The sequence below is a fragment of the Rhinolophus hipposideros genome (genome assembly GCF_964194185.1).
Source record: "Rhinolophus hipposideros genome assembly, chromosome: 26".
NCBI classification, from domain to species: Eukaryota; Metazoa; Chordata; class Mammalia; order Chiroptera; family Rhinolophidae; genus Rhinolophus; species Rhinolophus hipposideros.
In genome coordinates this window covers 1,211,600-1,314,549 of record NC_138072.1, presented here as the reverse complement: position 1 = coordinate 1,314,549, position 102,950 = coordinate 1,211,600, and the positions used below count along the sequence as shown (strand labels likewise).

The following is a 102,950-nucleotide window of genomic DNA, read 5'->3' as shown; positions in this document are numbered from 1 at the left end:
AATGGGCAGAGGAGTCTCACCACCTACAGAAGGAAATGCTATCCCTGTCATCTGCATCCTCTCCTGCCACCCTCCTCCCATCGGGCTCTGGTGGCCCTGGGCCCGGGAACTGCTGCTCTAGCTCATCTCAGCGCCCTCCTGGGACCCTCATCGGCCAGTGTCATCCCCTGGAATGCCTCTCCCATGTACGCCTCCCTTGGGATGTAACTGCCCCTCCTGAGGCCACGAGGACTCTGTTCCTAGCGTGTCCCAGTGTGACTGCATGTTGGCCCCTAAACATGCTGCACACGCATCTGTGCCCCTGCCTGAACCATGAGCCCTAGACCTGCCACAAGGGGATGGTGCCAGCCACGCACAGGAGCTGACCGTTAATGCACCCACCTCCGACCACATTGCCGAGCAGGCCAGTCACTCATTCCTGGTGACAGTGGGGTGGGCTCTGGCGGGCACATGCCATGGAACATGAGCTCCAAAGCAGCATTCGGGGTGGGGGGCTGTTGGATCTCAATGGCATCACTCAGAATCCCTGCTGCACCCCACCTTCTGGGAAAAGGGCGGAGCTTCCCTCATCCCCCATGTCCTTCCGACTCCGCCCATGAAGCCTGTCCTGACCCTCCCTCCTCTAAGCTCCTGACACCTCACTGAGGACGAGCGGCCTGGAGCTAAGTTGGGCTCCATCTTGTCATCTGTACTGAGGCTCGGCCGTGCTTGGCTGGGTCGGTGGGTTTTGCTGGATGGAGGAACATGGGGAGGAGCTGGGATTTGAAGCGCTGGCTCTGCTTCTTTCATCTGGACCATCTCACCACACCCTTTCCCCAGATTCAAACACTCCCACGAGGCTCCATGAAGACCTGCTTGGGTCAGAAAAGCCTATCTTTGGGTTCAGACACTGAGCCAGCATCTCGGGAGCGAGCAACCACTGGGAGCTCTGACGGCCAACTCCCAATCAGGAGGCAGGTCCCCAAGGGCGGGCTCCTCACCCACCCGACCCATGGTTGCACCCAGAGAGCAGAACCTCTCCTTCCTGGAAAACAGGTGGAGGGGCACAGGCTGACACCCCACCCCCGTTTTGAGCCCCTCATGCAGGGTCTGTCTCCTCATCTGTAAAACCAGACAAAAGGGCAGCCGACAGCATGGGAACAGCCAAGGGGTGGAGAGAACTGAGGACCGCTCCCACCGGCTCCCTTTGCACCCTGATATCAGGCTGCTCCCACGGGGAGGCAGGGTGGGTCTCCTGGGCCCGAGGACTTTCCCTCCAGCACCCGCTACGAAGCCCCCGTGCCCTGTCCCTGCCCTTCCGCTGGGTTCAGCCCGGAATCCTAGGCCACCATCTCCACCACACCCTCGGCCCCTCCTCCAGCACCTTCCTGCCCACCCATCGCCCGGGCCCCGGTGGCAGGAAGGGAGGTGCTGGGCACCGTCCCTTTAGAGCTGCCACCTGCGCCCAGGGCCAGGTCATCTGTGCGCACACCTCCGCCCTGACATGCCCCCCACGGAGCCCTGGAGCCCCAGCGCGGGGACGGAGCTCTGGGACTACTCGGGGTCGGGCGCCCTGGAGGAGGAGCTGGAGCTGTGCGCGTCCTGGGAGCTGCCCTACGCCCGCGCCTTCGTCCCCGCGCTCTACCTGGCGGCCTTCGCCCTGGGCCTGCTGGGCAACTGCCTGGTGCTGCGGCTGCTGGCCGGGCGGCGCGGCCCGCGGCGGCTGGCGGACACCTTCGTGCGGCACCTGGCGGCCGCCGACCTGGGCCTGGTGCTCACGCTGCCGCTGTGGGCCGCGGCCGCGGCGCGGGACGGCCGCTGGCCCTTCGGCCCCGAGCTCTGCAAGCTGAGCGGCTTCGCGCTGGCCGCCTCGCGCTGCGCGGGCGCGCTGCTGCTGGCCGGCCTGGCCGCCGACCGCTACCTGGCCGTGGCCCGGCCGCTCCTCGCGCGCCCGCTGCGCTCCCCGCAGTGCGCGCGCGCCCTGTGCTGGGGCGCCTGGGCCACGGCGCTGCTGGCCGGCCTGGCCGCCCTGGCCTCGCGCGACTTGCAGCCGCGGCCCGGGGCCCCGGGCAGCCAGTGCGGGGAGCGGCCCTCCGACGCCCTCCAGGTCCTCGGGCTGCTGCTGCTGCTGCTCACCTGCGCGCTGCCCCTGGGCGCCACCCTCTTCTGCTACTGCCGCCTGGCGCGTCGCCTGCGCCGGGGCCGGGGCCGCGTCCCCAGGACCCCGCTGCGCATCATCTGCGCCGTGGAGGGCGCCTTCGTGGGCTCCTGGCTGCCCTTCGGCGCCCTGCGCGCCGTCCTGCACCTGGCGCGCCTCGGGGCGCTGCCGCTGCCCTGCGTCCTGCTGCAGGCGCTGCGCTGGGGCCTCACGCTCGCCACCTGCCTGGCCTTCGGCCACAGCTGCGCCAACCCGCTCATCTACCTGCTGCTGGACCGCTCGTTCCGCGCCCGGGCCTGGCGCCTGGCGCACGGGCTCCGTTCGGTGTCCTCGCGCTCCGGGGACCCCAGCGCCGACGGCCGGGGCCCGGCCGAAAACGGGGGGTGAGCGAGCACGGCGAGCCCGGCCCGCACCGGCCTGTAGCGGCGGGGCTCGCCGGCGGCGCAGGGAAACCGCTGCGTCCTTATTCGCCCCTCTGCGGGCGGCCCCGCCTCGGACCCAGGGCCTCCTTCGCTGACTGTCCCAGCGCTTCCTGAAGGCCCCCCGCCAGGCTGCTGGGACCAGCCGGTCCCTCAGCCCACTGGGCCGCTGGGCTGACTCGCTCCAGACCAGTGAGAGTCCTGCGAGACCCGCGGAGGCAGCTGGTACGGCCCCAGGCTCACCAGGGTCGGGGCAGGGGAGTGGGTTCCTTCTGGGCCGCATCCGGAGCAGCACCGGCCAGAATATCAAACCCCAAAGCAACACGTCTCCAGCTGCGGTTTCTTTGGTCTCTACAATAACCATCATCTCCTGAGAAATAACTTCTCCGAGTCAGACCCTCGGGCCCTTTCCTGCTCCAAAAATTTCTCTAGACTCTGGGAATGGAGAGCCCCTTTCACACTGTCGTCTCTGTGGCTGTGTTTGCTGCGTCATCGTCGCCACCAGTTCACACTTTCATTTGCAAACTTCACCGAAGCCCTGCTGCACACTGCCCCGTTTATTCACCCCACAATTTCCCAGAAGTGCAGCTCTAATTTGGGGTCTTCTCCCCCCTCCCCGTGGACTCACATCAAGTTGTCCTGGCCCTTCCCTTGGATGGAGGGTCCTGAACTCGCTCAGCAGGCGTTCAGCTTCTCCGACGCTCAGCCAGGCAGCAGGCGCTTCTGTGTGAGTTCACCTTTCTCAATAAACACTTGCTAGCCCCAGCTGGACGAGGCGTCTTTCTTTACTTGCGCAGTGGGACTGAAATGAGTGTCAGGAGGTGGCTGAATGTGGGGTCAGACGGAACTCAACGCAGTAACTGAGGTTGACCTCAGGAGGGTCAGGATTCAGTGTGAGGTCGCGCGGTGAGGGTTAGCTGTGCCCCAATGAGCGCGGTAACCCCATAGGACGGCGGCAAACCGGGTATTCTAATGATTTTAAAGGACATTTCACATTTTGAGGGTTACGCAGAGGGGGGAAAAGAGGTAAGGGCATCTGCCGGCCAGGTGTCTCTTGAAAGAGGAAATGTGTCGTGATTTTCATACATGCTTTGGGCCTGTGTTCCTGCCCTTTGTGAGACCATCCGTACAAGTGCTTGGGATTATCCATTTTCTAACTCTGTGACTTACCCTTGAGGGTTCTGGAGGGTTTGGAATTCAGTGTTTCTGCCTGTAGAAAAACAACATAAATGGAGCCAGTTTAACATGGAGCAGGGCTGCCATCCCAAAGGAACGGCCTTGCTCATCTTAATCCTCAAACCTTTGGGATGTTAAAACGGCAGAATAACCTCTGGGCTGGACCTGAAGCAACACTGTGTCCCGAAGAACTGTTTGCAAGCGTAACAGGAGAGCAGATGTCACGACTGCAGGACTGAAAATTGAAAGCAAAGTTTAGAATCAGCAAACCTGTCCGCACCAATAGAAATGCCTTCCTTCTGTGGATGTCATTGTCCCCCTTCCCCTTCTCAGAAGTCCCCTGCCTTTGTCTCCTAATTGAAATGCTGTTTAGGCTTCTGCCTTCCCAAACGAATATTCTTTTTGTTTGTTTGTTTTTCAAATGAACCTTCTTGCTCCTCACTTGGCTTTCTATTCTTAGGTTAACAGGACTTTTGATTTAGGAGGATTTGGCCCAAAGGAACGTTGGCTGGTGTGGGAAAGGAACTCAGTAATTGTCCGTGAGAACCACCTCTCATCCAGACCGCATGGGCCAGTCCTGAAGGTGCCGGCCCTCCCGGGGCCCACTCAGCTCTGTGCCCGCTGGCTGGATCCGAAGCCCAGCGTTCTCCCTCGGGCCCCGTCACCCCATCTCACACCACGGCATTTCTCTTCAGCATTTGGGGCTGTGCTTGGACTTCACACCCACCTTGACTCCACCTGTTAGCTGCCCCTGGGAGGTCAGCCTGTCACCGAGCACAGCTGTACACACCCCTCCCACTCACCCCGAGAGGCAGCCTGCAGCCTGTGGGGTCACCGGTGCCAGCAGACAGACTCCAGACACTGTCATGTCTGAGAGCTCAGACCCGTGGGGCTCTCCTGTCCTCAGCACTGCCCTCTGAGGCAGGACACGGTTCCATTTCATACGCTGAGACATCAGCTTCCAGAGCAGGCCCTTCGCTGGGCTTTCCTGACGCGTCCCCACCTCTCCTGTGGCCAAGCACCTTCTCCCCAGTACTGACCATGTTAGCTCCCTGAAGACACACAGGAAGAAGGCTTTCCTGCCTCCCCCCTCCCCCCAGCAGTTTCTGAAACTCAGCATTTCTCTCCCTTCACTTGGGTAGGGCACTGAATTAGTCTCCCTTATTCTCAGACAAGAAGGAAAGAGGACAAACGAACCCCCATTTCTCACTGGGGGAGACGAGGCTCCAAATTGCGAGGAGCTGGCTGAGGGAGCACACCCACATTCGTGGCTGGCCGGTGTGTGACGTCAATCGATAGCTGGGGCTTCGAGAACAGTTGGACATTCAGGCCTTTCCCTTCCCTGTCCTTTAAAGATTCTGTTACTCAGTACATTGTAGGGAGGGCTGCTGTGCCAGTGTTAAGATGTTGCTTAAAAAGAGATTGGAAACTGCTGGCGATAAGTTTAAAAAGGTAACAAAATTGCTATTAAACACCCACACACTTCACATCGGGAGGATATAAAATAACAGCTTTGGTTTTGTGGAAGCAGAACATGACTGGCCACAAAGCCGTTTGATAGAAAGTATCTTTTGCTCCTTTCCTGTCTCCAGCACAGTCAGTCTCTCCTCTCTGTCTCTGCCCCTAACGGATCCCTCCCATTACTGCCTTATGGAGCGTCTGCCTCCCAGCAGACACCGCGCTCCCTAAGGCAAGGGACCTCGTTTCCTTCCAGCTGCGTCCCCCGTGCCTGGAACAGACACCTGGTGACCGGGGTGGCCATCAGCACCATGTCATCATGTGAAATAATATGATGTCATGTGACAAGGAAAGGAAGGATATTACATTTTATGCAGGTTTTATAAAAGGGCACACAAGACAGCCGGCTAGAGGAAATAAGATCAGTGTCGACAGGGACTGTGTTAGATAGATCTAAGGGGATGATAGATCCTTTTCCTCACCTCCATTTCTCTATTCTCGAAATGTTCTATCAGCTTTTCGTGTGTTTGTTTGTTTTCCAGGGCAGTTAACAAAGAGCTGCGAAACTGCTGAAGCCTGGAGCCAGACTCAGGCCGGGCCTGCTGCCTGTCCCAGGGCTTCGGGAAGAGCCTCCCACAGCCCCCCTTTCTTCATGAAGGATGGAGATGCTGGCTGCCTCATGGATCAAAGGAATCATGTTCCCGAAAGCACCCTCAGGGACCCAGCCAGGAGCCACCCTCAGGATGGTCCCAGCCCAGGCCCGCTGCCCCTCCCGCTTTGTCACCAGAGCCGAGGAGACTACAGGGTTCTGGTTTTCTAAAAGGTCAGCACCTGGGCACAGGCTGGGCACAGGGGCTGTGTATTTCTGAGTTGGTTCTTGTGACTAATTCTGGGCTTCCTTCTCACCTCCCTCGACCCCGTCCGTGGTCTTTTCCCAGGGCACAGTGTGAGAACCAGGGTTCAGGGTGATGAGTGATCTGGGGAGTTCAGAAGAGTGGCAGGGCTGGTGCAGATACACTTGGTGATATGACTCAGTGCCCCATGTCCCTCTGGGGTGAAAGCGGGGTCTCTGGACACTGTTGAGGACGTCTCCTTTGTTAGAGAACCTCATGTCTGAACCCCTCCCCGCCTTGGCTTGGGGGCCTGCAGGAAGCTCCCTACCACCTGGCACCCCCATTGAGCCCCCCCCCCCCCCCGCCTCAGAATGGGGCACATGATGGAAAGACCCACAGCAGGAGACGTGGGAATGCCCGGTGAGTGAGAGGAAAGAGGAAGCAAAGATGTGAAATCACCAGGCCTCTTCATTGCCATCGAAACCAGAAAGTATTTATTGAGCGTGTAATTACATCTTCATGAAAGTTGGCACCGCGTGAGTCACATAAATACACATCACAGAATGTCAGAGCTGGAAGCCACTTTGTCCACTCCGAGAAGGAGGACACTGGGGACCAGCGGTGGGACATGATCTACTTAAGGTCCTAATAGCAGCACAGCGCACATTTTAAAAAGCACATATGTGACATGGTTCTATCCCTTCTCATGACCCCGTGTGGAGCAGGCACTGATGGCTTCCTTTACTAATGATGACACACGGTCAGAAGCCAAGTGGCTTGGTCAAAGTTACAGAGGAGCAAACAGTGCCATCAAAGCTGTACCTCTCCCTCCTGCCTTCCCTGTCGCTGCCCCCTCCCCGTGTGACACCGGAGACGCTGTCTCCATTCTGAACCCAGCTCACCCACCCCATCCCGACACCCTGACCCAAGTTCTCTCTTTCAAAATTTCACAGTTTCTCCTCTGATAATTAAAGTAACACTGGTTCTTTGTTGTTGCTTTTTTATGTGGAAAGTAAAGGAAAATATAAAGGGAAATAGGAAAATCACCCATTATCCCATCATGTAGAGATATCTCAGAGTATTTTTTCTGTGTGTATAATTTAATACACGTGTGTACATCCTTTTCCAGCTAAATTAGCGTCAGTGAATACGAGACCAAGGACTGAGCCTATTGTGTTTCCAGTGGTGGCCCACAGCTGGCATTCAGGAATTCTGTGTTGGCTGTGTATTATATACTTTCTTTCACAGCCTTTCTTCACTTCGCAATGTGCCTTATTTTCCCATGTCATTGGAGATTATACAAAATGTGTTTTTAAGGTTACATTATATTATATGAACTGTCGCCTCATTTGTTTAAGCAAGCCCCTAACTGTTTTTTTTTTTTAATTTTTCACTTTTATAAACAATTCTGTAATAATGACCCTTGTACAACAATCTCTATCCATTTCTTCAGGACAGCTGCCTAGAAGCAAAGTTATTCAAAGATTGCAAACAAGACTTTGGTACATTGTGCCAAATTGTTGAAAAATGTACGTTCTCTCCAGCGGTGTAGGAGAGAACCCATCCACCTCCACATTTAACAAACACCAACAGGCATTATTATTCCAAAAAATGTATTTGTCAACTTGGTGTCTGCCCAAGTTTAAAAGAATACAATAGTCCCATCAGATACAGATACAGATGTATCTCCTCCATTGATTCTGTTTCTCTGGATAGCCCGGATTAATACAATTAGGGTCCCCCTCACTACGGAAGTGTTTGGGCATCAGACTAAGGGGCGATGAGGGTCTTCCCAGGAGTGCTGAGGTCAGGGGTCAGGACTGGAAGAACCGGTGCTGAAACCCACCAGCCCCAGGTTGCCCAGGCAGTCTGAGTTGGGAAGTGAAGCCAGGGCTGGGCTTTGGTGGGCTGCAAGGCCCCAGTGCAGCTGAGACAACGGCTGCCAGTGTCTGGGTGGAGCTGTGGTTTGCCCCCGGAGACATGTTAGACGGCTGATTAATCTCACTCAGCCAGCTCTGAAAATGACTATCTTCATGAGGTACCTGCTCCCCATCTCCCTCTAATGCAATGTGTCTGTGCCCCAAGCAGCCTCGGGCTGTCCCCAGGCTGGAACCTGTGCACACACCGTCACAACATGCTGTGGGTCACAAGTGTGCAGAATTCTGTCCATCTCTTTTCACCAAGCCTTGTTTTGTATATAACCTAGTGCCCCAAATCTTCCCAGGTCTCATCTGCTAAAATTACTGTTACCATACAGAGACACTGTAATATTCATAGTAAAATAACCTAAGACCTTCCTCCCGAACTGCAGTACTTTTCATTTCTGCATTTCTGCCCTTGCCTGCCGTGCTCACAATGTACATGGCTGGAATCATGACATCGTCTGCTTTTCTGTCTTTTCTTTTTCAGAACGTATTATAAGCATTTTCCACGCTGCTGTCTAGATTTCGTAATGGTCCCTTTGAAGTCTTCCCTCTGTGGATAAGCCATAACGCACCTGCTCCTCTGTGATGGGACGTTCGGTTGGCTCAGCAGCCTTCACATGGCTGATCCTGCGACAGGGAGCCTCTTTTCCGTCTGTCTCAGGACTAGTTTGGAATGTCTGGGCCAATGAAATCACCCATTTCCCAGCATCCAAGACAACAGTGAAGTATCTGGAGTTTCTTGACCAAACTGGACAAATAGAGCAGCTTCTCCCCTGATTTCAGCTCCGGGGGGCTCTGCTCATCATGAGCTCCCCAAACACTGCTGCCTTCCAGGCCCCACTCATGGCTCACCGCGGCCATTCCACGGAGCCCACTCCTCCCACAGCCCCCTCCCCGCCCAGCCCCAGGAGTGAGTGCATTTCTGAACAGATACATGGGAATTGACCTAAACTGACCAGTCTGGTTGGGTGGGGATGGGAGTGGATGGGAGCAGAGCACTGAGGAGGGGGTGTTAGGTCACACGTGGCTGGTTTGTAGACCGTTTCAATTAATTGAAAGAGCCTCTGACCTCAATTTAAACCATCTCCCTTCAAAGGCCCTCCTTTGCCTTCCTTTCTCATCACTGAGTATTCTAAGAGAAGGCAGAGGTGTTTCTAGTTACCGCATGCCAAGGCCCCAGGGCAGCTGGTCACAGGAGGCTGGCCCTTTACAGCTTCTTGCAGCGAAACCACGGGAAGTGAAACTTGGTCCCCCACACACAGTTTGAGACCAGCAAGATGTGATTGTCATGTAGACATGTTAGTATTTTTTTTTTCCCCTGAGAGTCGGGTGTGAAGAAGAAGAAACCCTTTTCCTTTTAAGATGAGGAATGGGGGAAAACATCTTCTTAAAAATCGTTGCCTCTGAAAGCACAGCAGTGCTGCAAAGCATTTTATCTGCGTGACGCCATCATCCTCATGGCAGCCGCTAGTGGAGCTGGCCATCCTCGTGGGACAGATGAAGAAACTGAGGCATCTGTCTGACTCCAAAATGCTTATTTTTCACGTTTCCCCCAGAGCACGTACCTGAGCCCCTCAGGACCACCTGCCAGGTAGTCAGCAAAAGGCCCCAGTGGGTCAGACGCCATTGCACAGGCACCTCCCACCCAGGCCTCTGACAAGTGCAATTGTTGTTCTAATGATCACCCAGCCCTGTCGGCAGCCACCAGCTGACCCCCGCCCAGACCCACACGCACCTGGGCCTCCTCTGCCAGCACCTGGCCTCCAGCCTTCCTGGGGTGCAGGGGCCTGAGGGCCAGGGGTCTGTGCCCAGGGGCCTGGGGAGTTCTACACACTCAACCCCACCAGCGGGCCCTGGGGTGAGGACCAGACTGACTCAGTGTCTTTACTCTGTGCCAGCTACTTCAAGTACGAAGGGGCTGTGTCCTGTGACTGGGGGGAGGGTGAGGGGGTGGAGCAGAGCTGCCCACGGTGCCCTGTCCGTCTGGAAGTTGGCCTCGGTCTTAATTGAAAACCCCACAAAATGCCTGCAGCCAGGGCCGGCCCAGTGGCTTAGGCGGTTAGAGCTCCATGCTCCTAATGCCAAAGGCTGCCAGTTCGATTCCCACATGGGCCAGTGGGCTCTCAACCACAAGGTTGCTGGTTCAATTTCTGGAGTCCCTTCTTCTCAACCACAAGGTTGCCGGTTCTACTCCCGCAAGGGATGGTGGGCTGTGCCCCCTGCAACTAGAAACGGCAACTGGACCTGGAGCTGAGCTGCGCCCTCCACAACTAAGACTGAAAGGACAACTTGACTTGGAAAAAAGTCCTGGAAGTACACAGTTCCCCAATAAAGTCCTGTTCCCCTTCCCCAATAAAATCTTTTTTAAAAAAACATGCCTGCAGCCCCTGCTGTGGTATTTAGCTTTTATCTTTGTATTATTTTTTGACACAATTCACAATCTTTTCTTAAAGTTCCAAATTCATTTTTGAGTGTCCAGAAACCAAGAAGGGAATGGCCAGAGAGACGGGGCGTGTGGGGGTGTGCTGGACACTGAGTGGCCCCGGGGGTGGAAGGTGGGCAGGGGGCTGGGCTTTGGAGCTAGGCCTGGCAAGGCGGAGTCCGGGCGACATCAGAGGCTGCAGGGCCTCCGCCAGCTGTCACTTCACCCTCAGGGGCTTCCTCCAGGGTGCACCGGGCGGGAGCCTGGCTCCAGACCCCAGGGCGGCTTCCCGGCCACTGCCGCCCCCTGGTGGTGGCGCCGGGGAGAGCAGCTCCAACCGGGGCTTGGCCCGCAGGGCGGAGGGGAGGAGGCCCAGCGGCCCGCGACCTCTGCGGGCGAAGCTCCGACCGGGTCCTGTGGGCCTGGAATCCTGTGGGAGCCCCGGCCACTAGGAGGGCCGGGCTGGAGAGGAGGGTGAAGTCAAAGGAGAAATGAAGGAGAAGAGCGAGAAGGCGGGCAGGGGGAGGGGCGGGACTGTCAACTGGACAGGACCTGGGGGCGTTTACAATCCAGCAGAGAACCACTGGCCAGGAGGATGCGGTGTGTTGCGGGAAGTGGGTTCCTTTCCCATTTCCTGCCTCTCGGGGTCCCAGCCCCAGAGCAGGGTCTGCCCAGCCTTCCGATCTGCTCTCCAGACTCAGGGTCCTGGCCCCAGTTTTTTGGGGGGTCTCTCCCCCCTGGCTTCCCCCTCTAAGGCAGTTGTACGCATTTGGCACAGCTACTCGGCTGCCTGGAGCCCCGCCTGTCCCAGTCGGGAGTGCTCTGACTGACGGAGGCCGAGGCTGCGGGCAGTGCCCTCCTGCACCGGCCCAGCTGCGAGCTGCAGGGTGGGGTTCGGCCAGGAAGCGGGCCTCCGCTCCGGCTCATTCTGGGGTGTGCAGAGCTTCTCGCCAAGGGCACCCACAGGGCAACCTCTGGGCCGTGAAGTAGCTTCTCGCTCTCCTCGTCCAGCCCACGGAGCCAGGGGAGGTCAGTGAGCGAGCCACGCCTGGGCCTCTGCTGGGTTCGTCAGTAGGAGCAGGACTGGGAGAGGGCCGGGGAGCCCCCACTGTGTGGGGGAGCAGGGGTGGGGACAGGCCGCTCCCAGCAGCTGGAGACCCGGCCCTGCCCCGTTCTCCTTACAGCAAGGCCCTTCCACCTCTGCCCGGGGAAACCCATCTGACGCTGGAGGACCCTGCGGCCTCAGCCAAAGTGGGAAGGAGAGAAGGCTGATGGGGCTTGGTAGCCTCTGCCAATCTGCACCTCCCTCCCCTGGTCTGTAATCCCAGGAGGGCCCTGGGGGCTGCCTTCCGCACCCCTGCTTCCCAAGCCCCACTGCAGTTCCAGTCTCCGAGCTCCGAGAGGCTGCCAGACATGGAGCACAGCTCAACCTGCAGCGGAAGGAAGGAGGACACGTTCCCCTTGACTTTCGATTTCACATAAAATAATCAGATGTGTGCAAACCAGATTCCACATAAAACGCTGGATTTCCACCTTTTATTTTAAAAATAGAAGCTTTTCTCTTGTGATGACATTAGCAGTGCCAGCTCCTCTTAGGACAGAGCCTGCCTTTTCGAATGTGCCACAATCCCCACGGGGCTGCCTCCTGCACCCCTTCCCCACCACACACACCACGGTGGCTCTGCCTGGCAGTGCAGCAAACCCAGTGGGGCCACGTTGGAATACAACGCTTGTACCTGACATGCTTCATTCCTTCCTTTCTCTCTGGCCCTGGAGGTATTTGATGTGTTTCATTCGTGGGGTTTCAGCTGCAGGACCAGAGAGGTCTACCCTGCAACGCCACACCAGTTACTTAGTGTGTGGCCTTACCCAATCATTCAGTTTCTCTGGGCCTCAGGTTCCTTACTGTAAATGAAGGTAATCGTAATGCTATTAAATAATAATTGCTGCAAACTCAGGTTTGCAAGATGCGCATATCACCTTCCTTCCTTGTTTCTTGAAACTCAGTTTGACTGTATCCTGGGCCTGCTGGGATGGCAAAACATTCCACTTCCTCATCAGAATCCTGAGGCCGAGGGGAGCCCACAAAGCAGCGTGAGGGCTGACACCCTCGTTGCTCCCCCGCCCCAGGGGCTCTTGTAGCTGCGACCCTGCTTCCGGGAACCTCTTGAGGCTGGAAACCTGGGGCCCAACTTCTCAGCTCCCTTCCTGTTGAGGTCATGCCCGGTCTCCTCGCTGCTCAGGGCACACGCTCCTCTCTTTCCTGGGCCTGGTCCATCTCACCTCTTTCTCCTGGCCCCCCAAAGCGACTCCCCCGCCCTTGCCCCTTAGAACCCTGGCATTGCCTCAGTGGGCTCAGGGCTGCGGCCTCCAGGAAGCTTGTGCTTCCCACCCAGAGAAAGGGTAGGGGTGAGTGGGAGGGGGGAAGGAATTCAAATCGGTGTCTCAGAGAATTATTCCATCACATGAGTAACAATGTGCTCACCTTCAAAAGCACTTTACCTTCTATTTACCCTTAAATGTCCTCCCCGACTCCCACCCCCCACACACACTTGGTCCTTTTCTCATTATACACACGCTTTCCGGGTGATCTCTCACAGTCCCCGAGCTATGCCAGCCAGACTGCTCACTCAACCTCACCATTAACGACCTACAATGAGCACATCATCAGCCAGACACCTGGGAATCCCCAGCTCCTCCGAGTCAATCAGTTGCAGGCTGAGGCCAGGTCTGCACCCTAAATAGCTCTTGACTCACCCCTCCCCTCCTTAGTGCTACCACATGAGTCAGGGCCCATCACCCCTGCCTGGTTGCCTTGTTTCTGCCCCTCCCCCAAAGCTCATACACCCATGTGACGTAGGAGTCTGCGCAGGGCGTCTCCTCCATCCAGTCTTCAGCAGCGTCGTGGCGAATTTTGTGTCAGCTCGGCTGAGTCCATGGTACCCAGACAGTTGGTCAAACATTCTTCTAGATGTTTCTGTGAAGGTCTATTTTAGATGACGTTAACATTTAAAGGAATGGCAGACTGAGTGAAGCAGGTTCCATCCCGTGATGGGGTGCGCCTCACCCAATCAACTGCCCTTGAAAGAGGCTGATCGACCTTCTCTGATGAAGAGGAGCTTCTGCAGGCTGAGTGCCTTTGGGCCCGACTGCAGCGCTCCCCTAGGTCCCCAGCTGGTCAGCCCTCCCTACAGGCTTTGGACTTGTCAGCTTTCTCAAATATACAGACGGTGCCCCCAAAATGCATACACATTTTAAGAAAGGAAAAAATTGTATTAAAATTGTGAAATTCCATATATACCGATAACAAAAGATAAATGCAAGTATACAGTTTTTGGCACCCTCAGTATATATTCTTTTTCTTTTTTCTGTTTCTTTGGAGAACCCTGAGTGATGCAACTATCTTCTCTTCAATTTCAGGATAAAAATCTTAAATCTTTAGCCAGCCCACATGGGTCGTCAGCCAGCTTAGCTCATTGTGCCTTCGTACAAATGAGAAAAAGCCACCACCTCTAGGCGGATTTAGCTCTGGCCCCGGTCCGGGCTTGGCATGTGGAGCATGTGTAAGCCTTTTCTCTTTGCACAGTACACAACCTGGACAACCACAGGGAGCCGTGCTTGCCCGCTAGCCTCGTTTCTCTTCCATCTTCCATTCCGTCCCCTCTTGCTTGTCCCACACCCGAGTGTCCCCACAGCTCCTAGAACCTACTGTGCCCCTTTGTCTTTCAGTTTTTGTGCATTCTGACACTGCTGCCTCACGTTCCTCAAACCTTCCAAATTACCCTGGCACTGCCTCCTGCGGCCAGTCTTGGCAGTCCTCTCTGTGCCGGGGCCTGGGCCTGACCTCACGGATACTAGTGCTGCTTGATCACTGTCTAGGTGTGTGGTGGTGGTGGTGGTGGCGGCGGTGGTGACGGTGATGGTGGCGGTGGTGGTGATGGTGGTGGTGATGGTGGTGATGGTGGTGATGGGGGTGATGGTGGCGGTGGTGGTGATGGCAGTGATGGTGGTGGTGGTGGCGGTGATGGTGGCGGTGATGGTGGTGATGGTGGTGATGGCAGTGATGGCGGCGGTGGTGATGGTGGTGATGGCGGTGATGGTGGTGATGGTGGTGATGGCGGTGATGGTGGTGATGGTGGCGGTGATGGTGGTGATGGCGGTGATGGTGGCAGTGGTGGTGATGGCGGTGATGGTGGTGATTGTGGCGGTGAAGGTGGCGGTGGTGGTGATGGTGGTGATGGCGGTGGTGGTGGCGGCGGTGACAGTGATGGTGGCGGTGGTGATGGCGGTGATGGTGGTGATGGCAGTGATGGTGGCGGCGGTGACAGTGGTGGTGACGGTGATGGTGGTGGTGATGGTGGCGGTGGTGGTGGTGACGGTGGTGATGGTGTCCTCCAGGGAAGGAACCTGCATTCCGACCCTCAGTTCTGGACACGCTGTTTTTTTGAGTGAATGAGAACAGGGACGTGAAGTGAATGAATGAATGAATGAATGAAGGGTGGAGCTCCTTGGCTTTTCCGGCCTGAGCTCGGCCAGCAGCGCCGCGAGGAGGAGGGCTGGGCTGGGGCCCAGGAGCGGAGGCAGTGCCGGCTCCCGGGGCGCACGAGAGCGGGCAGGGGCGCGGCGCCTCTCGCTCCGCTGGGTCTCGGGCACGGAGCTGCCCCGCCATACCGGCCGGAGCGCGCGGATGAAGGCGGCGCGCGAACGCAGAGGAGCCTCCTCCCGCCAGGGCCGCGGGAACCGGCCTCGCCGGGGGGGTCCCGCGCGCGGGCGCCCGAAATCGGGCGGAGGGGCAGGGCCTCGCCCCCGAAGCCGGTGCCCCCGCAGGCCTGCCACCCCCGATGGCGCCGTCCCGGCCCGCACGCGGCCCCGCCCGACTCCGGGGCGGGAATCCTGCAGCCCCGCGCGCGGCGTCCCCCCTCCTCCGCGCCTTGGTACGCCCCGGGGGACAGATGTCTTGGGATCTTTAACATTTGGGATGCTGCAATGCCGAAGTTAAATGGAATACCTCCGGGGAGGGCGGGCCGGGGGGAGGGACGGCGGCCTGGACACGCGGGTCCTGCGGCTGCGGGGTCGGACCCGGGCGCGCGGGCGCGGGCGCGCGGCGCCGCAGCTCCGAGGGACAGGTAAGAGGGAACCGGGGCCGCGGCCGGTGAGCGGGGGACCGGCCCCTGAACCCACGGCCCTCGGCCTTCGCGGAGGGGCCCCTACAGGGAATGGGGGAATTCGCCAGGGGGTGGGAATTCTGAGTTCCTACCCCGAACGCCTATTTCCACCGCCTCCACCTTTCTCCTCGGACCCTCCCCGTGCTGGGGACCCCCCCGCCGGCCAGGTTCCGGGAAGCCAGAAAGCAGCCAAACAAAAGGAGCAAAGTCCCGGCCGCCTGGCTGCGGAGGGCGCGGTGGGGGAGGGGAGAGGGTGGACCGCACAAAGGGGCTTTTAAGGAAAGCCAGAGGTCTGGTTTCAGGCCGCCTTCCGGGCCAGCTGGGGTTCCCCGTCCCCGCCACGCCATCGCCGCTCGCTGGAGGCGAACACCTCTCCCAGTGGGAAGGCAGGAGAGTGGAGGAAGAACGCGGTGGGAGAACCACCTCCCACCCCCTCGCCTGCAGGGTCCCCGGCCCGTTCCCCTCGAGCTTTCTGCACGGCTGGCCCGGCGCAGACCACTGATTGTTAATTCATTCGGTGGAATTCCAGGGCGCCCGAGACTGGACGTTGCTGGGTGCGGGTGGGGAAGTGGAGACGTAGGAGAGGCCCTGGCTTTAAAAGAACTTCCAATCACGGATCAGAAGGAACTTCTCACAATATTGGGGAGTGGAGGGCTTTTCTGATTCAGGACTTTTCCTTAGGAACTGACAACCCTAAAGAGATGGGGTTTTTCCCCGATCGCAGGTCAGATTCTAAGTCCTCTAATGTGAGGCGAGGGAAATCCACGTTCTCCCGAGCTGGCGGCGCGGTGTGGGGCAACCATCAGCCCCCTGACCTAGACTGGCTGGTAGTGGGGACACTGAACCCCAAGTTCCCCGGAGTGCCCATCTTCCCATGGTGTTTTGAGTTGAATGGCAGGGCACAGCCAGGTCCAGTGGGCCTGGGGTCTTGGACAGTGGGTTTGCCAGTCCCACTCCAAACCCCGGATTCTGCTGCACTGGGAAATACTGCCTGTGAATTAGAGGCAACAAGGGGGTCTTTGAGCGCAGATGGGGGGTCCCCGGAAGGCGGGGTTCTTAACTGGGTCCGGGGCCCCAAAGCATCTGGAGAGAACTCAGAGGGTTCATGAACTTCCTGGGAAAAACCCCACATCTTTCTTTTCTATCACCTTTAGCTTTGCCCGCGGTGACAGGGGAGAAGCTATGGCAGCACCTGTGACTTTGCGATTAATAGAATTCACAGTTTCCTGTCACATTGCAGTTGTAGCTGCCCTGAAATATTGTCCACTCATCACTTTGCAACGTTCCCCACTGATGGATCCTGGGGAATGTCGGTGAAGGTGCACATCCGTCACTCCGTATTTTCCTGGTTTGTTTCTAGAACTGTGTTTCAACGTAATTGGTTCTCAGTCATTTTCTTCATTTTATTTTATGTGTCAAAATCTACGCTGTGAGCTGATTCCAGAAATTCCCATCCTCCCCCACCTGGAGCTGGGGGATGGGCTAGGTAGAGGGAGGGTGTCAATTAGGTGCCTAGTCAGCTCCTCTGGTTGACGTTGGAAGAATGTGACAAACCTGTGGGGGGTGGGGGCGCCTGTTGTTTTTCCTAGGATGGGGGGAGGGGAGGGCTACAGGCTCTCGACCAAGAGCTGGCTCCTGTCCATCCGAGGGGCTGTCCCCTGGAGGGGCTGTCCCCTGGAGGGGCCCCTCAGCCTCAGCCTGGGGAGGGAAGGAGGTGGTCAGCCTGGAGGCCTCCATTGTTTGGAAAGAGGGTGTGTGCAGGAATGCGAAGGGGAGCTGGGTGTGTGTAGGGGGGTGCTGGGGAAGGGGAGGGAGCAAGGGGAGCTCGGTGGGTGACCCAGCTCTGCTCCACTGGGGGTCCTTAGTGGAGCTGACTTCTCCTTCATCCCGACTCTGGGGGTGGGGAAGGGAAGCAGTGCTGGCTTAGGCTGTGCTTGGATCCCAAGGAGGGGGGTTGTGGCAGGAAGAACAGAGAGTGGGGGAAAGGGAGGTGGTGGAGTGAAGTCTTGAGGGGGCAGTCCTTAATCCGCAGCATTTCTGTTTTCCAGCTTGCTGGGGACAGGCAACAGGTGGCCTTAGCCCTTTGCTTCCCCAGTAAAACAGGCTGAATTCCAACAGTGTTTGCTTGAGGGGCAATGAGGGGGTGGAGCTGGAAGCTTATTTTTTTGTGGGAACAAGTTCCATTTTGGAGTTTGAGGAATGGGCTTAGAGCCTGGGGTGACAGTGGCCCTCCTGGGGAGGAGGGGACAGGACTGGGCTTTGGGTCCCCGTGGACCCTGCTGAAGGATGGATGTCGGTAATAAACCTGGAAGTGATGGTCTTGATGGTCCTGGGGGACACGTTGGGGATAAAAAGCAGCCGGGCCTGCTTTGGGGCCCCAGAATCTCCCCACATGGAGTTCCCGGGTCACTGCCTTCCTGAGGTTTCTAAGCTGACTTGGGAGAGACAGAACTCAGGCTTGGTCTCCGTTTCTGTATATGGGAAGAGCAAGGACCTGGCCTCGTCAGTTTATAAGTTTCTTGCTGGTACCTGCCTCCCCCCTCTCACCCCCCACCTCCGTGGCTGTAGCCCTTCCACCTGTTTTGGGGGGACTGTGTGCCCGGATCTCTGGAAAAGGAAACTGAGGTACAGGACTGTGGCCATCTGAGGGAGCCAGGGTCAGGGCAGGAGGGCACAGGAGCCCCTCACCTCAGCCCTTCGCACCAGTGCCCCAGAGGCCATGAAGACGGGACCCCGTTGCTCCCAGGGGGGCCCCTTCCCCCTGTTCCTCTGCTGCCCGGAAGTGCAGACGCCCTGTGGCAGCCACGCAGGTTTATTTAGGGAGGGACTAGCTCACCTGCTCCTCCCTCTGACTCAAGTCATAACAAGCAACCTGGTTCCCCGGGCCCAGCAGCCTGGGAGGGAGGCAGGCCAAGTGCTGGCAGACCAGTGTGTGCAGAGTGGGAGCAGGTCAGAGAGAGAGTGCCAGGAGCTCGTCCTGTGGCCTGGGAGACCCCAGGGGACATGCGACGCCTGTCGGCCCCCTGACCTGGGAACTGGGGCTGTTTCCTGGATTCACACAGAGCAGGTGAGGGAAGGGCAGCTGGAGGAACAGGTCCTTGGGGCCAAGGGGCAGGCTGGCCCGGGAGTGGCTCAGGTGCTGGCCAGCACCACCTCCCCTTCCCGTCTAGGGCCCAGGGGCGCTGGGGGTGCTGGTGGGACCGGATGTGGAACCTGGCCTTGTAGTGGTAAGGCCTCAGTTTCCCCAGGAGGAGGGAGAAGCAGGAATGAGGACCTGGGCTGCGGGGTACATTAGTGATTGAGGAGAGGAGCCCTGAGGGAGGGTGCACGGAGTTTCCATTCCCCCCTCCACTCCCCTTCTTCCTCCTCTGCCTTTTCCTGGGGACGTTGTTCAGTCAAGCGGACAGACTGCTCCTTAGGGCCCAGGACTGGAGCTGAGGTCCCGGAGGGCAGAGGTTTCTCTGTGGGGAGGGAGTGGACGTTCCCCAAACTGCCTTTGCCTAAAAGCAGGGCCTGAGACACCTCGGCTGGAGCCCCATGCCCTCCTGGGTGAAGGTGGGCTTGAGACTTGTCCCCACTGTGCGGAAGGTAGCCAGCAGGGCCAGAGGAGGTAATGGTGTGTCTGACAGGGTCCCAGAGGTCTGCATTCAGGCCGGGGGCTGGACGGGCCTTAGCCACTGGCTCATATCCATTGTGCCTGTGGAGAAACGGGGCCCAGCCAGGTGGGGTGACTTGCCCAGATAACAGACTCCAATCTGGGGTTCCTGACTTCAAGGCCTGTGCTTGGAGCAGGAAGTGCGACCCTGGTGGGCACAGCGCCAGATTGGGACCCCTGAGGGCAGTGCCTCCCCCCCCCCAGATCCAGCTGACCTGGGGGGTAGGGGCTGGGGGAGAGGAGGCTGCTAAGGGGTGTCTGCTCAGCCCCCCATCTCAGTCCCTGAAGTGGGTGGCACAACTTCCCAAGGCAATCCCTTCCAAAGTTAATAATTAATTAGCAAGTGTGGCTAGTTAATGGCTCCCCTCACACATTACCCCTCCACGTCCCAGTCCCCAGCTGGCTGAAACTGGCTTCCGCCTGGCTCTGGGGCTGGGCCTGGCCTGGCCGTGGGGAGGGTCAGAGGCCGCAGGATGGGAGGAGAGTGACTTCTGGCTCTCATCTCCTCGGAGGGATGGACAGACTGGCCGGGGTGACTCCCCTACGATGGTCCCAGAACATATGGCCAGTCTCGTCTACAGGTTTACAAAGGCCACACATAAACTTTCTTTTTCAACCCTGCCACCCCCTCTCGAGGCTTCATTGGAACTGAACTCCCCAAATGCAGGTTCCTGTGGTTCTCAGTTGTTTCTGCCTGTGCACGTTGACGGGCGGTGGTGTTTACGGAGGTCTGGAAAGCCTCTCGCTTGTTCTGCGCTTTCTGTCTCCAATGGCAGAGGTGCTGCTGGGGGGCAGGGGGACTTCCTCTCTGTGCCTTGCTTTGCCTTGCTTTGTGTCTGCTCTCCCAAGGCCCGTGTTTCTCCTGGTGGCACCCACACCGTGGCCCCTGCCCTTCGGAGGCAGGATAAGCTCTAGACAGAAACTCTGTGGGGACTGGACTGTTGCTTAATGGGCTGACTCAGTGAGGAGGTGGCTGGGCTCCTTCCAGACGCCCGCCCAGCTCCGCCCGCCCTCCCCACCCCTGCAGCACTGCAACCACAGCTGCCCAGCCCAGCCAGCTGGGCCGACCAGGGGTGTGGACTCGTGAGGGGACATGCAGCAGGTGTTGTTTTGGTGATGCTGGGACTATGCCGTGCCACCCCAGTGTCCCCAAGGCCCAGGAAGGCAGCTTCTGCTCTTGTCACCCTCCCTCCACCCCCAGCAACCCTGACATACACCCCCGGGGCTCCTCTGGCTGTGGGGTCCAAGAGGTCCAGGTTGATTAGGCCGACTCCCCTCAAGGGATCTCCTGGTCATGGCTGGTGTCCTAGGAGTTGGTTTAGGCTTTGGGACAGCTAGCTGTCTGGCACCTGCCTTCGGATGAATATCCTGGTCCAGAGAACTGGGCAGCCTGGGCTTTGGGGCACCAGCCCAGGGCCTTGGCTGAATGCCCGGAGCCCAGCGACTGAGGCAGCAGGATGGGCTCCCCGGGTCCTCTGGCTGAGGACAGTTGGCCCTATAGGGACCGGCATGCCTCCTGGGGACATTGTCCCCTTCCTGCTTTCCTTTCCCCCACCCTTTCTCCTTGTCCCTATCCTTTGTTCTTCTCCTTATTGACCTTCTCCCAAGGGTCAGTAATTCCTGGGGCCACCTCTACTCTTTAACTACTTGGGCCTACATGTCTCTCTGGGTAGGAGGCAGTGGGGGGCTGTGGTGGGCCCAGCAAGCCCCTGGGGAGCAGGTAAGGTGGTGGGGCCCACAGAGCCTTCTCTCTGTGCACCCCCATTGCTGAGAACCCCCATCTATGCTCACCCAAGGAAGCATGGTCCTCACCTCCATGCCCTCTGCCCTCTAAGCTCTGTTTGGAACCAAGGGGGTTTACACGTAGCTTTTTTGTTATTGTCTCTTAAAAGTTGGGGAAATTCCAGGCCGCCTACACGTCCTGGCTCAGGCTGGGAACGGTGTCAGCCCTCCCTGCGCGGTGCAGTCTCCCCCCAGAAGTCCACCATGGAGAGTAAGGATGAGGTCAGCGACAGTGACAGTGGCATAATCCTGCAGTCTGGTGAGTGGCTCAGGAAGGCCCGGCTCTCGGAGTCCCCAGGTGCGCCCCCGGGGCTGGCCAGGCTGAGATGCTGGAGGACTGGAGGGGGGTGGGAGGCTGGGCGAGGTCTCTGCTGGGGGCAGACATGGGGAGGGCTGGAGAGCTTTCCGTCCTGGCGATTTGATCGCATCTGGAACCGGCATCTTCAACTTCGGCCTCAGTGATCACACAGCTGAAACACCCTCCCTGGCTCCTGGATGGGACCTGTCTCTCTGGATGGCCCAAGTTCGTGGACCTAGGCTGGCCCTGTCCTGACAGGACAAGAGAGAATAGGCGTGTGTGTGTACGCATGTACATGTGTGTACATGCATGCTCGTGCATACATGTATGTACATGCGTATGTGTGCGTGCTCCCCTGGGCTGGTCAGGATGGCCTGCCAGGCTTCCCTGAGTGCATGGCTTCTGCCCCCAGGCCCGGACAGCCCAGTGTCCCCACTGAAGGAGCTGAAGGAGGTGAAGGAGGTGAAGGAGCTGACGTTCGCGGTGCGCAAGCAGCAGAGGGCCCTGGAGGAGAGGCTGGAGGGCTGCCTGGAGGAGCTGCGGGCGCTGTGCCTGCGGGAGGCGGTGAGCTCCATCGCCTGGGTCACACCCACACGTGGGCTACTCGGGAGAGGCCTGGAGTCCCGTTTTGGGATGCTGGCCTGAGGGAAGGGAGAATTTTGGAAGTCAGATGGGGGAATGGTGCCCGTAGTCCCTGCCCGGGCCACTGGGCAGCCCGGGGAAGAAGGGCTGAAGGGCTGCAGAGGGATGGAGCCCAGTCAGGTGGGGGTGCGTGAGATGGGCCAGGGCCGGGGCAGAGTCTGGAGGAGGCGAGCAGAGGAGGCTTGAAGGAGACAGGAGGGGTGCAGAGGGAGCCTCAAGACCCCAGTGAGCCCACCCTGGGTGATGGGGCTGGTGAAGGTGGGCTGGGCCAGGCCCGGGGACACGCTCCTCTTGGAGGTGCGTGGAGAGGGGTGTGTCGTGACCTTGCTTCCCCTGCAGGAGCTGACAGGCGTCTTGCCAGCTGAGTACCCACTCAAACCAGGGGAGAAGGCCCCGAAGGTCCGTCGCAGGATTGGAGCAGCTTACAAGCTGGACGAGAAGGCCTTGTCCAGAGAGGTGAGGACCTCAGCCCCCAAGGTGGTTTGCTGAGCCCGACATCACGTCTGGAGTGGGAAGCTTCCGGTGCTTGGCAGGAAGGGCACATGGCTCCGTGTGGACGAGGGGCACCCACTAAGTGGGGCCCAGATGGCCCTGGGGAAGGTGTGCCACCCCAGGGGGCAGAGAGCTGGAAACTCAGGGGAGGACATTGGTTTGGCCCCCTAGTGGGCACACCAGTCAGGAGCTCATGCAGCCCAGAGAGACAGTGGCCTGTTCAGACAGGTTGTTCTGGCCCATAGGGCTGTCCTCATCCTCCTGGGCCTGGGACGGAGGCTGGAGGTGGTGCAAGCCTCCCAGAAGCCCTTCCCTGCGGTGTAAGTGGCAGCCGTTTCCCCTGCCCAACCCTTTGGGGTCAGGAGGGAAAGTGTTCCACTTTGGTTCCTGCCCAGCCTGGCTCAGCGGGCAGGCTCGTGGGTGGGTCCCGTGCCAGTTTTCCAGGCTGACAACTCTGCTCAAGGGCACCTCCCTTCCCCACCCTGTGCCCCACATCAGTGTTTAGGGCCAGGGTCCAGAGCATCAGGTCAGGGCCACCCTCTGTGTCCCCCTGCCTCCCACGCTCACTGCCCCCACCCCCCAGGACCCCCTGAGCAGCCTGGAGCGGGAGCTGGCCCTGCAGCTGCAGATTGCTGAGGCCGCCCGGCGCCTGAGCTGCGAGGAGAACCTGGGCCGGCAAGCCCGCCGGCAGCGGAAGCATGCGGTGCTGCAGGAGGAGCGGAAGCTGCGGGAGCTGGAGCGCTGCCTGGGCGAGCGGCGGCGGCACAGCGGGCGGGTGCCCCTGGGCCCTGGTGAGTGTGCCCTGCTGCGGCCGCCGGCCTCTGGGAGACATGTGGGGGACGGCAGCCACTGCCTTCGGTCAGCCTGGCCTGTGTGGCCCGACTGTGTTTGAGGCTCCAGAGCCACCCCATGCTGACCCCCTGCCTCCCCACAAGCCTCAGCAGAGGACTTCCCACGCCCAGAAAGCCTGTCCCCAAGCTCCTTAGAGAGCAGCCCACTCATTCCTTCCACATCCTGCTCAGAACCCACCGCCCCCCAGCAGACTTCCTGGGCAGGACTCGTGCCCAGGCTGGTCTTGTGCTGATTCCAAGGGTTCCTCTCCTGCAGGCTCCAGGGCCACTCCAGGCCCACAGGGAGACACTTATCTGAGTTAGCTGGTTGGCTGGCATGGGCCTGTGGCTCTGTGGTGTGGTGATGTCCCCCTGGCCTGAGTGAGCCGTCCAGGGGCCCACCATTGCTGTGCATAGCAGCTCCCCGCTGGTTTCAGGGCCCACGGCTACTCGTGGGCTGTTTCGGTTGAAATCTAGTAGCCCCAGTGCCCTGCCCCACAATCCCTTAAGATTCCAGAATCATCCTGGTCAATAGGGGAGCACTTCCCCTTCTCTGGTCGAGTCCCTGAGCCCCAAGGCCTGGTGACCAGTGGTTATGGGGCACCTGGTGAGTTGTCTGGGCCCCGGGCTAGCCATCCGTGGCATCAGTGCGTCCAGCCCAGGTTACCTTCCAGGATGTGTTTCTGAGCCCTCAGGTGTGACTGTTTTCCTCCCCCCTGACCCAAACCCAACTCCTCAGGTCAGACTTGCAGCACTCCCTTCCAAGGGCATCGTGCCCTTGTTTGGCGCCTTCCCCAGGCCTCTCATGGGTCCCAGGCCTCTGGCTGTAGTGAGGGGACTGGAGGAGGGGATGCGGGTGGTAGCCCTGAGGCAGAACTGCATTCCAGGCCTGGACGGGCGCCTGGACGGGCTGGGAGAATCACCTGCTGCTCCCACCCTCAGGCTCTTTGCCGGGGCCACTGTCCTCCCAGGTTGGGACCTTGTGTAGAACCCGCAAGCCCTTCCTGTGGCCCACGCCTCAGGCAGGCGGTGATCACAGTGCAGGTCTCAGAAGACCTGTACCCACAGGTCATCCCTGATTTAGGGTAGAAAGGATGTGACCAGACAGAGGAGTGACCCAGGCTCACATGGCCAGGTTTCTCTGGCTGGAAGGGCTCTGGCCTGGCTGCACGACAGCACTGCTGGGCTCAGGCCTCTGAAGCAAGATAAGCCCTGCGTTCTCCCTCTGTTCTCCAGGGCCCCAGGGCTGGGTTGGGGCAGTGTGGCTGAGTCAGTGAGCCGCCTTCAGGAACCTCGAGGGTCTGGCTGGCGGGTGTGCAGTGGCTCTCCACATTCCCCTCCTGCATCACATGCGCCTGGCCTGTGAAACGCTGATCTGCCTGTTTTCTTGCAGATGAGGGGTGACGGGGATTGATGTCTGTCTTCTCAGACCATATATTCAAACCAAACACATGAGTCTGATTCCAGTCCCCTCGCTGGCCCTAACCGTGAGAGTCCCACCATTTCTTCAGCTGGACATTAGCGAAAAATAAGAACCTTTACTCCCCAGGTTTTCATCAAAGATAAGAGGCAGGAGACCAGAACTCAAGAAGAGGGTACCTTCTCGATGGAACCCCAAAGCAAAGGCTAGTGTGAGGCATATGTACTATGTTTACCCGAAAATAAGACCTAGCCGGACCATCAGCTCTAATGCGTCTTTTGGAGCAAAAATTAATATAAGACCCGGTATTATATTTTATTATATTTTATATTATATATTACATTACATTATGTTTTATCATACCTGGTATTATATTATGTTATATTATGTTATATCATATCATATCATAAAGACCGGGTCTTCTATGGATTTTTGCTCCAAAAGACGCATTACAGCTGATGGTCCGGCTAGGTCTTATTTTCGGGGACACACGGTGTGTAGGGCCGACCCTGCTACTGGAGCGGGGTGCCCTGCAAGGTTTAAGGGCTCCTGCGTTCTACTCCCTTTAAGCTACTCCCTTTAAGGACAGAGGTTGAAAAGGTCTCTAAAGGCCCACACAGTACGTGTTCTAGGCTGTGTGGGCTGCACGGTCTGTCCACAGCTACTGACCCCTGCCCTTGGAGCTGCAATTCGATAAAACTTTGCTTATAGAAACGGCCAGTTAACCAGATTGGGCCCCAGGGCTGTAGTTTGCCCATCTCTGTTATGAAGGATTTTAAGATGGCTGGAACTGTTTACTAGTAGAATTTTCTGGGTACTGACCTGTTCGTTAGATGCCGCTAGCAGGAGAGCTGGTTAAGAGCCCGGCGATGCCAGACTGCTGGGTGTGAATTGACTCATGCACCTTTTGGCGGATTCACCTGAGCATGTTACTTACCTCCTCCAAGACTCAGTTTCCCCTACTCTGTGTATCTCAGAGTTGTTGGGGGAGCACGTGACTTAATACAAATAAAGCACTCAGACAGGTGCTGGCACTACAGAAATATCAGCGACTGCTCGTTTTTCCTCCTCTTTGTTCTCAAACGTAGTTGAAGATGCTCTGTGAGTTCCATCCAGGTCACGTGAGGCAGGTTCTGAATATCTGAAGGGTTCAGCGCAAAGGCTGTGGCCGACAGTTTCCCTCAGTTTCCCTGGGGCACAGCTGTGGCTGCGTCCTGCAGAAGCCACACTTCCCGTCCTCCAGACTGGCCATGTCACCAGTTAAAGAACCTTCCTTAACCAGCTGGCAGACCTTACTTTGAATTGGCCCCACCTCCCCACAGCTCAAAGTCCTCTGTGGGGTTCTGCCATTTGGGGTCCTGGAGTTGAACTGTATTTGTGATAGCAGAAGACCAGAGAAAAGTTAGCTAATTCTTTCATTCCAAGGGCCTTCCAAAACGACTCTGTCTTTGCCTCACCCTGCTGGGAGGCCCCACCACAGGAAGCCCTGGCTTTTCCCGATGGGGAAACCGAGGCCCAGAGCGTTGAAATGGCTTTATTCAAGGTTACAAAGTTAATAGCAGAGCCAGGATTAAAATCGGGCTTCCTGTCTCCTTGCTCCTGACTTCTGAATTTTTTTCTACTTCCAAGTAACAAATTCATACCCAAAATAGTGTTTGACACACAGTTGGCATTTCCTGATAAGGCATCTGTTGGGAAGGTGGGGTCAGGCCTGGGTTTTTCTGCACTGCTGACTCCCCATACATGTGGGTTGATTTCCTCACCTCCATCTCTTCTCTCCCCTTGGCTTTCCCAGAGCTCAGTGCCTCTGATGACAGCTCCCTGTCGGATGGGCTACTCCTAGAGGAAGGTGAGAGGGGCATTGTAGGGACGATGGTCAGGGCTGGGCCCTGGCAAGACTGTGGGGCTTTGGCAGAGTTTATCGGCGGGCACTTCACATGGGGGCGGAGCTTGGAGTGAGTGAGTGGAGGTGGTGCCACTCTTAGCTGATGTTTCTCTGCCTCACACGTGCTCCGTGGGAGTGGGGACGTGCTGACCCTTTGCATTCTAAACACTTAATCATTTGGGCAGGGAAAGGAAGGGTGAATTCTAGGCAAGCCCAGGTGTCCCCGCCTCTGTCCTGGGACTTGATTTCCATACACACCTGTCAGAGCCACAGAGCTATCTGGGCACAGTCATTGCCCTTTCTGAGAAGAGGGTAGCAGGAAATCTAAGTCCATAGATTAAGAATCCTGTTTATAAACCCTAAGGATGCAGGGGGTCAAGGTAACCAAGGTGTGCAGTCCTGCCCAGGGAGTGCCCAGGCCAGTAAGGAAATAGCGTACATGGGAACTGTGTGAACAGGACACATAGGTAAACAAAGGGTTTGCTGCCAACATGGCACCAGGACCAAAGGTTGGAAGGTGGAGTACTGTGAGCCAAGGAGCGTAAATCTCAAGGCTTCTGGAAGGGGGCTGTGATGGAGGGCTTAGATTTAAAGGCGAGGAGATCCTTTTCTCGCATCTCGGTCTAGCACAGTGGGACAAGCAACCGTGGCAGGAAGAGGTGAGCCCGTTGCCCAGCCACTGCCCTCACAGGTGTTTTACTCCTGCAGAGAATGTCCAGGTGCCAAAACCTCCCTCAGAGTCGCTGCCCCTCCCGCCCCAGAGCCTCGAGGGGCTGCAGCCAGCAGGAGCTGAGACTGGGGGCCTGGACCGTGCCCCCATCCAGAATAGCCCCTGGAAGGAGACCAGCCTGGACCACCCGTATGAGAAGCCCAGGAAGTCTTCTGACCCCGACAGTGAGAGCAGGTCAGGGCGGGGCAGGTCAGGGCGGGGAGGAAGGGGGGGCCAGGAGCAGGGAGACTGCTGGGAGCACAGCAGAGCCAGCCTGGGAGACTGTCCCCCTCCTTAGCTGTGTGGTGCTGGGAGCTTGGGGCCCCTTCTACCGTGCCCCATTCCTGTGCATGACATGAACCCTCACATGGAAGCATTCCTGCCGCTGACCTGTCACCACCCCTTTTGCAGCAGCTCAGCCACCATGCCGCAGGATGGGCTCAAAGCCTCCAGCCTGTGTCTGCTGGAGCCCGCCCCCTACCACGTGGTTCCCATCCGCAGTGTCCCGGGACAGCGGCAGGGCCGCACCAGTGCCCCCGCGACCCCTGAGACGCAGGGGAGGAGGGGACTATCGCAGTCTCTGAGGTAAAAGATGGGCCACTCCCAAGATGCAGGGGGGCGGGGACCCGCTGTCGGGAGCTTACATTGGAGGGCGGTGGCCCCTAGGATAGAGGTGGGTGACGTGTGGCCGGTGCCTTCTTGGGGCACCTCTCAGTACAGGCTGTGTCACGGCCAGCAAGGCCCGGGGCCAGTCGTTCGTGAAGCCAGTTTTCTTCCAAAGACCCCAGTTTTGTCTTTTTGCACAAGTGTCCTCGACAGCATGTCTGTGCTGGGAGACGTTCAGTTTTCTGCAACTGCTGGTTATTGGACACTGACGTGTACAGTCGACTTATTATTTGCAGTCATTTTATGACCTGCGAAGTCACCACACACATTGGAATTCGCGGATCCAGCCATTCATCCCGGGGAAGTTAGTGCTAGGTTCCTGAGAGCTTCAGCTCACATTTTTGTCAGCTGATCAATATCTAGCCTCTTTTACGAGTTTCTGGTTACCGTCGTCGTATTTAATATATGTCCTTGACCCGTTAACATTGCAGTCATGTCCGGACGGAGCTCATCCAGTAGGTATTCTGTCCACGAAGCCGGCACATCCTTCCTCAGCACTTTGCTTGGGGCCGTTTAAAGCAGTGAAGTCACCCAAGAAAAGCACAAAATGGCAAAAACAAATAAAAACAAACAAACAAACTAGCGGGCACTGGATAGAGTGGAAAGGCCGCTCGTTGACACTGAGCTGAAACAAGCAGTCAGAGGGTCACCTTGTTCAGTCTCAGCTGGGAACGGGCCTGCTGGGCAGCTCCAATTTTTCACCATTCTGTGCATGTCCCCAAATGACCACAAAAGTGCCACATGTGCCGATTTCGACATTACAAATGGATCTAGCTGTGGGAGAATTTGCAAAGACAGAATCCACAAATAATGAGTCAATTGCCTGCTACGTTCCAAGCGCCCTGCTGCTTGGTACCAGTTTAAGTGACAGCGTTATGACAGGTGTTAGCGACACCACAAAATGCCCTGGGCCCAGCAGGCCCCGGGGGATTCCTCCATCAGTGTAAGTTTGCTTGTCAGGCAGCCCGAGACGTGCGCAGCCAGGGACAACCCCTCACGTCAGGGATGAGTTTTAGGCTTTACGTACCGCCAGGGCCTTTTGCAAACAGTGCCTTCGCTCCAGTTAGTAAAAGGTGTACCCTCTGGACAGACATGGCCCCATGCCCCCTGTGTGTCAGCACAGTGAGAGCTGGATTTCAGCCCCGCGGGGCCTGGGCTGGTGCCCTTGGGAACGCCACCCTGCGTTACTCTGCTAGCTCTGCCATAAAACACAACCGACGGGGTGGCTTGGATGAGAGAAATGATTGTCTCAGGGTTCTGGGGTCGGGAAGTCCAAGATTAAAGGCTGGCTTCTCCTGAGGCCTCTGTCCTTGGACTGTAGAGCACGTGTGCTCCCTCGGTGCCACGTTCAGCTTAGACACCTGACAGTGTCTGCCTGACCAGGTTCTGTGGATGAAATACCACTGAACAAAGGGTCCCTAAAGTGGCTGAGGAGAGGGGACCCCGGTGTAGCACACTGGATACAAACCAGAAACGTGAGTGGAGCAGAAGGCTGTGCGCTGGGGGGAGAGACGTGTTGAGCGCTAGGCCAGGGGGGTGTCTGCCCCCAGCCCCAGGCTCAGGACGTCTGCCTTCATGCTCTCCGCAGGACGGACTCCTTCCGGGCGGGGCCCCGCCGCAGGCCCACGCACTACACGGTGACTGTGCCCAGCTCCTGCTGGACCCCGGCCGGCCCCCCACGGCCGCCCCACACTCCCAACTCCTGCTCGGAGGACAGCGGCTCCGACGGCTCCAGCGTGTCGCACGCCACTTCGCCGGGGAGCAGCAGCCCGGACATCTGCGCTCTGCGGCCGCTGTCCCCGACCGCGCTGCCGGGCCACCGTGGGGCCTGGGGCCCAGCCGTCCCCCACCCAGCCCTGCTGCTGCCCGCCGGGCCCTTCCCGGCTGCGCGGTACGTGCTGGTGGCCGAGGGCTGCCTGCCGCCGGGGGAGCTGGACCTGATGGCCCACGAGGACGAGGGACTGGCCCTGCGGCTCCAGCAGCTCCAGCAGCTGCAGCAGCACTTGCGTCCCCGCGGCCGCCCGGCGCGCACGCCATCCCTCAAGGACAGCCCCGCCGGCCGCGCACTCTGCAGGGCGGCGGTGACCCAGGAGCTGCAGTCGTGGCACGAGCGCGCCCGCAGGCGCAGCGCGCGCCCCCACTCGCTGGACCGCCACGGGGCCTTCCGCGTGCGCAGCCTGCCCCCGGGACGGGTCCTGGGGCCCCAGACGCAGGTGAGTGTCGCAGGCCCTCCCCGCTGTGGAGGGGCTGCCAGCCTGGCAGGTCCAAGAGGAGAGATGTCATAGCAGCAATCTGGTGGCCAGGAGATCCCCAGCTGCGAAGAAAGGCCACCAAAGCATTCCCTCTTGGCTCTGAAAGCGCCCCTGACTCACCTGGGGCACCTCCTAGCTTTGCCTGTGTACACTGGAGGAGATGGTCCTCCGGGAGGGCTGACACCTTTCTTTTTAAGGGCTCCCCAGTTGATCCCCCAAACAGACAAGCCTCTATTCCTCATGAAAAGTCCAATCCACGTTGAAGCACCCCCCAATTTCCTGACTTCAAGGCCCAGGACAGAGGGAGAGGCTGGGAAAGTGTTTGCCTATGCCTGTGGCCTCCCCGAGGCAGCTGCCAGCCTTCCGTGCTGCCAAGCTGAAAAGCAGGGTGGCATAGGGGTTAAGTGCACAGAGCCTACGGTAGACTGTCCGAGTGCGGCTCTCAGCCCTGCTCCCTGCAAGTGACATGACTGGGCAAGTGGGTTAACTCCTGAGCCTCTCTTCCTCGCTGTAGAATGGGAGTACTTTTGTCACGGGTGGGTAGGAACCTCCATGAGTGAATATGTGTAAAATGATTACAGGAATGCGAGCAAGTACTGGGTGAGTGGTGTTGGCGTACTAGGTTGTAGGACAGAGAGCCCTGACATGACGCAGGGGTGGCCACCTGGGTTCCACAGGCCAGTTTCTCCATCCTGGAAGTGGGGAAGACACGTGGATGAGCCCGTTTTTGTGTCTCCCTGGTATGGAGGGCTCTGTAGGGGGAGTGCTCCACCAGTCACCAACAGGCTGCTTCTGTGAGAGCCTAGACTCCCCAGCTGCATGCTGCCCCCACCCCACTTCTCAGAGTCGCAGCGGGCATCTGGGCCTGGCAGCTTCCTGGCCCCACTCCCGGCCGCACCCTCCAGCTGATGTGCTTTTCCTTCCTGCGAGCTCGGACCTGTCCTTGGCCTAGGCCCAGCCCATCCCAACCTGCCAGACAGGGAGGGTGGTGAGAAGTGAGCTCGGGACGGGCGGAGGAGGTCAGGGTGACTCCACACCCCATAGAGAGCTGGAGTGGAAAGTGGATGAAGGGTGATCCCTGGGGGACACATGGCCTCCTGGAGAGGCAGAGGCTGAGTGGCTGGGCCGGGGCTGCCACTGGTCGGCATCCTTAAGGGACAAGGGTGGTACACCTGGGCTGGTGGTCTGGACGGTTCTGCCCAGTCTGCTCACCCACCTCTCCTCTCTCCCTGACCCTGGCAGGTGCCCACTGTGTGTGTGCTCCGGAGATCGCCCGAGGGGGCCCCTGTGCAAGTCTTTGTACCTGAAAATGGCGAGATCATCAGCCAGGTGTAACCAAGGCCAGGTGTACCCTGTGCCCCCAGGCTGTGGCTCGGCTGCCGGAAAAGACTGTTTCCTAGCGGGGTGGGGGCTCAGAGCGCCCCCCTTGAGTGCCTTCTGCAGCTCCCTTGCTCCCATCGCAGGTCGATGACCTGGAGCTGAGATTTTTTTTTTTATACCAGTTTTTGTTGAGAAGTCCTGGTTTGAGGATTTATATTTGTCATTTGTCCTCAAAATCCCTGTAATATGATAATGCTTTATTCCTCGGAGGCTGGCGTGTTGGACCGGGGCCTGGCCTGAGGGACAGTGTTTGTCTCCTTATGCAAGACACGTGGTAGTGGAAGCAGGAGGCAGAAAGGGCCAGGTCAGGTCCTCAAACGCTCCGCCCTCCGGCTCTGAGAACTGGCCTGGAGAACAGCCCGGCCTCCTGTCCCACTGCAGCTGGAGGCTGGCCACAGCACGCTCGTTTGCCAGCCCTCTGGGCACCGCAGGGGTGCCCGGGCTCGGAGCCTCCATCCCCCTTTACCATGTGCTCTGTGATGCACACGCCATCGTGGGGTAAAGGCCAGTGTGCGTTGGAGTACGGTCTCCCCGACGCGTGAATCCTGTCGGGGGCCCCCATCTCCACTCTCCGGGCCCTGTGGGCTCCCAACATCTCTGACCTCTGAGCCTTGACCTGAAGGCTTCCCCAGTTTTGAAGCATCAAGAGGCCCAGGCTGGGGGCCGCCTGTGGTGCTGGTGGCTGGAGAACAGCTCACCTTTTGACCACCTTCTCTGGGCATCGTGAGAACCTGCAGCGCCATTACTCCTTCTTACCTCTTTTCATCATCGTCCTAAAAACCGACACCTTACAAACATTTTGGAAAGGCACCACTTTTGTGGCTCGTTCTCAGAGGCAGGGGCGAGCTCACGACTCCTGCTTCCCCTCCTTCCCCCCTCCCCCAGCCATGCCTCTGCTCTGAGACTGGGGTTCCTTGAAATACAGACGGGAGTACCCACCCTGAAGAGCGCTAACCAGTTGTCCCAGCTGCCGTGACTTCAGCTGCCTGTGCTGAGTAAGACCATCAGGTGGTCCACGGGTTCTCATCCCTGGGCCTTTGCTGCTGGTTAAACCCAGGTGGGGACCCTGCTTCAAGGAGACAGCCACTCAGCGGAGGCGGAGCAGAGCCAGGAGCGGAGCCAGGAGCGCTGGGGTCCCGTGCGGTCCCCGCAGAGCCCTTCCTCTCACGTTCCCTGGACTTGGCAGCGCCTAGGAATACAGCTGAAGGCTCCAAGAACTTGGTGCCTGGTCCTTCTCCCTCCTGGACAGAGCGGTGTTGTGGCTGCATGAGGCCGCCGAGGGAAGAGCCCAGGTGGCCTGAGGGATGGGGGGGGGCACCTGCACGATCGAATGTCCTCCTTTGGATGCTGTTCTTGTTGTTTGTCTCTGAGCCCCTTCCCCAGTGTCCTCCAGGGGCTGAGCTGGGAGGCTGCTGAGCACCCCCACACCTGAGTGTCCTTTGTATTAACTTATTGGTCCCATGTGATGCCTGGTGCTGTTGCAGTGGCTGCGGCCTCGGCGTCAGGGGCTGCACCCGTGGGTTCTTCCGCCAAATACTTCAATAAAGCTGTTTGTGATCGGCCTTGCTGCCGGTGAGGGGTTCTCTTGTGCCAAGAAGCTCTGCCCAGCCCTGAGGGTGCTCCCCAGGGTGGCGGAGTTGCCTGGCCTCTCGCCGGTCCCCCCGGGTCCTCGGGCACGAGTGGGCTGGATGGGGTGGGAGGGGGCTCTCAGCTGTCTGCTTCCCTGGTGGGTGCAAACGGGCACACCCCACACCAACGCCCCGCAGCCCCCAGGCCCAAGGAGCTGGGCTCTGGGCGTCGCTTCCCCAAGGCCAGGAGACTGGCGGCATCAGGTCTGGCTCCTGCCTGGCCGGGCTAGGCGGGGGTCAGTGATGTGTGTGGCTGGGACCCCAGGTCAGCCGGCGGGAGCTGCTGCCCACAGGAGGCCCTGGTGAGAAACGGCCCTTTCCCCAAAGCTGCACAAGCGGGGCGCTTCCTTGGGCGGTGTGGGGGTGTCCCCAGGGACCAGGGGAGCCGGGAGGCGCGCCCACCTGGTCACCGCCAGGCCGCCTGCAGGGGCCGCCCCAGGCCCCCGGCCACAGCGCCCCCTGGAGCCGGGTCCCCGGAGTGCGACGACGGCAGGCGCCCGCGTCAGGTAGAGGGGCCCTGGCCCTGCCCGCGTGCTCAGCCCTGGGGACCGGGGCCCTCGTGGCTCCAGGGGCCTGCTGGGCGGAGGAGGGCTGGGAGGGAGAGGAGCCAGCGGCGGTCCCGGGAGGCGCTGGGCTGATCTCAGACCTGGGCATCGTCGGTCTAAGTGAACTGTAGATATTGGGGCACTTGGTGAGTCGTTCACATGACGCGTTAGGTTCCCAGGGGACAGCCGGCCTACGGGGGCAGCTCCCCAGCCACCGGACAGGCTGAGACCAGCTCAGAAGAAGGGGGACAAACGAAGAGGGATGGGGTCCCCCCACGAGGTGCTTCTCGGGGGTGCTGCCTTCTGGGGACCCCAAGTGCAAAGCAGTGAGGGCGAGTCGGGCACAGGCAGGGGGCTGTGTCTGGAGGGGCCGACATCCGGGGGCTCCTAGCTCCCCTCCCACAGGGCAGACTGGGGTTACCATTCGGGGGGTGGGTACGGGAGGCCTTAGGACCTCAGCAGCAAGACTCCCAGAGGCAGAGGGATTCACATCTTGACCTGGGGGGGCTGCTCTGAGTCTCAAATGTCCCCCACACGGGGAGAGCCCTGAATGGGAGACTCCTGGGAAGTCGGGGTAACGCAGGGCCCTTCAGAGGGTCCCCTGTCTTCCTAGGGGTTGCGATAGGGAAGCTGGCACTGCTCAGCCCAGTCCTTTCCTTGCACGTGACCAGGGCCTGTTTCCTGCATCTTGCCTGGCCCCTCATCACCGCAAGCTGCGGACCACTGCCCTGCGTGTACACATGAATCCATACCACAGGAGCCACAAGTCAAGCAGAGCAGTCTCTGCCCAGTCCATTGAGCGTGCATCTTGGCAGCCTAACCTGACAGGTGAGCAGTGGGCCTGCCGGGGGGCAACTCACAGCCACGGCTCCGAGGTAGTGACGATGGCCCAGCCTGAGCTCGAGATGTCACATGGCGGGCATGAGCCCACCCAGTTCTGGCTGCCCCTTCACAGTTCTCGCAGGTGCATACCTGTCCCTTTTCAGACCTGGCTCCATGAGAATCCTGGAGCTGGCTAAGGACCAGGGCATTGTCTGGGCTCGGAGTTAAACCCGAGTTAAACCCAGCTGACCGCTGTTCAGCAGCCAGAGCAGAGCTAATGAGCGCCTCTTGTGTACCAACAATTCCCAATCAGGGTCAACCTTGCAGAGCCCAGCCCTGGTCTAGGCTCTTAAACCCAACTGCCTGTGGCTTTTCCACTCAGATGCTTAGCAGACGTCTCACGTTTAACTTGACTCTGAACCTCAAACCTGACCCCATCTCAATGCAACTCCACCCTCGGTTTCTCAGACTCCAAGTCTTGCTTTCTGTCTTTCTCTCGGACTCACCTCTAGCCCGTCTGGTGCTGCCCTCAGCATAGACATAGAATCTGTTCCCTTGCTCCTACCTTCCCTAGTGTGGGTCGCCGTCATCTGTCCCTGGATTGTTGTGGCACGACCCCCCCACTACACCCCCATCAATTCTCAGTGGAACAGCCAGAGCGATCTTGTGAAACGAAGGTCAGCCCATGCCTCCCTTTCACTCACAACCTACCCAGGGCTCCCATCCCATTCAGAACAAAAGCCACATCCTTACCACAGGCCTCGCAAGGCCGCCCCATTGCTGCTCTGCTTTCATCTCCCACCACTTTTCGTGCTCCCCCCACTCCAGCCAGGCAGGCCTCCGTGCTGGTCCACGAGCGTCCAGAACGGTCCTGCCTCAGGGCCTTGCATCTGCTGTTCCTTTGGCCTAGAATGCTCTTTCCCTAGATATCCGTATGGTTTGCTCCTCTTCAAAACCACTCAAACCTGTGCCTGAGACTCTCTGACCTCCTGTATGTGTAACCTATATGAGCAAATGCAAAAAGATATCCTTTAGAAGGGCACGTGACAGTAGGTAGTTTCTGAGAAGGAACCGCTTGGTGTGTCGACTGTCTGTAAGCTGAGGGGCCTTTTACATAGCAGGTGTGTTCACTGACTGTATGCCCAGAAGGAACCGAGTAATTTCCCACTGTGTGCCAGCAATCCTCCGAGGTTTCTCATAAGGAATTCATTTGAGCCTCAGAACAGTAATAGATACTGGGATAATCAGGCCCCTGTGAAGGTGACGGAATTGAAATGAGGGGGATATAATGGGCCCAGGCTTGCTCCTGACACGCACTGACCTAGCTAATCCTCACGACAGTAATAGGTACTGTCCTCTTCCCCATGGCACAGACGGGAAATAGCTGAGACTTCAATTTGCTGCAGGTCACAGAGCTAATAAAGTGGAAGAGCTGAGCTTTGAACTTGGCGGTTTGCTGTTTAACTGTGGCAGCTGTGGCTTCAAGCCCCACCCCAGGGCGCTCCTCTGCAGGGAGACGTGAAATCGCCTGAACGCAGGCCTGGTGGCCCGTGTCGCTCTGGGTCCCAGCACTGCCACCATCTCCACCCTCTTGCTTCCTCCCCTCCTGATGCCCCTTGGGGTGGACAGGCTCTACTCTCAGCCTCATCCCAGCCTCTGTGTCGACACCTGGGTCTCTGCTCAGGAAGGGCCCCCTTGACAAGGGGGGTTCCACGGCTGATTTGGGGATTCACGCCCATTCATATTCGGGAATGTCAAAGCCCACCTAAAACAGCTCCAATAATTGGTGGCCTCAGCGAGTGGCTGCAAGTTCTTTCTCTTTGCAGTCTTCCATCCCTGGCCTCATGTAGAAAACCTCTTAACTAAGTTCCCTCAACTGCCTTTCCACATAGGCCCACACTGGAGCTGGGGAGCCCCCTGCCCAGGCCCCTGCGGGTTTCTGAGCCTTCTTGGCAGTGGGCTGGGGCAGGACAGGGGGGGTCTGCTTCCTTACTCCTTCTGAGAGACTTGGCCAAGCTCCTCCCACAACATCCCTTTGCAGGATTGCGCCAATCAGAGAGAGAAGCCTATCAGTTCATCCTGGAATTTCTAGAACATGGAGAAATGGTAAGGAAATTCTCTGGAATGTTTTGAGGGCTGAGGTCTGAGGGAGAAAGTAGGGGAAAAAAGATGACAGCTCACGTTTCCTTGGGTTTTGAACGGTCGCCCTGGCACGGAGGCCCCCAGGATCCAGCCAGCTGCTGCCTCCTGACCTGGGCAGGGTCAGGTGACCAGGCCACCAGACAGGTCTGTGCGAGAGGATCTTCCTCACAGACCCCAAGCCCCCCTGTCCCCAGAGTCCAGGGGACGGGACACTGCGTGGGGAAGTCAGGCCAGGTCCGCGCTGGGGGTGAGGGTCCCACGGGCAGCCTGCAGGAGGCGCTAAGGGCGGCCGTGTGTGTTCTGCCCTAGTCCAACCTGGACAAGATGAAGTTCCTGAGGGCGGTGGACACCCTGAGTGGTGCCGTCCATGCCCAGGCGAATGGCACGATGGATGATTACTTTCCCAAAACCCTTCTGGCCAAGAAAATCGAGGTGAGGAGGCCCTGCAGGGGTGAGCGGGGCGGGTTGCAGACTGCGGCCACCGCTCTCTCTGAGGGGAATTCCTGTATCTCTCTGGCCCTTGTAGACGTTGATCCTTGAAGAGGCCAGTGAGCAGCTGACCAGCAACCTGCGTCAGAAAGCCCTGCTCTGCATCGCCGGCCTGAGGTTCCTCCCTGCTGTCACCTCCTCTGAGCCCCGGGGGCTCTAACGCTGAGGGCATCGGGGTTGGGAGGAAGGGCACGGCTTGGGGACTTGATGTTTGGGCTGTGGGTGGCAAGGCCCTGTCATTGCCACCTCATGTACCAGCATCGGGGTGCCGAGGTGTCCCCCAATTTCACGGCTGGAAGCCCGTTAGGACATCAGTGTGGGGAAGGCCTCACGGGCAGCCAGGGCTGTCCTTCCCTGGTGAGAAGGCCCCTGGAAAGGGCTTGGGGGCTCAGGTCCCCACTGCTTCCTGGGCCTCAGACAGCAGCAGGAAGCTTCCAGCGCAGTGTCCTGGAAACATAGCCCAGCTCAGGTGTCCTGCAGAGCCCTCTGCTCATTCCTCCCTCCCCTCCCCACAGCCAGGTGGCCCCGCCCTTCAGCTTGTCCCAGAAGCTGGACCTGGTGAATGCGGGGATCTCCCGCGTCTTTGCTCTGCCTCTCATCACACCCAGTGTGGACTGGAAGGACAGCGCCAGTCTCTACTTCCAGGTGAGGCCACTTTCGCCCCTTGCTGGGGTCCCCAGGGCAGGACGTTGTCTGCTGAGGCCCCTGCTGTCCCCTCAGCTCCCAGGCCCTCCCCGCCCCATCTCACCCCTCCTTCCCCACCCCCACCTGTCTCCCCAGGGAGGGGCTCGCGCTCCCACGCTGAGTCCTTCTCTCATCCAGGCTCCCACTTCTGCAGTTGCCTGACAGCCTCCGTCATAAGCTGTGACAGGCCAGTGAGAAAACCTGTCAATTCTGTGGGATAACAGACCAGTACACTGCCAAATCCTCCCACAACGTTTCAGTTTTTAACATAGAAGTTCCCTGATCTAACAGAATGCCTGTCTTGTGGGGACAGTCCCTGGAGCCTGTGTGTCGGGGAGAACCACCCAGCGCCTGCATTTCACTGTTTGGCCTACAATTCAGGCTCGTCTTGGGCCGCGAGGGCCAGCACAGAGTGGTGGCAGCAGAGCTGCAGTGGCCCCACTCTCCTCCCCCTGCGGAGCAGTCTGTGGGCATGGGGGGGGCCGTGGCTGTCCATCCCTCTACACCCCTCGGGTCCTCGCTCCTCAGACAGCCCAGGCCTTAGAGGACATGTTACAAGCTCTCGTGATGGACGGTCTGGACCCCAACATGGTCATGCTGCAGGAAGTGCTGGAGGTGAGTGTCTGGCTGCGAGGTGAGGGCTGCTGGAATCCTCTGTCCCTTCTGTTTCTGCGGACGGAGGAGAGCATCAGTCGGGTCGTCTGGGTGTCTTTTAGCCCAAGGCCACCAGGTCTCAAGCCTCCCCACGACACAAATTCCTGGATGTCCACAGTAGGGCCTGGTGCTCTTCCAGACAGGCTGCCCTCAGGGCACCATCCGGGAAGGTGGGACACACTTTGCAAACCCCTCTGGTCGATCTCAACCTGCACAGAAATACTAAGATGGCCCCCCGAGAGTTGTTGGGAGGATGAGAGTTATACACAGAATACTGGTCACGGGAAGTATTGTTATTAATCTCCAGAGATGAATGGCTCTGAATCTCTTCATTCAGAGAGCAGTTCAGCCGTGGCCCTGGCCAGCAGGCAGGGGTTTGTGTGGCTAAGCCGTGAAGAGAACCCTTCTCTCCACCCTGCCCTCCCCTCCTCGCCCCTGCTGTGCAATTCTACCTCCAATGCAACACCGTCTTTGAACATTCCTGTAGGAAGAGCTCAGAAGGGAAGAGGGGAAGGCCAGACACTGCCACAGCCTTGCTTTGCCAAGGTCAGGGGCAGGAGATGTGGACTCAGGACAGGGAAGGAAAGGGCCGCCCCCTTCCCTGGCAGTGTTGGGGAGTCTCTTTCTCCCTTCCAGATCATCCTGCCTTGGTTAACCATGTCGGAGAAAATGCAGGAGCAGATCCGGGCCTTGGACGCCATTGCCCACTTGTTGAGGTTCATTTGCAATTTCCCCAAACTGTTGGTGAGTGCTGGGTGGGGTGGGGGCTGCGGGCCTAGGGGCACCTGCCTGCGCCGGCCGCTTTTTGTCCTGCCCTGGTGCCCTCTCTGCTCCTGTGGAGCTCTGCCCTGGGCCTAGTGAGCTCCCACTGGCCAGACACATCGCAGCCTCGTGGGGACCTTGGCCTAGGCAGCTTTGCTGGGCCCGCTCTCAGGCTGACGTGTTTCGGGGCTCTGGCAGCCCCATTTCCCTGGGGGCTGACTTGGAAGAGTTCTCCTTGTATGGAGGAGCTGAGGTGAGGGGCCACCTCCAGTCAGACGACTGCGTGGTGGTTGCGGGGGACAGGTGGCCGTGAGGGGGACACGCTCCCTTCGGGATGCGGGGGAGGTGACCTGTGTCCCCTTCCTGGCAGCACATGATGGAGTTCTCTATCAGCGGGAAACTCATGGGTACCTTAGGACTTTTCTGCATGAACCCCCAAAACGACATCTGCATGGGGGCTTCAGAGGGGCTGCTGTACTTGTTCCAGGTCCTGGTGCTTCAAAGAAGTGAGTGACAGGAGCCTGGTGGCCACGTGGCTGCAGCTGGGGGGACCCACTGACCAACAGAATCAGCAGCAGCACAGCCAGGGGCAGGCCCCAGTGGGGGAGGGTGGAGGGGGGCTCTACCCATTGCTGGTCTAACGCCCTCTTTTAAGAGATTCGAGGACAGTCTTAGAACAAAAGGGGAGCCACCTCGCAGCCACCTGAGGTTACTTTGGCCTTCAGTATTTCCCAGCTGTCCCACTGCGACTGCTGGATGTAAGACTCGGAAATGAGCATCCTTTCCAGGGAACTAACTGGAGAATGCTGACCTGGACTTTCTCTGCCCTGGAAAAACCAAAGATACAGAGAGTCACACACACACCTACAGGGGTGCCTGAGGGATTCACACGTACCCCCCAAGGGAGTTCCAGAGCCCCTGGCTTTGTGATTCAGTAGGAGGCACTTCCTATAAAGGTGTTTGCTTGGCAGGGGGGTGGGAACGACAGCTGCCTGGGGAAAGCCCACCCCTCCCCCAAGCCACAGTGTCCCTCCACCCACCAGCCTCGTGCTGGGGAGCACTGTCTATTGGGAAACGTTAGTCCACCCACTGAGCCCTGTTTCTTCTCTGGTCTGGAGGGGCAGTGCGAGAGGGTGTGTCCCTTCTCCCTGTCGAGGCCCTGGCCTAATTGTTGTTTTTGGATAGGAGGCATGAAACAGAACACGGAGCTCATCCTGAAGGAGTTGCAGAAGCATTTCCACGGGGAGTGGTTTGTCCACCTCCAGGATCTCACAATGGTGAGCCTCGCTGCACACCGTGCATGGGATGCCCGGATGGGGCACGTTTGCAGGAGGAAAGGGCCAGGTTGGGACCACAGAGGAGTAACCCCCACACAGGGGAGGCCCCCAAAGGCACGAGCCATGCCCTTTGCTGCCCTTGTGTCGATTAAAGTTGGAGGTCATTGAGAGTTTTTAAAATAGAGGTGTAGCCAACCCTATTCTCCACCCACAGATCACGCTGGTGTGCCTCTGTTTGCGGCCTCGCTTTAATTTCATTCATTCAGCGAAGGCCTATTGCTGGTCTAAGATACAGTGTCCACACATGCAGGCAACTCCAGACACTGCAGCCGGAATCCAAGAAGCAGCCTGCGCCCTTACCCCTCCCTCACTGTCCATGTCTGTCCTTTCCACCTCTGACCTGTCACCTCTCAAGTCCAGCCACCTTCTGCAGCCCCACCACGGCGGTTCTGATGCGGTGACCATCCCCTGTCCCCGTGCCCCAGCATGCTCCCCGCCACCCCATTTTCCACGCTGTAATCACAGAATTCTTTCTAAAATCCAAGTATCCACATATCACTCCCTTCAGACTTTGTCTAGACGCCACGTCGCCCCCGAGGGTTTCCCTTACTCAAGTCTCTCCTGCCTCATCTGGTCTCCGTCCCCCTTTCCCACTGGCCTAGGTCTCCCTTGCAGGACACCATAGCCAGACTGAGCTCCTCTCCACTTCTCACCTTCACAGTCTGCTCCCTCTGCCTGGAACTCTCCCCTCATTTCCACCAGGTGTGGACTTTGGAGGTACTTCCTTCAGGGAGACTGCTAATCTTTCAAATCCAGCCCCAGGGGCCCTCGGTGGCCCCTCCTAGCAGTTCTCACCCTGCATCTAACTGCCCTATTACTTGCCCTTGAGGGGTGACAGTCAGTTCCTTGAGGGCAGAGGCAGGGGCGTCTGGTTGCTGGCCTTTCCTGGCCCCCAAGGACCGAGCCAGGCAGAGGTGGGACTCAGTGTTGTTGGAGTCAATGAGCTGCGAGGGCTGTGTGGATTCAGGGACACGAGGTTCCTCTCATGTAGACCATTGGTCACCTTACTTTGAGATGCTCGAAACTCACCCCCGAACGCATTTCCAGTGAGACCACCTCACTGCATTCCAAATTCAAAATAGAAATGCCTTTTCCATCATCCTCTGTGTGGCGTTGGCTGGACCATTGCTCCTACCTGGGGACTTAAGAGCTGGTGACAGTGTGGGGCTTGGCTTCACACCATGGGATGGCGGCTAGGCGAGGGCCAGGGACCCGGGTGGTTGGTCGCTTGGAGTCCAGAGGCTTTGGGCTACCCCAGAGTGGGGTGCCACCATGGCACAGACTGCTGCTCTTCTTCCCTCAGTGCTTCAGGAAATACCTGACCCCCGAGGAGAGGGCAGATGTGATAATGGTCGCCATGGAGGCCATGACCAGTGCCAAGAGGAACGACAGCTGTGCAGCTTCCAAGATTTTAGAGATGATCCTGAAGTATTCGATGCCAGCCATCGGGAAGGTAGCAGCTCGGAGAGACTGGATGGCTCCAGGCAATGCCAGGACTCTTCTCTTTGTTCTGTTCTTGGATCTGGTTCTGTTTCCTGCCGATTGGGGTGTAAGGAATCAGAATCCTTTCACTCACCCAGATGAGAAAAGGTCAAATGAGGAGACTTTTTGCAGTTGTGAGGAAAGCCCCTCCGTGGGAAGGGGTGAGCACATAGTTTCCGTCTCCACCAGGAAGGGAAGAAGAGTCGGGTCCAGGAACCCCTCCTGTGTCCAGACAACACGTCACGTCTGGGGTGCCTTCTTCCTTCCGGTGGGAGGTGGCACGGGCAGGATCTAAGCACACGTATCTCGCATCTATGTGAAAACGTGCGAGGCTTTGACACAGACGAGATGGAGTGCAGAGACTCTCCTGTCAGCGGTGGGGCTGGTTCCCAGGAGAATTAAGACATAGTTGATCTTTCTTTAAATTTGTTTTCCAAGGTCAGTTGACAAACAATATTATATTCCTTTCAGGTATGCATGTGTGGGGGCCCCACACTTTACGTGGGTGCCGGGTATGGGACTGGGGCTCAGCGGCGGTTGAGCGTCCAGAGAGAACCTCACTCTCTCTTTCCCCGCCTGCAGGTGCCGGAGATTGTCCAGTACATTTACCACAATTTATATAGCATCACTGAGACCACAGCCCAGGCTACCGTGAAGCAGATCCTTCACCTGCTGGCACAGACCTACACGGATGAGGTCATCCTGACCTTGTTTAAGATGCAGGACCTGTCCCCCAGGTAGGCTCCATCACCTCCACAATGACAGGCCCCCCGTAGGCTCCTAATTGGCTCATTCTTAAAATGCATCCAATTTTTAATACAAGTCAGGCCCTTGCTTATTTGGGGTAAGCTGATTGTAACAGTTGTGTGGGCTTATTGCAGAAAATTTGGAAAGCATGTGAAATTTTGAAAAAGCAAACAAAGCACACAAAAAACAAAATCCCACCAAGGCCACCTCTGCTATCACTTGGATATAATTTTACAATGTGTCCACATTTCAAGAATGGTTTTAAAAAGAGGATAGTCAAACTTACGCTGTATTTACTGATTTGCCCATTTTTTTTTCATTGAACATTTCATCATAGTATTTTCCCCAAGTTAAAACCCGTTTGTAAACATAATTTTCATGGCTGCGTAATATTGTATGTATGGCTGTATGGTGCGATCATGTCCTTCTTTGAGCTTTTTATTTTTTAATTTATATGCAACAACATTCACCCGTTTGCTGTACAGTTAACCCTACTTTTGTTCTTCTGGGTACAGATGTAAACTTCACCACCAACCACATTCAAGATACAAGGTGTTTCCACCCCTCCCCAGAATTCTCTCACGCTGCCTCCCCACCAGCCAACCCCTTCCGTCACCCCCGACCCCCGACAACCCCGATCTGTTCTCAGCTCTACAGGGTTGCCTTTCCTAGTTTGTGGACTATCTTTTCATCCTCTTACGAGTGTCTTTTGCAGAACCAAAGTTTCAAATTTGATGACGTCCAATTTATCTTTGCGTTCTCGCGTGGAGTGTGTCTAAGGTCACCAGTTCGCCCATGTTTTCCTCTAGAAGGTTTATACTTTTGTTTTGTATTCAGGTTCACGGTTTCCTTTGCAGTTAGTTTTTATGAGGTGTGAGGGACGGGTGTAGGCGCACCTTCTGCATGTGGACGTCTGAAGGTCCCAGCACCATTCGCCCAACAGACCAGCCTTTCTCTGTTGAGTTCTCTTTTCACTTCATCAAAACTCAAGGGACTGTATCTGTGCCTATTTCCTCCTCCGCCTGTGTTGGTAGCTTGTGACTTTCAAGGAGTTGGTCCAATTCACCTAAGTCATCGTATTTATGGGCAAGGACTGGGCCATCGTATCCCTTTACTGCCCTTTAAAATCATCCATGATCCCCTTTCATTACCGATGCTGGTACCTTCTGTCTTCTCTCTGCCTCTCGGTCAGTCTGGCCGGCACTTCGTTAAGGTTAATGATTTTTTTCTAAGAATCAGTGTTCACTGACCTACCTGCTCCTTGTCACTTCCCGTTTCCCGTCTTATCTGGATGGTCTCCTTGCTTTGATTGGCACTGGGAAGGGAACCTGGCACCCCTCCCCAAAAGCATTGTGGAGCCTGTGCAGGGTCACCATGCTGATGGGGTTCTGCCTCAGCAGGGGGAGTCACACACCCTGGGGGATCCTGGCCTCCTGTCCTAGAGGCTACCAACTGATTCTGGAGCACCTACTGCAGAGGCTGACGCCACACCAGAAAGCAAGGGTGCTGGAGCCCGGCCACGGAGGAGAGATCTCCGCGTTGATCGTAAGTCAGAGTCCACAGAGGGGCTGGGGGCTCAGCGGAACCCCCCGAAACCCTGTCCTAGGCTGTGCTGAGTTCTCTGGCCTCTCCCTTTTCATAGCAGTGTTTGGTTGAACATTTTAGAATCGTGGGGTGGGGTCTGCGGGAGGGTTTTCCAGACGACCATGCCTTGTGGGGACATACAACTAGCTCCCAGTCCTCCCTGGGTGGGCTTAGGGAAGACAAACACCACCACCTCCCCAGCCCCAGCTTAACTCAAGGATGGTGAGAGAACAAACCACCACCACGATGGTGAGAACACTCTCAAGTACCAGCAGTCTGGAAGTGGCTCTTGATTTTCCTGGCTCATGCTAAGTCACCCTGCTGTTGTTCTGGCAGCATGGGTTTTCTGGGCCAGGCGGTCGTGGGAATTGCGGGCCGAGGGTCCCAGCTGGCAGGACCCACAAGGTCAAGATGAAGCCCAACGCCCCCATGTCCCCCCCAGGCCACCAGAGCCATCCACGAGCTCCTGCTGGAGCCGAGTCGGCGGACGGAGGTGCAGACGCTGTTCCCCTCGCTGCTCATGGCCCTGCTCTTCCAGACCTCCTTTCTGGTGGTAGAAGGGGGCGCCGCCAGTGTCCAGGACCAGCAGCACGTCACCGAATGGATGGACCCTGTGAGGTACCTGTGGCCTCGGCCAGAGCTGCTCGGCCTGTGCTGGGGCCCACCTGCTTAGTACCCATATCCATTTGCTCCCCTGCTTCCAACCGCCCTCCTCTCCCCCCCTGCAAGACACGGAGTGTGTTCCCCATACCTCGTTTCCCAAGTCTCAGCAGACTGTTTGGAACACAGTTTCTTTAATTCTGGCTTCCTAGGCTGAGGCAGAGATTCTATACCAAAGAATCAGTGTATGAACTCCACAACCCTGGACGCGTCCCCAACCCTTCTGCTGGCTTCCTGGGTCACCTTGGGGACCACAGCTGGGTCACGGCGCTCTCGGCCTTGGTGCCACAGTTGTAAAATGTTAGTCTGTGTCTCCAAGGGCTGTCCGCGCAGCAGCGGATTCTCAGGGAGGTTTGGGTAGCCAGGCAGGTCGCAGGCGGGGACAAGATCACAGTGGTAGTAGGGGTGAGGTTGGGGATGGCCTCCTGTCTGCTGTCTGCCCTCCCCAGTTCCACTGTGGAGGCCCTGAAAACCTTGCTGCGAAGCACCGGGTATGGGGACCACGTGTGTCACGTCCAGAAACTTGGGGGCTGGGAGCTGCTCACCAGTCCTGACAGACACTATGAGGGGGTCACTCTGCTGGCCAGGTGAGCCTGTGCTGCGTCCCTGGCCGGAGGCCACCCCTCCCTCGCTGCCGGCCCTCCCCTGCGGCCAGGCCTGGTCCTGAGCACTGTGCTCCCGTGGGCAGGGCCCTGGTCACCAAGAACTGCTGGCACAACCAGCCCATCTTCAGCTTTGTCATCAGTGCCCTCCAGGGACTGGACTGCACCAGCTACCTCACGGCCCTGGTGTTCGTGGCCGAGGTGAGCAGACATTCGTGGGGCAGCATGAAGCTCCGGCCTCTTCACCAATCCTTCCACATCCCGGAGCACGTTTCCTTCCTAACGCATGGGGACCTGGGTTCCAAGCCACTGAGGGAGTCTTTCTCATCTCCTTTGCCAGCTGCTCCAGTGCCCAAACGTGGCAGCCATTGTGGATGACAACACCGTCCACGTTCTGGCCGACGGGTTCCACAGTCAGGACCCCACCACTGTGAAGCTATTGCTGCAGGTGGTAGAGACGTTCGCAAAGCACGGGAACATGGTGAGACAGGCCGGAGGCCCACGGCAAGCCCTCAGGAGGTGCTGTCAATCGGGGGACGGGATAGAGAGCCAGAGGGTCAGGGTCCCCTTCTAGGCAGAGCTCACCCCCATGAAGCCAGGCCACTGACGACAGGGGTCAGAGGCCACCAGTGCTGTCTCCCTCCCAAGAGAGGAAAGAGGGGGGTTATTTCAGAGAATAGGCCAAGCCGATTCCAGGTCCCAGACCTGGAGTCTCCAGATATTGCTGTTGTCCCCAGGATGAAAGGGCAGTGAAGAGGGACGGCTGGTGGGGGCAGTGAAGGAGAGGCCTCCTGCATCTCTTTCCCACGGGGACACACGACATCTCCTGGGCGGCTGCCTCTGGCTGCCACCCATGTACTGGACCAGTGTGGGCTCCAGCAGGAAAAGCGGTCGCCTGTGTGACCACACGCTCTTGTGGTGGGAGGGGTGGAACCCGAGACCGTTCCTTGGGTGGGCAGCTCCGGGGCCTGACCACTGAGCAGCTGTCACTCCCCAGGGCAGACAGCTCCGCCTCCTCCAGCCCTTCGTGCTGAACTGCTGCTTCTCCCTGGACGGTGACATCGTGACGGAGACGTTCCTGGTGCTGCAGTGTCTCGTGGAGCACCTCACCTGGCAGCAGTCCTCCTCGTTCCTGGTCCAGCTCACCTTCACACTCGGGCACTTCTTCGAGGAGGTGCAGGGTGCTGCGGGCTCGCTTCCCTTCGCCCCGCGTCTGCAGGAGAAGGGAGTCGGGTGGAATGGTCTCAAAAGGCCCTTCCAGCTCGACTGCCGTGTCATTCTGTGGGGGCTGCAGCTCATGTCCTCCTGGAGGAGGATTGCCAAGGGGGTGCAATGGGACAGCTCTGATGCTCGAAGCAGATCACATGTGGGGAAGGGAATGTGGCCGAGGAGGCCTGTGGTCAGTGGGCTGGAGCCTGGGGGCTACCCGTCCGGGGCAGACATGTCCTCCCCACACGTCTTCTCGCCCAGGAGTCAGAACACCTGCGCTCGGCAGCCTTCGCGATCTACGCGGCCATCTTAGCCAAGGTCAAGAGAAGGTCCCTCGTCTTCCCCTTGAAGCACCAGGTCCTCAACTCGCTCATCCTCCTGGTGCTGCACCTGCAGGATAGGGACACCAGCGTGGCCCAGGTGAGTGGCTGGTCTCCGGACCCCGTTCCCACGCTGACAGGCTGGGGAGCAGTCGGGAGGCGTCGCCTGTCCCCAACCTTGGAGAGTTGCAGTAAGAGGCTCGTGGTGACCCGATGATGCTCATGCCAGTTTCTCCAGCTCCCGGCTCTGTGCCATGGCCACCGCCACACAGTGGGACGCCGTGGCCATGGAGACGCCCAGGAGGAAACCCCACTGCCTGGCACCAGTCCGTCTCCCGGGTCCCCTGTCCCCAGCATCAGTGGCCCTCTGTCCCTGCACATTCTTTGGCCGCTGGATGGAGACGGGCGCCCAGGGCAGTGTGGTGGGGGGTGGACGGGGCTGGAAGTGTCCTGTTCTGGAATGGATGGGCCCAGGTGTGACGTGAAAGGCTTCACCTGGAGGGTGGCTGGCTCTTTGTGACAGGACACGGGCTCCCAGGTCAGCCGCCAGGCCTCTGACAGCCCCGTGAGCAACACGCTGAGCAAGCGACTGGCTTGGGACATTGTCTTTGTGGGGTGGGCCGGGGTCCCTCCCGGTGACCTCAGCAGTGTCATTCCAGACAAAGCCAACCCTGACTTAGAGGAGTGAGCACCCCAGTTGGGTAATCAAGACTTTGGGGAAATGTGTTTCCAGAGAGACCGTTTTTGGGGGGAGGGAGGTGAGAGGGAACAGTGTCACCTCACTGGGTCTCAGTGAAGTGCCCCTGGGAACATTACTTACCCGCGATTTTGTAAAATTCTCATTAGTGGGAGAAAGGGGTGTAGGCATCGCCAAACTGCCTCGAAGTGCCCACCCTTCTCTGGACCCGGGGCCCCCCAGGGCTGTGTGCAGCCAGCCCTGCTCCCATAACTCCACCCACCATGCCTCTGTCTCCCAGAACTGCCGGCAAGCCCTCTGCCACAAGGCCACCATCCTGGGCTGGTCCAGGCTCAAGGTCGTCTTTGCCGAGAAGGACGTGTGGACCATCCTCAGGGCCCTGGTAAGCCCCAGCCTCCTCACCTGGCCGGGAGCGTGGGGACACGGCAGTCTGGTGGTCTTCCTGCTGCTTCTGGGGATTGGCCGAACTTGGCACCTCTTCTCACAGCTGGAGAAGGAGGCTGGGAAAGCCCTGTGGTTTCTGAAGCAGTGCGTGAGCCTCTTGAAGAGCCCACAGGCCCCCATCCGCCAGGCAGCCGTGTGGTTTGCAGGTACAGCTTTCCCTTGGAGCCACTGTGTCCTTACCCTGTCCTCAGCCCGAGGACCACGGATCTGAGGGCTGGAGGGCTGTCTCCAGCTGCTCCCTCCCCTGCAGGAAGCTCCTGGCTCGAGTGGGGTCAACCTTCCTGGAAGGGCCACCATCAGGGGCGTGGGTGGTACTCTGTGGGGAAGCCGGGGTCCTGCCTCACCCCACCCCAAGGAAAAGCATCTCTGGAGCAAAGGGGGGCCTCCTCTCCCTCAGCCCAGTTTGCTGAGGACCCTTCAGAAAGCAGAGGAAGTCATTTCAACTTCATGGGGAAGTCCAGACCTGAGGCTGGTGGCCACGGCCAGTTGTGGGGAGAGAAAGGCAGACAAAGGGAGGGGTTGGTGGGGGTTGGGAAGAGGTAGAAGAGCAGGTGTTGCCGGGTTCCCCTGGTGCTCTGTGGGGCTACTGAGGTGCTGTGTGCTCCCCCAGGCCAGATTATTCAAACCCTAGACACCGATGAGGCCGGTGAAATCGAGGAGGCACAGACAGGTGAGTGGCCCCAAGTCCTTACAACTTTTAGACGGGCTGGTGTTGGTAGAAGAGGCCCCGAGAGAGAAAAAGTGGGCAGCTGGGCCCAGGGACGTGATCCGCAGGACACAGGAATTAGATAGGCGGGTCTCCAGGGCCCTCAGGTGTGGGGTGCTGGTTAGAGCCCTCCTGCCCCCATGCCCCCCCGACGCACTCCCGCTGAGCTCCAGACCATTCACCAGCCAGGGCAGCTCCTTGGACACGTTGTAGGAGGGATACCCGGCCGGTCTCACGTAAGGGCACATGGGGGTTCCCAGCCCCCTGGAATCCCCACTGCTGCTGGGCTGTGGTCCCCATATTCGCACCCCTCCTTCTGAGACACGTCCTCCCCACACCCTCCCTTCCCTCTCTCTGCCTCGCTCAAGCACCACAGCCCCGACGCCAGCCCTGCCACCGCGGGTCCCCAAGAGCTGGCTGCCTGTCGGCCACAGCTCTCTGAAGTCAGAGAACTTCACTCATAGTGGTTCCCTGGGAAAGAGGAGGGCAGAGGCAGGGAGGGGCCCGGGTGGTGAGGATCGAAAGGGTTGGTCGTGTGCGCAGAACCAGGAGAAGCGACCCGTGAGCCTCTGAGCCCGTGGCAGGTACGTCGTCCTGCTGTGACTGGGCAATGTGACCCCCCAGGAGGCATGTCCCCCGCACTGGCCTGTTCCTCTCTGCACAGCCAGCCGCCCTGGTGAGCCCCGGGCAGGGCCCCCCCGCCAGCCCGGCAGTGTCACTCTGCAAGCACCGCCGTTTCTGTGTTCCAGCCCTGTGGTCCATGAGGGACGATCCCGACCCCGCGGTCAGCTGCCTCGCCACGCAGACCTTCCACATCGTGGAAGTCAGGGAGAAGCTGCTGGACAGAACCCAGACGTCCTGCTTCTGCCTCAGGAGGCCTTGAGAGAGCGGCTTCCAAGGCCGGACAGTGACACGGCCAGCTCCTGAGCCTGTACATGGAGCTGTGTCCGCAGAACCTTTAGAATAAAAGCAGACTTGTGAACGAGGAGCAGATGCCTCCGGGTCTTTCTGCACGAGCCCATTCTCCGCCGAGTGGGGCAGACCAGCTGCTGGGGGCTGCCTTCTCTGCCCCATCAACGGGGTCCAGGCCCCTCTCAGCTGCTCCTCCGCCCCTTTCCCCTCAGCCACGTGGCCTGAGGCCAGAGCACCAAGGCTCTTTGCAACGTCAACTTGAGTCACGACCCAGAGGACGTGCTGTTGGGACCCGAGGAATTCTAGAGCCCTGGGGTTCTGGGTTCCCGGTGGTCACAAGGGTCCTTTGGCCAGTGGAACCTGGAAAGCGGGGCGTTACTGGGCTCGTCCAATGTCCCAGGAGATCACTGCCCGCTAGGAACAGGGCTGGTCCAGAAAACACCGCTGTCCGCCCCTTGGCACAGCCCAACTGACAGCGCTCAGGCTTGGATGCCAGAAACTTGGCCAGAGTTCCCTCACGCCAAGAGGACCTCGGCAGCTCAGGGGACACCCACTGACCATGGGTGAGGCCATGGGTGTGAGGCCTTCTCTTGCCCATGGCTCCTGTCGGCATCCATCTGACCCAGGTCTGTCCGACAGTCCGCAGGGCGATTCTTGGAATTGCTGCTCCCATGGCCACCAACCCCCCACCAGGGTGTCAACTGTTACCCCTGACCTTCGCTCAGCTAGGCCCCAGGCACAGCTCTGGGAGCGGGACAGTGACCCAAAGTCCTAACCCGTAGGCGCCCCCGTGGCCAAAGCAGCTCTGAGTGGGATGGAGCTGTGCCCACCGTAGGGCTGCTGCCCGGGTTTGGTCCGGCTCTGGGACACTGCATCGCCCTGCAGTGCCCGGCTCCTTCACTTGTACCCAAGTCCTAGCCCACCCCACCCCTAAGCGCCTACCTCGCGGCGGTGGCCGTGTCCCCCACGGTGTTATGGCAGCCTGGGCATGGCAGCTGGAGTCACTTGGTCACACTTGCTGACCAGTCTCAGAGGCAGCACGAGAGCTACATGAGTGTCTGCAGTGGTCAGCAGGCTCACCCCTGCCCTGGGCCTGGTCTCTGGGCCCCACATCAGTGGCCACCAGCTGCCCCTTTCGTAGACGGAGGTGAGTGGGGGACGTTCCAAGGCTCACAGCACACTCTGCTCCCTTCCTTGGCTCCAAGCACAGAACTGCTTGGCTGCGGGCAATGATGAAGAGATCTTGTTGGTAGCAAGTCCAGGGCACTGGGACAGGACCCATTACAGGCTGTAGTGACGCCCTCCCCAAGTCACCTCCCTTGTCTTTGTCAAGCCCAGTGAACGGGCACACGAAGGGAGACCAGACGGGCGGCGCCGGATCCCTGCTCGGCCTCGGCCAACGCCGTCTTTCACCTGAGAGGGTTGGAACAAACTACCTTTTAAGATGCCTCCCAGCCCGACACCGTATGGCTGCTGTTGAGTCCTGAGACCTTTCCTGGTGGCTGGAAAGCTGCCCCAAAACATCCTAACGAGGCCTTCTCTTTCACGTTTGTTTCCCACATTTTCTGTGATAAGCAGACGTCACTCATCATCTGGGGAGGAAACACATTCCATATTAGAGGACGAAAACAGTGTCCCTTTATCCAGTGTTCCTGCCTCCCTACCCCTCAGTGCCTTGGCATCAAGACACAGGGTGACTTGAGATTAGGAAAACCAGCCTTTGTGGCAAACACTCTGGGGCGTGGGGATGGGGGCAAGGGAACCAGTTGGCTGGAGGCGGCTCCCGGGCCACTCCTGACAAGTTCAGCAGCTCCTGGGTCTGCTGGTTTCACCCACACACCAGCCCAGCCTGCAGCGGGCCACGCCTGGTTGTCACTTCCTGCAGTCAACAGTGGGTTGTCCCAGTGGGGCCTGGGTGGCGCTCCATGGCCAAAACAGCCGTCCTCAGAAGCCGGCAGCTTCCAAGGGCAGGGCAGCACCTGTGCCCGCAGGAAGGGTGTGGGGGTTTGGCAATGCCCCCAGGTGTCCCGTCAGCAGCTCAGGGGACACCCACTTACCATGACCCCTGCGTCTGATGACAGGAAGCTTCCCTCTCCATCCTGCGGTGACTTCTCGTCCAGACTCATGGAATCAATGGCTGGATCCTGTCAGCAGCCGCGGGTCTAGAAAAGGAGCAGGAACTGTGTCGGTTGACAAAGCAGCCTGGGTTTATAGTTGGAAAACAAAGCTAAGAGAGACCCAGTTGTGACACAAAAATCAGATGGCTGGTGAGGAAGAAGCAGTGTCCAGCATTTCGGGAGCCCCCAGAGTGACGGGCGCTCATTAAAGGGTCGGGACTCCCAGGCTTAGAAATTCAGTGACATCTCACAACTCAACCCTCAAAAACGCCCTTTACTTCTCCACTCACTCAGCGTGTGTCCATCCTGTCCTTCCCCAGAAATAACCAAATGCACTCAGCCTAAAGAAAAGGGGTAAGTTTTATGGTATTACACCTCAAAACCACCAAGAAATGTTTTCTTAAGAGTCTGACAAACAAGATGACGGGAGGTGGTGCAGATGTCACCCCTGGCACGAGGGCCTCGGGGCCGCAGGGAATCCTGAAGGAAATCCCCATTTACCTGGGTGTCCCTGGTTCCTGAAAACACTGAGTTACGAGCACGACAGTAGCTCAGCTCTGTAGCCGCGACTCTGTCTCCAGAGTAAAGAACACGTGATAGGCTGTGTGGTGTGTCACCGCCTTAAAGATATTTTTGTGTTAAAAATAATGGGACTGATAGGCAGAGGATTTTTAGGGGGAAAAAGGGAGGATACGTTTTTAAAGACTGAAAAGCACTGACCTCGAAATGGGGCGAAGACCGGTCGGCGGCTGTCGTCCTGTGTGATCTGTGGGTATTTCTGGGTGAACTTCCTCTCCTACGCGTCCTGGCGTCTTCCCGGCCTCGGGAAGGCCCTGGTCATCAGACAGAGGACGTGGCTGCCGTGGCCGGCAGCTCTGGCTTCCCATCCTGTCTCCGTCCTCACCAGCTGCGATCCTGCACGCCGTCACTTTCTGACTTGTCATTTCATAAACGCGGACGCCACCAATCACAGGGCAGTGAAGGCCCAACGAGCAGTGTCTGAAATGGCGCCTGGCATGTCGCAGGCTCTCAACAAACACTCGTCCCTCTCTTCCAGCTGTGGTACCTGACCCAGGACGCAACTTACGCGTCGGGGTGGGAATGGGACACCCCACACTGCTTCCAAACCGAGTGAGCCCCTCGCAGCCCAGAAAATCCCTCAGGCCGGCACCGCCCCCAAGGCCTCTCCCACCCACCCCACCTGAGAAGGGCCACCGGCCAAAAGCGGGCAGACCCCAGGGGTCACACCACCACAGACAATGGTCATTCAGGTTTTATTTATGACAACTTCCCAGAACACACACATCCAGCCTAGGAACCGAAATGTACAGCATGAGGCTTAAATAACTTTCATACACTATGTACAGACACGGGCAGAGGTACAAAACATATGTACACCTTGTGCTGGCCACACGGCGAGGGGACTATGGGCCCGTGACGTGCTGGGGCCCGGGCAGGGGCAAGCGCTAGAAAAGAGCTGGTGGGCAGGGCTGGGCCCCAGTTCATTTCAGGGGTGCTTCTCTGACCCTCGGCTCTTCCCACCCCATGCAGGGCCCTCAGGACATGGCTCCAAGGACTGGCCTGGCCTGGGGGAGTGGGTAGGGGCTCATCTGAGTGCTGGGGAGGGTGGGGGGGGAGAGCCAGTGCCACAGAAGAAACAGAACTTTCCTTGCACATGGGGGGCAGCGAAGGATCTGGGAGCCAGGACAGCAGGCCTGTGGGGGACCCGCAGCCAGGCCCCGCCAGGCCCTGGTTGCTGAGCCTGGACCATGAGCGATGGCAAAGGGGAGGTTTGGGCCACCTGGAGGGAAGGCGTCCAGCCCTCTGGCAGGGCAGGCCCTGGCCACACACAAGCACGAAGGTGAACACACAGCGCCCAGAATACATGACAGGGGGCCCAGAGCGACTCCCAAGGAGGAGGGCCGGGCATCTCTGACTCCCACAGCCGCTGCCTGTCCCCATCACCCTGACTGGCATGAGAAAGTCCCAGCCACGTCTTCCCTACAGCAGGTTTGTGCTTTCAACTGCCCTCTGCCCAAGCCACATGGGCCCAGGTGGGCGGTGGCGCCAGGTGACCAAGGGAGGAAGGTTTCCTGGGTTGCAGCTGCGTTGAGGGTGGCCAGGTCCACAGGGGTCCCTGCCCAAGGGGCTGAGGGCAGTACCCTGGCCACCTCCAAGGCTTGGGGGGCCAGCCTTTCTCCCTCCTGGGCAACCTCCAAAGGCAACTGCAATGCGGCCTTGGGGATTCTGGCTGAGTAGAACGGGTCAGTCCCACAGATGAAAGCAAATACTGAATGGCGAGTGCTGAGAGCAGGGCCAGCTCAGGGCAGTGCAGAGAGGGCCCGGGGCAGCAGGGTGGAGACACGTCCACCTGCCCAGCAGCTTCAGAAGCACTCACAGGGCTCAGGCTTGTGAGGGAGCCGGCCTGGGCTCAGGCATGGAAGGATCTGAGGTGTGGGGCTGAGAGGGTGCCACTCCTGGGGCCACAGCGTCCCCGGGTGGCCAGGCCTACTGTGGCTTAGCCTCAGGTCTTCGGAGGGGCACAGAAAAGGAAGTCTGATGAAACCCGCCGGATGGGGCCTTCTCAGCCTGACCTTGGACAGAGTCCCGAGTGCCCAGGCTGCCGGCCACGAGCCCTGCCGTTGTGCTCAAGTGACAACCATTTTGTGCTTCCAACCTTTAGGATGCCTTGTGCGACAAGGGGCGCTGGGGGCCTGCCCCCAATTGTGTACCTTGGACGTCCCTGAAGGAGTGGGCAGAGAGGCCAACGCTCAGGGTTCCCGAGGGACTTCAAGTTTACAGTCAATGGTACTTCTAGGACAGCAGAGCCGCTGGCCGTGAGGTAGCTGACCCATCAGAAACAGCAGGAAACGGGCAATGACGCCAAGCACCTCTCGCTGGCCGCGAGGTCACATCCCGCTGCAACAAAGGCCAGGCAGCTGCAGTCCAGTGGCTCATGGGCGATGCAGTCACGGTGCTCCTACAGAGTCAGCAGCCATGCAGACAACACTTTCCTACAGGTTGGAGCTTTCTGTTCCAGTGGGGAGAGGGGCGAGGGGGGGAAGGGGCTCGAGGGAGCTGTCTGGCGCCCCTGGATGGCCAGAGGAAGAGGGGTGTCCAGTCTGGAAGACGGGCTGTCCCAGGGGCACTCGAGGGTGCATGCTTCCTACACGTCTGCTCACCCAGACTTCACCGTCCTGTCCAGCGGGGCCACTCCCACCAGGACGGCTGTCTCAGCCTGAGCAGGAGGGGGACAGGTGGGGGCAGGCTGGGCTCAGGCCTCAGCAGGTGCTTTTTCGTTTCACAGCTATACGGCGCCCTCTGCTCTGTGCTCCAGATACGTCCCACGCAGAGTGGGCTCCAGCACCGGCAAATGGGGGGTGAAGGGGGGCACCCGGACACACACAGAGCCAAGTGTGGAAGGTCCAAAGTCCCCATGTCCTCTGGGCTCCTGGCCCCACACCGAGGCCAGGAAGCACAGGACCAGTTAAGTGTTGGACGAACAGTGGACAGGCTGGGCGGAGGGTCGGAGCAGGACCCCTCCTGAGGCCGGTCCTGTGACTTCAGAGTTGTCCCAGGAGGGGCTCCAGACGCAGCCCGGGGCAAGGGGAGCTCAGGGAGTTCCCTCTTCCCCACTCTGCTCCTGAAAGGGAGGCCCTGCCTGCCCATCTGCCCCTCTGTATTAAGGCTTGAAAACGTCTCCTGGGTGACAGAGAAACTGCTGCAGGGGACGCCCTGCCCTGTAGAGGTGAGGACACGGCACCCTCACCAAGCCGCTTCCTAGCGGAGTCCTCTGAGCTGCTTCCCACACGGCCCATGCAGGAGTCTGGGGAGGGGACCGTGGCCCTAGGCGGGGGGTGGAGTACCCTGCCTCCAGGGGGCGGCAGGTGAGAGACCCCATGAGCGAGAAGACACGGGTGGTGGCGCCCGGGCTGCCCAGCACGCACGCCAGGCCCCGGGACGGGCAGAGCAAGGCACTGAGGCGCCAGGCAGCCGAGGTCAGGGTGCACTAGGATGGTTTCTGGGGTGATGAGGGGTCCCAGGGACATTTCCTCCTCTGCCAAGCAAGCAGAGGGGGTGGGCCCGAGGCCGGTGGGGTGGGTTTCCTGTGAGAGTCCTGGTCCCCAAGAGCTGAGGGACAGAACGTGTGAAAGAAACTTCAAGTCAGTTTCCAGGAGGCAACAGCAAAAAATAAAAATAAATTAAATAACTGAAGTATGTCTGACCATATCCCCAAAGGGGTCTTTCTAGCAGCTTTACCTTGGCCCCATCAGAAAGGGACCCCAGGAATTGCTGGGGCAACTGGGAACGGCTGTTGGTGGCCAAAGGGCTAAAGGTCAGCTGCTGCGCGGCCCAGCTGCCTCCCCCTGGTTTCCATGGTTACCTGAGGTTACCTTTTGGGCTCAGAAGCAGGCGCAGTGGTCCAGAGGCTGGGCTGCCTCTGCTCCCCTACAGGGCCCAGCCCTGGGTCAAGGGCTCCAGGAATGGCATGGCCAGCTCCGCAGGGTGGATCTGCCCAGTCGTGGGGAGGCCAAGGCGCCAGAGGAGAGAAACTACAGGCACGCCCTTCAGTGTCACAGATTAAATCCCTCCCCTGCCTTTCTCCCCAAGAGGGGCTGGGGGACAGTGTCCTGTCAGAAAGTCAAGGGAGTGGAAGGAAAGCAGGAGAGGGGCCCCACCCATCATCCACACCCTCTGTCCCCAGGGCAGCTGGCCTGTTGGGCCACAGCGTCCCTTCCATGCTGTGCCGGCCGCCGGGGGCCGAGGGTCTGGGCCGTCCCGACCTCACTCCTAGGGTGGGCTGCGGGGTAACCGCCGAGCACTCCAGAACTTCACTGTCAGGTCACTGGGGAGGAGCACAGAGAGCGGCCAATCAGCTCCTGAAGTGGGCCCGGTTGGCCTCCCCAGATTCCCAGACGTGGTCGGGGTCCCGGGCAAGCCCCGCTCAGGACAAGGGTGGCCTGCGGGGTGGAGGACTCTGGCCAGAGGGTGTACGCCAAAGGCCCGGCAGGCTTCTTAGCCTGGCCTTTCTTTGTTCTTGCTTCTGGTTTTGCCCAGGCCCCCCTCTCCTGGGGTCCGTCCCACTGTTCATGCTCAGAGGGGGGGGGGGCTGTGAAGGGACAGCGGGGCAAGGAGTAAAATAATATCATACCGTGAAGAAGCAGCTCAGATCGAAGTGGAGAGAGAGATAGAAAGAGAGACAGAGAGAGAGAGAGAGAGAGAGAGAGAGAGAGGAGAGAGGGAAAGGAGAGGGCAGAAAGAGAGAAGACGGGGAGGGTCAGGGCAGGGTGGTGGCACGGCCCTTTATGGCCAGGACTCTGCGAGGAAGGCAAGGGGTGAGTCCAGGGACGTAATTCCACAGCTTTACCCGGCAGTCACTGTGGGGGGAGAGGCAGAGGAGACGGGCGGGGGAGGTGGGGAGGCACACGGTCGGAACAAGAAGGAAAAAGAAGAGACCCCAATGAGTAGCTCCCCTGGGACAGATGGCTTTGGAGTCCCCTGGACGGGGACCAGAGCTGGGGCTGGAGGGAGGTGGGTCTGGGGAGGGTGGGTAGGGCTGCACTGCTGTCGGGGGTACCTGGACAGGGGAAAGGACAGTGGGCACGTCCTACTGCGCTGCCCCAGGCCCTCTGGGAAGGCTGGCAGCAGCGAGCGGGCGCCGTGGGGTCTGCTCCGGGAGCCTGCGGGGACAGCTGCAGGGTCCCCAGGGCTCCCAGCCGGCCGGCCCACACAGGGAGGGGGTGGGAGCAAACACAGAGCGCTGTGCCGGGCACCCACCTGGAGGCGGTGAAGACGTGCTTGGCATTGGTACAGATGGCATTAATGGGGCTGTCGTGGCCCCTGATCTCGCCGATGGGCGTGAAGTTGTCCACGTTCCAGACCTTGATGATGCCGGCCCGACAGGCACTCAGCAGCATGGGGCGGCCGGGGACGAAGGCCAGGGCGCACACCCAGTCCTTGTGTGCGTTGGGGATTTGCTGCGGGAGAGCGGGGGTGAGGGCTGGGGCCGCCCACGCAGGGAGAGGACCCTGCACTCCCCGAGCTGCCCTCTGCCCTGCTGTCCCCCTGCCAGGCAGGCACCACGGCTCCTAGGAGCCGGGCCTCCTGCCGTCCGGCCGTGCAGGGACCCAGAAACGGGTCCGTCTGCCCCTCCCAGGCTCAGACCTGAGGTGCTGCACTGCAGGAGGGCCCTTCAGCCCTAAGGGGCAGAGGAACAGGGACATGGCTTCAGGGACAAGCTGGGATGTGGGGGGTGGACAGAGGGAGAGGGCAGAGGGTGGACAGGCTTGGGGGGTGGCCACGGCTGCAGGAGCCACCTCACCCTGCCCCCCTCCCAGCCTCCCAGCCACACCTGGATGAGCTCCTGCTGCTCTAGGTCCCACTTCTTGATCCCGTTGTCACGGGAGCCGCTAAACAGGACGTCTCCGTGGATGGCCAGACACTCAATGCCATCGTAGTGCGGGGGCTCGAAGTTGTGGGTGGGGCTGATGGTGCCAGCCACACACTCCGCCAGCTCAAACATCTGGGGGAGAAGGGTGACGGGTGGCCAGGAGCGGCCTCTGGATGCAGCCGGGGCCCCAGGGGCCAGCCGGGGGTCAGTGCTGCCCTTGGGGAGAGGGGCTTCCCCACAGGTGAGGGCTGCTGGAGGGGCCCGAGGACCCTGAAGACCAAGGTCCGACCCCGCCCAGGGGCCTGGGAGACGACTTTGTTCATGCAGGGGGCGTCCCCACAGCCGGCAGCTGCTACACAGAAAGGTGGGCAAGGGGGGTGTGCCTCCCTGCAAAATTCTTGTTATTTTCAATAAATGAAACACAACGGGACACGTACTTTAAATAAAACACTCATCACCATCCCACACCCTCTATCCCCTTGGATACACCCTTCCCGGTTTCACTGCCACCATCGGGGACAAGCCAAGTCAGGGCTGTTTGGGACCCTGTGTGCTCCGCTTTCACATTTGTCACGATGATGGCTGCTCAGCACCGTCTGGGGGGCTCCCCCGATGGGTGTGACTGTTCCTGTCCCCTTTGCTGTTAGGGTGTTTCTCCTTTTTCCCCATTTACAAAATGTTGCCACGACCTCTGCCTTCTGCACGTGGCATCTGGCCTCTCTGGGGTGACTTTGTCATGGAAAACCCCAGAAGTCTGTACTTGCCATGAGAGCTCCCCAGGGGGGAGCAACAGGGGGGAGGTGAAGGGAGCGGGAGAAGCCCCGGAGTGGCCCCCGAGGCCTCCAGGCCCAGGCGTTTCAGGTACCTTGACGTAATGGTCCTTGGAGCCGGTCACCACCAGGTCGTGCTGGCTGGCGGTCTGGGTGACCGTCAGGCACATCACGGGGCCAATGTGGCCGGTCAGCTTGCCAACGGGCTGGAACCTGCGGTGGGAGAGGCCCAGCGAGGCCAGGAGAGTCAGAGGGACCCTGAGTTGGGGAGGGGTCCTGCCCTGTCCTCAAGAAGGGACCTAGAGAGAGCTGCCCTTACCGCAGGGCTCTCGGAGGACACAGGGAATGGAGCTGCCCCCCCTCGGTCACGCCAAGCCCCCACCCCCCAGGCTCCCGTACCTGCTAAGCTCCCAGATGCGGACGGCATTGCCTGAGGCGGCGTACAGCATGCTGCCCGAGGGGCTGAGGGCGATCTGGTTGATTTGGTGTTCCCCCTGAGCACTGGTGATGGCGCGGGTGGATGTGGCCACACAGGCGTCTCCTGAAATCACCTGGCCTGAGGACCTGCCGTGAGGAGGAGAGGCACAGGCCAGGGAACCAATCAAACCTGGCTCGGCCAGCCCGGAACCCACTTCTTCCAGGAAGCCTTCCGTGACTGACAGGCAGCAGCTGTCTGGCCCGATGAGGGTGGGACCAAGCGCCAACTTCCGTCTACCTCTAGTGCAGGACGAGCCCCGTCTCTGACCTGCCATCTGCCTGAGCTGTGGCTGGGGACACTGAGAAAAGTCAGGACACTGGGCTGGAACCCGGGGCTTGTGGAAATCACTGGACCTCTGTGGGCCTCAGTTTCCTCCTCTGTAAAAAGGGGTGATCGTAGCCTTTCTGCTTCCTCTGCGTTGGTTTGTGTCTTAAAGACTATTTTTGTAGAGCAGTTTTAGGTTCACAGCAAAATTGAGCAGGAGGTACAGAGATGTGACCTATGCCCCTTGCGTCCTACTCCAGCCCTCCCCACTGTCAAGATCCCCACCGGAGGGTACATTTGTCACAACTGATGATCCTGCATGGACACGTCACCGTCACCCAGAGTCCAGGGCGGACATGAGGGCTCACTCTCGGCGCCGCGTGTTCTGTGGGTTTGGACAAACGTGTGCTGACATGCGCTCAGCCTTTCGGTGTTCTATCCAGTAGTCTCACCGCCCTCAACGTCCTGTTTACTCGCGTTACAGAATCAAGTTCAGTGTAAAGTAGGAGGAAGCATGGCTCTGGCTAAGACACAACGTGACGGAGCAGGCCCTGCTCTCGGCTCCGCCCCCCGCCTGTGTCTGCGGCCTGGCTGCCAGGCTCATGCCGCGGGACCACGTCGGCGGCTCATGTATGCAGGCAGGTGGCCAGCACGCCCGCCGCTCTCACCCTGTTCCCCAGCTCCTCTCTCGGACTCACAGCACAGCTCCCGGCTTAGGGTTTAGGGGACCAGCCAGGCCAAGGGTTCGACCACACTGCTGCCCCAGACACTGCCCCCGCCGGGCTGGGCTGTCCTGAGCGGACCCTGGCGGCCACCCCACCCATGGGAGCCAGGCGGGGCACACTTACGTGAGGGTCCGAATGCACTTGGCCGAGTCCCGGATGTCCCACACCTTGATGTAGGAGGTGGACACAGAGAACACAAGGCCCGAGTGGCTGCAGTACTTGATGGAGACCACGTTGTTGGGGTGGCCCTTGAGAGCCGCGATCTCCTGCCCGGTGACCAAGTTCCACATCTTACAGCTTCGGTCTGTGAGAGACGGATGGGAGCAAGCCACGTGCAGGGGTCAGGCGTCGGCACCAGGACAGCTAACCCAAGGTGGGGGCGTGGGGCTGGGCCCCAGAGAGCTACAGCAAGTGGCTCCAGGTCCGAGGGGCGAGAAGGCCGTGCTCAGGGGGTGACAACTCCAAGAGAAGTCGGTCAGAATGTTCGAGCAGGGTTTCTCAGGAAACCCCCTGCAAGGCACACCCGAGTTCAGGGCTGCCGCCTTCCCCCAACTGCTAACAGGGGACATGGTTAAGGAAGAAACAGCGAGCGAATCTTGTGAGAAAAAGGTGGACTCAATCAATCACGGCAAGACTGAGACACACAGACATTCTCGTCTCTCCGCCAGCACGTGCTCTTTCTGCTGGTAAAAGTTTCCCGACTTCATTGTGATCCAAATAACCGTGAGTCTGGAGCCCTGTAGCCAAGCTCACGTCAGGGTGCTGCTGCTGGGGGACCGGGCTAGCAGAGGAGGGGGACACCTGAGACGCTTCCTGGAGTTTCTGAGGGAGTTTTGTGAGGAAGTGCTGGACGGAGCCAGCAGAGTGGGCTGTGAAGGCAGGCAGGGCCGGGGACAGGAGACAAGGTCGTGAGCGATTGACACCACGTCCTTAGGTCCCGGGGATGTTCGGCCTTCCTCCTCATAGCCTTCTGATAAAGGAGGCAGATGGGCTGGAGAGTTCCACCCACCTTTGGACCCTGTGAATAGCAGCTCGTCTGTGGCGTCCAGGCACAGGATGGGCTTGGTGTGGCCCTCGGCCATGGAGACGCACTGCAGTGGGGCCGTCCGCGCACCCTTGGCTCCTCCGACAGGCGTGATGATGCCCCTTTCGGGAGACAGACAGAGAGAGGGAGCCTGTCAGCCGGGAGACAAGTGCCAGGCTGAGCGGGGCACGCAAGGCGGTAACAGGACAGCGGTGGGACTAGGGCCTGATGACAGGGACTCCAGAGACGCCAGCCCAGTGCCACCAAGCCTGTGAGCTAGGAAGAGGAAGCACAGAGGGGATGGGGGCCTGTCTCCCACAGCCAGCTGTCAGTCACCCTGGGAGAGAGCCCGGCCTAGGCACAGGGGACACGGGCCCTGCCCATTGGGAGCTGCTGACCCAGATCCCGAGACGTAAAGGCCCAGGCCCCAGCTGGGCAGAGCAGAGGCCCAAGGGCTGGAATGGCTCCTGCAGCTTCACTTAACCAGGTGAAGCGAGGGGCGCAGAGGGAGGGTGCTCAGGCCCAGCACATCCATCGGCCCACCAGGGACTGCTTCTGGGGCCGGCACCCCCTTCAGAGGGACTCCTGCATGCATGTGCAAGCACACATATATCCCGCTGCCCCTTTGGACCAGCATGGTCAGACCTGGGCCAAATCCCTCTAGGGCCCCAAGCTCAGCTCTGCGTTGAGGGGGTCTGGGGTCCCTCTGTGGGCCTGGCACAGCCGCTCCTGGCCCCCACGACCACCCCAGGAGAGGAGAGGGGACGAGGCCCTGCCTGAGGGAGTGGGAAGATTTGCTCTGTCAGCCTCCTGGAAGTTCTGATGGAGGTTTCTACTCAGGGACAGTAGAAGCCCCGGCCACCTGCTATGCATAGGTCTGAAAACACATTCTAGTTCCTTTCCACAAAGAATGCTGCTCTCACAGTGACACTGTGGCCAAGAGTAAGGTGCCAGCCCTCCTTACTCGGCTGCTGGACCTGCATCAGACAGGTCCAGCAGCCACCAGTCTCACACACACGATCACCTCCCCCCCCCATCACACCCCCCACTGCCCACGTCCGGGCCCAGCTGTGTGGCCAGGGAAGGAGCCTGAAACTGCTCTGGGCAGTATGTTAAAGGCTGCCCTCCTCTGTGAGAAAGGCTGGGGGCTGGCTTATCCTGTGGCGTTAAAGCCTTGCCCGCCGCAGGAGGGTTACAGGATGGCCAAGCCCCAGGTGGACACACAGTGATGAGTGACGATGTCGGAGCTGTCAGCCCAAGTGTGGCCCTTTGCTCAGCCCACCAGGGCCTGGGACATGATTCTTGTTGTGGGGTGCTGTGCCAGGTTGGCTCAGGGGAGAGGGGTCTCCCGGCACTTCTGGTTTGTGTGCCAGGACATATGGGTGGGGGACAGAGCTAAGGTCTGAAGAGTGCACCCCTGGAACAAACTGCACAAATCACAGGGACCCTGAGTACAGCCAGCAACACCCCTCAGCAGACCTCAGCCAGCCCCAGCCACGCCCAGGCTCCATGCTCTGCACCCCCAACCAGGAGAGAAGGACAAGGCCTACGATAAGCAGCAGTCCCAAGAGGGCAGTAGGGGCCACAGAGGGGTCTGGTGGGGGGGGGTGCATGCAGAGGACGGGTATGCAGCAGGAGGGGCTGAGGAGAGAGCGGGGAGAAAGAGGGAGGGAGGGGGGGGAGGAGGAGGGGGAGGGCGGGACAGAGGCGCTGGGGACAAACGCGACATCTGTGTACCTCAGGACCTCGGACAAAGAGGAGTCGCTGTCGTCAGACCTGGGGGGCAGAAAATTAGCTGGGTTAGGGGGATGGAGAACACACGGGGGTCGAGAACGGCAGCAGAGGGAGGTGAGAAGGTGGGTTATTCTCTTCAAAAGGAGCGGAGAGAGGCAGAGGGATGAGGGCACTGAGAGAGAGCAGGGTAGGACGCGGGGACAGGCTGGCCTGGGAGCCGGGGACGCCCCTCAGCGAACAAGTAGGAGAAAGGGGCCACGGGAGATGTGGGGGCGCCAGCCCCACACTCAGGGAAGATCATTTCTGGGCTGTTTGCCGGTCCCGTTGTACAAGCTGGGGGCACACTCCCCGCCACCACCAACAGGACAACACTCGAACCTGCCGAGGCCAAGGGCGGCCATGCCTGCTCCTCCCGTCCCTGAGAGCTGGCTGCTTCCAGCATTCCTCAGGGACTGACTTATTTACAGAGACCACTGTCCCCAGTGAGTGCACTGGGACGGGCCTCGGAGCTGCCTCTGCGCTGCTCATGGTCCCTAAGCCCGAGGCCACTAGCAGGACCAAAGCTGGACGACCACCAGGCTGGGATGGCCAGTCCAGAGTCCCACCCCACTGCTCCCAGGAAAGGGAGCTGTGGGCTGTACAGGCACGGACGGGGTGCCCTGGGTGGCATGGACCTCGCCTGGTGTGCTCCTCCTGCCATGGGAGCCTAAGCCAGGGAAGGCTCAGGGACCCAGGGAGGGGCGTTTCTGTGGGGAGGGCTGGTGTCAGGCGCCAGCTGCAAGGATGAGCACTTCTGGTCTGGAAGACAGCACCGTCCCTCCCCCTCAGGGGAGAGAAGCTTCTAGGGGCCGGGAGAGTTGGAGAGGCCAACGCGAGGCCAGCCATGCGGGGAGCCCCATTCCCAGGCGGGATCCCGTTAGGGACACATGCCAGCATGGGTGAGAGCCCCAGGTTCCTGGCCCTCAACCCCTCTTGGAGCCTCACTTCCTCTTCCGTGAAGCAGGGAAGACAATTCTCACTGCTGATTTACAGCTCTAATGAAATCGCGTGCATGAAAGCAAGGTCTGACGTGAGGCTGCCTCCATCCTCTAACTGTGGGACTGGCGTAAGGGCTGTACATATGGGGTGAGCTGGCCCAGACACCTGAAGGCAATCGGGAATCTCTTTCTGCTGGGATAGTGCACTGGGCCTCGTCTGAGCATTTGAGGAGGGAAGGGGGCTGCATGAAGCTGGAGGAAGGGGCTTCAGAGACTCAAGGAATCAGTTGAGGAGTCAAGGGCAATTCTGGGGAGCCCTCGGCCCACCCCTGGCTTCCTGCTTGCCCTCTCCTGAGCCCCAGCACGGGAAACAGAAGGGTCCATGGTCAGGACAGTGGGGCAGAGATGCCAGAGACGGGCTGGCCAGGGCCTGCCCGGCTACCCCAGCCCTGCCTGCGGCCACAACCAGCCCACAGGCTCCCTTCCCCTCAGCACCCTCCCCGGCTGCCTGGCTCTTACTTGTCCAGCGCTGACCCTTGGCTCTGATTGCTGGTGAGACGGGAGAAGACATTCCGATCGTTGCGTGGCCGAGTGGGAGGGGACGAGGGGGGCGTGAATCCCACGTCTGTGGACCTGGCGAGTGGGGACAGAGAGCGGCATCTGTTAGTGACCACATCCCGGCCCAGGGCCCAGCTCTCAATTTAGCTCCAGGAGCTATCCTTGGAGTCCATCTTCATGCATGGAGTTTGTGGCTGTGCGTTCAGCTACTCAGTAAAATGTCTGCAACCTCAACTGATACCCACAGTGCTTTTGCGGCCACTGGCGGACATGGGGAACCCTGAGTCCCCACACGCTCACGTTCCCAGCTGAGGTCAACAAAGCAACCTCTGCCCGGGGCTTCAGCTCTCACACTGTACATAGGGCCTTCCGTGGTCTACTCAGTGCCACATTTTGGGCGTCTCTGGGCTTTTTCTTGGTGGCTTCACTGTTTAAAATGGCCCCAAGTGTGGAGCTGAGGCACTGTCGGGAGTCCCTGAGCCCGAGGAGGTTACGACAGGCCTCCTGGAGAAAATAGGCGTGTTCGAAAAGAGTCGTTCACATGTGAGCTGTAGTGCGGTGAGCCACGAACCAACCATGTGTATTAACAAGGTGTCCTTAAACAGAAACACACACAAAACCAGGCTGTGTGTTGATCAGTGGATGGAAACGATGTGACTATTAGCCCCGGGAATGTCACCCTGTGTTTCCCTGGGTACGATGGCTCCGTGGGGCTCATTCAGCGTCTAGGGTAACTGTACAGGACGTAACTACTGGGAATAATGAGAATCAACCATACCTTCAGAGAGAGTCTGAGGCCCCATTGCACAGCCCATCCCGATACCCCAAGGCCTCCTCTTTGGAAGTTGTCCTCACTTCAACCTAAATCTCTTCCCTTTGGAAAGTCATCATGAGTTCAGCCGAAATCCCTCAGGCTGCAAGTTCAGTGCCTTCTCCGAGTTCAGGGGCAAGGGACAGTGTGTGAGCCCAAGGGCACCAATCTCCATGCAGCTGCCCCACCGACGGCCCCCTCTGCGAGCCCCCTGAATGGGCGTCTGCTGGAGCTGCAGCCACTCCTGCCTCCACCGAGGCAGGTGCGAGCGGACATCCCGAGCCCCTGCTCTTCCACTCCTTAGCGTGTGACCTCGGGAAGGCCACCAAACACCTCTGGACATTTAGTGCGTGGACCAGTGACTGGCAGGCACTGGTGGTCTGCAGAAGCTCCAGGGACCTGGCCCACAAGGGGCTGAACGGCAGGAGACATCACACCGTCCTGCAGCCATCTCTGCATTTTCTTTAAACCTCTCCACCTCTCTTACATGACAGACCTCACAAGGGGCTGAAGCACATCTGTACAATGACAACCCAAGCTGCCAAAACAGCCACCAATACTGAGTGCACATCAGCCAATGGACTTTAGCAGTGGGCTTGGCCACCAGTTTCAGGTCCTTCTGGTGATCCTGCGTCCTCAGCCCACACTGGGCAGGGTGGGGAAGGGACGACGGGGTGCAGGCTGAGTGACTTAGACTGGCCCAGATTAAAAACAGAGTGGATATCCCGGCAATTCATACTGCCAAAGGCTGGACAGGCAGCGACTCTGGTACACGCTCCGAAACACACGCTCACCTAGCCGGCTGTCCTCGGTCGTACGACTTCCTGCGGGTCAGAGGTGTGTCGGCGCCTCGAGACTGCCGGGGGCTGAAACACAAGGCTGCAGTGAGGCACCGTCCAGCTCCCTGCCCACCCTGACCCGCGGCCTGGCCCCTCCTTACAAAGTGCTCCCTCTGGTGGGCAGGCTGATGGTGCGTGAGACCTTGTCCCGGTAGTAGGGGTCTCGGATGGAGAAGCCCACCCCGTCCTCTTTGATCTCCACCAAGGAGGCCAGGGACTTGGTGATGTTCTTGGTGGACACGTCCAGCGGGGGGCCCAGGCACTCGGCAGACACAGCCTTCATCTGGGCAGACAGCTTGGGCTCCCCCTGGGGAAAGAGAGACCGGGTGGATCGAGTTGCCCGCATGGGATGGTTCATAATAAAAAGTCATGGGAGTGGGGACTGGGGTGGCCTTGGCCTAAGGCAGGAGCCAGCACGCATCACCAGAGCTCATCTCTCAGGGCGGCTGGAGAACCCCAAGCAACAGAAATGGATTTCCCCCCCTTATTTGGACTCTGCAAACAGCATGCCCAGACAGGCCTCTGGGCTGCTCACCAGCTGATCAGCTTACCCCGAACTCTGCACAACTCACTCTCAGCCCAGCCTGGAAAGCCCAGCCTGCAGGGCTTTCCCCCCCTTCTCTCTTTAATAAATCCCATTTCTTGGTTCAGCTTACACACGGAGCCTCACTAGCTAAACCCCCACTGCTGACCGCGTACTAGGGATCGATAGTCTGTATGTACAATTACTAGAAATCTACAGTTAGTCTGCGGCCCAGAGCAAGAGGCGAGTCTGGGGTGGGGAACAAGGAGATCTTGAAAGTGGGGTCTCTGGCTACGGTGACGTCACTGGGCAGTGGCTCCGGACACTTCTCCCATCTTCCACCCACCTCAGAAAGAATGCACTGTACCCCGTACAAAGCTGGGCACCCCCCAATTCCAGGCTAGCTCCTTCTTAGACCTCCACCCCAGTTGGAGGTAAGGTGGGAGGGAAGAACCACGAGAAGGTGGGAGACCAGGCTTGGGGAGCCCAGTCCGCCTCCCAAGGAACTCACCTTGAACTTGAAATCATCGTGGCTGGTGGACCCTTTCATGGCGAATGACTGGGAGAAGCTAAGGAAAAAGCAGGAGGGGTTCAGGACCCCGACAGCCTGTGCCCTGGTGCTCTGGGCCCAAAGAGCCCAATCCAGCCTCAGCCCCGGCCCTAGGGACACGCCGAGCCAGCCTCGCACTCCTCACGTGGGACTCACCTCCCCTCTGAGAACTCCGACACCTCCTCATCCGTGCTGGCGTAGCCGTTCTCTGCGAGGCGGGGAGGGAGGGCAGGGTGTGAGGCTGCAGTAGGCCTCCCTCCCAAATCTCGCCCACTGCGATCACACTGGGCCTCTGGCGGCGCCCTGGGAGGGGGGCCCCAGGTGGGAGCCCAAGGCCTGTGTGCCCCACGTACCCTGCTGCACGTTGTAGATGAGGGCCTGCAGTTCGGGGCATGCCTCGGCCTTTTCACGCAGGGCGTCCAGGAGCACGTGGTTCTGGGAGGAGCCCGCTATGTCTGTCTGCCTCAGCCGTCCCTCCAGCAGCCGGATCTGTGCCTCTTTCTGTGCCACCTGCAGCCCCTGAGGGCAGGGAGCAAGGCCTGAATGACCCTTCCTGGCCTAGGGCTGTGGGCACCCCGCCGCTGCCCTCACACGGGTGACCTGCTCCCAGAGACCTTGGAGGCGCCCGGATGACTCCCAGGACCTGTCACAGATCTGAGAGGTACCCCCGGCCCCCTTGACTTTCCCACATATATATACACACCAGTGGAGGTCACCTTAGGATACACTCCCCGTTAGGGCTGAACTGTGTCTCCCGAAACTCATATATTGACTCCGCAACCCCCAGTACCGCAGAATGTGACTACCGTATTTGGGGATGCGTTTTGTAAAGAGATAATTAAGTTAAAATGGGGTCTTTAGGTGCCCTAATCCATATGACTGGTGTCCTTATAGGAAAAGGACAGGACACAGACACACTCAGAGGGATGACCAGGTAAAGGGAGAAGGTGGCTGTCTACAAGCCAAGGGGAAAGTCCTCAGAGGAAGCCCCCTGCCCACACGCAGCACCAGCTTCCAAAACTGCTGGAAGATGTCTGTTCCTAGGCCGCCCAGCGGGTGGCACTTCGCCGTGGCAGCTCGAGCTGGCTAACATTCCCCGAAGACACAAAGGAGCTGAGAGCTCCCTGGGGACCGGTGAGGCGTCCAGGAGAGCAGGCTCCTGCCCTCCCCAGAGCTGCCGCACACGTGTGGCCCATGGTGCTTGTCCCACAGCTCGGGGGAGGGACCACATTCTCTGGCCGGCTCTCTGTCCCGCAGACAGGAACACAAGACACCTGCGTCCTAGCATAAACCGTCCTGAGTCCATCCGTCTGCCTCTCGCTGCCCCGCTCCAGCATACGCACACTTTGCTCCACCTCCAGCAGACTTGGGCCCAGCCCTGCTCTGGATGGGCCTGGCCCAGTAGCAGGGTCACTTTAATGGAGGCCCTGCTGTGAGCTGGGCAGCACGCCAAGCCCCTCACATGTGTCATCTCAGTAAAGCCATGCACCAAGCCCCAGGTTTCGTGTGTCATCACCCCAGCTTTGCAGCCCGGAACCAGGGGCTGGGAAGTGCGGAGGCTTGCCAGAGCCTGTCAGTGACGTGGGTGGGAGGAGCCAGCCTGTCGATCACAGAGACAGCGGTTCCCTGGGGGTCCCACCCAGCAGGCGCTTGGCCCACCTTGTCGATGGACGCCTTGAGGAAGTTGTCCAGCAGGAGGCGGGCTTCAGCCAGGGAGCAGGAGCTGATGACCACTGAGGTGTCTGTGGAGTCCAGCTCCTCCTGGAACCCGGAGGCAGAGACCCCTTGTCACAGGACTGCGCCCACCCACCCACCCACCCACGCACCCACGTACCCCTGTGCCTCCAGCCCGCAGACCGCACAGGCACCTTGGTCTCCTCCAGCTGCACGATGGTGGCCTGGCAGTCGGAGATGCTGTCGTTGATGTAATCGATGTTGGCGGCCAGCACCTCCATCTCCTCCACCAGCTCCTGCAGCCCCTTCTCCTCCTCCGGGCTCTCTGCCTGCAGCTGCTCCCGCTTCCTGCGCAGCGTCTCCTGCAGGACAAACAGCTCCTCCCTTTTCTAGGGGGAGGCCGAGGCGGCGGTCTCAGGGAGCTGTCCAGCGCGGCCCGCAGCTCTCCCCAGGCTGGCCTCTGGGGGACCCCAGCACCTCCGGATTGCAGAGCAAGTGCAAGAAGCGGGGGTGGGGGGCAGGCCGGAGGGTGCAGCTGGCTGAGGCGAGTCCCGCGCCCACCTTGATGAGCCGCTCCATGTCGGCCTCGAGGTTGACAATGGTCATTCTCTGCATGACGATGTCAACGACCCTCCTCTCCAGGGACTGCCACTTGAGCCGCGCAGCTTTACTGAAGCTCTGGCTGGCTCCCTTCTTCTGGAACTTCTTTCTGGAGACAGAGGCAACGGGGGTTTGAGCGGGGCCACTCTCAAACTCTGCACTGCCCCGAGGGCCCCGCCTCTGCCTGGCCCCACCCCAGATTTCCAGGCCGGGTACTGCACATTCACCTCACCTGCCAGGGCGGGTGCCATGGACAGTGGACGTGGGGTGGTCCCCCAAGAAATGGTTGATTTTGCGGTTCCACTGGTGTACGATGCTAGAGACCGAGCGGGCCCCCGATTCTGCCTCTGACGACGTAGTGCTGGCCGACACCTCAGCCCCTGAGTCCAGTGTGGACGGCTTCACTCCCACACGCCCCGCCACCCGCTCAGACATGGGCTTGGCCAGACGCCTCAGTGCAGAAACCTGGGGGCCGAGAGGGACCCAGTGAGCAGGCTACCCCAGAACCCAGAAAATGCCCAGACTGGGGGGGTGTCAGACAGGGAGAATACAGGGGCCACTCCATTCTGACCTGGGCTTAGGACTGAGAAAGGGCCACGGGGCCTCTGTTTGATGCAAAATGAACACAAAAGAGACCTGCACCTCTTTTTAACAATTAACATCTCCGGCATGTGGGCCTAGAGCCTGCAGTCTGCCCTTCTAACAGGAGTCACCCCAGGTTAGCACCTGTGTCTGCTGAGGGAAAGGAGAGTGCCAAGGCCACTGCAACTGGTTCCCCCCCTCCCCCGGCTCCGGCAGAATCAGAAGGGGGTTACGTGGGGGCCACGCTCACCTCCTGGGTCTTCCTCCTCAGGACCAGTTCCTGCTGCCGTTTCTGGGACTCCAGAGCTCGGATCTGGAACTGCAGGTGAGAAGAGGTGGGGTCCACACTCAGGGCTGGGGCACAGAGGTGAGACCCTGGTTTCTGACAGAATGGAGTCCAGAGCTTTGCCCCGGTCCCAGAGGTCACAACAGGCCCCTTTCTTCACAGGGTGATTCTCGCAGCCTCTCCTCCCCACCACAGGCAATGACTCCTGGGTGAGGGGGCTTGTCTGGACGACGCCCAGTCCTGGCTCTGCTCGCTGGTGACCTCGGGCATGTTCCTGCCCCTGGCTGGGGCCGAGTCGCTCCTCTGAATAGCATGGGGCTGCAGGGGTCCGGCCCTCCTGTGCCAGTCCCAAGGGGACGCCGGGAGTGCTGGAAGCCGAGGGCTCAGGGCTCCTCAGGGCTGCCCCTCACCTCCTGTCGCCGCTGCTCCTTCCTCAGCTGCGCGATCTCCCGGTTCCTCTTGGTCTCCACCAGCCGTCGCCGCTGCTGCTCCTCACGCATCTGCTTCATCAGGGCCACCTGGGACGGGAAGAGGGGACAATGGTGGGACAGGGCTGGGCAGGTGGCCAGCACCCTGCAGGGAGTGGCAGCTCTGAGGACGCTGGGTAGGTGGGAAGGGCGGCCTGCAGGCAGCACTCGGGGTCTGGGTGAGAGTCTGTCCCTGTCCTGGGTGACCGGCCAAAAGGAGTGGCCTTACTGCCAGCCCAGTCATGCAGGTATGACCAACCCTGGCCCCCACTGCTCCGAATGTCACAGCGCCTGGTGGCCCTCACCCAAAGCCACCGTCCTGGGTCTGGCTATTCTAGGACCAGCCCAGGTTGCTGGAGGCAAGTGGCAGGGTGGAAGGGAAGGGAGGAGAGGATCCAACGCCAGGCTCACGGTGACAATAGTGACACCAGCAGTGTTTGTCCAGGCTGTGCTACACGCCAGGCACTGGCCTGTGACAATCATGACAGATGCATTATCACTCCCAGTTTATCAACAAGAGCTCAGAGAGGAAAAAGTGATTTCAAGTCATACAGCCAAGTAACTATAATTAATAACATATTATGATGGATGATACTTATCACAGGCAGAGGCCTTACGTATACAATTGGCGCTTGAACAATGCAGGGGCCAAGGTGCTGACTCCCGGCTCAGGTTAAAATCTGTATATAACTTCTGACTCCTCAAAAACCTAACTACTAATAGCTTAGTATTCACTGGGAGCCTTACCAATAACATCCACCGTCGAACAACACATTTTTTGTGTGTTGCGTGTATTATACGTTGTACTCTTACAATAGCATAAACTACAGAAAAGAAAATGTTATTAAGAAAATCATAAGGAAGAGAAAATACTTTTACGGTATTTATTGAAGACAATCTGTGTATAAGCAAACCACGAAGTTGGAAGCTGTGTTGTTGGAGGGTCCACGGTACATGGAGCAGAGACCCCAGTAACGGAGCTTCCCACAGGGGGCAGTGTCGAGCGGGGTCCCCTGGAGACCCTGGCCTGTCCCTCTCTTGGGGGAAGGTGCTGTCACCCTGGACAAGCCCCGCAGGACCAGGCCGGGCCGAACCAGGCGGTGTTGTGTCGAGCCCGTCCACACAGACGGCAGTGACTGTAACACCGTAAGGGACTCTCAGCCTGCTCCCCACGGCCAGCCCTGGGTCTATGCCCCAGGCCCTTGCCCCTACCTTGGCCTTCTTCATCTCGGCCACCTCCGCCTGCAGCTTCTTCAGCTCCCTCTCGTAGCGCGACTGGTTCTTGAGCAGCCGTGCATGCTCCTTCTGCGCGGCCTGCAGCTTCTGCAGGTCGCGATGCATTTCGCGCAGCCTCTTCTCGTAGTCAGCCTTGATCTTATTGGCCTTCTCCTCCGTGTAGCACTCCATGGTGCCTGAGGGCAGCGGGAGAGAGAAACAGGCAGCTGTGGCGATGCCCCCACAATCCCCCCGCAGCTGTCAGCTGTGGGCTCAGCCGGGAGGGGCGGGGCCTGGGGCCTGGTCTCACTGCTTGACCTTGGCGAGCTCACACCCCTCTCTGCACCTCCTTCTAGATTTACACAGTGAGGGGATCAGAGTGGAAGATGTCCAAGGCCCTTCCCGCTCGCATCCTTACAACAGTTTCCTAACGTCTCAGGTTCCATGCGCGTTCCCCTACACAGCAGCCAGAGCGATCTTCTCAAAATGCTTTTAAAATTTACATCACATCCCTGTCTCAAAAGTCCACCCCTTCCACTTCCCTCAGAGGACGAGGCAACGTGCTTATCATGACCAACATGACCTGGTCCCACTTTCTCGGCTCTCCTCTCTTGCTACTGTCCCCTTACTCCAGCCATCTGCCCCCCCTTGTCATTCCAACGGCATGCCAGGCACACGCCTGCCTCAGGGCTGGGCATCTTCTGCTCCCTCTGCTTGGAATGCCCTTCCCTGCAGTCATGCTGCGGGAAGACTGTGTCACCTCCTTCACGTCTGTGCAAATGTCACTCTCTCAGCAAAGATTTCCAGGACTGTCCTGTTAAAACCAAGCCACTGGCCAGCACTCTCTGTCCTCCTTCCCTGCTATATTTTTTCTGTAACACTTCTCACCCTCTGACACGGTACAGATTCTGCTTAATTATCTGATTTCTGCCTGTGTCTCCCCACTGGCATGTACCCTTCACAACCACAGGGATCCCACTCACTCCATATCTCCGGCACCTAGAATAACGTCTGCTCTGTGAGATGTATTTATTCCACAGATGTTTGCTGAATATGTGAATGAGTGAATGAATGAATGGGCTGAAGAGCAGCATAAGGAAGACAGACTGTGAGCTGTAGGTTTATAAATAGGTTCAGAGGAAAATTCCAAGGAACTGAGCAGAGGAAAACAAGCAGAGGAGTGTCAAAGGCTCCTAAGATAAAGGATTCTAATACTCAAGACGATACCAAAACACATAATCATTTAAAATGTAGCATAGAACTAGGGTTCGACATAAGAACTGTTGGACTGTGGTCGAAAGGCATCGTCCACGGGTCAGAAGCAACCCCTCATCTCCTGCCCACCCAGATCAGGTAAATCCAGGGAGTGGGTGGAGCTTTGTACGGGGGAGGAGTCTGGGGGAGATGGGGCGGGGCCAGCGTGCGGTGGGCGGGGCCTCACTGAGGTTCTGCAGCACGCGGTCGCGCTCCAGCTGCGTGTCGCGGATCTTATTCTGCAGCAGAATCAGCTTCTCCTCGTACTGGTGCTTGAGCGTCTGCAGCCGCCGCTGGCTGTTCTCCAGCTCGTCGATCAGCTTCTGCTTGATCTCGATTTCACACGTCAGGTCAGCCAGGTCGGCCTGGAAGTTCACCTCTGTGGGGCACAGACGGGCCTGACCCAGCGCCATGGCATGGGGCCCGGGGGCCTTCGTCTGGTCACCCTCGACCGGGCGGTGACCAGAGGCTGGAGGCCCACAGGGGTAGGTGCTGCCACGTGGGGCGACACATTTAAAGAGCAGCCCCCGAAATGCAAGGCTGAGTGGGTGCCCAGAGGCCACAGCCAGCCTGTCATTGACCACATGGGACCCAGCTGGGCGGGGGAGGTCGTGAGGACTGAGAACCAGGCCACCCAAAGGTCAAGGTCGGCAGTGCCCAGCAGGCAGGAGCGCTGAGTGGCGCCATCGTCACTGGTGTTTGGTGTCATGGCCGAGAGCTCCCGGCCCTGCACATCACTGTCTTTGAGATCTGAGGTCTCAGGGGCCCGTCCCCACCCCAGGGGCTTCGGGCTCAGGGGCTCCCAACCAGAAAGCCGGCCTGAGCACCCTGTCCCGGCTCGGCGCTGCCTAGAAGTGGGACCCTGGGGCGCACGCACCTTTCTCCTCGGGGTCTGAGTCGGAGCCCACCAGGCTCTCCTCGCTGCCCGAGTCCTCATCCTCTTCCTCACAGCCACTCTCGTCTCGGTCTTCTTCCTCCTAGGCAGAAGCGCCACTACGGCTGGGTCAGTGGTCCTGCCCCGCCTGGGCCGGGGCCCGCCTCCGGGGAGGGGCTCCCAGAAGCACAGGCCGGTCCAGGGCAGGTGTGTCAGGAGGTGGGGAATGCGGTGGTCAGAGCTGCGGGGGGGCCCTTGTGCCCGATCCCCTCCTGGAAGAGTCCCAGCCACTTCCCCCAGCAGCCCAGGCTCTGCCCGTTTGGGATGAGGTGGGGGACTGAAGGGTGGGCATCACCATGGCAACCAGAGGCCCCTTCCCTCCAGGCATAAGGAGGGACCTGGGCAAGCAGGAGGGGAGGGCCGGGCGCGCTCACCTCCTCCACCTCGTTGTCGTCATTCTCATCAGTCTCCTCACTGTTTTCCGGTTGGAGTTTTGCCCTCTTTTTGAAGGCCTCCTTCTCTGGGCTGCCCAGGAGTGAAGGGGAGGCTAGGTTAGGGGACCGAACCTGCCCGAGCAGGTGGCCAGGCTGTCCTCTGGGAGAGGAATGTCCTGTCCCGTGTGCATGGGGTGGATGGGGTTCCTCCAGCTCCTGGCCCCGAGTTAACTCCAGGACTGTCCACGCTCCCTCTCCTTGGGGAGTGACAGCCGTGGAGAAAGCCGGTGGCCTCCACCCCAAGGTTGGGCAAGTCTGCTCAGGGCCTCCCCAGGTAAGCCTGGGCAGTACCTCCTGCGGGAAGCTGGGGAGAGGCGCTCACCTCTTCCTCCGCTGCCTGACCTCCTTCTTCTTTAGCCTCTCCAGGTCCTGCTTGGCCCTGCGAATCACCTCGGACGCGTCCTCCATGGAGCTGGCTGGGCTGCCCCCGAAGGCCATCGGAGATGCCCCCAGGGAGTAGGGGCCCCGCGCCGAGGCCCGGGACAGGCTGCGACGCAGGGACTCATTCATGGCCTCGCTCTCCAGGAGCTTTGTCCTGTGGGGACAGCGTGTGGGGACAGCGTGTGGGTGGATGAGCCGGAGGTCGGCCCGCCCGCCAAGGCCGCCAGCCTTCCCAGGGTGTGGCTCGCTCACCGTAGCTCCTCTATTTCCCGGATGTAGGTGTGGATCAGCGTGCCAATGGCCTCGTTGCCGTCACCTGGGGGGGGTAACAACAAGAGGGACCCTCAGCTCTAGCCCGCTGGCCTTGACCTCAGTGCCCCTGATAGGGCCGCACACACAGGCCTTTGACAAAGAGACATCTGTATGGAGAAAGATTTATCCAGTGCACAGATGTGTGCAGCACTGTTGGTGACAGGGAGACACGAGATGCAGCCAAACGTCCCTCCGCAGAGGGCTGTCACCACAAATGACTTGTCATCCTCACAGGGGGAACACTGCAGTTTAAAAGAATCAGGTAGGTTTATAGGTTTCAACATGGAAAGTAAGTGAAAGAGGGAGTCACAGGACAATATGTGTGACTTCATATATAGAAAAGGAAAAAGCCACGGTATTCACACACACGCACTCACGCACACACGGCTTTGTGGGAATATACATTCATACTGAGAGCAAAGGTTCTGAGAAAGCTGCGGGGAAATGAGCAGCGAGCTGCTCCCAGAGGCTCCTTCTAAGAAATGGACAGGAGGGGTGTTAACCTTTCACTTTACATGTGCCTGTCAATCAAGGTGATGTATTTATGCTTACTTGTATCATAAGAACAAATTTTAAAATTAACTGGAAAAAATACATGAATGCATTCATCTGTGAGCCGTCAGATCCCGGGTGGGTGGGGACTAGCCGCTGGTGTTGCGAGCCGGTCTGGGGCTCCCCGACTCACCGGCCTTGGCCAGCAGCAGGTTGGCCTCCTGGCTCATGAGATGGGTGACACGATTGTTTATGGCATCGATGGCCTCCTGCATGGCCTTTACTCGCAGGCGCAGGGCCCCGTTCTCCTTCTGCAGCATGGCATTCTCCCGGAACAGGTCACTGTAGCCCTCACTGCCATCCTCCCCAGTCACCCTCTTGCCCTGGGGGAAGGGGCAGGAGAGCCATCAGGGGCCAGAGCTCCCAGGGAGGAGAAACGTTTCCCGGAACACAGCCCCTGTCTCCCATGCTCTGAAGCCTTACATGGCTCCCGTGATAACAGAAACGTCCAACATTTGAGACCAGCCATCCCAGGCCTCCCTCTCCACGGCTCACCTTCCTGTCTCCATAAATGCTAACCCAGGGGCCAAACCCTCTGGGGCCCGGGCAGTTGGCATAAATCAGTAAGTCTGGGTGTGAGACAACAGGGCGTGATGGGGAGTGGAGCAAACAGTCATGGACTCAGTCGAAAGAGCCAGTTGCTATGTCCCTCCAGCCAATCTAGTGCCCTGTGTTGTTAGGTCTCCACATTGTTAAAAAAAAAAAAAAACGGGAACTCCCTAATTTTCGGAAAGGCTGACCACTAAGTTGCCTTCTTTTAAAACCAAGGACAAGTCAAACCCAACCCCCCCTTATGTGCCAGCCAGATCCAGGCAGGGACCCGAGCCGCTGATGTCTGCTTTAGTCACGTGGACTTGGGCACCTCCCTTACAGCACCCGTTTTCCCCATCTCTGTTACCATGTGCGCGGTTGGTTCACACCCTACATGCCCGCTCTACTTTTTTGCTGATATTCATTCATTCTTCAAAATCCATGTAAAAGGCCCCCGCCTCCAGGATGCCCTCCCTGACCATCTGAGTGAGGAGGGCCAGCGGTCCCCCCTGCCCCTCACACCCAGCACACTACACGATGTGGTCCCATCCACTATTCTTATTTTGTGCCACCATCAAGGAGTCTCATCTGGCCCAACACGGCATGTTCTGCAGACATGAAAACACCTGGCTGAGCGTGTCCTATGCAGATGATCTGTGCCACAGAGGCCGAGTGCTGCGGTGTGAGCTCACCGCCTTGTACTCCATCAGCTCCATCTGTAAGCGCGCAATCTCGGCCCGCAGAGCGCTGATCTGCTGGCTGGTCTTGTCCTGATTCACCACCAGCTTGTTCTTGATGTTGCGTGCCCGGTTGGCGTATTTGAGGGTGTTGAGCGTCTCCATGAAATCCCGATCAGAGGGGCTCACGCAGGCGATCATGATGGTCTGGCTGGGGTGGACTGAGGGTCAAAGGGCACAGCCGACCCCCGGAAGCAGGGCTCCTGCTCACCCCTCCCCCACTGCCTTGCTGCCCTGAGGACCTGAGTGTTCACAGGGCAGAACTTGGGATGGGGGGACCTGAACCACTTGGGCAAGGGTGGGACCCATAGACCAGGCAGCTGGCAATGTCGGGGGGCTGGGACGTGTCAGGGCCAGAGCGACAGCCCTCCACCTCCTTAGCATAGCCCACCTATCACCCCATCTGGGCTCTGTCACTTCCTGTAGGACTGTCCCTCCCTATTGTGCTGATAAGGAAACAGTCCACCATATTGGCCAAAGGCCACGGGTACGTCAAGGCTTCTGTGTCCCACACTCACAGCCTGGAGTGGGGAGGTCTCCTCAGCCCCGGGGCCTTCACACTCCAAACCCTCCCATCCTGTTCTCCAGGAAGCTGGCCTCCCACCCCTGCTTGGGTGCTGGCCAGTACCTGTTGCCCCCCAGTGAGTCCTGGAGGAGCCGAGTCAGCTTGGAGTCCCGGTAGGGCACGTGTACCACCTTCTTGCTTTGGTCCCCCAAGGCGCTGATCACGTTACCCAAGGCGAGCTGTGGGAGACAGACTCCAGCACTCGAGAAGCACTCAGGGAGGGACAGCACAGCCCCCAAGCTGCCTGCACCTGCCTTGCTGACCCCAGTGGCCCTTAGGCTCCCTGGGAGGGTTTACAGGCGGATATGATAAGTTAGTGAAGTTGGGACATTGGGGGCAAGGGTAAGTGTGAAAGGTCAAAGGCCCCACAGTGGTGACACAGGTGCCCTGGCCGGCAGCTGGCCAGAGGCACAGGGCGACTGGGTCGCCGTGGGTCCTGGGTCCTCAGAAGGGTCCAGACGAGCCACGCGGGCTTTAGGGCTGCTGACCACCGGGCGCCTACCAGGCCGCAGTTGATGGAGATGCCCTCCTTGGCCCGCTCGCCGGTGGCCCCTGTCCGCTTCAGCCGCTCGGAGCCGGCCAGGTCCACAAAGTGAAACTTGGCCGTGAGCGTCTCATACTCCCGCGTGGGAGCTGTGCCCTCAGGAAGTCCCATCACCGCCTCATTCACCTGCAACAGAAGGCAGGCGGCCTCAGGCGCGAGGCCCAGACCTCCTGCAGCTCCACTGAGCTGGCTGCTTCCCCCTCCCGCCTTCCCGAGCTGCCCCTACTCGGCCCGGGCTCCTCACCAGCTCAGGCTGGGTGCACACGCGCATCTGGCACAGGTGAATGGTGAAGATGGCGTGGGAACGGGAGCTCTGCACGTTCATCTGCGTGCTGGCCGTGGTACGCGACAGGGCCCCCTGCCGAAGGCACTGGATCAACTGCAGAGGGGGCCGAGGTGAGGACCCGGTGGTGCCGCCCGCCTTCCCTGCCCGCCCCGCCCCCCAGTGCTCGCTCACCTCCTCCTGGGAGCTGATGAGGCGGGAGGTGACGCCCGTGGTGTAGATGCCACCGTTGGCGTCCTCGTGGATCTTAATGTTGGACCTGCGGTGGCGGGCGTCGGGGTCACGGGTGCTATCAAACAGGTCCAGGATCTCCTCGTTGTACAGCTGTGCGGGAAGGAGACAGCTGCTGGGGCTGCATGGCTGTGGCCCGGGGCCCCAGGACTTTTCTCATGTTTACAAACAAGCTCCATTTTGCAGATGTGGAAACTGAGGCTCTGGGTGGCTAACTTGACAACCCCGGGCCCCTCCGGGTTCTGGGTTCCACAGTCTTTCTCCTGGACAAGTGTGGGGACAGCTGGGTGGTGGGTAGGACCACCCTGCGGCGGCTCCACCACTCTCCAAGGTACAAGCATTCAGTTACAGCGGAGGGCTGGGGACCCAAAGGGAACCAGAGCTCTCGGGTCCTAGATGTAGATGAAGAAGATTGAACTATGATTTGGGACAATCCTATTGTGTCACTGGGCTTGGAGAGAGGTGGTGGGGACATGGTTTCAGATGAGGGACAGGAAAGCTGAGTTCAGTGGAGAGTGTAGGAGCAGCGCCCTGATCCCGAAGGTCCCTGGGGTCGAGGTGACATGTCTGTGTGCCTTGCACTCTGCTCAGGAGAGAAAGAGGTCTGGCCTCCTGGGGAGAGCCCTGTGAGACCTGGTGGGGAGGTGGCCTCGCCAGGAGCAGTCGCCCCATTTCGGATGGTCTCAGCCTTGGACACTCCTGCGTTTGGGGTCACCAGCAGGAAGTGTCTCCTGCTGAACGACTGGGATGTTCTCCAGGCTGGGAGGGAGCTGGGCAGCAGGAAAATGGCCCAGCCAAAAGAATCCTGTACGGGGAAGGGGCAGCCTGCCGTCCTCAGACATCCGAGGCTTTGATGGCCTTAAAAGGACAGAAATACCTCACAGGAAGAGGAAGAGGAAACGGAAGGGACTGGTGCAGAAGTGGGTGCCATGGTGTCCGTCTGTCTGTTAGGACAGACCCGGCATCATTTAACCGCTTGTGGTTCACCCTTTGCCGTGGGTTTTCTAGGAACTGGCCTGCTCTTTGGGGATCGCCATGGCAACAGGATGGAGAAAGGAGGATAACGATGAGATGAGAAAGCTTACAGAGATTCACAACAGCAGGTCACACACACACACACACACACACACACGCGCAGTCATTCCATCAGAAGCAAAAGTCCAGAAGGACAAAGAAAAACTCTCAAGTCTAAGAGAGTCCCCCACGGGGAAAGCAGCCACCCCGTGTCCACGGACGGAACCCAGGTGAGGCGGTGGGCAGGGTGGGGCTCGGTGACCCGGACAGGGCTGCAGTCAGAGCAGAGGGTGGCTGGGGTTGTGGTGTCACATGCTCAGAACCAGAGTTGCCTGGTTCCGGTGTCCCAGAGGAGGGGCCTGGTCAGGTCCATGTCCACCCGCCTTCCCAGACGCTCCTCTGAGACACCCCCAAAGCCTCTAGCTGCACAATCCTGGGTCTCGACACTGACACTGTCCCAGAGAGGCAGGCCCTTCTGGAGGACCTTCCTTCCTGGGGACAGAGAAGCCTCAGAGGGCCAGGAAGGCCCTCAGCCAGACATGGACAGGGCAGGCCACTCGGAGGGACCGAGCGGAGGCCGGACGGGTGGGCGAGCACCAGCGTTCTCACTATGTGCCAGGTATGTGCTGCCATGTTGGCCTCACAACGTCCCCAAGGAGACACATCACCCCATCGTTCAGAGCTCTGAAATGACTTGCCCAATGGCTCATAAGTGTCCTCACTGAGAACGAGTCCTGGTATGAAGAACGAGTCCTGTAACCCCCCTGACTCAAGCTGCATCTGACACAGGAAACCCGTTCAGAGCATTCCACCATTGCAAGCTGTTGCTTGGATGCTTCCAGCAGTGGGGAACTCATCACCTTGCAATGCCTCCATAATCCCTAGGCCCACCCCATCGCCCTGCAGGAGAGCCCCGCTCCCATGGCCTTGCTGTCCCCAAGTCCCCTTCCTGCCCACCCGCGAGGCCAAAGCACCTCCAGGAACTGCGCGCTGACTTTGAACTCAGGCCCAGCCACTCCCTGCTCCTGCGCCTGCCGCTTGCGCTCGGCGATGCCCCCAAAGAGGTGGGCGATGGCCCTCGGGATGATGCCCTGCTCCTCGTCAGCCATCGCCGTGTCGAAGCCGGTGCCCATGGTGTACGTCTTCCCGGCCCCCGTCTGCATAGCCAAGATGGAGGGAGGTGTTAGCCAGCACCCCCCAATTCCGTGACCTCCCAGCCCGCGTCCCTGGCCCCATCCTGACCCCAAAGCCACACCCTCTGACGGTCACTCTGGCTGACAGCCGGAGCGTTGCGGCACCCACAGACGACAGGAGAGCCGGCAGCTGTAATCGAGGTGGGGTGCCGTCCCAGCGACAGGGACACGAGGCCACAGTGGAGCGGAGCTGCTCACCTGCCCGTAGGCCAGCACGGTGGCATTGTAGCCCTGGAAGCAGCCCTCGATGAGCCTGCTCACACAGGTTGTGTAGATCTGCTCCTGCCACGTGTCCAGGTCGAACACAAAGTCATACGTGAAGGCCTTGTCCTTCCCCAGAAGCACCTGGGGCTCCCCCGGCGTGACAGACGTACAGATGTGACAGCCCTCAATCTTCTCCTTTGACAGCTGCGGCCGGATCCTGCAGGGAACAGAGAGGCCGGTCAGCCCTCCGTCCCCTCTGCCAGCCAGGCTGCCGTGGCCCCTGCCGCGCCAGCGCCCACAAGCTGGAGGAGAAGGAAGGGAGCTCAGGCACCCCCGCCCCGACGACAAAGGCAGCTCTCGTCGTAACACAATAACAATCACAGAAAGAGCATCAACACCTCCCAAACAGCCGTCGCCAACATTCACTGAGCACTCTAGGTCGCACCTGTGTTAAAAGGATTTCGCATAAATGAACTCATCCATTCTTCACTACAAACGACTTGGCCCAGGTATGTAACGGGATGTGAGCGAGCCAAACCCAGGTCCTGGTGCCAGGGAAGCCCTGGGCAAAGCTTGGGGCCGGCTGCTCCCCAAGGCTAAGTTCTGGAGGAGGCCAGACCTGTGCCAAGGCCTGCGGGCTGCAAGTGTCCTCCGCTCAGGAGCCCCGTCCCCGAAGCCAGAGCCTGATGGGACAGTGTTGGGAACCAGCTCTGGTTCCTCTGCAGGAGCCAAAGCGGCCATACCAGGTCAAGGCTCGCGCTCACTGAGATGGGCAGGGACCTCTAGAAGGGACACCGGCCCTCCACAGAGGGGCCCACACCCCAGATCGCGGGGCAGGGGCTCCCCTGGAAAAAAGAAGAAAACTGGCATCAGGGCTGAGTGGGGTGCCAGCCGTGGTCTCCTTCCTCCCTCTTGGAGCAGCCATTGCCATGACAAGGTCGCCATGGCAACCAGATGGGAGTCAGTGAGCATGCGTGGAGGGATTGGCAGAAAAAAAACGTCCCCCAAACACCTAAAGTAAAGCGGGCGGGTTAGGCCCTACTGCTCGTGGGCTCACTCAAGCCAGCCCTTTGCCGTCCGCTGGGTGCTGACAACGAGCTGCTTGTCAGGCCCCGTTGCCTAAGCCAACATTTATCCAGAGAAGAGAAGGGAGAGGGCCAGGCTGGCCCCCACCCACCCAGGGCCCAGGGCCTCTGTGTCAGCATCCTGCTCCTGTGGGGACGGGGGGAGGGGTAAGGCCCTGGACTTGGTGGGGGGGGGTCAGCTACGCCCAGCCCAGCTCTCCCACAGATGGTGGCCCAGGGTGTCTTCTTCAGAACCTCAGGTGTGAACAGGTTCGCACAGGTCAGGGCTCTGCCGTCACGGAGGCTAACAGGATAGAAACCCGAGGAGACCACCACCCCATTCACCCTGTGCAACTGTCCAGAGCCAAGCTGAAGTCAGAACCCAGCTTCTCAGTCCCCCCAGCCCCGAACTGGTTTCCAACTGAGAAGGGAGCCGCAGCCCCTAGCTCACCAGACCAGACGCCTGACCCTCCAGGAAGACGTCAAGGCCAGCAAGGCTCTTGCCTCCACCACTGACGGTGGCAGCTGACACAACTGTGCCCACGTGTGTGCCAGGCTGTGTCCAAGCACCGACTATGCCATTTGTGGGTGCCTAGACAGGAAGGGGCAGACGGGGTTTGAACCCAGGCTGTGCACACTGTGTCTTCAATGACCCTGCCCTACCGTGCAGTCGAGGGGCAGGGCTCAGCATGCCGAGGGGAAAGGAGGTGCCACGGGGACAAACAGCTCACATCCTGGGGACAGCCCCCAGCCATCTGAGGAGGGCCATGACGCGGAGCGCAGGCCCCGGGCAGCGTCTGGAGGGCTGGTGGCTGAGGCCTGGCGCTGCCCCGCGCTTGTGGGCTCAGGGCCACACACTTCCCCCCCAGGGTATCCAGGGGCTCCCACATGAGCCAGGGGCCTGACATGGGCAGCCTCTGGGGACCCTGCAGCTTTGCTGGCCAGTTCCAGCTCCCAAAGACACCCTCCCCACCACGTGGGCTGCTTGCAATGGGATTTCTGGATCCAATTCAAACACCATTTAATTACCCCAGGCAGATGGCAATGCTGGTGATTGGAGGAAATCGAATCAGGGTCCCTGGAGACAGTGGGAGCGGGGCAGCAGCCCAGCCCATCAGTGAGAATGACACTCCTCCTTCGCCAACCAGCCCCCTGACCCCTGGGGAGCCTGCGTGCCAGGAACAGGAGAGCAGGCATGAGAGCAGTGTGGGAGAGGATGCAGAGGAGGGCACTCCAAGGTTTTGGGGTCCAAGAGTTGAGGGGTGGGTCAGGCATCCACCCTGGGACCCCTGTAAGTGATGCTGTCAGCAACGGGCTTCAAAGCCCATTTTCCAGAGAGAAACACTGAGGCTTGGAGTGGGCAGTCGAACGCCCCGTGAGCATGGTGAGTATGGGCTCCGGCTGGCTGGCAGGCTCTCCTTCTTCCCCCACTGCCTCCTCTGGGAAACTCAATCCCCAAATCCTTAAGTAAACTTCCTCCCTCAGCAGCACCTTAGCCGCCAGGCCAGGACTCCGTACACACACCGGCCGCACACCGGCTGTCCCAGTGCTCGAGGGCTCGTCTCCGTGTCCTGGGGCTCCTTCCTCACCACACTGCCCAGTGGAGAAGTCTAACCCATGCTCCTCAGGTAGGAGACAAGAGGGCAGGGAGACAGAGACCAGGGTCCTTGACAAGCCCCTGCTTCCTCCTGTCAGCTCCATGACCTCTAAGAACTCTATTGCCCTCCAGGCCCCACCTGGGTGAGGTCACTTCTGTGGGCTGCCCAGCCGCTGCCCAGCCCCCACCCAGCCCCAGATGGGGGGGGAAGGAAAGACGGGAACCACTCATAGCCCTGTTCCTCCCTGGGGACATGGCGGGTAACAGGTCAGGGATGGAAACCAGTTTCCGGGGTCCTCCAAGGAAACCACAGACCTAGGACTAGGGAGAAGTGAGTGAGGCATTCACCTCAAGCACGAAATTTACGGGGGCATGAAAAACTCCGCAATCAAGCTAAATCAGAATTCAATGCAATGTTTGAAAATCTCAGACTGGCAAACTGTGGCCTGCTTTTGTCAATGAAGTTTTGTGGAACAAACATCCCGTGTCATTTCTGACCAGAGACCTCCTGAATCATGCCTGAGGGCACCTTGCCCCGAGCCCCACCCCTCCCAGGTCCTGCAGGGGGGCGGGTGGACAGCCCCTCTCAGAAAGGCCCTGAATCTCCCAGAACAGAGCCCCGTCTATTTGCCACTTGGCAGCGGGGCAGCCTGAGGGCGGTGGGAGCCGGGTGCGAGCACAGAGAACGGCCAGAGCTTTTCAGAGGCAGGATCTGGCACCCGCGGGGCTGCTGGGCTTCCTCTGTGCACAGCTGAGGGGGAGCTGGGGCGACGCGGTGATTCTCATACCCATCCCCAGCACCAGAGAAATGAGCACGTGGCAGGGACCATCTTGACTGACTGACCGCAGCTCAGGGTCCACCCCCAGCTCAGTGCCTGCGGAAAGAGCTGAGCTCAGCAGTTCCAGGCTCCTCGGGGAGCCAGGAGGACAGGACGCGGAAGGGGACGAGAGAAGATGGGGAGGGCAGGCCCAGGGACGCTGAGAGAATGCCAACGAGAAAAACTCCCTCTGCAAAGGGTATGCTGCCCAGAACCTCAGACCCCCACACGGGACTTCATGGCTCAGAGGAGAGGATGGGGCCAGCTGGACAGCAGGCCACCCCATCCTCCGCGAGACACACAAAGACAGCCAATTGCCCCTCCCCCTCCCAGTGACCTTGGGTTCCTGGGGTTTGGCTCAGCTTCTCATTTGGCAAGGGCCCCTCCTTTGGTTCCTAACTGACCTGCCTCCCAAATCTTTACCCTGAGCTCCTGAGGGTGCAGCCCAGGCTCTTTCTCTTTGCAAAGACTTACTTCTCACTGAGAGGTAACAGGCTATATTAAAATAACTCGCCAAGAACTGTTCCGGAATCCTAGACAATTATTACAAAGACGGTCTGCGATTCCTCACCCCTCCCGGTGCTGGTACCTGGAACCCAGCTCCCCCAGTTAGCAGCCGCCACCACAGTGAGGGAGCAGGACTGCCTCTCAGCCAGACATTGTACCCAGGATGCGTTGCACACAAATCATTTAGGCGTAAGGTGGGTGTTTTTGCCCCTAATTTGCAAATGAGGGCTCAGAGAGAAATGAAATAATTTCATTGAAGTTTACAAGGCTAAGAGGTCACAAGGTCTTCCAGGAAGACCACCTTTAGCAGCCATCAGCCCAGGAGAGTTCGGGAGAACTGCGTGCATACAGACGCCCACTTGTGGGTAATGTGCACTCGGGGACTTTGGGGCGGAGAGAGCCCCTTTCACAGGGGTCCACCTCAAAGGCTTGGAGAAGGATCTGAGAGCTGCACCCCGATCACCCCTCCACCGGCCCAAGTAAGTAATGTAACTAGTCCCTTCTGGAAAAGCCCCAGGGGGTACAAGCCTGTCTGCTCTTTTCTCCTAAGGGACGCCTAACACCTCCCTGAACCCTGAAAAGGAACCCCAGAGGTTAGTGGGACCTCCCAGGGGGGATGGAGAAGTGAGGCGGCTCATCGCCTTGTCTCGGGGTGAGCTGTCCCCAAGCGTGAGGGACAGAGCGAAGGCTGCCTGGATGCCAGCACCTCCCCTATCTCGCCCAGCCCACATCCGCAGGCCTGGCTCCAAGGTACTGTGGCTCCACCGCGGAGGGGTGTGTGTGTGTGTGTGTGTGTGTGTGCGCGCGCGCGCGCGCGCGCACGGGCAGGGGACAGACACGAATCAGCCTGTGACCTTTAGTCTGCCGGGCACACTGAGTCACTGAGCCAGGCTCTGACCTGCCACCAACCCGCGCTTCCTCCTCAGCGACCGGGCCCCAGCAGGAGGGGTTCAGGCACGCCTGCAGAAGGACTTCCAGCCGCCTATTGCCGAGCCTGAGAACGGGAGCCTGGCCGTGTGCAGCCCGGTTCCTCGGAATCATTGTCACTGATGTCACTCCTGCCCCTTCTGGTCAGTCTCCATGCCCATGCTGCTCCTGAAAAGGATGACACCCACTGTTTTTGAGAACCTACGTGTCAAGCTCATATACAAGGAGCCCCTGTAACGTGTGAGGACGGCCCTGTGAAATGCTTCTCCCCACGTTACTGAGTCTGACAACCTAACAAGCCCAAAGCCACACGATTCGTGATGGTGGAGATGAGATTCAAAGCCACCCATGGGGGACCCTGCTGCACCACTGAGTGACCAGGAGGGAGGGAGGGTGGCCGGAGAAGGTGAGCCCTCAGAGACCTCTGGATTGGTCCTGCCAGCAGCTGCCACAGCGCCAGGAGTTGTCAGCTGGGACAGTGGTGCCCGTGTGCACTGAGGAGGCCAAGGCCTGGGGCCAGGGAGCTGGGAGCTCAGAGCAGCAGGCTGCTCCCCACCCAGGGAAGGCGGCTTCTTCTGCAGCAAAGGACCGAGGACGTGGACAGCCCCCTTCACTGAGCATCACCCCCTCCCCATGGCAGCCTGCCAGGCCTGGGGAGGGCAGCTGGAAGCAGGATGCCTGCTCCCAGGGGAGTCTGGCTCGCAGACACCAGGGGCTTTCGGCTGACTTAGCCCAGAGAAGGCATCTTCCCACAGAGGCCATTCCTCTCTAGAACAGGGTGGCCAGATCCCATTTGGGGTGCACTGTAGGGAGAGCCCCAGAGCCCGGTGGCAGCCAGAGTGCCCTGTTGCCCTCCCACTTGCCCAGCCCTGCTGAAGCTGCCCTCAGAGAAAAGACCCAGACTGGCTCTGAAACCCCAGACAAGAAGGCTCTGTACCATGGGGTCAAAGGGCGTGGGTTAATGAGGCACGGGCAGGCCTGGTAAAAGGAATCTGTCTGCCCTCTCTGCCAGGCTTCTGTCATCGAGCAGCCCCAGAGCACGAGACAGAGGTGCACACACTCCAAGAAAACCCAAGGAAGACTTGCGGTGTCCAGTCAGGGTGCCTGGGGTTCAGGACTCTGGCCCCACTCCCTCGGGAAGGTCCTTGACCTTTCTCTTTCCATTCATCCCAGGGTCCTGGCCACTGACTTCTGAGTGATGCCCAGGGACAGGCAGTCAACAGGGGAGGGCACCTGGGGGCAGCCTTGTCCATGGCTCTCTAGGGAGTCAGGATATCAGTGGTGCCCAGGGCACCCCCGGGAAGGGGAGGAAGCAGGCAAGCAGGATGGGGTGCCGTGTCAGGAGCCAGGGAGTGGGGGTGTGAGGAGAGCCGAGAAGGGGCCTGTCCCTGTCCTGAGCTGGACAGACCCCCAGAGGGCCTTCGGCCACACAGGCCGGGGTGTGAGCCACCCATCTGAGTCCTCTGTCGTCTGGGAAGAGAGGCCAGCCCAGCCCTGAGAGCCCTGCTCAGTTCGGCTCCAGCGTCACTCACTGTCCCATCTCTGGGCATCTGGCAGGGGTTTCCCATGACCTCCCGGGAGACAGGAGAGTGGGGAGTGCCCAGAGCCCAGAGCTGTGACAGCATCTGCGTCTGATGGGGACAGCTCATGGGGACTAGGCCCTGGGGACCTCCCCTGCTGAGGAATGCAGAGCAACAGGCGGCTGGCCTGAGAGGGCAGTGAGGCTATCTCCCCGCCACCCTGGGCCTGGGCCCAGTGCCTCTGCCAGCTGCCCTCAGTGCACCTTCCCTCCGGCCTCCGGTGGACCAGCAGCCTGCAGGAAGCCCGGGCAGCCTCCGCCACAACTTTGATGGGCTTCCACCAAATGCAGCTCCTGCATTTCCAATGGGAATAACCTCAGTCCCCTCTGGGGCTCCAGCAGGTGAAACGGGGTGACGAAAATACAGTGTGCGGCACACAGAAGGGGTCAGACTTAAGGCTTAGCCACCCCCTCATTCAGTCTCCTTTCCACCACAGCGTGCCATCAACGGACGGACGATCAATGCATTGGAGGCGAATGCTGCATTTCACCTCATAGTCACGGACGGACCAACAGAACGAGGCCAGCCCACTGATGGATTGTGTGGGGCCCCCCGCCCCCCCTTTGCCCCCATGGCTGTAAGAATAAGGGTGCCAGCAGGGTCACCACTGCCACTTCCCCCAGCCCCACCCTACCTCTCGCTTGGAGAGGTTTTGAAAAGCTGAGATCCAATCAGACACGCTAGCTGGGTGGGGGAGGGGACACGTTTCCGGGGCCTGTGGTTACCACACTCCACTTCCTTGTGGTGACATAAGCCCTGTGTCGGCTGCACGAGGCCACCACCAAGTGCTCAGGAGGTCGTGTCAGGCCTTGGTCTCCCAGACCTGTAAGCTGCCCAGCACGGGACACACCTGGCATTGCCTGGCCCTGACTGGCCTGGGGTCAGAGAGTGGGACTCTGAAGCCACCCCATACACCCCCCTACACCCTTGTTTCCGTCTTCTCCAGTCTCTGTCCTGAATCCATTTCTCTTGATTCGAAATTCAGACATTCGCCAGGACTTCAGAGTAGCCCGGAACTGGGGAACGCATGCAGCTAGAGAACCCAAGTGGGAGAGGGCGGGTGCAACCTAACAGTGTCCCTTGGGTCCTTGGCTGCTGTTCCCCCAGCCCCTTCCCAGCCCCTGCTCACCCCTGTGGGGTCCACGGATACATATGGGGCTGGCCGAGGGGCCTCCCCAACCCCAGCAGACTGCCCGGAAGGAAGCTGAAGGAAACCAGGCAGAGATAAGGGGGAGGGGTCAGGTCCACTGGCACTGCCCTCACGGTGAGGCTCAGAGCTGGGGGCTTGAAAGGGTCTTAAATAAACACACCATGTGATTGGCTTCCTTCCCCAATTCGAACTTTACCAGCTTGCATTTCCTAACTGCCGCCCCCTTCCCCTCTCCCCCACTGGTCAGGCCCCAGTGGCTGCAGCCTGGGGGAGATCACAGCTCACCTCACCTCTCTCCAGTGCTCCCCCCACCCCCACCCCAGGTAGAGGCAGCTCCAGGTCTTTATCTGCAAGGGGATTAATGGATAAAGGGATGGCAGGCAGACTGGAGCGCTGGCCTGGGAACCTCTTGGTACAAAGGGTTCAGGAGCAGAGGGACCACACTCCAGGGTGGGGCTTTTGGGCTGCTCACACCTAGACCTTCCCCCCTTGTCCCACAGCCCCAGGTGCTGAAAGCTTCCCCCTCTGGCTCTCCCTCAGCCTGGCCTTCTGGTGATCTGTAAACAGCCAGCTTTGATCCTTGTCCCAAGGAGATTACAGGCCGAGAGCCCTGGGCCTGGCACTTGTCACCTCATCTAACAGCCCAGAATACTTCCACCACCACCACCACCACACACACACACAACATAGCAGACCAAGTCTGTCTTATTCCTGGCCTCCCCCGTCCCCAAGGGCAGGACCCAGAGCTTCCCACAAGTTGTCATGGGGACTCAGAAAGCACTTTAGTTAGACATAAGAAAGGACTTTCAGAAAGTCAGAAGACAGCTGCACCCGGGGCTGGGTCCTCAACAATCAAACCCTTGGCTCTTCCCACTCTGCCCCAGTCCATCATCCAGTCCTTCAGTGGGGCAAGAGGTTTCTGGGGGTGGGGATGGGGGCTAGAAGGGGATCCAAGAGCACAGAGAAGCCCCCCGACATCACCCCAGTGGCACTGTCTGCTCCCCACCCCAACTCCAGGCCAAGCCTGTCCTCAGCTCCCTGATTAGAAACTGGGCTCTGTCCAGGCATTGTCTGCACTCCACAGCTGGCTGCCCATTGAGGTCTGGCTGGCGCGTGTGCGACTGGGGTGGGTGGGGCCCACACCTCCCAGGAGCCCTGAAAGCCAGGCTCCTCCGATAGTCTTCCCCTCTCTCCCTTCCACCCAGATCGGCAGCTCAAGGCAAGGAGTGGAGCACCCAGATCTCCCCGGATGATTTAAGTGGGAAGCAGAGATGACACTGGTCATCCTGAAGAATGGGGTATAGTGGCAGGCCCAGTCGCTTTCTGTGGAAAGTGCCCGAGGGACCTTCTGGTGGTGGCGGTGGGAAGGGGACACAGTGCTTCCTCACTCCTCTACACAAAGTGCCCACCCCAAGGGGCTTTCCCACCCTTGGCCACACTCCAGTCTAGTCTGGGGACCCTGACAGAGTGGAGGGGGCCTTGCTTGGCTCTCTCCTCAAGATGGTGTCTAGAGGAGAGCCCCCCCTGGGAGGCCACCCTAAGCCCCTTCCTTCCCAGTCCTGGTTCCGTGGGCGGGGCAGCGGGGCTTCATTTTCGTTTAACGCGCCCCCAGAGTGCCCCCCACCCGCAGATGTCACACTGAATCTCACTCCCACCCCCACCCTGTACCTTCCTCCCTCGACCTCCAGTGTCCTGCTGCAATGTCAGCTGCAGCAGCCTGACCCCGCCCGCCCAGCAGGCACCTGCGGGCTCCCCTTTGTCTCTCTCCTCAGGTCCCAAGGCTGCGCTCCGGTGCAGGGCGGGGGCACCTCAACCTCCCTGCCCCGACCTCAGAGCCTGAGCAGCAATCCCCCCCTCCTCTCTGGGCTGCAGACGGCTGGCCAGGGGGCTGGGGCATGTGCCCTGGGGCAGGAAGGGGCAAACCTTTCCATAGTCTTCTCTGACCCTATCTAGAGTGACGTGCCTGGGTTCCTGGAAACTGGGTCACCGAACGCCTGTCTCAGAGACCCACCCTAGACCTGGACTCCAGAATCCCCCTCCCCCTGCCCCATACACCCGCTGGGCAGAGAAGGATGGTCCTCTCCACCACCTCTGCTCAGCGGGCAGCCCCAAACTGTCACCAACAGACCCCTTGAAGACAGACAAACCCAAAACAAAAACAGGGAGAGGAGGTGTGGGGGAAAGCATCTCCAGCCCAACAAAGGACACCCGTGGCTCAACTTTGCAGTGTTTCCTGCCCTTCAGCTCTGTGTCTTCCCCCCAGTGGAAGCCCGAGCCTCATCCTCTCCCCAGGGTGTCACTTCAAACCCCAGGTAAGTCCTGAGGTCCTCCCCACCCCGTTTTATCTGAGCGCCTAAGGAGGGGGCATGTGGCACACCCTCCGGCCTCTCAGAGATGGAACCCCAGGTACACGTCCTCCTCTGCCCCCAGGCCCGGGTCCCGTTGGGGCAGGGCCAGCAGGGCTTCTGCCTCCCCAGAGGCACGACACCGTCCCAGCTCTGCACGATCTTTGTCTGCAGCGGCTCCGCGGGGTGTTGCGTTGCCTGGCAGGACCCGAGCACAGAACCATCCAGCTAGGGTGGATGAGGGGAAATTTCCCCGCAACATCCCGGTATGAGACAGTAGCCCAGTGGGGAGGCGAAGAGGAAACACACAGACGCTCAGCCGGGGCCAGGGCTGGGTGTGAAATACCGGATTTCCTTGTTTATTCGATTTTCTGATTATTAAGGGCTCCCAAGAGGGGCCCGAAATTACCACCCAAACAAAGCCACCTTCCACGCGGCCCGCCAGGCCCAGCGGCCCCTCCTTCGGGAGTGCAGGCTCCGGCCCCGCGGCCCCGCGCCCACACGACACAAAGCCCAAGACCCTGTCCCGGCGCCGGCGCCTACCTGACGGCCACCTTGACGCAGCAGTCCCCCTGGCCGGCCATGGCCCTCTGGCGCCAGGCTCTGGGCGTGGATCAGGGGCGAGGGGCTGGGGGCCAGTGCCCCAGGCGGCGGCGGGAGGCGCGGGCGCTGCAACCGGAGGGGGCCGCGGCGGCTGGAGGTGACATGCTCGCGGGCGCAGGGGGAGGGTCACCCGCGGCCGGGGGTGGCTCCCTGGGGCTGGGCCCGCGCGCCCCCTCGCGCCATCGGGCGGCAGCGGGAGCGGGATGACAGCGAGCGGGCAGCGCGGGACCGGCGCGCACACCTCCCACCCGCGCGCTCCGCCGCACGGACAAAGGGGGCGGGGGCGGCTCGGTCCACGCCCCGCCCGGAGCGCCGGCCCAGGCCCCGCAGCCCCGCCCCCGGCCCGGCCCACCAATCGAAAGCCCGAGTCGGCAGCAGGGGCGGGGCTGGAGCCGTTAAAAGGACCTCTTGGCGCGCGTCCGCCCGGTGCCGGGGCCTGGGGAGCGGCGGGGCGGAGGGGACCCCCGTTTCGTAAATGAGGAAACTGGGACGCGGAGCGGGAACTGCCCAGGGTCACGGCGGGTTAGTGGCTAAGCGTGGGCAAGAACCCAGGTCTCCGGCCGGGGCTTCCCTTCTGCATTTATTCTTCTGCCGACCTTTACTGAAATTCTTCCCCTTCTGCTGCCCTTTATTGACGGAGATTCTTGCTAATGTCTGACTAAGGTCCCCTCCACCTCAACCCTGCAGCTCATTTGGGGTGCATTCTCTTGGCTCCTAGGCTCTTCCCTGCAGCCAGACCTTTGTGACCCTCCAGCGGTCGCCCTGGGCCTGCGCTCACACTCTGCCTGTTGTGGCTGCTGGGGCAGAGGATCCGAGTGGGAGGCCTGAGCCGCCCCGGGCACAGGAAGGACAAAGGAGGCAGCTGGGTAGGTGCTGGGGCGACGTGGGTGGGGAGAGGGGAAGGGGACTGCTGCCTTTCTGTGGGCAGAAAGGACCAGGGGAGCCCTGGGGGCTTGACGCACAGAGCAGTGGTGGGGGAGACCCGAGCCCTGAGAAGTGGCAGTCCCGTTTCCAGCCCATCTCTCCTCCCGCTGGGCCCAGGCACCTTCTCTCTGCACCCCCCTGCATCGCAATGCCCAACACTGGGGCCAGTCACAGGCCCCCTCACCAGCTGCCGCCCTCCCCTCGCTTCAGCCAGCTCCCTTCCCTGGAAGGGACCCAAGCGGAGGACCCAGCTGCAGCTCCAGATGTGAAGGGAGCTCTCTGGGGGAGGGGAGGATGGGGAGTCTGGCTCCAAAGCTCTTGCATCACCCTCAGATGATGACACCATGTGAGAGACTTTGGCAAGGGGGTGGGTTAGGGTCCGAGGATGGATGCATTTCTTGGTGCCATCCTCCCCATCCTTCCCCCACCCACCCCCACAGGTAACTACTCCATCCAGTAGCCCAGATCCCTTAGTAGAGCAAACCAAAAGCAAAGATAATTTCAAGGGCAAATTTCAGGGGCAATCAACCCTTCTCCCATCCCAATGGAAAGCAGGAGCGCCACCAGAGGGTGGAGGTGGGGAAGGAAAGAGGTCCTGGTGGGACCCTGCACCTCTTAGTAGCTTGTGAACCTAAGGGAAGCGCTCCCTGGGGTTAGAATGTCACCCCTTCAGAGCGAGAGGCCAGCAGAGTGTGGAGGCCTCAGACCCTGGGCATTCTCTCCCCATCCATCAACCAGAAACAGGTGGGGAGACACCAAGTTTAGACCATACACGTGAACAGGATACTGTCTATGCATATTCTCAGTTCATTCCCATAGCCTCTGAGCTAAGCTTTATAATTCCTTTTCAGTTTGCAGAAGAAAAAACTGTGTCTCGCCCAGCACACGAACAGCAGACCCAGGATCTGAACTGATGTGTCTGGTTCCAGACTCCCCATGTCACCCTCAAGCAGCTGCCCAGGGGAGGGGAGCTGGGCTGCCACAGGCTTTCGCTCCAAGAGTAGCCCTCCTGCATGGCAGCCGGCATTTTATAAAGCTGCTCTGCCGCCCACCAGACTCTGGACTTCTCTGGGGCTTAACTGTGGTTTCCTGCCTCCAGGAAGTCCCCTCTGACTTCGGAGAGTGGGAGACCCTTCTGACTCACAGCCTCACTGCTGGGAAATGGCACCAAAGTTGCTGCGGCTGCCACCACCGCCACCACCACCACCCATCCCTCCAGGGCACAGGGTGTCAGTCAGGAGAAGGGGGAGGCACAGGGGCTAGAAAATCAGGCCTCCCAGAGTCAGGGCCTCAGGCCAGCTATACCAGCCCTGCAGCAGCTCCCGCCTGCGTTCCCAGGGAAAAGCAGGGCAGCTCTGGGCCCTGACCCCTGGTCACCGCTGCTCAGAGGTGCGGTGGTAACTGGGCACAGAGGTCAAATGGGACCCATGAGGCAGGAAGGAGGCTTAAACGCAGCTTGGAGAGGTTTAGGCCAGCAGGTTACCGGAAGCCTGGGACAGTCTCTTGGGTCTCTGTCCTGCTTCAGTACAGCCAGGCCTCCTGTGTCTGTTTGGTTTGTTCCCACTCCCTTTACCTCCTTCCAGCTCTCCTCTTTCCTCCTTCCTTCAGCGCCCCCCCCCTCCATATCTCCCCCAGCCCCAACCCTTTCCTCTCTGCCTGAGAGAAACAGGAGGAGGGCGCGCTAAGGTATTTGGCCCTGAGCCCCACTCTTGTCCTGAGCTGAGGCCCTTCCCCCAAGGCATTATGGGTCTCCATCACTTCTCCTGACAGGAGTTGTGGGCGTCTGGGCAGATGGGAACCTGGGGGAGTTGCGGCGAGCAGGGAGGCCTCTCCAAGGCAGGAATCTCCCACGCTACTACTGTGATTAAAATACTCATCAGCCACTTGGAACAGCCATCTGGCTCAGCTCCCTCAGGCACAGGCCTTCAGTAACAAACCAAAACACCAGAGAGATTCCCTTAGGCCCTAGAAATGTCCCCAGGGGAGGTCTGACCTTAACTCCTGTTCTCTTTGATCTTCTTTACCGTTAGCATCAGGCATTGGCATTTGCAGAAGCTATCAGCTCTTTGCCCTGAAGTTCTTTTTTTTTTTTTTCTTCAAAGATTTTACTGGGGAAGGGGAACAGGACTTTACTGGGGAACAGTGTGTACTTCCAGGACTTTTTTCCAAGTCAAGTTGTTGTCGTTTTAATCTTACTTGTGGAGGGCGAAGCTGAGCTCCAGGTCCAGTTGCCATTTCTAGTTGCAGGGGGCGCAGCCCACCATCCCTTGTGGGCATCGAGGAGTTGAACCAGCAACCTTGTGGTTGAGAGCCCACTGGCCCATGTGGGAATCAAACCGGCAGCCTTTGGTGTTAGGAGCACGGAGCTCCCCCTAAGCCACCAGGCCGGCCTGAAGTTCTTAACTCCAACCCTAACCCCTAGCCCCACCCCAGCAGCTGTACTTGGTTTCATGGGAGGCAGGTGTGAGCCCATCCTGCCCTCAGCTAGTGCAACCCCATCCACCTGGAGACAGAGCTCAGATCTGTCTGTGCAGGAGCTCAGGACCCCAGACAGGGTCTATTGGGGTGCAGACTCAGATCTTAGCTGAGGCATAGGCCTAGCCTGACTTCCTCTGTTACAAAGGAGACAGACTTCGCTGTAGAGGAAACCAGAATTTGTTATAAATAGCAAGGGAGAGAGAGAACTGCCATGGATCACAGATACCCCGCAGTCTTAAACCAACCAAGCTGTTTTGGGTTTCACAAGTTACTGAAGGTTTAATTAGTTCTCCATGGAACCTCAAACAGGCTCTGCGCCCAGTCTTTGCAACGCACTCAAATACAGCACTGGGGCCAGAGGTAGGAGCAGGTGTGGACAGTTCTCACTAGGGCCATCGTTCAACCCCTTCGTTTTCAGGTGAAAAAGTAGAGGCCCAGAGAGGTAGAGAGACTTGTCCAAAGTTGCACAGTAAGCTGGGGGCTGAGCAGGGACTAAATCACGGTCCTCACGCTCCCAGAACAGGGCACTTCCCACAACAGCATGAAGAACTCAAAGGCCAAACATCTGAGATCAGGCTCTAGGTGAGTTTCCGGTCCGGATAGAAGTGAAGTCTGTACCAATGGACCAAAAACAGTCCAGAAGCCAAAGGGTGGTGTTCCACGTCGCAGAGATCTGGGTTCAAATTCCAGCTCTGCCACTTCCCGGCTGTGTAACCGCCCCACGTATCGGTTCCCTGTCAAGATGAAGACACCCACCTCATCGCAGGGCTACTGTGAGGTCGCAGTGAGGTCACCCTGGTCAGGCAACCAGTACAGTGCTCAGCACAAAATAGATACGAATCCCCTTCTATGTCCATGGACCTACCCCTTCTTCTGTGGGCCCCGTCCTCTACGGGGACAGAGGGCTAACGTCACAATGAGGTCCCCTGGCAGCTAGGAAGTCTGAGACGGGTGTGGATGAGGCTGGGGGGAGGGGGATGGCCATGAGGCTGCCGGCCCAAGTGGTCATTGACCTGGGAAGTGGGAGGGGCCAGTTTGCAGGGAGTTATCCAGCACATCAGCTGCCACTCGGTGCTGGGGCCCGGGAGCCAGGGTGAGTGTTTGCAGAGGCAGGAAGGAGCCAGACGTGCTGATGTCTGCTGTCCACGACACCCCTGGTCTCAGCTCACGGGGGACTGTCTCCAGGGACATCTGAATTCTATTTTACTCATCCCATGTGATACCCTGGGCCAAGGATTTTACATTATGTTTCTTATTTAATCCTCACAACAGCCTTTGAGGTGAGTGCTGATTACCCCCATTTTGCCGAAGAGGAAATAGGCTCAGAGGTCACTTGGCTCGTGTAGCAGTCATTAGTGCTGCCCACCAAATATTTCCACCCTCTGCCTTCTGGCTCACACGGGACTTGGTGTCCTTGTGCTGAGGTTAGCTGTACCCATGTGACTGACTCTGACCAATGAAAAGATGCCAAAGGGCCTAAGTGCCATCCAGGACTCTATCTTCCATCTAAGACACACAGAAGCCCCTTGGGTTCTGATTCTCCTGGGGTACCTGGAGCCATGTGGGGCAGGTAGGAGGGTAGGAGGTGGAAGCTCTCGGCCTCCACCCAGCTCTACCCCCCGATGATATGACTACGGTTTTGCCATGTCTCCAGATTGCTGACCCTGAGGGCTGACGAAAGGAGCATGATTTCCTATTAGCTCCCTGGGGCTCAGAGCCTTCTCCAGTCGGCTGTGCTGAGCTGCCCCTCAGGGGCTTCAGATGACACGCTGGTAAATAATTAGAAACATTCCAAGGGCCCTCCAGCACCAATGCCCATCGCCTGTCTAGGAAACAGTCCTCGAGCTGGGTGTCAGGACACACCTGTGTTAACCCCAAACTCAAAGGCTGTCCCTGGTCACGTCTCCTTCCCTTGGGACCAAGTTACTCCTCTGTGGAATAGGAACACTACAAAGGGCTGGGTAACGGCTCAGCTAGAGGAAGCTGATTTGGGATCGTACAGCTCTTCTGAGAGGCGCAAGCAAAGGAATAACTGCTATCGTTTCTGAACGTGGTGCTGGGCCTCAGACCCATACTGCACGGAATGCTCACAACAGCCCCAGGAGGTAGGAACAAGGTCATCCCCATCCAACAAAGGACACCAGGAGTGGCCCAAGGTCACAGCTTGGGGTGGAGCAGGGTTCGCATGGAGCGCGCTGGTTTCCTGTTTCATCCTGTGTTGGGTTACAGCGAAGGATAAGGAGGATCGACCTGGCAGCTGCTGAGCTGAGGAAGAGACGTGTCCACGGCTGCCCACAGCAGCTTTCTTTGTCATGGCCCCAAAGTGGAGACCACCCAAATGTCCATCCAGAGAGGAATGGATAAACGGGGGCATGTCATGCCAGGGAGTACTGTTCAGTGATTAAAAAGAACCAACTATCAACACACTATGGACGAACCTCAAAGGAATTACGCTGAATGAAAGCAGCCCCAAAGCACACCTGCTATGTAATACCATTGGTACGAAAGCCTAGAAAACAAAAAAGCATTTATAGGGTCCAAGGCAGACCCGTGGTTGCTTTTGTTGGTAAATGGGGGTAAAGGGTGGGGGCAGAGGAGGGATTACTAACAGGCACCAGACATTTTGGGGTGGCAGATACTTATCATCTTCACAGTGGGGATGGTCCCACAGGGGTATATATCTTTCCAAAATAATCAAATTGTGCAGTTTGAATATTTGTTTTTTGTTCATTCTAATTTGTTTTTTGTTCATTCTAACTCAACTGGTTTAAAAAGGTAACTGTTCCAACTTCTTTGCTCAAATAGGTACAGAGTGGTTGGTGACTTATCCTGGGTCACGGGGCCCATTAAGAGGAACCCTGGCCACGTAAGGGCACCTGACCCTGCTGCCTTGCCCCATTTGGCCTGTAAGCTCATTGAGGGTTCCCCCCTAACCAGATGGGGGACAGTGGTAGGGAATTAGAGAGCAGAGAGAAGGAGGGTAGACACACAGAAGGAGAGAGAGGGCACAGTGAGGGGCAGGCAGGGAACCACACTGGGAAAGGGAGAAGGAAAAAGATGAAGCCACAGGCCTGGGAGGAGGAGTGGGGAAGGGAGAGGCCAGCCCTCCCTTTACCTGGCGACAAGGAGGTGGCCTCCCAGGCAGTTGTAGCCACAGCCCCTCCTTTGGCTGCCACCCTGGTAAGGCCCTTAGGTTAACACACAAGCCCACCCTGCCTATGGGTTCCCAATCCCCCAGGACGGATCATTCCTTGGATTTTAATAGATATGTGCCTCAGCCAGACCCTGCATAGCCAGCACATGAGTGTTTAAAAATAAGAGGAGGTGGTGGGGAGGGGGGTACAGATCACACAAGGTTAACCTGGTCAGTGCCAGTTACCCCAAAATGCACCCAGACGGAGGATTTCATGGCTAGCATGCATGCCAGCAGGTGGTGGTTTAGGGGAATGTCAAAGGCACTTTCGCCATGACAGCGTGCGCTGGCTGAGGTGAAATGATCTCCTGAAAATGTAATCATTTTCTCTTTAACTTCCTTTTCTCTTTAACTTCCAAACGAGGTTGGAAAAGCCAAAAAGAAGCTAGGCTTGGGCAGAGCAAAGAGGTTTAAGTCTGAACCCAAATTAGAGTCTTAACCTGTCTCCCAGCCCCCTCCCCCAGACAGATGAGGGCCCAGGCCCTGGAGGGGATCAAACCCCAACTCTAGAAGGTCAGACGCAGGGTGCCCTGGAGAGAGAAAGGGGTCCTACTGGACAGTCGACCTGACAGTGGCTGGCACTGGGACAGCTGGGTGCACCCCTGCAGACCACTCCTCTCAGAGGGGACATTTCAGGGATGACAGGTGCTAAAAGCACCCCCCCTATACACACCCCCTTAACACGGCCCGAGAACAGCTCTGCATGGGATGCCCACCTTGGGGACCCCAGCTGAACCCATTTATGTGATCAGGTCACCTATAAACTGCCCCCAAATGGAAGGCGGGGGCCCTGTTCCCCAGAGGGGCCGTGGTGGTACTTGGGTGGCGCTGGGCAGTGGGCACCCCCCAACCTCATTATAGTAGGTTAAATATTCTAAAATTGCGTTTTGTAGACAAAAGGGATATAATATTGGCAATTTCAAATGATTCAATCTAATACGGACTGTTTACTGTTTAGGAGTTTGCTTGGCGCGGCCTCTTGCATGGGCCTTCCCTCCATCCCTCCATCCCTCCATCCTTCCATCCCTCCATCCCTCCATCCCTCCCTCCTCCCTCCTTTCTTGTCTCTCTCCCTCCCTCCCTGCCTTCCTTTCTCCGTTCCTTTTTGCCTTGCTGGGATGTAAAGTTATAAAGAAACGCCCTCCCTTGTATACTTGAAAAAGGCAAACTGCGGACTTCTAATCACCACACAGTTTACCAAGTGCCGTGACTAAAGTCACTAAGCTACAAAAATGCTAGGAAGAAGCAACTAGGTTGACTAACTTGGGTGGCTGGGAGGTCTTGCCTACAGGCTGCTGAGGGCAGAAAGGCCCCAGGAGTGGAGGCCCCTGGGCGTGGGGCGTGTGCGGGGGCATTGGGTGGGGTGTGCTTGGGCTGGGGGGCCTGGAAGGGCCTGGAAGGGCCTGAGGTCAGGTTGGCAGGGGATGGGGTGGGGGTGGGGGTCAGGGGACTGTCTTGCGATCCCCACAATCATACAAGTACTCAGCTGCTGAAGCATTGTGCCAGATCCCGTTAGACACCCCACTGCACTCCATCTTGGCCATGTGACCTCGGGTAGCTGACCGAGCCTCTCTGCACCTCAGATGGGATCAGCAAAGATAATACCTACTTTATAGGTGGCATTGCAAAGACCAGGGCACTTAATGAATTAGGTGTGATGGGTGTCTTCTCTCAGCATTCTAAGACAGGAACCATTTAAAGAGAGGCCACAGCTCAAAGTGCGGCACTTTAGCTCCAAGTCCGGCCTTCCCTTCGATGCCCCCTGCACATGTCACCAGCTCCTTGCTGAAGTCTGGCTGATGCAGTGACCTTGGGTAGATGTGGCTCTTTCCTCCTCTGGGTCTCGGGTGCCCTTCTCACCACCACGAATCTCTTTTGCTCATCTCACTTGAAGAGCGGTCAGTCCTCCTAACCCTCGGCATACTGCTCTGACATCCTAGCATTTTCAACTTCTGTTCAACACCACAATTATTATTTTACTCCCTGTATTTATGGCACATTTCTTTTAAGATGCTTCTGTGCCTTGCTTTTCTAAACTGGATGTCACATTGCACTTAGGAACAGTTGTGTGGCATAGGAGAAAGCAGCAAGGAAATCAGAGAGCTTGGGGACCACGCTTAGCTCTGCCCCTTCCACTATGAGACCTTGCCCATGAGACCTTGCCCCTCGGGCCTCATCAGTGACATGACAATAGGACCTTGGTGAGGTGGGGAGTCACCCGGCACTGTAAGCTGTCAGCCCCAAGGCAGAGAGGCATGTTTCTGGGTCAGGTGCCAGTAGAATGGGGGTCAAGGTCAGCTCTGTGTGGGCTGGGCCTGCAGTATTGACCTGAGGAAGAGCTGCCCTTACAGCACGGCTGTCACTGGGACCTGCCAGCGCCTGTGAGAGGCCTGGCTGAGGGTCACTGCTGCCCAGCTTCCCGTAGAGGCCCAGGGCCCCCTGAGCTCGGCCTTCAATGTCTGGCTCCCTCATAGCCAGGAACTGACCGAATCAAAGCAACGGCTTCTTACTAAGGGGCTGGTCCTTACAGCGTTACATCCGTGCTCTCCAATGAACCCCACAGAAGCGGGAAGTACTACCCCATTTGAAAACTGCCTGATGTCACGGTATGGGAGCAGGCGAATGGGATCCCAGTGGGCCTGGCTCCCAAGATGTGGGTGCTTTGGACCCCTCACAGGGTGCAGCCACGTCCCTCCTCTAAGAATTGCTCAGCAGGGCCCGGAGAGATGCCAGCGCCCCCCAAGGGGGCTCCTGCCGCTCTGAAGATGGCCTGAGCAGGGCCCTGCACCCTCCCTCTGAGTGCCACCCCTTCTAGAGTAGGAGGCCTCCCTTGTCCCCATCCTGGTGGCTTTGTGCCCATCCCTCCCACCAGCTGCATCCCAACCCCTTTGAGCAGATTCCCCACCCAGCAGCTGGGCTCCAAGTCTGCAGGGAACTGGCAGAGAGAAGACGGGGTCCAGCAGACACTGTCCCCGGCCAGTGCCCCCAGGTGACAGAAGGTGGCTCCCCAGCACATGTGGGCACACTGTCTGTCAGATGGTCCTGCTGGGAGGAGGGGCCTGCCCACCCAAATCTGCCAGCCCCCCTCACAGCCCCCTGGGCACCCATCCTTCCACAATCTGTTCCTTTTGTGCAGGAGACAAAGCAGGCAAGTTCACGGGTTTGGTGACAGGAGCTGAGGGAGGGACCTTCTGGGGCCTGTGTTCCTTGGTGGAGGAGGAAGCCAGGCTCTCACTGAGGGGGGTGAAGGCACGCTGCTGGGGCTGACATTTGGGGAGAGGGGACTCGCAGGAGAGGCACTGGAAGGGACCGGAAGCTGTGGTGCCTGGGGAGGCGGGGCCATGGGTTTGCAGTGGCAGCCGGTGAGCCCCTCCCCCACCCTGGGCAACCACATTGGGGGGCAGCCAGGAGCCCTGGGGGTGTGGCAGGATGCTGCAGGGGGACCCAGTTACCATAGTGACGGTCAGAGAGTGAGCCCTGGGCTCAGCTCAGTGAAGGAAGGGGAGGAGAGGAGAGAGAACCAGCCGAGTGGGGAAGGGCCATGCTGGGGTCACCACTGCCTCCCGCTGGCTGTGTGACCATGGCACATGGGCCTCCACCCCACGTCTTCAAAACGGAACCCACCTGCCCCTCACAAGGCTGTGGTGGGGGCGTGATGGGTGTCACACAAGGAGGCCCTCGGCCAATTGCAGCTGCTGCTACTCGTTGTCCCTTGGTGTGGACAAGAGGGGCCGTGGAGCCTGTCCATCTTTGATGGCCAAGACGCTGGGCAGGCACAGCGGGGGCTCTGGCCAGTGAGAAGCCCTGTGGCGTGACCCGAGGTGGGGCTGCCGGGCTTCCAGGAGAAGCCACACGTGCTCAGTGGGCTCCACCTGCCTCCTGCAGAGCAGCAGTCCAGAGGCCCCCGAGCCCATGAGAAGGGGTTCTGGGGAAGAGAACGGGGGGCGGGGGGCACGCGTGTAGGGGAAGGTCGGAAAAGGAGACAAGCAGAGGCCACGTGCCCATGTCACAGGCCGGGACACTTTAATGTCCTGCTGG

At 59.1% G+C, this 102,950-nt stretch overlaps 4 protein-coding genes and 1 long non-coding RNA gene across 11 annotated transcripts; 4 read left to right on the top strand and 1 right to left on the bottom strand.

Moving 5' to 3' along the window:
• Positions 1 to 1,483: 1,483 nt before the first annotated feature.
• GPR25 (G protein-coupled receptor 25) lies at positions 1,484 to 2,535 on the top strand (the record flags this gene model as incomplete). The annotated part of the gene is made up of 1 exon (XM_081038971.1): positions 1,484 to 2,535. The coding sequence occupies one exon, from the start codon at positions 1,484 to 1,486 to the stop codon at positions 2,522 to 2,524; it is 1,041 nt and encodes a 346-aa protein (XP_080895097.1). The 3' UTR covers positions 2,525 to 2,535.
• A 12,856-nt stretch (positions 2,536 to 15,391) lies between these two features.
• On the top strand, positions 15,392 to 33,113 carry INAVA (innate immunity activator). Of its 4 annotated transcripts, none has more exons than XM_081038965.1 (10): positions 15,392 to 15,496; positions 21,083 to 21,231; positions 21,683 to 21,834; positions 22,252 to 22,368; positions 22,988 to 23,195; positions 26,450 to 26,503; positions 27,248 to 27,443; positions 27,660 to 27,833; positions 29,503 to 30,127; positions 31,409 to 33,113. In XM_081038965.1, the coding sequence occupies exons 2-10, from the start codon at positions 21,177 to 21,179 to the stop codon at positions 31,499 to 31,501; spliced, it is 1,674 nt and encodes a 557-aa protein (XP_080895091.1). In that variant the 5' UTR covers positions 15,392 to 15,496; positions 21,083 to 21,176; the 3' UTR covers positions 31,502 to 33,113. The 4 variants fall into 4 exon arrangements, with proteins under 4 accessions (XP_080895091.1, XP_080895092.1, XP_080895093.1 ...); XM_081038966.1 differs by lacking the exon at positions 15,392 to 15,496 and adding an exon at positions 16,761 to 16,883; XM_081038967.1 differs by lacking the exon at positions 15,392 to 15,496 and adding an exon at positions 16,761 to 16,883 and having other exon boundaries at positions 27,663 to 27,833; positions 31,409 to 33,108.
• Positions 33,012 to 50,878, top strand: LOC308493232 (uncharacterized protein; the record flags this gene model as incomplete). The annotated part of the gene is given in 22 exon segments (XM_081039176.1): positions 33,012 to 33,118; positions 33,440 to 33,680; positions 36,993 to 37,115; positions 37,210 to 37,289; positions 37,688 to 37,817; positions 38,385 to 38,471; positions 39,147 to 39,254; positions 39,445 to 39,525; positions 39,643 to 39,778; positions 40,458 to 40,549; positions 41,913 to 42,062; positions 42,674 to 42,828; positions 44,281 to 44,383; positions 44,865 to 45,040; positions 45,388 to 45,669; positions 45,771 to 46,054; positions 46,668 to 47,195; positions 47,198 to 47,404; positions 47,568 to 47,635; positions 47,737 to 47,823; positions 47,894 to 48,292; positions 48,398 to 50,878. Coding segments are annotated over 22 exon segments (3,792 nt in total). The 3' UTR covers positions 48,566 to 50,878.
• A 2,442-nt stretch (positions 50,879 to 53,320) lies between these two features.
• On the bottom strand, positions 53,321 to 92,574 carry KIF21B (kinesin family member 21B). Of its 4 annotated transcripts, XR_013992647.1 has the most exons (36): positions 92,258 to 92,574; positions 81,721 to 81,943; positions 81,304 to 81,486; positions 79,259 to 79,408; positions 79,046 to 79,180; positions 78,760 to 78,927; positions 78,321 to 78,436; positions 77,648 to 77,843; positions 76,558 to 76,747; positions 75,813 to 75,876; positions 75,502 to 75,714; positions 75,120 to 75,210; positions 74,689 to 74,788; positions 73,999 to 74,190; positions 72,555 to 72,754; positions 71,286 to 71,393; positions 70,840 to 70,908; positions 70,240 to 70,472; positions 69,969 to 70,116; positions 69,602 to 69,796; positions 69,393 to 69,494; positions 68,087 to 68,252; positions 67,890 to 67,941; positions 67,695 to 67,752; positions 66,762 to 66,967; positions 66,616 to 66,687; positions 64,972 to 65,085; positions 63,479 to 63,517; positions 61,727 to 61,863; positions 60,841 to 61,021; positions 59,650 to 59,814; positions 59,346 to 59,463; positions 58,442 to 58,612; positions 57,868 to 58,067; positions 57,242 to 57,467; positions 56,762 to 56,935 (listed from the first exon to the last, which is right to left on the bottom strand). XR_013992647.1 is itself a non-coding variant. In XM_081038947.1 (35 exons), the coding sequence occupies exons 1-35, from the start codon at positions 92,296 to 92,298 to the stop codon at positions 56,881 to 56,883; spliced, it is 4,851 nt and encodes a 1,616-aa protein (XP_080895073.1). In that variant the 5' UTR covers positions 92,299 to 92,574; the 3' UTR covers positions 53,321 to 56,880. The 4 variants fall into 4 exon arrangements, 3 of the variants coding, with proteins under 3 accessions (XP_080895073.1, XP_080895071.1, XP_080895072.1); XM_081038947.1 differs by lacking the exon at positions 57,242 to 57,467 and having other exon boundaries at positions 53,321 to 56,935; XM_081038945.1 differs by having other exon boundaries at positions 56,762 to 57,467.
• A 176-nt stretch (positions 92,575 to 92,750) lies between these two features.
• On the top strand, positions 92,751 to 94,292 carry LOC308493150. Its single transcript, XR_013992648.1, has 3 exons — positions 92,751 to 92,839; positions 93,036 to 93,183; positions 94,093 to 94,292. It is a non-coding gene; the product is annotated as an uncharacterized lncRNA (long non-coding RNA).
• The last annotated feature ends 8,658 nt before the right edge of the window (positions 94,293 to 102,950 follow it).

Excerpts from the sequence above, each read along its gene's own strand:
- KIF21B (XM_081038945.1), bottom strand. The coding sequence starts at position 92,298 with ATGGCCGGCCAGGGGGACTGCTGCGTCAAGGTGGCCGTCAG. Across the intron at positions 71,394-72,554 it reads CCGAGATGAAGAAGGCCAAG|GTGGCCCTGATGAAGCAGAT; the intron begins GTAGGGGCAAGG and ends TTCCCGTCCCAG. Across the intron at positions 70,117-70,239 it reads CATGGCACCCGCCCTGGCAG|AAAGAAGTTCCAGAAGAAGG; the intron begins GTGAGGTGAATG and ends CTCTGTCTCCAG.
- INAVA (XM_081038966.1), top strand. The coding sequence starts at position 16,843 with ATGTCGGTGAAGGTGCACATCCGTCACTCCGTATTTTCCTG. Across the intron at positions 23,196-26,449 it reads GCGGGTGCCCCTGGGCCCTG|AGCTCAGTGCCTCTGATGAC; the intron begins GTGAGTGTGCCC and ends TGGCTTTCCCAG. Across the intron at positions 26,504-27,247 it reads TGGGCTACTCCTAGAGGAAG|AGAATGTCCAGGTGCCAAAA; the intron begins GTGAGAGGGGCA and ends TTACTCCTGCAG.